The 144,179-nt window shown below is 41.8% G+C and overlaps 1 protein-coding gene and 1 long non-coding RNA gene across 3 annotated transcripts in view; one reads left to right on the forward strand and one right to left on the reverse strand.

The window, feature by feature from the left end:
* Positions 1 to 46,840: 46,840 nt before the first annotated feature.
* On the forward strand, positions 46,841 to 100,582 carry LOC127357159 (uncharacterized). 2 transcript variants are annotated; one of them, XR_007882140.1, is made up of 5 exons: positions 46,841 to 46,855; positions 47,891 to 48,651; positions 83,218 to 83,279; positions 97,262 to 97,326; positions 99,772 to 100,582. It is a non-coding gene; the product is annotated as an uncharacterized LOC127357159 (long non-coding RNA). The 2 variants fall into 2 exon arrangements; XR_007882139.1 differs by having other exon boundaries at positions 47,935 to 48,651.
* A 42,030-nt stretch (positions 100,583 to 142,612) lies between these two features.
* LOC127357157 (transcription factor Sox-9) overlaps positions 142,613 to 144,179 on the reverse strand; it is a 3,976-nt gene continuing 2,409 nt past the window's right edge. Inside the window, exon 3 of the mRNA XM_051389381.1 lies at positions 142,613 to 144,179. This exon is cut by the window's right edge and continues 653 nt beyond it. Coding sequence (XP_051245341.1) covers positions 144,072 to 144,179 — 108 coding nt within the window. The 3' untranslated portion in view covers positions 142,613 to 144,071.

Raw genomic sequence — 144,179 nt, forward strand, 5'->3', positions numbered from 1 at the left:
ATAAGTCCAAAGACTGGATAATGGAGGAATTTATACTAACTAACTTAAATAATTTACTTATGGTTCAAATGGTAAGTAGAGCCTGGACGATAACAAAACAAATTTAAAAAAAGTCTTATAACATTACATTATACAGGCTGATATTTATTTTTTGTACAATACAATACCATTTTCGGCTAGCATTTCTCAAATGTGGTTTGTAAAGCCAGAGGTTAAAAAAAAAAAAACAGGTTGTTGATGAAAGCATTCCTCACAATAGTGTGAGGTATTAATGGCAAAGGTTGCCGCTCAATATGTCAGTCTGATAAGTTGGGGACAGCAAAATGAGTTTTCGCTGCTCCTCTTAATGGCTTTGTGTTGCTGTTCAATCTCTGAAGCTTCATGGGATTAACAATAATGCTTTCACATTGAACTGAGATATAAACACAGAGCTTCTCAATAGGTATGTGCTTTATGCTGGCCGCTTGTGCCGCGTGCAGGGTTTTTTCAGAGTAATTGATTTGATGTGATTCTGTCAGCGAGATCAAAGTTTTGTCTTTTTGTTTTGAATTATTAAAGCCTTCACACATCTCTGGTGTCTCAGTCACTGAAATAGCTCACTTGACATCCACCTAGCACATACTGGAATGTATGTATTCTTCTGTTATTTTGTTAAGTAAGACAACATCTGCAACATGCACTATAATCTTATATTAGTGTGCGTTATATTAGCGGTGTATATATAGTAAGTAGTATCCAATACTGAAGTTCTACGTTGTTGATTTATATTTGGTGTCATGTTGATATCAGCACAAACACGTTGTTCTCTCTGGTTGCTCTCCTGTTGGCTTCATGCTTGTCACTGATTACCATCTGTGTTTGGCTGAGCTACAGCAACGCCAGGGCGTTGGAAAGCACCCGACACCTGATGTGCTATCACACATCAAAGATCACAGAACATAAGGGAAGGATATTGCCCAAACCTAAGCAGCAGTCATCCTGTGTCTAACACGGATGCTGAATAGGGCCCGGACTGACAAAGACGGGCATTGTTTGCAAGAGAAATGGCGACAGCTTCCTTTTTCCTCTGTCTGAAGGGTTAGGTGTTAACGGTGTGTTTCTTGACGCTCGTTATGAGAGCAGATAGAAGGCTTGATGAAAATCACTTTCATTAGAGCCTCCAGTCAGCTGTGTCCCCCACAATCAGTATGTGAGCAGCTGATCTCAGAAATACAGAAACATGTTCATGGCCAACTGTATGACAATGGGCTTTTATTTGTAGGCTGACTCTCAGCATTGTACAATTTTTATGTATTGTATTGTATTGAATTTTTTCATTTTACAAATTGTTAAATGGTGTGTCTTTCGCATTGTAAAGAGTTTCTGTCAGGTGCAATAAAAGGAGTACCTTTCCTTTTACTTTCAAATACCTACTTTATGTCTTTATGTTTTGGGGATCTATTTAATGAAGCTTTTATCTTCCTTTTGTCTGTATTTATAATATGGATGCAGCTGTTTCTGGGCAGATTGAAGGTTTTCCATTCATTGGAGGTATTCAGCTCCCACTTTATGCAGACTGCTATAATCACGACTACCTATTCTTAGACCAAAAATTCATGCGTGTCCAAGGATCGAGTGTAACTCTAATGGATATGCTAATTAGGAACCGCAACCAAAACACTGTTATTAGATACAACAGACCCAGTGCTATCAGCACAACTGCTGTTTTATATAATTGTATTTATTCAGTGCCTTTGAAATGCAGGATCTGAACTTCAATATCAAATAAATCAATTATCTCCTCTCGTGAGGGTTTTAAGTGTACTTAATCACTAGATGATGATTAAAGTTATAATTCATGCACCCGTTATTTTCATTATCATTATCATATAATTGCACCAATTAGAGCGTTTTTATCAGCCATTAGGTGTTGGAGGTGCTACTGCTGTGGATATGAAAAGCACTTGTGTACAGAGCATGTTATCTTTCCTCCAGGATGTACTCTCTCAGCCAGGCTATTTGCTTTGGTGGTGGGATGAGTCCTTGTCTGGCACTTCAAAAGCTGGTGATAACCACCAGATGAACGCTTTAGTGCCCATTTCAGTGTTCTTGACTTTAATGATGATGTACTGTTTGCGGTCCAGTAATAATGTATAGGAAGAATCAGATTGAAATCACCTTACAAACTGTCTGCTGTGAGTTGATAGGCAGCCACAGCTAAAGTAACACCCATTCCTCCAGTGATGTACTCTTAGACCAACAACACATACCTGTGGAATTTCAATCAGGACACAGAAGATGGAGTTAAAGCACAGTTTAATGTCGATATGATTTTTTACATGTTTGGCAACGTGAACTCTTATACCAATTTCCACATCTGGATCCAGTTCAAATGCTGGTTATTCATGCTGATTGTGGCAGGACAGGTGGTGGCTGGATGTTGGCATCAGTGTTCAGAGCCTGAAGCAGCAGGCTACAGGTGCAGCCAGTCGGACAGATAAGGAGGATAGTGATTAATGATTGGCTGCTGTGTAGGTAAGTCAGAGGAATGCCAGGCACGCATAAGTTGATGAAGTGCAACAGGAAGAAGTTGGATGATGGGAAGTATGCAATTATATGAATGGATAAGAGCCAAGTGGCATTGTGAAAGGGAGTAATATATCAAGTAGTAGGAGAGCTCTACTTGCTTAGCAAAGTGATTAGGGTTGTAGTCAACCAAAGAAAAACCTCGACTGAATTCTACCTACTCTTCAACCAATCGACTGGTTGGTGGGAAAAAAAGAAAAAAATCTTTCATTTATTTATTTTATACTAAATCTACCACAGTGCACTGAGTGAGCTCTACCTGGTAGCTGTTGAATTCCTACAGTTTCCTTTTCACCTGTAGCTATATCTTTACCTTCAGGACATGTCTATTAACTAAAATATACATACAGCAGCAATACACACACACGTACACGCCCACAGGATTGCGGATCAAAATGCGCTTCTGTACAACAACATATTTGAATATAATTTTCCTACATAATCAATCTTATTTCTTACAATATAGCATGCATCAACATACATCAGATATGATATGACCATATCAACCAAGCAATCAACCACACAACCTTTATCACAACCTTCCTCAGACATTTTCCCCCTCTTCACTTTTCTTGGTCACCATAAATCACAAGTGTGTACTCCTCTGTGGGATAGATCTAACAAGGTAGATGAAGTCAAACAGTCTGCATCAAGGGAACATCAAACACACTACTTTTAGCAACTGATTATGAGTACATGGGTGCTAAAAGGTTTCAGATTCAATTTGCACATCAGTAGGTGTCACAATAAAATGTTTGTGCCATAATGTAAGCCAAATATGATTTTAAAAGAAAAATATTGTTTAGTTATTTTGTACGAGTACACACAGACATGCATGAGCATACACAGTTTTGTATACATTGCTGTGAGTGTCCTCTCAGCAGATGTTGCACCTTCACTCGCTCTTTTTCACACATAACGTACGATAGGCTGGCACTGACTGCAAAATCATAGCTGGAGGTCATCTTGCTCATCCGAATGCAATTATCACTTTAGATTTATTCTTATAAATCCGTTTTAGCAGTATGCATTGGTCGACCAAATATATATTGCCTCTTAGAAATGCAAAGATCGCACAATGAATGTACCTGAGTTGTGTTTCGGACCAGCTAAAGGGAAGTTTAAAAAAATTATGCAGAGAAAATCAGAAGCAGGCTTGATAATGGTCTGCAATTTCCTGGTAATATCCTGTAATATCTGCTGCTTTGCACATGAGTGGCACCCTGTAAGTGTTTGATCTACCATTATTCTCCTCACAACATAGGTATATGTCTGTATGAGTCTTTACACTTTTATTGCTTCATAAATGTTCTACATAAGTGTAATTTTCTCTCTGTATTTACTGTAATCAGCCCATGTACTGTCAGTGCAGTACTGTACATGCAGTAGACCTGTGTGCTAATAGGAATAAGAAGTGTTACCTGCATTACACCCTTCATAGGACTGATAATACATGTTTTGCATGTTAGGAAAGAAGTACTATGAATGCTCTAGTTAGAGTTGGAAGCTGTTTATGACTTCCTCTGAGATTATATTTGCCTCTAATACATGCCAATGATCAAATGTAAAAATGGTTGTTTAAATCATCAGAAAGATTGCCATTTTACATTTTGTGCCTATCTAAGAATTATTAGCTTAGGTCAAAGTAAGGCAATTATACAAAATGGGTGTACCTTACATGTTTGCTATGCTAAAGGAAACCAGTAATTTCATCCAAAGTGTGTTTACACCAGACAGTTTCTGTAGGTATTGTGGCTTGTCTTGAGTTACTTGTGGTGCAACCCCATCCAGGTTTTGTAACTAGTCTCAGTGACCCATCTGTCAGTCTCCCTTTGTGGCCGATAAATCTTCAGCATTTCTCAGCAGTCACCCTGACTGAAAGACAGCTTGACAGCAAGTGAGCCATCTTATCAAAGAGCAGAGAAAAAAATCAATATTTTCAGAGTGAGTCACATTTCTTCATTTGGAGTTAGCTTCATAATGGAAGAAATTCTACTTTGCGCTTTTTTTTCTTCTTCTCTTGATTACCAGAAGAACAAATGAAAGCTGAAGTTCCACAAGGTCAAGGCTCACAAATTCTGATATTGCAGATGCAATGGAAGTGACACAATCTCTGTCACTTGACTTGAATCATTAGAGTTTATTTTTTGGATGGCTCTTCTGCAGTTTGTGTGTTAACCAAGTGAGCCACCAGGATGCACCATTGCATTCCTCCACCTTCGCCGTCAGCCTCTACAGTGTTTCACTGCAGATTTCTGCTGAGATTTAAGACTGGAGACTGGTGCCAACATACTTTCAACAGTCTCCTGGCATGGCAGGGTCATCGCCATGGTTACTGGATGACACTCATGACATTCAGGAACTCAATCTTACTTGGATTCTTTTACAAGGACATCAGACCAGTTGGCGAGCGACAGAAACTTCTCACCTCCCTCTCTTCTTGTCAAGCCAGCTGCCTCTCGGGGTAGACATACTGCGCTCTACTCTGTTACCAAAGTCAGTCTTAGAGCAACAGGGCTGCGCAAGCTGCCACAGAGCATGATGCAGTGCTTTTTGTACGTTTAACTTTGTATGTATGTACTCTAAAGCCATTGCTTCACACCAGTGAGTTGTACAAATGACCCAAACTTATTTGAATTCATCACCACTTGAAATACTTCTTTTCAGTCCTATCAAAAGACGCTTTGCCAACAACATTCACAGTATGAGTCATGTGCCTGACTGATGTGAATGTGGACAGTCTAGAAAGAATTACACAGCAGTATTTCAGCCAGCTATGTCTCCATGATCAATAATAAGGCTGTAATGTTTGCTCTCTTTTTTTTTTTTTTTAAAAGAAAACAACAAAAACAGCACAATCAAAAGACTTTTTCTTGATTATTGGTGTTCTGTCTGCTTGCACCAGCTTGTCTCTACCTTCTGTTCTTATCGACCCATATTTGTTAGCGGTGGACAAAGGGTGTTTTGTATGTTTGATGTCAGACGCTGGCTGACTTTTTCCTAGTGTAAACAATGGCTCACTTTTCAGCACAAACACTCACACACACTCACGCACAAATCAAGCTTTCTGCTCTGACTGACTGCCATCTTGGGGTTTGCTTTGTGGATCCTCAGGTGCTGCATTATGGCTCTTAAGCTATGCTTTGGTAACAGCCTCACACTGGCCTCCCCTACCAGTGTAGTAATTAGCATTTTATTTTCTGCCAAGCCTGATAAGCAATCATACAATCCTGATGTCCAAGCAGAAAAAAAAGAATGCTTGCTGACTTGATGGAAATGAAATAACGTTGGCAAGAAGAAGGTTCCATATGAGGGCTTGTCTGGCTGCCAGTGTTGACGCATGGTCAGTCATATCTCGCTCTATCTTGACAGCTCTTGACACACTGACTTTGATGGTGAAACTCTGTAATGACCATCACCATGACCTTTGGCTTTCAACACCCCTCACTTCTGAGGGATTTTTCAAATCCTCATATTCCATGTGAGTTTGGCTCATGGCGAATGTTGGTCATCTCAAGACTTCCATCATCAGGTCACCTTTTTTATTTGTCCAATACTTCGGTTTATGGCCAGTACCTGCTAAAATTACATTCCCATTAGCCTCAGATGTACTATGTTTTCTGTGCTGATTAGAAACATTGCTCCCAGTGTTCAGGCCAATGCCTTGCATGGTAGCTCGCTGCCAGTGGGAGTGTGTGAGTAAAAGGATGAATAAGGGGTAAAAAGGGCTTTGGATAAAACTGGTATAAAAATGCACTCTATTTAGATTTTTACCATTTTCCCATGGTTAACACTAATGTGCCTGCTAAACAGCTCTGTCTTTGTGAGAATATTTAGTGTGATGTTAACATTTAGCTCAAGCACTACTGTACAGTTTCACAGAATAGCTGTAGACTTGCCAGAAGGTCATCGCATATCAGAAGATATAATGGTTCACAAAACAGTAATTTGTGCAAATGTTTTATATATTTGTCGCATGTCTTCCTTTTTTTTATGAGATATTAACAACCAGCAGACAAGCATCCAAACAGACAGCTTGCCACTGTGCTTTGTTGATCTGTTTGAGTGCTTTCGAACAGGAAATGCATTTTCCCTCTATCGCCCAAGTGAGTCTTATCTTCTACTTCTACAACCTAATGAATCTTGGTTTGAGTTTTATTGCCTGAAGTAGAGTCAAAATGATCAGCAAAGAGGTGACACTGTATTGGCAAACAGCAGCTAAAGCAATACTGGAGGAAAATCTAATCAACCTGATGAATTCATCATATTTGACACAACCACAATGCGCCTGCTACCACTCGAGGCACAGATTCGAATATGACAAATGCCGTTTGCCTTTAATTTACTGAATTTGAAACCCTTTCCTGCATATTGTAGATAAAATTGCCTTTAGAAAACCCTTTCAGGTTGTTTCCTGGTGTCAGCAGGTGAATGCCCAGCTCCAACATCATGACTTACTGCCCCAGTTTGTCATAATTACAGTCAAAGTAGTTGCTCTACATTTACTTCTTCTAGCTCAGAGGCAGGTTCACAATGGTTGTTTATTTTTCTTTCAGAATCTCTCATCCTGGGTATCACTGTGTAGTTTTATGGAAGAAGCAGAGGTTATTTTGTAAGCCTCTTGCTCACTGAAATCGTTCTCTTCTCTCGATGCAATGCTTGTACATCTTAACAAGAAGGATAATGTGTATAGTTTCAATGGAGACACACATATTGTGAATAAAATAGGTCAAAGGTAAACCAGGAAGTCACAGAATCCAGGATTTTCCTTTAATCAACCTCATCACATCTTCGTCTGGCCCATGGATTTCCATCGCAGCCAGCCAATGATATCCTCACCTACCCATGGTATAATGTTTGTTTGCCACTGTGATGGCCGCCCTAGCAGCCACACATTGAGGCACAAAGCACATGGTGGTAACTCTTTCATTTGTTTGATTATATTTAGGCTTAGAACATTAGACACGATTGACAATAAATAACTGGACACAGATTTTGGATTCATAATACATAGTTTTATTATCCGGTTTTGACAGTAGTTATCTTTTTGGGTGCACACAATTAGTTAACTTTCGTTGTCAATTTTCGGTAGTATTATTAGGTTAATTCAGGTTATTTTTCATTGCATTAATTCATTTTTCTTTGAGTTACCAGTTCCTGGGTGCTGCTGCTGACGATGTTGCATGGCTGACAAAGGAAGTGCCAGCAGATTCAGAGACACTTAAAAGGGGTTGGGCCGATAATTTGGCTACACCATGTTGGCCGGAATCATGGGGAGAGGAAGTGATTAAGCCACTATTTAAGTTTCCCCAATGTCTCAGTTTAGGTGGGTTGGTTTGGTGTGTTGGTTTAGTATGTTCAGTTAGTTCAGTTAGTTCAGTTCATGTAGCCTGAGTTAAGTTCTGTTTAGTTGATCTCTTTTATGGGCCCAGAACATTTTGTATATTTTGTAAATTGATTATTTTCACATTTTTTTTTGTGAATAAAAGGACTTTTGTGAAAATTTACCTTTGACTCCTCATGCCTGTCAGCTCGGTCCCTGACAGCCACCCTTCCTGATAATTACTTGGTGACGAAGCATGTGGGCAGAAGATGGAGGAGGTGAAGTGGAGCTGAGTTCCTGTGATTTGTGTATTTGTGCATGTTGATGAAATTTGTTGCAAATATTATGTGCCTTGTTTATGAGGCTAAAAGTAATCAGTTACAAGCAGACATCTAATTATCCAATTATTTTTTCCCCTCAGCTCATTAAAGTACCTATACAGAGTGTTTGGTTTGTTGGTGTTTATTGTAGAGTATCCAGGCAATAAGAAGAGTGAAGAAGCCATTTATTAATCCCTGGGGAAATAAATTTTTTTTTCACTCACTGTTGTTATTTTTCACACACAGGCCCTGGAGTACATACCTATACATATGAGTTAATGTATGGAGGGAGACACAGTGAGGAGGCTGCCACATAGTTGGAAATCCTGAGCAGTTAGCCGGTTTGGATTCATTGCTCCAGGCCCCCAATATTTTCAATATAATGGTTAATTAAATATTTCAAAGGTGCTAAAACAACAATGTGATTAAACTGTTCAATTCCTGCTCCAATGAACCACTTACTCTTTACTTAATAATTACATAACTTGAACAAAACAGATTTCTTACACAACATCGGGTTTCAAAATCACGATAAATGTCTGCCTTGTGGTGGTTTTTTTCTAACTCTTTCTGACATCACCTGTCTATACATTATGCAACTGCACATGAAGAAACTGAAAGCAAGGTCATTGAGACAGGCAGCTGGACTCGCAAGATCACGCAAGAATCCATTTTGTCAGGCTTGCCAGATGTGGTTTAATGCTAGCTGTGTGTGGCGACATATGGGAGAAGTGACGAAAACAACAACGACAGCTGCTAAAGAGGTTAGCGTAGATGCTGCTAGAATCAGTTATATCAGAACCTGAAAGTATTTAGTAGTTGAAAGAAGAGAAAGAGGCTTTTCTCAGTGGAAAATATGTTTTCAGTCTTCTCTCAACTGGCTTTTGTAAGAGTTTGACTATATTATATAATTTGTTGATGTGCTTGGTTGAAGTTTGCCGTTCATAGACAGTAACCCTAACCCAAGCATGCATATTTCACCTCATGAATGTCAATATTTTGCAGAAACTCTATGAGAAGACATGCCTAAAATAATTCATTATAAGCACACGAGGCAACTTGGTAAAGGAAGATTCTGTTCTTTTTATGACCTCATTCAAAAGGCAATGAATAGGGATGATGTGTCTCACTTACACTTTGAAATGTTGCCCCCTTAGGCTTTCCTGTATTTTGTGTGAGAACTGCGAAGTACACGCACCATAATTACAATTTATTAGAGCACTTTTTTGCAACATTTTTGTGTTGAGAAAAATCACAAATAGGCATAACAAAACAGTCCTGATTTATTTTGCATGGTCAATGAAAGATAATGGGAAACTGTTACAGACGCTGCATATTTCTCTCATATATATATAAAATCCAGGTTGGAGGATTCAGTGTCAGTTGTGTTTCCCCCCTGTGTGTTTAAGAGGTGCAGCATTTTCCCTCTGTACTTTCCTACCCAAACAAGTCAAACAGTGGTCTGTGTTTCTGTGCTATTTAGAAGTAAATGGTATGGAGCACCTGTTTTTGCAGTTGGAAGGTATAGTAATTTCTCCAAGGGGCTGAAGAAACAGAGCCGCTGTCCCTTCTGTATCCTTTGTGTATTCTTTGCAGACTCTTTTAAATGAGACCTTTTAAACAGTGACATCTTTTCCCCCCAGACTGTTCAAGCACTAAAAAGAGAGGAGAGGATTCTATGCTGAGCTGTAGCTAAACATTATTAATGTGCGTCATGCTCAAATGGGTGACCTGTTCACATTTGGGCGGGGCATCAAGGTATCAAGGAGACATAGCAGGGGTGAAATGTTCCCTGCATTCAGTAGCCTATATAATGCAATTGCCTCAATTGAAGGAACATTGTTCAGTTTTACTGTGAGCCTCTCAGCATGATGAGCAAATGAATTCCCTTCAGATACATTCCTGTGGGACTTAACCTTTATGCTGATCCAGATTATTTTTAATACATTGTGAGTATTCCATTATCAAAGACAAAAGGAAAGATTGACTCCCAGCTATGCCAACGTGTGCCATGTCTGTATGTGACAGCTTTGCAATTACCTGGCCAGCTATAAACTCAAATGCCAGGCAAGAAGGGAGGCTATATAAAGGCAGGTCATTAAAACGAAACACTGCTCATTAACTTCTGTTGAATACCACAGGTCTGACCTGTTGCTCTTTATTCTTCCTGTGGATGATAAACAAGACTAAGAGTCTACAGTCATGCCAACAGCTCTGAGGCTGTTCTGAGGCACAGCAATGCTTTGAGCTAAATGCTAACATTGGTGTGCTAAAGTGTTCACATTGACAATGCTACCATCCTGGTGTTTACAGGTGTACACTGAGGGTGATGGGAATTAGTTTTGTAATTCATGTAATTTTGTAATTAATGTATTTAGTCAGAAAGTGTTAATGCTTAATGCTTAAAGGCATTAAGCATTAGGATATATTATCTCAGACCTACGAATGTCAGTACAAAATCACATGACAATCCATCTAATAGTTGTTAAGATATTTCACTAAATGCCCAAAATGTCAACCTCATCATGGCACAAGAGGAAATTCAGTGGGATTCATCCTCTGGATGCTATGAATGTCTGTACACAATTGCAGTGCAGTCCATCTGGGAATATTTAATATTTCAGCCTGAACTATAAAGTAGTGGACCAACAGACAAACCAACATATCCATCCATACAGCCATGCACTAACATGGCTAAAAAAAACCAACAAAAATTAGCATCTTGAGCCACCCATTTTCTGCATTGCATATTACACTTAGGGCCATGAAGGGCTGGGCCTATCCCAGCATACACTGGGTGAGAGACTGGTTACACCCAGGACATGTCGCTAAGTTATCAAAGGTTCACACTTATAGTTACACCTATGAGCAATCAAGGTCTTCTCCCAGACTTGCTTGAACATAGGAAAATTCAAACTCCATGTAGGAACTTGGGTTGGGTAATTGGACAAATATATATTCTAAGTGATTCGCTTGAAATGGTCCGCTGCGGCTTGTTGCAATTTCTTATGGACATTTTTTTTTTCATTTTGTTTTGCTAATTTAATGGTCTGCCTTTAAAGAACAATTTAGAGCCACAGAAGCACAAACAGGGCCAGCAACGCCAGAGAGAGGAAGCGTGTAGAACCAGAATATTTTCACATGTTAGTCAGCGACATTTTGTGAGTTTATTTTTATTCAGTTATAGCTAAGAAAGCTTGTTGAACGTTGGTTCAGAACATATTAAAAAAATACAAAACCAAAAGAATAATTTTTTGGTTGATTCGCTAGTTGCAGGTAAACAAAAGGTTACAAAGGTTACCCTAAATAATCTAGTCTTGGGGTCTTGGGGGGACACACAACTGCTCAGCTATATTGTCAATCGCTGGTTGTTGGGCTGAGGGTGGCCAGCTGGAGAAATGTAACATGTTGCCTCACCCTAGGAAAACCAGCCGGAAGAGACCTTCCTGCCGTGAAGCAAGTTTTGTGGGTGCCTTACTGTTTAATGAAGTCTTGTCTTCACTGATGACAGTCATTAGTTGTTGTGTTTCATTGAAAAACGAACGTCTGCAAAATGAACAAAGAACTGTGGAGTAATTTGAAAGAATTGACTTCTAGAAAATCAACATAGCTCACTTGCTGTTCCAGGCTTTATTGTTAAAATCAATGAAACAAATAGGAGACAGGAATAGGAAGGGCAAAGGCAGATGGTGGTTTTGGCTTCAGTATAGTTTCTCGGATCAATCCTCAGAGGACTACAACAGCTGTAATAGTACAGCCTTTATCAGTTACATCTTGTTGAATTATGCTCCTTGTGAAATTCCTTCTTTTTTTTTCAATTTTGTGATTTCAGTGTGACTCATAACTGAACACTGAAACTATTAACAAATGCAGCTTTCTCTCACATAGAATGTCATGTGCAATCAGAAGCACATTGTGTTTATGCGAAAGGTGATCTTGTGAAGATCACAATTTGCTGAGTTCAGTGCGTCATTCAGAAGCCGACAGACAAGGGCTCCCTGCAGCCCTCCTCATGTCTAAGAGGTATTCATCAGTTTTCTTTCCCAGAGATTTCACACTTGTGTTGTGGAGTACACTTTGCTGATGTCAGAAATGATGTACCATCAATGTGGTTTGGCTGTGCATGCAAAGATGTGTGATTAGCACCCACACAACAGCAACACTTCCATCAAAATGCCACTATCTGCATTTACTCTACCATCTACCATCCGGTGCTGGAGTTGTGTCCATCGATAAACCAGAAAATAAATGTTTATGACACGGCAAACGTTCCCTAGATACTGCCTCTGTCAGTTAGAGTAACTCATGATAAGCACAGCAATATTCCCTAGGCATGTCTATATATGGCAGCATTGATTTTGGGAATAAAAGATTTACAAGTAACACTTTTCAGTCCATTTCAGCAGTGTTCTTTTCTTCTAACAGACGGCTCTGAGAGCCTTATAGATCTATCTAGGAGATTTGTTTAATCTAGGGGCACAGAGCTCACAGTTTATCCTGAAAGATTTACGAGATTATCAACAAACTGGCCCCCCTTTGTTTTTTTAAGCTTTGGTACTGCATCAGAGGAGAGTGGGATGTTTTTGCAACCCTAGGTGGATGCCTGTGATTTCCTACTGATCTTGTGAAGCCCCTATGATCGTGGGATGATCTCTCACACACCTACCTCAGTCTGCAGCCTGCAGCCTGCAGGGGATCTCGGTCTGAACTGCTTTTAAAGCAGCCAAAAGGACATTATAAGTTGAATGATTTAGACACCCTCCCCACATTTGTTCTGAAGTCACATTCTGTCTCTGAGCAGGGCCTGGACAAATATGCAGTGAGAAAATTACAGAGCAATTTGGTGATTTGAGGCTTGGCAGACAAGTCTGGAGCAGGAAGGCACAGATGGCCCCTAGCACTGGTGGTGCTGTTTTACCGGTAGTAAAGGCAGTCAGTGCAGAGGTGGAGTGTTAGTGCAGAGCAAAGTGATGTTATGAGGGACAGAGTAACTGACTATGGCTTTGAAGTTAACATTGGTGGATTTAGGTTGATGTAACGTTGGTATGCCCATATAGTACAATCACCTTTTGTAAAGGAGAGGTGGACAATGTCTCTTTTACTTTTGAAAAACAGTGAAATAACAACAATAAAACAGAAAACTAACTTTTCATGTGCAAGAATAGCAAAATGTGTAAACAAGTCTCAACTGGTGTAGAAATTTCCAATAGAAATCACAGCAGGGGGCACTATAGCCAGTATGTACACTGTGTTGAGATCACCTTAATAAATCTTCTGCCCACACATTATGTTCATTCGGATTTGATTTAGAATTTTTTTTGTGTTATCAGAACATCCTGAGTTGTCTAAATTTTACATGTAGGTCTGCAAAATCATAAACTTTTAGGGGGAATGATAATTTTTGAATCACAGTTTTCCTTTTAACTGAAAAAAAACAACAACTATTAAAATCATTATAATGTGACATTTGTTGTATGTATGTATGTACCAAACAATCATCATTCTTACATCTGGAAAACAGGATTTGATTTGGAGACCAGGTCATCTCTGCAGCACTGCAGTACTTCATTATAAAGCTGTTTTGTCACACATTTTACCTTTAGCAAAAAACATTCAGCTCCTGCGATTTGGATATTGCACTTGTCTGTACTGTGATTTCGATAATACCACTGCAGATATACACAGTGGTGTTTCTCATAAACAGTTACAGTGTCTTTCAGAGGATCCAAGGCTGTGTTGTTATGGTCATGAAGGCAGTAATTGCTCATAAATGAAACAGGACCCTGGTATGGGGCTTTAGAGCGCACACAGCCAGGGGTGATTTATCAGAGTACAATGGCAAAGGGACTCTGATGACACAGAAGTGAAGAAATCATTAGCGCACGATCCGAGAGGGATGGAAGACTGTAAAGAGAGATCGAAGTTGTTTGATTAAAGACACATAGATGAGGACACTTGAGAGATTCAATTTAGGGCTAACACCCTTTTTTCCGGCCTGCTATCTTGCAGGCGGAACGTTTGATGGCAGTACCAAAGACATAATAACCCTGCACAGTGAGACAAATGTGTATACGTAGATGCATATTATGACCCTTCTCGTTCCTGCTCCATATAACCAATAAAAATAAGTCTTAATGTAATCCCAGATAAAGACAGTTCCACTGATGCTTAAATGCTGTATGAAAGAAAAACAGATGATCTTCAAATCTAACCCTTCAGCAGAGCTCCAAACACTCAAGACACATTATATATGACTACTTATTTGATAAGTTCTTCTCTCTCTGTGTGAGTGTGTGTAAACAAGTGTAAGCCCTCTGCTGTGTGGTGATGCCACCTACTGGTCAAACTTTGGCCGTACACTATCTTCTGATCAGAATATAAAAACTAAATGGCGCACGTCTCTCAACAAGACTTTAAAATATGAAACAAGGCACCTAACTCATGCACATCTCGGTTGTTCGGCTTCAGAGGTTTACAGTGTATTTGCTCAAGATGGGTTGTCTCTTATGCACTGGACAGAGCATTCCTTTGTTGGACAATTTTACAGCTACCTCTATGGACTCGTGATAAAGACACAATAACCTTCAGATTTCTAAACCACACCCTGTAGAATGTGATCCACTCATACATCTCTGTGTGTGTGGATTATTTTATTTATATAACTAAATTATAAACTCACTTGCCCACAAACAGGATTTCATCTCAAGCCCTGATGAGCTGATACAGTGTGTGTGCTCAACAGGTGCTGGGTATCAGTCTCAAAGCTGTACACCTGTCTTTGACTAAAATTCCTAATGAGTCCCACCCCGTGTAGTTCACCAGCGTCTGTGTCCGTTCTTGGCTATCCCATGTTTTTAAGAAGGAAAACCAAACATAGGGGGAACAAAGAGCATACTGTGTGTGCTGGAGATATTCGTCACCTGTGGTAACACTATGATGTAGTGGAGCTGGGATTACACGGGTTTAGGAATGTGAGGGGTGACAGTTTGGACAAGATGACTATTGTTGAGAGTAACACCTGAACTGGTAGCAGAGGTGAAAACTGATCAGAAGGAGATGGGAAATGGCTCATCTCCGGCCAACGAACAATTCTGGCAAAGGTCCATAAACATGTGATCTCACTGTCTCGAATGGGCAGCAGAAGAAAAATGTCCAGAGCTGATGATACCCTGGTTACAGCGGATCATAGTGATTTTAAGGCACGTTATGGCCAAAAAAGAACTAAATAGTCAATTACATGGATGTTTTGTCATTGTTATATGTACTGTATTTCAATATTTAGGAGTTTTAACTTTTGTATAAGAGCCAAGTTGTGTCCTCTTTTTGGTTAAAGATTATTTTTTGATTACTTTTCTTACTAGTAAGTCTTTGAAAGTATTCAATAACAAAATCATCTCTGCTTTAATCCTCTTTCACAAGACTATCTGAGGCAAAGAGAGCAACAGCTTAATCTTGTCTTGCCTTCTTTCAAGTTTGAGTTCATGCCTGAGGAAAAAACATGGAGACCCTAAGACTACTGAAATATTGTGGCTATAAACCTCCACAAACTGCCAACAGAACAAGTTGTCATGGAGAGCCTGAAGTTTCAACATGTTCAGATCCGAGAGCTTCAGAGAAAAGCAGCACTGTTTTCAACATCACTGCATAGTCATTTTTTCAAATAAGAAACTCTTTAAAACTTCTGAAGGCCCCGAGGCTGGCGCAGCTGCTCCACCAGAATCAGCTGTAACAGATCCAGGTAGGAACTTTATAAAGAGTGAATAGTATTATTTCCAGTCCAGATGGGATACATTAGGGATTAGGCCTGGTCAAGTACACCCAGCTATTTTATCCCACTTATAGCGTGTCTGTGCCCTGTGCATTAGTTGGCCAGCTGCTGAGAGTTTCAGATCTTTTTCTTTTTCAAAACAGGGCATAACATGGAATAACATTTGAAGGGCTGGGAATTTTTTTTTAACACATATGTAAGGTGCATGTCATGCAGGGCGGGGAGGGGATGTGAATAGAGCGATTGAGAGGCATGGGACCCCGTGGAATGCACCGGAAACCACTGTCCAGATGTGGAGTGGCAAGACAGGGTGGGGGATATGGGATAGTGGTGTGGGGTGGGTGTGGTAGTGGTGGTTGGGGTAGGGGACTTAAGTGTACGATTTTATATGTAAATGTATTATTAGCTATTTCATTCATATTTAATTCACTTTATGTTGATATCAGAAACTGACTCATTTGTCACATGGCCAAAGAAAAGAAATTAAAACAAATGCCTAGCCAATAACCATATTTGAGCTATAAATAGGCTTACCTTAAATTATACATTTACCATATCACCAAGTGATATGCATGTATGGGTTTTTCAGTTTTTGTATTTTTAGGATTTCCCATTCAGGTTACATAAGGTTTAACGAAGTAATTTACAGTAGTATATTTATATGGTGTTTTGATGCATGCTTTGCTATTGTTGCATCTTCACAGGCTTAGCACTGTTGCCTCACATAAAGAAGGGACATGGTTCAAATCCCAGCTGGGGCAGGGCCTTTCTGTGTGGAATTTGCATGTTCTCCACGTGTCTGTGTGGATCTCCTCCGGGTGTTCTGGTTTCCCCCACCATCAAAAACATGTATGTTAGGTTAATTTCTCCAGTCAGTGCCCTTGACCAATGCACTGGATCAGCTCTGGAGTTGAGTTTGTATTGAGTTGACTGCCCACAATACGTAGGATGGGTGAAATGCAGAGGACAAATTTGGCCATACATTATACTGTATATGATTATATATGTGCCAATTAAGTATATTTGATTCGATCGCCATTTGCTGCTCTGAGTCAGTTAAAATAAAATATTGCATTTCATTGAATGACTAAAGGCTGCCAAGTAGCCAGGTGTCTCCACTGCACAGTGTATGAGAAAGATCATGTCCAGTGTACGCTTGTGTTTCATTATTACTAATAATATAATATAATAATTATATAATAATATTACTAATATTACTAAAAAGCTGCTTTTAGATAGCGAAGAGCTTTTAGGACTTCCCTCGGTTTTATGTTGGATCTTTTTCACAGGAGTCAACGTTAACAGTGCACTTAGTACAATGCAGTATTCAGAGAAGTTCTTAAGAGGGAATGCCTCACAGGCACAGAAATATGAAATAAAAATTGTGTATTGATCGTGCATCCTAAAGGCAGTGTCAGCTTTCCGCGTAGAAATGGTGAAAGTGTTTCCATTGAACACTAAGGGTGTGTTCCTTATGTGTGAGCATTTCTTTGTGTATCTGTATTTTCTATAACAAGTGGTTGCTTGTGTGTGGCTCTGCAGCGCATTGTAGTTATTAAAGTCAGTAAGAAAGGAGTCTTTGTCACGGCCATCATCTAAACCCAGTCACACGGACCATCTTGTGCCAGAGAGCCCAACTCATTTTTACCACCGCATTCCTGGGCTGTTTGGTAAGCCCATAGGGGTCCTTTCCCTTCTGTCCTCCTCCCTTCCTCCACCTCCTCTCGTCTGGATTCCTCATTCCATCTTCATTTGGGACCTGATGGGAACATTAGTCTCATACACAAACACACACGTATCTCGGAAACACATGTGAGCACTTGTTCAAATGTGTGTCGTATCTCCTACATTCAGAAACACACGTTTGTAATTCTTTACACTACTTGTAAATGACCTAATTGATTCAATGCATTCCATAGTCCCCAACTCAAACCATCACAAAACCCTAATTGTAACCTTAACCCTAAAACCTCGTCCGTACCCTCAAACTGTTATTTGTAAGGGTGTAATGCAATAAATACACTTTATTAGTTACACCTGTGTAATCTAATGTAATCCAATACAACTGTTCTGCTATAAAATCTACTTTTATTATGTTTTTTTGGATGCTGTCATTGAATTAGAACCACAACACACATACACACACACACGCACACACACACACACACACACACACACACACACACAAACACACACCGTCCCTAGTCAGTGTTGCCCTGGGCTCTGTTGCCAGGCCTGGTCAGTGGGTTTTGGAAGTAAGAGATTTGTCTTATTTTCTGCATCCAGATTGGCTATTTGCTCTCCTACCTTCTTTCTTCTTCTGAGTTCTTTCCCTTTGTTTCAGTGGGAAAGATAAAATGCATTAACTGACACATTCAGTATTGATATGACCACTTAAGTTGTCACAAACTGTGTTGCTTAGTGTGCTGTAAGCCCAGAGGGAGCACTCAAAGTGATGGCTTTTGCAGTAATCAGTTGCTCTTTTCTCGTCAGCATTAGGCTCTGGGTTTTTACTGTCTCTGTAAATGTCTCGTGTGTTGCTCCCTGCATCGTTTTGGTGGCTCACAAACAAACAATCCATTCATAGGATAGCCAGACTTCCCAAGAAACTCAACCGTATGTTTATACATTCTTTCAGGGAAAGAGCCTATTTGCGGTCGAGCTATTCTAGTTTCCCATGTTCCACTCTCTCCTGTTGTCTCTCTCACACATTTTCCAGCCGTCCGTCCTCCTTCCTTCTCTCATTCTCTTCCCTAACTTGTGTTTGCCTTCTTGTTCTCTCTACAACTTCTCTATTCTCAATGATACAACATGGGTGGGGAACATGTTCTCAACATTTTTTCAATTAAAAACTTAGACTGGAACGTATGCAGCCTTTATGGAACACACTATATCTGACTGATTACTCAAAGATGGTGGTGTACAACCTTGGGTTTAACCTCCCTAAATAACTCCATGCACGTTCACTTCTTCAATAATTCGTACTTTACTTGCTTTCGATTTTTCCCTTTCTGAATCCAGTGTCAGTCATTGTCAGTGTGAAACTGGGTGTGAACAGCTGGCACTTCATTCTTATGTTTGTTGAGTCATGCAGTCAACTAAGATAGCATACTAACTTACCACACTATCTTTGTTTGATTGGTTGGATGTCTTACTTGCGAACAGGTAAATGGTACCAGTATGTGTGTACAGACAGAGACGCATGGTTTCAGACACCATGCTGTTTGATGATTATTGTTGATAATATCCACCAAGAGCTAATTCCAGAGGTGGGACCACATTTACTCAGTGTAAGTATACATAGTAGTACTAGAAGTAGTAGTTTCAGATACTTGTTCTATACTTGAGTATATCTGTTTTGAAATAGTCTAAATTTTAGAGGGTAATGTAGTTTTTTTTCTCCATTTATCTGACAGCCTAGTTATTATTTACTTTACTGAAAAAGATCAGAATATAAATCTAACCAAATCCATCAAATATATCCTTTTGTTTGCTCAAACTACCCAACAAACTATAAAGTAGTGAAAACTGCCACCACCTGAACTAGCTCAAACATTAAGATTAATGCACCAAAATGTTAGCACTGTTGATTTTTCTTTTTTATTTAATTGTACTTTTACTAATTAATTTTACTTAAATGTAGGCCTTAATTTATATAGTATGTGAATAAATCTTAATTTTTTTGTGTTGCTACCTTGACTCAATCTTCTTCCACCTTTCTCTAACTCCATGAAATTTGACTACATAATGAGTCAGAGCCAGTATACTGAGTCATAACACTGTATTATTTCACACATCATGGAGGTAGTATTTTCTTACTTTGGCTTTTCATCTTACCTGATATCCAATTTGTTCAGTGTGTGGCATTAGTCACGTAAGCAGTTTGGTATCCCAAAGAGTCGATTTATGTAGGTGGGCGTGAGATTCTTTTGGTTTCTTACCTTCATGCCAATGCATTGTGCATTTTGGAATTCAGAATCATTTCAGTCTAATTTGTTAAAGGGTAACTGTCTTAAGGACTTTTCTGAAATGGCAAAACCATGCTGCTTTCATGCAAGATGTGACTTTTGGTACTAGTGGTTGTATGGTTATTTATCCCTCATAGAATACAATGTTTACAATGACCAAATCTAATCAAATAATTGTTATTCTGAAACAATTTAAGTTTATCATAATATCCCACTTTCTAGAATTCTGTCTGACAGTCTTAATTAGTTTGGTCTCCTTTACAGCCAAACACAATCAGTGGATTTAACTTAATCTATTGGGTTTAACTCCTGCCTCAGCATGCCAATGTGTTGGTCAGGCCTGGGCATATATGGCAGGCCGCCTTGTTACTTCCCGACTCTCCCCTGTGTTTGTCTTGGCAGAGTGTCACTCTCTGTATGATCTATTTTGCCACCCTGCCCTTTTCTATTACACCACGTCAGCCATGCCCAGCACAAGTTATATCTCACGCATGACCTCAATGCTAAACAAAAAACATTATGCCAGATGTCTTTGAAAATGTAGGACAGAGAATGGGAAAGTTGTCTAGTATGTGAATGAGCATAAAGACTGAGCAGTCCTGCCTTTCTGTTTGTTTCTGTATGACAGGCTTTTGCTTCTACACTAACCACTCTGTTGAGTGTGTATTTCTGTCATTACAATAAAGTGGTCTGACTGCATACATAATAATATTGCTTTAGAACATAATAAATATGTTTGACCTGAGCTATTACCTCGTTTGGTTGATTCCCCTTTCGCTTTTCTGAACTTAAAAGGTGGTTTGTACAGGGAGTCAGAAGTAGGGTCCTACTCTGACTTTTCTGGTATTGAAGGAATAATTAACATGGAATCAATCAAATTGATGAAATATAGACTATAAACAGCTGCAAAGTACCACAGGTGTAACATTCCTTGCCAAGGACTGGTGAATAAAATCTGTGTCCTTTAAAGCAGTTCCAATAATATGACAGGCCTGGCTTTTTATGAATGCAGTTTAGCCAAAAAAAAGAGAAGTTCCTTCCTTCCTTCCTTTCCCTTCCAGCTGACAAAGCTTGTTCACAGAGACCACAGAGCAAACCTTTCCTCCCTGGATACCCTCAGTATATTACTTCCTTAATTCTTCTGTGGAAACATCTCGACAAACCTGGCTCCAAAACTGCCAAGGCACATTCTGTACTACAACAAGTAATGTGTTGTGCCCTGTTTGACTCCAGGGCTGTGGAAACACAGAGTGGCTCAGTTCCCTCGACTCTGCAGGTGCTGGGAGCACATTTCATAAACACCTGCTGGGAGTTTAGAGGGTGGGGAACTCTGAATCGCGGCTGATCGACACTGGACTGTGTATGTCTGGTTTAGAGTTGGGGATAGACAGTCTGGACCATCAAGTGCTAGTTGGTGAAGTCACCACAAGGTCAAGAGAACGTTTGTCGTGACCAGTGTAGTGGAAATCAACACTCTGAGTCATCAAAATTCTTTTTCATTTATTTGACATTTTCTTGTCCGTTTTAAGGGGCACTTGAAATATCTCCGGGTGATCACTTTGTTTTCCAGAGTTTCTGGACTGAAGACTGCAGCCACAGCTCTGGTCCTAACTCCAGCCACAGTCTTCCCTAAGCCCCGAGTCTAACCTCAGCACCAACCCTTCAACAGTTTAGAGAGCGGGAGGACTGAGCGAGCTGACCCAAACTTCCCAGGATGAGAAAACTTTAAATCTAAATGTTATTCTTCTGGGTCCTCAAAGGATACATTGTGTGGGGATCCAGAAGGACATACCAGGCTGTGAAAGAGGCTCTTTCTTGTTTTCTGCCCATTGGCCCCCTCCCAGTCTCTCCGGGGCGGCCTGTCTCTCTCTGACAACAGCTGCTTGCTGCCTGTGGAGGCCGGGGGTGAGCGGCGCAGCTCCAGACATCTGTAGGCCCTGAGCCTGGGCCGCCTAGCTCTCTCTTTCTTTTTCGTACACACACACACATACATTGGAGCCCACAGTCTGCCCAGCACAAAGGACTACATTCATCCCCCTCATACAGTCTCTACTGGTGAAGAGGTCGTCTGAAGCTCCCAAGCTCTCACTCTTTTCTGCCTCCTCTCTCTCCTTCTGCATCTCCTGTCATTCTCTCAGATATTCCCTCCCTTTTCAAACTCTGTCTGTCTCCATCTCTCTCTATATCGGAGTGAATTTTCTTCCATTCAGCTCCACAAGACTCACATAATCATTAAACATCATAAGCTGCGGTTAACCAGGAGGAGGGCCACATGTCTCAATTAGAGGAGACATATTCTCCATTTTGGGAAGCATAGTTTGGTTTTCGCTTTTGTCCTAATGTGGGTGTCTTTGAAAAATATGTGGGAAAGTGTATGCATATGTGTTTGTGTGTCCCTCTGTGTGCGTTTTACCTCCTAACCCTGAGAACAAGCATTCCAGTGCAGAGGACTTGCCGACTAAGTTCACAAAGGGATACTGAGAGAGGCCAGAGCGAACAGAGATCCTTTGTACAGAATGAATGTGGCCATGAGAAGTTTGGGAACAGCATGGTTTGAGAAACATCACAAAGTTGCTTTTAAAAAGCCTCTTTGGTAGGAAACCATCTACTTTCAACATAGGAGCTTGAGATTGGCCATATGTCCGTTACCTTGCCTTTGACAGCCAGAGCCACTCCGCACTACGACTACAGTACGTAGTGTGTGTGGGAACTCAACCAAAATATGCACTTTGAAACTTTAAGTCAGCTTCACTGTCACTTTTCTCATCTGAAATATGCTTGTGACAGTGCCCTTGAGCAACACGGTGAATTCCAACCAGCTCATTGCACACCGTGACGTAGCTAATTGGCCTTTAGCTTGAGCACTGGAGCTCTAAAGAGACCTGCTCTTGCCTGTCAGTGTGTTTTGCAGCCACTTTAATGTGCACTTTTATAAATGTATCCCATTGGACCTATTAATGGACTTTTTCATTGAACACTTTTCTTGGGCCTAATTTATTGCACTTTTGTTGGATTTCTTACATTAGTATTGGACTTGCTGGAATATAAACCCCTTGTGTTTTAAGTTTATACTAGTGGTTACAACTTTAGGTTCATTTGAACTAATTGTATTTTTCACACCAAGAGCCACCTTGTACACAGAAGAGAACTTTCTCTATGAAGTGCTTCATAAAGAGAGAATGTGCTTTTGTGCTATTCTGTTTTTTTTAAATTAGTGGTGCCATTGACATAGTGGGCGTCACTTATAAAAACAACCGATAAAATGTCTGCAAGTGTTACACCGTTACTATAATATTGTACCCCATGCTATTCACACATGCATTGATACATTTTAAGCTCTGCATATCTCACAACACAAGTTCTAATTTTGGCTGTTGCCATCCTGAATACAAATTATGAAGACATGCCGCAATCACTTATGCTTGAAATTGTGAATAACTTGCTGACAGTGGTCATAAAATATAAGATACAGACCAGAGTGTTTCACATCAGCATGTTCTGATCTCTATATAAACCATGTTTCTAACGCCAGTCATGTTCCATAGCTCAGCAGTAAAACCCGTCTAAGCTCTATACACACACACGCACACATTCATGCATGCATCGGCCCCTCACACACACAGTCAGCGCAAACGCAACTTGTCTGCTCATCTGCTTCTGATTAGTGACGACATGAGCGATGCCAAATGGGAGATATGGATCTCATTCCTCTGCAGACAAAGCCTCATTCATTGGCAGAAAGCTCAGATGTGGGAAGACAATTTCTGTGACTTGGACCTGAGCCGTCCACTCCTTCTGGGTCTCATGTTGTCCTGTGAACAAGGGGGGGGTTGTACCACATGTGTTTGGATGTTGGATCAGGGGTGGAAGGTGGACATTTACACAATGTGCTGTATTTCTGTCTGCGGATTGTAGACAGTGGGTTGTTTCCATTAAAAAATGTAGCCAAAGGTTCATCTGATTTTTATATGTGGGAATATCAAAGGTTTTCAGTTGAAGTGAGTTCATTTTCCAGGTGGGAAAATACAAAAGAGATCTTTCAAAATGAGCAATATGTATATCAAGGAGCAATTAGTTGAATACAATATCTGCTGTTGTACTTACAACAAATTTTTTCTATTAGCATGTCAAACAGATGTGTGTATTTTGGATCACTTTCAGCATACCAGCAACCCTTTTATTCATCTTCTTGTTTGCTAATGTTGTGTTTGGCCAGCCAGTGGGTAGGTTCCATCCTTAAGCCAGAAGTCAGTGGCCTGCAGACATATCCCTGACAGCTGTAGAGGTGATGGCACACCTTGAGAGGACAGACAACCTTTTGATGACAGCTTACCCATGAGCTCTCTTAACTGTGTGACTCACTGTTTAGGCAAAAAAAAAAAAAAAGAAAGGTGCCAACCTTTGTGCTCTACCAAATATGACTAATAGTCCAAACATTCAGAAAAAAATCAAACATGGCCTTTCAAATGCCCACATCTAGATACAAATGTATGAGGCTTTGTCCCTCACATCTCAAATGCAGAGTGATGTCACACATGGAGTCCACAAGGCAAGAAAAACTAACACCACGTCCCAGAGTAATGAAGTCCAATAAAGGTCATATTCTGCAGTTTAAACAACGGTTATCACCTCAGCAGAACAATGGCTGTAAAGCTCTTTACTGCAGCTGCCTGTGGTTTATAGTGTCCTATTTAACTTTTGATACAGTGGCTAAATATTATATTGTAGTCATTGCTCATGAAATGTAACACAGTTTCACATATTGTTCTAATTTCTCCGTTCCTAATTACACAATATGATTATACAGTATGATTGCCATTCAATTTGCTGAGACGGGCGGTACATTCATCATGCTCAGAGGTTGTTGACCTACAGTTCAGCTACATGCTGGCGAAATACGTCATACATAATAATGTGTGTGATTGTTCTGTCTCACTTCCTCACAGGTGTGCAGTGTCATTACTCTAACAAAACTCCAAAACAATCTAATCCCAGTAGTTCTTTCCATTTCATTCCTTCTGTCTCACTTCTTCTCCCCCCCTCCCACATCATATTAAGTGCACATTTCTGAGAGGATAAAAGGTCATTGGCAGATGTATTTCGGACCTGGGAGGCACCTTGGCTGATTTTGGATCGTGCTGCAAACCTCAACCATGTTATACACTTGCCCAGTAACTCACTCATGAGACTCGGGTGTGTGGGTTTTTGTGCGTGTGCCTGTATGTGTAAGACATGGCTATGTGTTTTTACTGTCCTCATCAACAAAACCAACAAAAGCAGTCACACACGGCTGCTTTCATTATGCCATTAAGAGGTGTCTCCTTGTTTTTTTTTCAGTTGTAGCAGTACAGTGTGGTTTGTCATCCTAAGGTGTTGCCATTTAGGCAACTTCTGTAGCATTTACACCAAGACATCTATACTTTCAATAACTATTTTTGTATTAAGTCATAATATGACTGCTTTATGACATAATTTTGCATTTATGTGATGAGTCTCTATTTTCATCCATTGAATTAACTAAATAGAAAATAAGAAGAAATAAAAAGAAATAGAAAGAAAAAATACATCTTGTTTATGTACAAAAGTTTTCTCAAAATAATTTCTAGAAGAACTTTACAGTTTACACTATAACAGCATGTATCAATGCCACAATATAACACTACCTGTACTGTAAAGACCCGAATCACCTACCCCATTGTCATTATGTCATGTAGTCGTGAGTTGTTATGATAATGGAAACTTGTACTGTCACAAGGTTAAATTCTTAATTAAACACCAGGACAAAACAGCTGCTGTGATGCAGAGCAAATGGATGCCCATTCAGACAAATAAAATAAAGTTCAGGGTAATGGTTTTTATTGCAAGTACGTTAAAGTCAAGGTAGTATTGAAAAGCAGGGCTCAAGTAATGTACAGTTACGATCGGAAGTATGATGTCAATAGGATATGCTCTTAATACAAACAGATAGGTGCTTGTAGCAGTGGTGTATGTGAGTGTTAGTGTTTATGCATGTTGACTTTCACTGCCTTCCTTCCTTCAGTGGCAACCATCTGAGTCTAAGTTGGAATCTCGCGGTGTAGCGAGTCAACTCGACAAGATCCAAGTACAGCACCACCAGGGTTTCTGTAATCTGCGAAAACAAGCAAATGTTTTGGGCTTTTCTCTCCTGGCCGCTCCCCTCCCTCTGCGCCGCATGTGGCAGGGTTCATTTGAAAGGCGCTGTTTGTTAAGGCTTTAGCGGTTAGTAAGTGCTTCCTTTGTTTGGTGGGAGCGCGGAGACGGGGGGTTAATATCTCCCAGGGAGCACATACAAAGAGGGCCTTCAGCTCCCCTGGCCGGAGAGGGGTGGCTAGATGAATGAGGCCGGGCCGTGGGGCAAAGGTGCCAGGGAGGGCACAAGAGGGTGGGGAGGTACAGGGGGCAAGAGGTAGGGGAGAATCTGGGAGGTCACGGAGGTATTAGAGTTGTGGTGGGGGGCGAAAAGGCTGCAGGGGGCAAGATGTGGGTAGAGGCTAGGTGACTTCTGGATGAGAATAGAGAAGTGGCTTGGAGGTTAGGGGTCACAATCAGTGTAAATATTGGTTAAAACAACCCCCAGCAAGCACAGGTAGAGCACTCCAGGAACTGAGTAATTACAGCTTTTTGACATTCCTCCTGTTTGTTCCAGTTCAGGAAACCCGGGTGCCCAGTGGTGGGGGTTTGGGGATATTAAGTGTTAGCAATGTTTGGAATAGCTCCCTCTGGACCTTGTGGTCTATGTGGTTCCTTAGGCCAGGTGCCACAGGTGGCAGTATGAGCCCAGTAGGTGAAGTGGGAAGCAGAGATGTGCTAACGCAATCCAAAACAGGCAAGCCCTTCATAGCATGTGATAAAAATCTTACACATATAGTATATAGTATATAGTATATACATATATATACATATGTCATTCCCTCTGTCTTTCAGGGATGTGTGGATGGTGTGTTTCTTGTATACATTAGATTAAAATGCTGGAAGTTAACATTTGGGAATTTATTCAAGTAATAGTCAAAATATGTCTTTTATAACAAAAAGAAAAATCTGTCCATTGCCATCCACTTCCCTACATCTGTTTAGGAAATAATTATTATTATTATTATTTCAGCACTGTGTTTAACAGGAGTTTCCCAGTAGAGCTTCATTGTGGAGAATCATTGTTCCATAATGAAGAACAATGGGATTTCTGTAGTAGTTTTGGATCAGATTGATGTTTTTATTTCATGGGAATCGGCGTGTGCTTTTGATTGCAACATGTCTTGGCTTGGAACATGAATCAGATAAAGTTAAAGGAGAACTTGGCTATAGGGAATACGTCTAAATTTTTCAAATGGGATTTGGCACAAATACATTTTTCCACGTATTGATGTACAGAGGATCAATGACACAAGTCTTATTATTTTCCTGGGTGCTTTATCCTTTTCTGTTACATCTGTCCAATATTATAGACGGAATGGACAAAACTCTGTTAAAAGTGAATGTTACTAATTACTCATAATGTATTCCAGAAGTCCAGTTCATTTTCTTTTTAAATGGTGTTTGTTGCCTTGCATGTCCTCAGTTTCACTGCCATGCTTGCTGCATTGGAATGGTTCTTATGTCATGTTAGATTGAAATAATGCCTGCACTGAATTATTGAGGGCTGCCTGTGAGGGCTCTGCTGATGTCTCCATCTCATCTTCTCTGTCGCAAAGTCATTGAGAAGAGAGAGGGAGAGGGAGAGAGATCTGTCTCATTGAGCTCAACTCTTCCCACGGAACTCCAACTGGATTCCCGCTGCGTCTCGGCCAAAGCAATGGTCCCTTTGTGCCCGTCTATCAGAGTTCCTCTCTACCCTAGACACTGCCCTCTCTGTGCCCTGCAACCCAGGACCAAATATCGCCTCTCTTACTTGCTATGGGACTCTGTGAACTGCATCAGCCCCATGACCACTTCAGACAAACCTCGATGGGTTCACTGCCCACTTCTGTTTACAGTCTCGTGGGAAGATTTGGGGAGGTAGTGGTGTATAGTGACAGCTACAGTAACGGGTCATAAGGAAATTGATCGTGGTTGTTTTGCTTTTTACTGTTTTCTTTTTGTATTCGCTCATAACTGCTGTCTTTCAGCACCAGTGGAAAAGGTAGTGGAGGTAACATTCCCTTATTATCATCTTCCCCTATTTTCATTACTATCATTGCTGCTGCCAGCACTGCCTGATACTGACAGACATTCACCTGAGAAGGTGAGTCTCCTCTGCTTAACTCGGGTGATTTTTTGGTCTAGTAACCCTTGTCCTCTAAACCTCCAGCGTCCGTGTGCTATGTTATTCAGCTAAAGTAAAGCTTTTGTGTTTCATTTTCAAACTACCTCAAATGTATGGATATGTGTATGCACCCATATCTACACTGTTACAACCTTTTGCCCCAAAGTTTACAATAAATACTCTACCATGTCACACAACCAGTTTGAAAAGATCCAAACACACATAAATAGACAAAGCTCAATGATTTCTCATACCATGCAAAGATTAAGGAAAAGTAGCAGAAGAGCTGACCAACTGTCACTGGTTCCTTCCTGCTTCAAACACTCCACAGTCTCCAAAAATAACTTGCATTACACTACTATGATCTGTTGGCCCAATGTCTGTAGTCAAGATGGCCTTCGCAAAACTAGTGTTGCCCTGCACTCCCTTTAGAAATAGAAAACAAGAAGGTGCAGTCATTGTGTGACAACATACTGATCTCTTCCTACTATTGTTATTGTTTCTTTCCCAGTTTGTCTTTATATATATATATAATATATTCTGATAATTTCCCTGTTAATGGCAACTGTACCTAGTGTGATTTTCTTTTTATATAACTCATCCATTTCAATTCAATTAAGGCTTAAAGTTATGCATAATTACAGACATGCATGCTTTGAATGACAGGTGGGTGCAATCACCGGTGGCTCGTTTCAGCAACCAGGCTTTATTTGGGCCACGTCAACTCCACCCATGCTCCACGTCTTTGCCCATTTTTGTATTAACTGGGACCCAGCGGATTTGACCACTGCCAAGATGGCATCGGTCAGAGCCAAATACACTGAGCTTCACAATGGCTCTTCAGACTACATCAATATTTTTACACAGTCTGTGATATCATACCAGTAGCTGGAACAGTAAGTTGCTCACCCTGCTATATCTGTACACCACTGTTGGTATGTTCACTGTGTAACCAGCTGATGACAACAGAGTGGAACTTTTACTCCAAGCCAAACAGCTCTCAAGAACAAAAGACACTTTGGTGAGATGATAAACTCTGTCATTTGGCATGAAAAGCAGGAATTAACGTAACTGTAGCAAACATAAATCCATCACTTTTTGTCACACTTTGCTCACACCCTTTAGTGCTGGTGTGGGTGCTGTTACAAAGGGGCTTGAAACACTCATCAATGATGAGCTCTACTTCAGTCCCACCGATAGCCATAACATTATGACAACCTGGGCACCCTCGTGGTCATAATGGGGACCACTTTTTACTGACCACTGCGGACCGGGAACAACCCACGAGAGCTGCAGTTTCAGAGATGCTCGGACCCAGTTGTCTAGGCATCACAATTTGGCCCTTATTAAAGTCACTTAAATCCTCACACTTGCCCATTTTTCCTGCTTCTAACACATCAACTTTGAGGTCAAAATGTTCACTTGCTGTCTAATATATCCCACCCACTGACAGGTGCCATGATAACCAGATAATCAGTGTTATTCACTTGTCATTGGTCATAATGTTATGGCTGATCAGTGTATAGCTGGGATAGCATATGGGGGCAGCTGCAACACCAAAAACAACATTCATAATGAAATACGGTTTATTGGTATTGTTGGAGTGGTTTAAACAAATAGGAGCTTGTTGAGAATGCAATCTCACCTCAAGGGCCATTTGGTTCAGTAGCTGCTCTGAAGCTTTTGATCATATCAGATAATCTTGTCCATGTTGGCTTGTCTGCAAGAATGGACTTTGAAGCTAAGCCAATAGAAGTCAGAAGTCCTTAAAGTGAAAAAAAGAACAGTCTGTTTAAATTCCATGACAACTGGGAAAACCCCATCTACTGATGAAGGTCAAGTGATATGATCCCAAGCTCCAGAAAAGCTACTGAACAGACCTTTTGGTGAGATGGTGCTTTCGACTGCTTTTTCAATAGAATGACATCCCAAAAAGAATGACAGAATCAGTTAGTAAGTGCCCCAATATGACTCTGTCAGAGTGACAAAGCCCTCTAGCCGCTGTAGTAACTATGATGTGAGCAAAGGAAATCTAAGGTGACGTTGTTACTGAGTGACTCGTGCAGGGATGTGGTTGGGGTAGATGGACAGGTTACCATGGTAGACCACTGTTTGTTTACCTTTTCCAACCAATAGTTAAGAGTTGTCTTCTTGTACTCATGACAAAGATCGTTCCTGAACCTTAACAACATGCTTATTATTGTAACCACAATGACTATGGTCCCCCAGCCTTCGCAAAGTATACATTTTAAGCTAGATATTTCCCCAACCATAATAAAGTACTTATGTTAAACAGAACCCATCTTTTCCTAATCCTAACCATGTGGTTTTTGTGTCATAGATTTATTTTTCAACAGTGATTTGTAAAGGTGTTGAAAGGCACAGACTAATGATAGTGTCCTGCCAGTGGGGGCGTCTAATCAGATAATGCCTCCATGTGTTGTTCCTGAGGGCATGGATCAACAACATGTTTTGTTGTTTAATTTGGAAGACTTGTTGTTTTTCAAGGTCAAGAAAATGCCATTGCTGGATGTATTCAGACAATTATATAAAAACATAGCAAGTTACAAGACCAATGAGTGCCATGCCTGTGATTGTTGCGCATGGTGACAAATGAAAATACTCAACCTAAAGTGAGACACAACAAAAAGTCCTAGTACAATTTGCCCTGTAGAAATGACTTTAGGCAGAACTGCCTAGTAACATCTTTAATTCTCTTGGTCACCAAGTATGGTGTGGCTAATTATTTAGCTCAAATGCCCCAAACTCTCAAAATGAGGAAGAAACAATATTGCATATTCAAAATGTATCTCAGGATGATAGCATGATATGGACATGCTTTGCGTTTATTTAAAACATCTTGACTCAGATGTCCCTAGTCTGGTCTGGTCCCTTATATGTCTCCACGAAAAATCTATTTTTATTGAAGTTCATTCAAGCTTCAATCCCCATTCATGTTCTTTTTGTCTCCATTCCTATGGACCTTTCTGTCTTTCCTGTTACCACTAAACAATCTTTTTTTCCCTTTTTTGTATGTATCACCATAGCAGAATGCCCGGGATGATCTCATCCAATCCATACAGCTTTAAATGTGCTGTTCAACACTGATTCAGAGCAGTTCTGTGAAAGAATAATATTTATTTTCTTTAATCCCCCTCTCCACCTCTACACATTCCCTAGCCTACAGAACTGCAGGAGTGTGCCAACAATAGCACCCCTCCCTTCTTCCCATTCTCCCTGCCGCCCACTCAGCTCTCTCCCTGGTCATGTCGGCAGAATGGGTGGTAGGTGAATTTGTACAATGCCATGTCAAAGGGGAAGGAAATATGTATAGGATTTGGTTCAAAAGGGTATAAAGTCAGTTTTAGGTACTGATATACCAGTCTCCTGTGGATAGCCAACAGTTAGAGATATCCATGCACTGATTCAGAGATATCACAGCTGTGGATAGTATGTATTGTATAGTTTGCCAGATAAAATGGTGCTGAAATGTACCGGTGGGTTTGACTGTTTTGCTTAGTTAAATTAATTTCCTCCAGGTGCACCAGTGGAAACACTGAAGGGATTTAGTGAGTGATGTACCATGGATTTCTTTCTTTTTCAGTTTTCTTAAACTGTACTACTAATATGGTGATGGCAGTAATAGATTAAGCTCTCTCTGCAAAGTGTTTTGACATATTGCAAATGCAACAAACACTGGCAAAAGACGTCTAGTGACAAATGATTTAAACAGTCCACCCCAGTGCTATTTTATTTATTATTTCTACAATGTCCTACAGTATAGTTAAAGCGACTATCATGCCAATCTGAAAATGATAAAACAATTGGCAAGGGCAATTATCACCTGAATCTGCAGCTCCCCTTTATAGCAAGTTTCAGCTAATTTTTTTAGCTGTCTGGCAGCGACTTTACTGTTTTAGTTCACTCTCATAGCATTGTTTTTGGCCGTAGCAGGTAGCTGCTAAAACCTATAAAAACCCACTGAACTGTACCTGCATCACAAACAGACAGACAGACACAGTTAGAGACTAGCTTTTGAACACAGCAGAGCATTTAGCAGCTAGAGCCAGATAATTCCCCCAGGAGGTGGAACAAGAGCTAAATGAGAGTGAATATTAACGCCATAGACCTGTATGTCTGCTGGATGTGTAAATAAGCAATTGTTAGCTAATAACTTTGAAAGAGTTGAGGAGCTACAGAGGTCACTCACTTCTTTCTAACCACAGACTTTTCTTTATTTTCAAACTTGTAGTCTTCAGCTGAACTGATGTTGCCTCAAGTGACATCACTTGAGACAATTTTGCAGACTTTGCACAGCTCCCTCTGGAGCCACATTTTTTTTTACATATGCAGTAGTCCTCTCCAAGATCTGTAAACATACATGCACATACACAAGCGTAATGTGTCATCAGAGTCTTTAAAGTTCGGTGACTAAAGTACTAAAGACTCTATTAAGGTTGGACAAATATGTGTGTCATGATTAAATATTTAGGTAAGTCAGCAATGACTGCTGGTCTGAGACAGGAATCAATCACATCACATAGCCATCTATTGCCACCTTAACTACACCCTGCATTGTCACAGAATGTTGGCATTGGAGTTAAATTGTGTGCTGCAGAACTGTCCAGTATGAATATTATTCTCAGAAAGTGTGAGCTGAATACACTGCTCAGTTTGATATTTCAACACACTGTCATTTTCTCTGCTCGGAGAGATGTTCTTCGGATAAAAAATGGTTTTACAGAATAATTTTCCCTTCATTCTTGTGGTCAGAATTGCCTGGCACCATGAAATGGAGCATTTTACCATGCATTATGATTGAGGAATCCAGCATGTCTTCAGAGTGAAGTCAACAGTTTTGAAAAAAGAGACACAATTGCTCTCGTCTTCTCTTTCAGTTTGAGAAATCTTTGGTCCTGTCAGCCAAACTTTGCTCAGGACAAGTCTGTTATGGACTCCAAAAGCAGTGAGGTCATCAGCTGTGTGGTCAGGGAATGAAAGAGGAGATGAGGAGAGTGAGTTCACTGTGACCTGGGCTTGCCCTGGAGCCAGGGACTTTGGTTTGGGGTTTGAGCTGTGAGACTAGGAGAGAGGTCAGCCCTAACAGCACTGCACTCTCCTGAGCTCTCCGCTCATTCATCGTACTAGTTGTGGTCCAGTTCACTTACCTTCAGGAACAACTCTTGATGCTTTTCTTTGTTCTCCTTGCCTTATCTCTCAGTCTCAGTTTTCCCACAAAAGAAATATTGCTCTACAAGATAAAACACTTGCAAGCGATTGACCTCTTTTACAGCGTATAAATGATAGCAGCTAAAACAAAGTCTGACATTTGAAGGAATGGCCGTGGTACTGTATACGAGGAACCCTGAGTACAATCTATCACAATTGGTGTGAGGGAAAACTATGAGAGGATTCACGGGACTGTCTGTTCTGGTGTCATTACAGGACAGGGAATAGATGTAATGTCTAGACCATAACTAAACAAAACCTGCGTAATTAGCCAACTCTCACCCTCCCCAGGATTTGGCAGAGGTGCTGAGCCTATATAGAGCACGATCACAGGTGGAGGAATAGGGTGAGGTTTTGTGAGATAAGTGGCTCTCGGAGCCGTCATGTGGACATTAGTTGGATTAGTGTGATGAAATTCAAGGAAGAATGCATCCAGTCATTGTATTTGCTGTGTTTTTACAACTATTATGAAAGTTTATGAGGATTGTTTTAATCTGCTTAATCTGTGTTCGTATACTTGGCTCTTTTTTATGCACACACAGACACAAAAACTCACACACCTTTTACTCATACCCACTCCTATCACTCCCACGTCAACACAGCGGTTCCTCACCTTTGTTTCCCCCCCTCCTCCCTCCCTTCTCTCCATCTTCCCTCTCCCACTCTATCCCTCTCTTTTGCTCTCTGCTGCTGTAAAGCCTTTCCGTGACTAGCTGTCATTAATCTTCCCTCTCTAGGGGCAGGATCTTGACTGCGTGCCAGCAAGCGCTCATACAAAGCCAAGACAGCCATCCAAAAACAGAGCCGCTTTTCTTGTTTCCAGAGCTCTACGTAGCTTGCATTCACACTGCTGCAGCCCTCAGGGCAACACTGCTCCACACAACAAAGGAATGACTCTGGATGCAGCCTTGCACATCACACCTAGACGAATATCCATACATTTAAATACACACACACAGGCATGTGTATGTTTTATTTTGCCTTCTCACACTGATTCAGTATTTTATGGGGCCATTATTTGGGGCCATTTACTTATTGTAGCAAAATGATTTACAAATATGAGTCAAGAGTTGTAGCAAAATGATTTACAAATATGAGTCAAGAGTTGTGTGGCTGTATGTCAATCCAAATCAGATTTGTGTATTTGTAAAATGATCTCCAAATCTGTATTCAAATTTGCAAACGTGTTGAGATTTGTCATGTGTAAACATATCTCTAAATGTACTTATTAATGGCTGAAATGTATTTACTCCAAGAGATTACACACAAGTCATTAGTTACAACTGACTCGAGGCGGGACACACAATTGCCTTTTTACACGTGACTTTTGCTACACTTCTGCCGTGAGAGATCTGCAAATGCGTGTGCTGATCTGTGTGTTGAGATACAGTTACACAACTATCAAATTTGTAAATAGTTTTGCTACAATAATGTCCCCATAGTCTTTCCTCTTAGGCGCAGTCTCATATCATGTATTGTTTGGATGCAGGCTGCAAGGTGATATTGGTGTGTGTGTGTGTGTGTATTTAATTTTCCAAATCCCCACATTTTAAAGTTGTGGGGTCAACATTTTAACATACTTTCTCACTGATACAGTTATCAATGTCTCATTTAACTTTACACATCAGTACCTGCAGTCTTAACAACACCTGCAGCAGCTTTTGAGAGGAGGGAAAAAATGATTATAGTTACTACAAGTACATGACTCAGGCAACCACTGTTGACATTTTAGTGTGATATTATCAAACCATACTCACCTATGTAGCATAATAATCATGTTTACAAGAAGGAACACCTAAAGCAAAAATACCTGGAGTTCTTTCTGAAGACACAGTTCCCCATTAATGTTTAAGTGATACATTAACATGTATTATTACATAAATAGTCTGACTGGAACAATGTGTGTCTAATATGTTTCAGCAAAAAAAAAATTCCACAAAATGTCCACATTAAAAAATGAAAATTGTTTGTTATTGGGTGTGAATGCGGAAACATTCACAACCTGTTCTTCTCCACACAGAATTCTTTATTTGTATTATTTTGCCACATTTGTTGGCCCGTAACAAGTTCCACATTTCACGAATCACATTCAAACTTTTAAAACCATTCAACTTAGTTAGCTAAGTTACAATGGAAGTCACCTAAAAACCCTTCAAACCCACTCATCTTCAATCTCTTCCCACTCATTCACATTCACTTAGAAACACTGGACTTTCTTACAACTTTTTCATATGTTTCAAAAAGATCTTAAAAGATCATTGTTACGGTTATGGTCTTTGAGGTAGAAGCAGAAACACATCACTGTAAGGTAAATTTTCAGTGTATGTGCACTGGAGGCTTCAAACTTTTACATCACACTTGTATAAGTTGCAATTTTGAGTGGAGGGGGACTCGCATTCATATTTAAGATCAAAATCAGCATGCTTATTCTGCATTTGTCAGTTGCCAGGGTGACTCTTTGACCCAGAGAAAACCATGGGTCACCTGACTGGCCCCAGTAATCTGTTCGGACTTGTGTTCAGCAGGTGAACCAATCCTCCGCGTCATCCTCAGTGTGTTGGCAGCAGACTCTGGACTTTGTCACACACAGGCAGAAATCACATATCGCAGCACTAGGGAGAATGAGTGGTAATTTCAACAGTTGCCCCTAATAAAAATGCGGATCATTCGCGATCATAAAGAGCTACTGTGAGGTTTACAGTCCATTGTTAGGTCTATAAATGTCAGTCAAAAGAAAGACATGAGACGGAAAGAACAGCGGAGTGGAAAAATCAGCTGTGCAGTAACACCTGTTCTGTGTGCTCCCACTATGAGCATGTCTTTATGTGTGTGCGCATGTGTGTCTCAGGGGCTTACTCTTTCTTATGAATAGGCTGGATCTTTCTTTGTTATATTTCTAAACCTGTCCCCCCTGGTTTCTCCTTTCCTGTGAGAAGAGATATTATGATCTGCACAATAAAAAGAAAGAAGGGGCCACCAGCAGTGGGTGTATTGCAATATCTCCCTTTAACAACAAGTGCCCCTTTCAGCCTCCATCAACCACTCCAAAACACACACATACTTTGCCCCCTTAGAACACATCATCCATCTTCTACAAACAACCACCACATACTACTTAACTTACCCACTTCCCTTTGCCCTCACGTCCTTTATAGCTCCTTCACTTCAATCTTGCTCGACCCCCAGAGATCTCCAACTCTTCAGTGATCTAACTGCAAGAACTATGCACGCTTTACACTTCTGACTAAATAAACATAAAGTGATTATAATGTTGATATGGCTCTGAAAGGCTTTCCACTCTTTATGGGTTAGCTTTTAGCCGAAACCCACATTGTCTTGCTATACGGGTGCACAGTAAGGTGCTGTGGGTGTATTGCAGAGGATGTGGAATATGTTGCAAAATCGTTGCCACTTGCAGGCTTACAGATGTGTTTTGGTTTTGTCTTTAAAAATACATAGAGAGATCAAATACTGGCTGTAAGTGGAAGATTTTTTTGCTTTATAAAGTGCACGGCTGTAGGCTTGAGACAATATTTCTCTTTAAGGTGTGTTCAGTTTTCCGTATCTTTGACAGCCATCTGAGAGACAGAACTGTCTCAGTGAACAGTTTAGAGCTCACAGCCTCTCTCTCTCTGTGTGTGTGTACAAATCCACGACAGTGCTAAGATTGATTTAGACAGCTGCTGTTTGTCTTACCAGGCATGTCACACACTGCTCTATTATTGTTTATACAATCAGTTGTCAATTAACAATAGTATCGCTTGTACTCTCTATCTTCACAAATCTGTATGTTTAAGTCTGCTCAAAACTTGTGTTTTCATTAACAACCCTGCCGCACAAAATCTGAACTGAATTGTCGTATCATGTCGAGTTTAGTAGAAACATAAATGTTAGACACTCATGCAACTTTTAAAGAGAGCTCAGAGTACACTCTCTCTGCCCAGGGGCAGGATGAATTTACAGCACACTCACTTGTGGATTCAAATGGGATTGTAATGATCCTTTCCTAATGTGTGTGCTGATGCACATACAGTAAGTGTGTTATATCACACTAATTGCTCTGACTTTTTAAATACAAAGATGAGATAAGCCATGTGTAATTACTTTTTAAGCAAAGGACTTGCCAATAAAACACCCAAAATGTTCAAAGAGAGACGTTTTCTTTCCTCCACGCTTCATGTTCTCGGCCCTGAGGCAACAGTCAGTCAGTCATATTTCATTGTGTTTGTCTGGAGGGGGGAGCACATTAACCTGCCTCGGCTGTCACGCTATAGCTCCGAGTTGAGTGAGTCAGCGTCAGCAAGAGAAGTTGGACCTCAGCATACTATTCTCACACATCAAAGGCAGGTTGGCTAAAGTGACTCCATACACTGAGCCTGCATGGCGGGGTGTTTCACATATTCAGCAGTTTCCTGACCAGTTTGTTTGAGCCGGTAACAAAACGTTGTGAAGTGTGACTTCACTCTGTTGCCAAGTACCCAAAAATGGCATTAATGGCAATTTAAGAGTTAATGCTATTCATACTGAATTCGCCATTCAGAGAACCTCTGTATTGTTCCTTTGAAGTAGTTGTTGGATGTGTTACCTGTGGGTGTTCCTTCATAGCAGGGAAACGGAGAGGGCAACCCAAATGGTAATCCTCCGTTCAGATGTCACACATCTGTACAGTAATAACTGACGTTAGCGTTTGATGCACACAACAACCACGGTATGTGTTGCATACAAACAAACCGCAAACCAAGCATCAATACACAAACCTCGGCGGTGGATGGAACAGCTTTCTCATTTCTGACAGTGGTAAACAGCTTAGAGGTGAGGCTAAATAATGGATTTCATGAACTGTGCTTTTGGGTTAAGTTTGGATCTGAGTATTTCCTGCAGATGATGATGATCATTCCTCCAGATTTGTCTCAAATGTTGCTGCAGCACAGCTGTTAGAGCTACTATAAACATCATCAAATGAGCCATACATGTAGAAGAGGTTTAGTGTATTTGCTAGCATTAAATTTCATGAAAAAGAAAATTGTTTTGGTTTGTTCAAATAAAGTAAATCGATACCAAATGTCCTGATCTCTCTGAAGACCTGCAGGTCCACGATTTTTCACCAGTATATAAATAGATAGAAAACAAAAAAAGCTGTAATTTTTTACACATTTATTGCTGATGAACCTCATGTATTTATTTCTTCGTCAGTGCTGCTCTTTTATCTGCTAGAGCGTGCCAGGAAGCAGCCATTGTATTCCAGCTCAACCCTGTCATTAGCTGGCTAGGGTGTGGGGAGTTCTGTTTACAAACAGCTGCCTGACATGGCCAGGGAGAAAGTGACACACACGCTATGTACTACAACACACCCCATACTTGTCTGTCTCAGTCTGCGTGACTGGATGACATTTTTCTAGGGATCAAATATTACGGTTAAAGTGTCAAAACAAAAGCTATCGTGTCAGAGCAAACCTCTGACGTCAAATAGTAAAAAATAACGGTTACCAATATAGTAAAGATTTAACAAGTAACAGTTAGGATAATCTGAGTGGCTCTATGGTGAATTACGGAGACATCAGGCAGGGTTACATTAGCCTTCCAATTTCCAAAAGGCATCATCTGTATTTTGTTTTATGAGGAAGCACATTTACTCAGGTATTGTACAAATTCAGTACAGATTCTAGTTGCTTGTACTTTACTTTAATATTTCCATTTTATGCAACTGAGGGAATATTGTACTTTTTACTCCATTTGTCGGACTGCTTTAGTTACTTTTTACATCACAGTTGTTCATACCCTTCCTGTCCAGTGACAGTCCATGCGCCTCCAAATCTGCTGATTTTGAATGTGAGCTGATAAATTCAGTGTTCCTTTATAGGTTGAAAGAAATTCTCCAACTTCCTGGGCTCAATAAATAATTTAAAACCCCTCTTGGGTTAGCTGTAAAATGCATCACAAAGCAAAAACAGGGCTGTTTTTCTGAGTTCATGAAGAGTTGACATTTTAGAGCTATGTGGTTCTCACAGGACAACAACGCTACAAACATAATGATTAGCTTCTAGAATATGATGCGTTGCTCTAGATTAAACAACAGCGAAATTAAACACACACACACACATTAATGTAGCTGGATATTGATCTAAAAATATCGTAAATAATAGTAAAACATGGACAGGGATCACTTTACTGTATAATCGGTACATTCATTTTGCTGATAATATTGACATACTTATACTTTTTACTAGTTTTTTTCACACTGTGATACTGATACATTTACTCAAGTAAAATACCTGAATACTTCCTCCATCACTGGTTTCATGGATACATACTGACATATTTGTTAATGCGGGTATTGAAAAGGAACAATGGTTCCTTCATCAGCCATGTGGTACAAATTTACAGAGAAAGCGTATTCCATCGTTACAGTTGTTGGTTTGTCTCCAAGCACACCTTGCGGTGCGAGGAAGGACAATGCAGCTCTTTCCCAGCCGTGACCAACTGTCACACCTTATATCCAGGTCATGTTGGCTTTATGGACAAAGGCAATTGTTCCCAGTGAGAGCAGAGATTGACATAGATTAACTAAGCATGCAACAATAGATACAGACAAGCAAGCAGCAAGATTGAGTTGAATAAACAGAAAAAGAGGAAAAATATGCCAGGGAATATTAAACCTGGGTGAAATTGAGAATTTCTGTTATCTTTATATGGATCGGTGTTTGTACCTGTATCGAGGGGTCCAATGACAAAGGGTAGAGACTGTAATAAGTATCCCTTTATTCAGCCACACAAATTGCTTCATATTCCCAATCAAACAACCCCTTTGTCTCAGTGTTTTGTCCGTGCACGGGGAAACAGTGCGCTGCACTGACGAGACGCAGACAGATTATCTTGTTTGAATGGCTTTTTCAGAGCAGCAGAAAGGCCAGCACAACAATAGGTAACTTGTTGTAGGCCCAACAAATCTAATATTCATTTAACATAGCCTTGTTGCAGGCTACCCTTGGGGGCTGCTCATGCTGGTACAGTAACTGTTTGTATTTGCATAATACACTCTACCTCAGCAGGGCTGCTAATTGGGCCGGTTGGAGGGAGCCAAAAGCCCCCGATAAAAGAAAGCAGCAGCCACAATTATCGTAGGAGACACAACAATGTAGGGATTGAAATAATTTCTTTTATGCCTGCATGGGACTCTCTGACAATCTGACTTTTCCAAATCAAAAGAACAGGCAGCTGAACTTCAAGCCCAGAAAGTAATCTTAAACTTAAAAATCATTTGGTTTACAGGAACAATGCAATATGTTTGGTAACCATGCAATCTGAATTTGTCTGAAATCCCCATGCACTAACTTAACCCTCATGTCTGGATTTGTCAATAGGCAGCACGTGAGTATTTGTGCAGACATGCATCCATGTGTGGGTGTGTGTATGTGTGTGTGTGTGTGTGTGTGTGTGTGTGTGTTTGATATTGCTAACAAGCTAAAAAGATTCTTCTCTGCCCATACATTCATTAGCGCTGATTGAAGTCATATGTGCTGCTGGTAACATTGGCAGAGGGGTCTGTGTTTTTCTCTGCTTTGGACATGATGGTCGCCCATGATGTGTCAGAACCAGTCAGACCTTCCCTCAGTCTCTAAGTTTGAGCAGTGCAGCTTGAGGGATGTGCGTGACTGAGATTGGCAGAGCTGCAGTCCACAGACCAGATTTGGACTTGTTTTATTACCTTCCCCCAGTGTTCAACATCTGTTAGATCACAATCATTCACACGCAGCAATAAATATTTTGGATGTTATTCACACATATTGTCTTTGTATAAGCTGTACTCACAACCATGTAGCAACAACAAGTGAAACAGCAAACTCATGCTTACAGAAGTTAAAACCTGATTGAAACGCATACAGTTGTATCAATTAACAAAGCTGAATGAAGCCAACAAATTCCCATGGCCATAAATTAGGCTTCTTACTCATGTACTGTAGATAATATATTTTTGGATCATATCCTACAAAAGGAATTCCCTGTTTCTCCAAATTCCCATTGTGATCAAATACTAAACCTATTGTTTGTTTGTTTAGTTTTTTCCTTTAGAGAGGGAGGTTAGATTTAAGCATTTTTGTTTGTTTCCAGAGCTGATGAGGATGTGAGAAGTGGTCAAGGACAAAAATGAACTACAGTGCTAAAGTTTTTGGAGGGTTTCTGACGTCTGTTTTTTAACTCAAATTTTTCTTTTTCTTTTGGCACACTTAGAGAATCATCTGGCAGCCTTTGGGATCTCAGGAATTCACCATTTACCATATTTATAATGTTTTATGAAGGCTCCATTTTTACTATCAGATTTACATTTTCATTGTATAATCATAGAGCAAGCGTGAGCAGAGGAAATAAAAAAACTCCTGACGAGACAACTGATTCTGAGGTGAGTGATGCTGTAATGGAGGTCATGTTTATTTCAGTAGCACACACAGTGCTTGTTGTCTCATGTCTGGTGCAAATTTAGGGTATTTAGATCACATTATTTTGATTACAGGCCAAATCTTTTTTTTTATTAAATGAAACACCTTGGCTTTATCACATATCATGACAAAATCATGGCCTTTATTTTCATAAAATCACACAGAGATCAAGGGTCTTGCAGAACAAACTACATGACAAATGATTCCAACCAAATTTTTAGGTTCAACAAAGACCCAGGAAATTTGATAAAGACAGAAAAAGGACAAACGTTAGACGGTCCTAGCAAAGGCTGATACTGGACAAGTGTTCCCAGTCAATCTAAAAATTTGATCAATCACTTAGCAACAGAGACAGAAAGGCAAACCTAATAACCTCTATAGGAAGCAGGTGCTGAGTCAGTGAGGAGAGGAATGCCAGGAGAATGGGGAGGGAAGGGTAGTGTTGTCTGTGTGTGCACAGGCGAGAGAGAGGTGTGTGTGAGAGAGAGAGAGAGAAAGAGAGTGTGAGTAACGCTGAGTGGAAGCCAGGGAGCCGAGGAGAGAACAAGGGGAGGAGACTCTCTGGGGATTGCGTGCGGACATCAAATGTTTACCTGTAACAAAAAGAAAGGGGAAGGTGTAGAAGGAAAAAAAAGGAGAGGAAAAAAAGGCCGTGGTTTACAGGGGTGGGCGGGGACCCAAAGCCTAAAGCATGAGCTTCGCACGCAACTTAACAATACTACCTTTATGAAGACTGTGTTGCGTTACTCAGTCAGCACACGCACACACACATATCCACGTAAGATACCGCTGGTGTGACACACACACACACACACGCACCCACACACACACACGTAAAGGAATTTAACAGGAATAGATAACTAAGTGATGGCACTTACGCTGCAGCTTTCCATGTAAAACTATGTAAAAGAGGTGCAGAAAGCCTTTTGTGACTTCCAGATAATGGGATCAAAGAGGCTGGGACTCTTTTGTGGCCACACATTATCCAAATGGGAGCAAATAACCGACCTCATCTGTGGAACAGCTGGGGTTTCTGTTTGACAGAAGGGGTGCTTGTGTCCACCCAAGCTCAACCCAGAACCAAAACTTCTAAAAGCAGATGTTCAGCATTCCCTCTCATCCCCGGACCCCTCTCTGTGGTTGCCCTGTTCATTTTTCATCATAATTGGCCAACAAATCAAGACTAAATGAGAGTCAGCCTTTGTTGTGGAAACCAGAGAGCCCCAGTGATTTACTGACAGGCGACCTCTCTCTTTCTTTCTTTCTTTCTCTCTGGGTCTGTGACTGTCTGTCTCCTGCTGTCTCTACATCTACAGTATCTTGGCTCTCCATCTCAAGGTTGCGTTATCTGTACCGAGAACAAAACGCCTGGAAAATCTTGGGCTGATGATAGATAACTTAACAATAGACACACAAGGGGTTTATATTGAAAGTCTTATGCTATCTATACACCTTTACAGTAGCACATCTCATTTATCACTGTGTAGGTGTTTTTTGCTTTAGAGTAATATTATTAATCATGACAAATTTTTAAATGCAGACACAATTTCTTTATATAGAAATGTGTTTCTACATTTTAACATTTGTTTTAACACCCATTTAATGAGGAATATGAAATAACAAAAGTTGCGTTCAACTTAATAATGAAGTGCATGCAAAATGTTTTCAAGAGAGTTATGCATTTAACCAAACACAACCTTTGTCCCTTTGCTAGTAATCTTTCTCTTCTCTTTGATTGGAAGTGATCTGTCAGTCACAGCTCTGATTGGCAGCTTGCGTGTAAAAGGCAGAGTTACTGGGATTTAGCCCGGGGCGCCTGCGGTCACCACAATATGTGTACTATAAATAATTTGACTTTGTATGTCGTGTGATTGTGTGAGCAGGGGGGGAGAGAGAGAGAGAGAGAGAGAGAGAGAGAGAGAGAGAGAGAGAGAGAGAGAGAGAGAGAGAGAGAGAGAGAGCTACACACACACTGAGCTCAGGGCTTCCTCTCCTGTGAGTGTCTGCAGTCAGAGCGCAGGTACAATAGGGAGCATTGTTCGACTGGCAGGCCCCTGCGTGCCGGCTCCCCCTCCGTACCTGAGCACAGAGACAGGTGTATTTCTCCTAGTCACGCATAGCCCTGCCACACTCCCAGCTGCTTACACACAGCCTGCCACTGAAATCACACACACACACACACACACACACACACACACACACACACACACACACACACAGACCTAGAAGCTTACATATACCTACGTGCTGATAACAGATACTCATTTTATTCCTCACAGTAGAGCTTTTATTTGAACCCTCAGCCTCACCTTCCCCTTCTGGAATTAACAAAGTAAGAATCTATGTTCCTCTTCTCTAAAACGGAAAAAAAATTACACTCATTTATATGGACAAAATTTGGATCCCAACATGTACAGCTGCTAACACTTCTGTTGATAATCCGTGCTTTACATTTGATGTTTACAAGGTGTGCTCTTTTACACAGAAACCCAATGAACTGAGGCACCTGCACGTTAAAGATTTCTCATGGTCACACTGTGGTAAGGCTCCAGGAAGGGTGTGTTTGTCCAAAGAAATTCCCCTCTCTGCCCAGTGTAAGAGTGTGTATTAGGGAGGAAGGAGGAATGAGTCATGCACATGTCAGCGGTATTGAACAGCCAGTCCAGGCCAAAAGTTCATTTAATTTCTCCTTAAGTGGGAAAACATGTCGAAGTAAACATCAGAACCCCTGTTGCAGTTTGACACCCTAATGCAGGGAGAGTGGGGGAAAGGGCCTGAAGGGAGCGAGGGATAAAGGGAGATGACGGACGCTCAGAATAATTCAAATAAAAACGTTACGGTAAGCACCAATCGAGTCTTAAGAATAACTTTGTGAGAGGGGGGGGTCATTGATTACATGGTTTCCTTTGAAATAACCTCCCTTCCACAGATCTGACTCCCTGAGGTGCTGGATGGAGTCCAGCCCTATCAGTCTCATAGCACAAGAGGATTAGCTCTTTATCCTGGGTGATTCTATAGAAAAGAGGTACACGCCACATTATGTCTTGTTATAGAGAGCAGGCACAAGCCATTTTTTTAACCAGTTTTCACATGACTAATCATCATCCACGTCACTCTGAAACCTTCCCGTGACCCCTGTTTAGCTTCACTTCGCCCGTTCCCATGGAGAGTCCAAAAGCTGACGGAAGTTGGCATATTGGCCGTACATGAAATAACACGAGCTGCCAACATGGAATCCAACCTCAGGTTTCCTGGCTGATATTTACCGAATTAATTCCCAGGCGGATGTAGAAATAATAACACCTATGAAAAGTGGGAGAGTGGGAAAACGAGGAGGGGAAATCAAGTGTGGTGGACTAGTGAGCCTATGGTGGGGGAGATGCCAGTGAAAGGGAATGCTGTTATTGGGAAATACTTGTCATTTATCATCTACCCCTTGGTTTCCATGACATCATTGCCCCCCCACCACCACCTAATAACGCAGCTCACATCATACTATAAGATGGGGCTGCGTACTTAAATAGAACAAATGGCCTGCATTATTGTAACCTTCCCTGTCTTTCAGTCTCATAGACTCTTGCTCTCTATCCTGTCGCTGGAGCTTGGGCACTCAGAGCCACATAAGGAAACATTTGTTCCCAGTCTGGTTGAATGGAGCCTTGTGTTGGAGGTAGTCAAAGAGATACAAGGGGATAGGACATCCAAACAGTCCAACACAAGAGCTCTGCTCTGAAGCCCCTCTCTGTCTGAGCTGGGCCAGTAATGAATGTCCTCTAGTCTTAATCACTCTCAGAGGACACACTGGAGATATGACTGACTCCATTGTCCTCCTCTCAATGTTTTGCATGTTGAAAGCAGAAGTCGTAGAGGTCATCGCTACCAGTAAATATTAGATTTGTTTCACCACCACCAGGTGATCACTGTGCCGCTTTTATGGGTCTTGGTAAATGGTAAATCTCCATATATGTGTGTTTGTATTCCTGCACCAAACATTTTACAGTTTTGTATCTTGATATGTAGCTAAGCAATTTGTTTACCCTCCTTAAAAAAATATCTAAATCTTCTCCTCACTCAGTCCACTTTGTTTCCCCTGGATTTGTCTGAAGCATCCCCCCTTTTCCCTCCCATTTGTGTGAGCAGCATTCAGAATGGTTTTGTGCTCTCTGGATATGATTATCCTTGTCACACCAATCTGGAAAACATTTGTGTGCACATTAGCACATACCTACGTACACGCACTGGCGTGAGTGGAGACATGGAGGAGGAGGATGCACAAAGTGGGCACACACTTGCAGGCCCTTGCACATACACGGGCAAGCCTGCAGACACGCATGCATTATGCACATACACACATTGAGAAATAATGCCTTTTCATTTCTTGAAAGGCTGAGTCATTGCTAAGCATAAAAGCAGGAGGAACTGTTGGCTCTATTGTTCACCACATTGTTTTAGATAAGAGATAATTACCTCTTAATTACTTCTATGAGATAATTGCCTTTAATAATACTTTAATTCAGCCTTGATTAATGATTAATGAGCTAAGGGAGCAGATTGACTTTTGTGCAACACAGTGAACCAGATAAAAATTTGTAACCTTCCTTTTCTTTCTTTCTATTTTTTTCTCAAAAGGAAAAAAAAAAAACCTTCACACAGCAGCGGTGGCTTAGGAATGCGAGACAGGAATGCTGTTGAGTTACTATAAAGGGGGTTTGATCACTGAAAACAATGTCTTTGTGTTTTCAATCCGAGCTCTAGTCACGCAATGCTGTGTGCGCAAACCTCCAGCAACTTTTCAACCCTGGCACAGAAGAAAGCCATCAAGTACCTGCAATTGACAGAATCGCGTGCAATTCAGGTACTCCAGGATTGTACTGGAGCATGGCCAAATGGGGAGTAAAGGAAAAGGTGGAGTGGAGCTTCACCTGCTCAAAGTGCAATACAAACTGTGTGTTGTGATTGGAGATCAGTAATAGTGGTGGAGTGTAAGGTAAAGACACTTTATCTGTATTATTCCTTATATTACACATAATATTGTATGGCAGAAACTCAAAAGATCAAAATTCCTACATAGTATGATAAAATGTAGTTTGTTGTAAGTTATATGGGGAAGATTGGGCTTTATAAAAACATGCCAGATTTCTGTCTAGATGAGGATTACTTGTTTTAAGTCAGAGTTTGCCCTTTGTACCAAATGATGTCTTCTTTTTGATCACTTTCCATCATAATCTATAAGTGAATGCCATAATTTGGATAGTCATAGTATATTCACAAAGGTTTCATCAATTTAAAATGAAATGAATATTCAATTCAAATTATCTCTTAAAACTGTCAAATGACAAATATCACATACAGTTTTGATCTGACACACATATAATGAGTCAAATTTACCTTTAGTTTTATACAACTGGTTTCAGTATACTGTAAGTTCAATTATGTTCTAATTTTAGTCTTCAAGGCTGCACGCCCCACTCCCAAGAATCCAGTCCTTGTTTTGACGTTTAAGGGAAGCTATGATCCCAGAAATACAAGCAAGCCTGGAGGTGGTTAGGACATGAAAGTGAGGTGAGAAAGACAAGAGATTCATTCATGGGAAGGGGATTGAAGGCACCGACATCCCTGTATCTCTGCACAGCCTACAGATGATCATTATTACTCACTCACACTGCTGCACAGGGCTCACACGCAACCGGGCACCAAACTGACACATGATGAGTGACTGCAACCACAATGTAACACCCTAAATTCATGACATAATAACTTACTCAACTGTTACAGTTAATAATAATAAAAGTAATAATTATAATAACCACCATTACTATCAAAACTCAGATGATTGATAATGTCAGTAGCACTTTTTATATTAACATGCGTTTCTTTAATGTAAGTGGAATTCTACATTTACATGCAAACACGTTTTACCTTCCAGTCTAAACTGCTTCATTATACCATACTTACAATTTTACTTAACTGCCACAATCATTCAAAAAACTTTTTTTTTCTCCCTCTTTTGCTATTTTTAAAGGTTTAAAGTCTGATATTATTCTCTACTTTTCAAATATTTGGCAGCAGCAACAATAAACTCCATGTACCATCATGCTTTGCGCGCCTACGTTGGCCGACAGCAGCATGTGCTGCGCTGCTGTGCTCCCACTATGGCTCAGTGCGGCTCAGGCTCTTCACGGGAGTGCATCGTAGCAGAGACAGAGGCGCTGGTCGGAGCTCCAGCAGAGACCATCACTGCTCTGGACCATGAGGAGGAAGCAGCTTCTTTTTATTGCTTATTGGAAATAATCACACTGATCGATCTGCCTTGATTTGCCAAAGCACCCGTTCGCGCAAGGATTCTTTGGACGCATTCAGAGGATTAAATAATGCTGTTACAGCACTGACACACGTGGAGGAGTTATTATTATTTGTATTATTATTATTATTGGGCAAACTTGATGATGGCAGCAGCTGATGGATTCAACACTCCAGCTGTGAATCGTCCTGTAGGATATAAGGAAATACTGTCTCTTACACGGGATAAGTGGTGTCCATTACTCCTGCTGCCCTTTGCTGGACAAGCCGTTTGGCGGACAGACGAGTCTCTTGGGATACTTCACGCGTGTGGGCCGGTGTCATAGATGGCCAGTACCATGATGTGGTTTTTGGGAATCGATATGTATTGTGTTGGATTTTGTCGAAAGCAGTGGGATATCCTGGGATATATTTTTGGAAGCGATGCTCAGCAGATGTCCAGCAATTCTGGATAATGACAGTACGCATCTCCTCATCCAGCAGGTATGTGAGAAAAGAGGCTGTCAGTGAAATGTTATAAGCTAAACAAAATGAATCATTTATCATTTTTGAGTTGTATAAACGACCAGCATAGCCTAGTGCCTTCTGGGATGTTCCAGAGGGGTCCCAATTAGGAAGTAACTCACAAAAATAAATCTAAAAAAAGTTCAACAATGGCTGTTTTGACCAAAGGTTCTGTCCTTATCTCCCTACACGCCCATCTGGCCTACATCTTCACTACCAAATTACACTTAACAATCAAACTCCTCTCCCGTGGGATTCCTTAGGACAGCTATTATCAAGTTGTGTCAAATCTGTGTCCATCGAGGGGGGCGTGTTTGATCCCAAAAAAAAAAAAAAAGCCTCATCAAACCCCTGATCTGCTCCACATTATGTAGGTTCACCTGCTCAGTTCACACACTGCTCCGTTATGGTCTGGGGTTCATTACGCGCGCGTCTCTCACCCTCAAAACTGACTCAGGTTGATTTTTAGTTTTAAAACACTTTTGTTTCCTGCCTGACATCCGCAATTTACCCCCTTCCTCCTCCATTTAAAATAATAAATGTACACCATTATGACCTGTCCTTACCATACACCTGCAGTGCCAGGTGTCCACAGACCCAGACCCACAGAGCCACTACCTGTCATAAGACCAGGTGCAGCATAAATAAAAGAACAGTGTGAATACAGTGACCGACATGTGGTCCCCTCCTACAGTAACCCCATTCAGGTGAGAGTAAATCAGTCTCCATAACTGTGGCCACTGGTGGAGCGTGGGGCCTGGGGGGGTGGGTTGGCTGCCATGTGAAGTGCTACCTACCTGACACATGGCATGTATAAGAGATCCACTAGGGGCTGTGGGTCGTAGAAAGATCTGCATGATGTTGAGATGCTTCTTTGGAGTTGGAACCTACAGGTGCCTGTGATCACACTCAGTGGTGAACCCTGCACAGTCAGGAATCATGTGGAAGTGTTTGTACCGGTTCAGCATGTCGGGATTTCAAGTCTGTACCGTGACATAATGGCATTGCATTCATAGTTGGTGCGCGTGTTCATCCACCTTCCTCTTGCCTCAACTCTCAGTCCTCAGTCTCGAAGTCCACTTCCTTAGCAATGAAGAATTCCACCCATTGTTGGGGCAGGGGACAGAGCCCCACTATATGTCTGTATACAGCGCAGAGCCCAGACCAAGTAGCCTCCCCTCCCTTCCAACTCAGCCCCCCCCCTCTCCACACACACACACACACACACACACACACACACACACACACACACACACACACCCCCTCCATTAAAAATCTTCTCCAAACAAGACCCCCTTTCTCCACTGAAGAGGGACCCTCTGTCTAATGCCAAGTGACTCTCATGGCCAGCATTGACGGTGGGACACTTGCTTCACAAAAGGAGCTGAAGTGTCAAATAAACTCGGTCAGAGCCCCCGACACACAAGAATTCCTTTATCTGGCACCCTGGGAGGCAGACAAAGACAGACTTTGTGTCAGTGAGCAGGCCTTGACTAAACACTGGGGCTTTTTTTTTTTTTTTTTTACTCCTCTTCTCACAACTTCTGCCTCTTCTTCCTCCTCCTCCTTTTGTCGCTTGAACGGCGGAGCGGGAGCATGTGTGTTAACGTGACCCCCGCTCGCCCAGCATCTGTCCTGCACACTGCCAACATCACCCCTGTGCTGTGTAAGCGCCATATAAACACAGATACACCCGTGCACGCCCACTCTCATACGCCCCGCATCTCTCACTCACAATATCCGTTAGACATCAAAGCAGTATTTCAATTGATGTGCTTTTTTGGATACTTTTGTTTATTTCTTGGTCTGTGGCTGAGAATAGCAAAGCAGGAATTTGCTTTCTCACAGGGCTGAGTGTGCTGGCTGAGCCGTCATATGATATGCTTGTGGTGAACCGCAGTAGAGAGCCATATACACACCAGGGTCAGACTCACTTAACAACCCAGTATTTACTCCAACTCAACATTTCCTAGGAACTTTCTCATCACTTGCATGTCTTTGAGTTCAGATATTGTCTTCTGTTTTATACTTGTTACATAATGAACTCACTTCTGAGCTCCTCGCACCTTCAGTTTTCGCAGTTTTCCACAGGCTGCTAGATGATTAACACCAGTTTCCATCACCTTTTAAAACGCTACCTGGACAAGTCAGGTAACACACACTTCAGACTAAACAGACATACACTCTTTCCACGCTCATGGTGGTGTTGTGCAGTGATTCTAAAGAGCTCTATAGTCTGCTCCTTGAAGTTAAAAACGTAAGCGTCTGTATGGAAGTGAGCCCAAAGTGCTGGAAAATTACCTCATGCGGAGTTGAGACAACGCCGAAGCAGCACCACTGAGAAACCTAGGGGCCCAGAGCCGGAGCTGGCCGGGCCCCTGTGATAGACATGTGTATCAGGCCCCCCAGGCATGCTAATACAGGCCTGCCAGAGAGCAATAGTCCTCAGCACAGTGGTTAAGGTAAACAGATCGAATTGCTGTGGTCGAGCGTGTTAATGGTGTGTTTATGAGCTTAAGTTGAGTGGTGATTTATCATGTCTAAACTCAAGTCTAAACTCAAGTCCCTGACCTTGATTGAGCTCAGTATCTTAGTGCGTGCATGCGTGCGTGTGTGTGTGTGTGACGTTGCACACAGGTGACAACGCTGACTGAGCGGCGTGACCTCTTGGTGAACTGCGTCTCGATGTCATGAACGTTTTTTGACGACCGAAGGGAAATGGAAAGCGATAAGAGCATTTATCGCGCATTAATTACACCCCTGTTTTTGTAGCAAATGTGCCCTCAGCATTACCTCATCAGGTCTGCGGGGCACAACATTCAAATCGCAGGAAAAAACATCCTCCATTCATTAGTGTCAGATAACCTTTTAATGAGCTCCATGAGAAATATCGGGCTGTAAAAAAAAAAAAAAACTGCTGTGTATCCTTTCATATAGAGCAGTGTGTGTGTCTTTAGAATGGGCTCTAAAGTTTGTCTGAACAGGAGAACTGTCATTTATTAGTAGTGCGGGAACAATGGGGAGCTTGTCTCCGGGGTGGTGGGGGCCAGAGGGGGGCCTGAGGGGGCCGGTGGAGCCAGGGGAGGGTGGCCTGAGATTGGGCAGCAGCCTCTGACCAAGAACAAGCCCCTGTCTGATGGAGAGAACTGCTGACCCTTCCTGAGTAAAATGGCACCTTTGTTTCGAGGTGTATGTGTTTGTGCCTATGTGTTTATGTGTGTGAGAGGGAGAAGGAGAGAGGTTTTGAAAAGCTGGGAGTGCTGTGTAAATTGTTTTTTTTTTTTTTTTTTTTTCTCAGTGCTTTGGTGATTTTCCCTCCATTTGTGATTTTTCTCTTAGCTGCTAATAAATTCTCACAGCACTAAGGAAAAAGAAATGGGGGCGAATTCATTACCTATCTGGCACAAAAGCTCTTATATAACATGTCATGGTCATCTCCTTAGAATTTGCTCAATATTTTTGCTTTGAGGAAATACACTTTAAGACCTTTTACTTTACTTTACAAAATGCCAAACAGAGATATCCAATACTCATACACATATAGAGCAAGTGCTTCCAGTAATACACCACAGAGTAGCATGCCTATCATATAGCTACACACAGCTATAGACCTCTCTGATGCCATGACACCAGACCACCGCTTCAGACTAATTAGCTATTTTGTGTTTTCCTCTGGCCTTTTGCCACAGTCTGTGTGGTGCTTTCTTCCTTCTGGCCTACCAACAATTGTCTCCTCTCTGTCTAATGATGCTCATGAGGGAGAGATGCTTTGTTTAAAGAAACAAAAGGGAGGAGGGAGGAAGGAGGAGGAGTAAATGCTGGTGGGGTAATGGCAGCAGATTGCTGATTTCCTACAGGGAAACCACAACTTACAGGGTGGCGTGTGTGTGTGTGTGTGTGTGTGTGTGTGTGTGTGTGTGTGTGTGTGTGTGTGTGTGTGTGTGTGTGTGTGTGTGTGTGTGTGTGTGTGTGTGTGTGTGTGTGTGTGTAAAGGAGAGTGTTATCCCGCTTTGGGAGTTTTCAGGAAGTGGGAGGCTGAGAGAGACAGACAGCTTGTGCCTAAGTGAGAGTGTGGCAGGGTGCTTTAGAGGAAGTGGTGAACATGAGTGGGGGATTCTTCAAAATGATGCCTCTGGGTCTGACACTTAAAGCCTGTCCTCTTTCATAAGCCTCCCTCTGCACCTGGCGTTAAGACCTTTTTTTTTTTACTCAACTCCTCGCCGCATGGCCCGCCGTTCCCCATTGGGTGATCAAATCCGGCACACTTCCTGTGACTTTCATTTAAATCCTGCTATCCTTTCTGTCCTTGACCTCCCGTGTCAGCGCAGCCCCAACTAAACTCTGCAGGAATATAGATGAAAAGAGAGCATAGGAGAGATGGCGAGGCATAGGAAGGTGAAAGAAGAAAGATGGGCGGAGGACAGCCCCCCCCAACATGCCCTTGACACACACACAGAGCAAACAGCAAAGACACACAGCGCAGCACAGGGGCATCTCTGTCAGCCTGGGCGCAGACAGACAGCACTCCATTCAAACTCCGTTCAGCCACAGGAAGGCTGCACGCAACAGCCACCTCGCTGCAAGGACACCGTGGATCTGCAGACGGGTAGCAAATCAGAGATGCTGAGAACAGGCTGAAACTAGTGTGTGGGCTTACTAGTGTGTTCTGTAGCACAGCGTTGACTTCACATGAACAATACAGAGAAAGTAGATGACATTTGTTTACATTTTTTTAATCTTATTCATGAAACTGTGGTTCCACGTATTAGCATGTGTGAATAGATTTTGATTAGTGTGTATGCCTATGAATCCCCAGGTGTACCGTGGTGGATCTTCAGGTGTGTCCTTGGCCTGTCTTGCATGCAAGACAAATCAAACTGATTGCAATGCTTTAAATACCACACATTCCTTCTCCCGTTCTCTGTCAAACTGATCTCGCTTGTTCTTTGCGTGCTCTCATTTTGGAGGGAAAATTCCACCCTTTTGTGTCCGACCCTCACAAATGTCACATTCCACCAAACCTGTGACCATATTTGGCCTTTACTGTTCTGGGTGTGGGTTGCCGTGGCAACTCCACTGTTTTCAACGACTCACACCTACACAAGCATAAGCCATGCTAATTCAGCAGTTGGGTCTTTTTTTTTCTTCATTCATGCCACTCTTTCACTCCTCTTCCCTTTTCTTTCTTTTCTCGTTCTCAGTGGGGAGGATAAAGGAGACATTTTCAGTGTGAAGAGGAGCGTGAAATTTCCTGCGTGACCTCCCTGGGACACAGCAGACCACCAGGCTCCTCAGACAACTCTGTGTGTGTGTGTGTGTGTGTCTGTGTGTCTGTGTGTGTGTGTGTTAAATCTTGCGCTTGTGTAGGAGATCTGTGTGATGCTGACAGCTTTTAGTGAATGTATGTTTTTATTAGCTTTGTTTAAAGGAGATTGAAAGAGGTTGAGTTACACCCATTTGCACACAGAAAGGGCAATTAAGGCTGATTGTTAAGTGTCCTGACATTTAGAAGGTGCACACAAATTATCGTGTCATGTAAAAGCTGTATGCTGGTTGACTTAGAGGCGGATGCTCCTCCAGTAGTAGGCCTGTATGCTATGTGGTCAAGCTACCACAGTTGAGCCCTGAGCTTCTGACAGACATGCTGTGGAAGTGAAAGAAGTGGCTGTCAGTGTCCCTGACCAGAGGCACAGATAAGCACACAGTGCCAAAGTGCTGTAATGACAGCTGAATCGACTGGAGGCTTTCCAGACGTCAGGCTGTCATCACAGGGCATCCCTCATTCAACAGACCGTGGAGAAGAGACAGACATTCATGTTCCTCAGTGGGCTGTTGCTGATTGGATTTTGTGTGTTTTTGATTCAAATCCAATGACAAGCTGATGGGCTGTACAAAATAGTTTTATGTGAAAATAAAAATTGACAGTTACATTTTTGTCTGTATAAAATTGTTATTTAGTGAAAAGTGCAGACTGTGTTGACGTTTGGAGGTGTGCATCTGTTAGACTCTGCTGCACCCTTGTGGACAATGTAGGTAGTAATTGCATTGTCTCTGGTGGCCACTAAAGATCTGTGGTGCTAAATGAAAACTTCAGTTAGGACATGAAGGATTTTGTTTTTTCCACTAAGCTGTTTGTGTTTTCAAAAGTAACACTGTAACAATGTCATTTTTGCTCAAATTGAATAGCATAATTTAACTACATTGATATTAGATACCCCGAATATAATCAAAATTGCTCTTTCAAACTAAATGTATGTGATGCTGTCCCAGTGATATTAGATATTACATACAATATCTACAACTATCAAAACAAATTGTCTTATTGGAAACTCATTTCTAACACCAACTATAAAATGAAGAAAACTACTTTACTTTCTCACACAATTGTAAGGATTGTAGGGATCTCCCCCGAATCAGTGTACCCTTCTTAATTACACATTAAGGTCACTTAAAAGTAACTTAGAGCCTTACAAATTATCTGAATCAAACCTTGGAATATAAAAAAAACCCCTACTTATCAAATATAAATCAAGTTTTGTCTAAATGTTTTTTAAATTATTTTTTTCTATTCTATTTTATTCAAATTTCTTTTCTATTCCAAAGTTTCTATAAGACCAATGCATAGGTAATGCAAAGTTGCACATTTATCAGCTTCTATCTATCTATCTATCTATCTATCTCTCTATCTCTCTATCTATCTATCTATCTATCTATATATATATATATATATATATATATATATATATATATATATCTGTCTATCTGCCTATCTGTCTGTCTGTTTGTATTTTTTATTTGTATGTGTACTTTGTGTTCTTGCCTTGTAAGGTGGTCTTTTGGATTTATTACTTCAAAAAACAGTAAAAACAATATGTCTTTAGATTAGTTGATGAAATGCCAGAAAGTTGTTTTATTAGATAGATAGATAGATAGATAGATAGATAGATAGATGTTTTTATGTTAATATAATACTTTTAATGACATTTTTCACACAAATAAAATGCAAAGAATGGCACGGCCAAGTTGTTTCATCCCTCTAACTGCATACTGTACCTTTAAGCAACAAAACACGTCACTTTCTTCAAGCACCACTAGAGGTCGGAGTTTCCTTAGTGCCATTAAAGGAACATTTTCACATGTCACATCAGAGTGGACACAGTTAGAGCTCTGTACTGTGTGGAACATATCTTGAAGTCAAACAGTTTTCATGGACAATGCTGTGAATCTGTTTATGAAAGTATGTAAATGGCCCTTACATTTCTGTTTAGCAGTTGGCACCTTGCATGGCTGCTGCTGCCATCTGTGTATTAATGGTTGAATGTGACATGTAGTGTAAAGCACTTTGAGTGGTCGGAAGACTAGAAAGGGGCTATATGAGCACAGTTCATTTTACTTTATCTGCATCCTTTTGGCTTGACTGCATTTAACAACAGAGCTTCATTCTTCTCTGTGTTTACTATGTGACTGTACTACAGTTGACTGCATTACCCACAAGGTGTCGCTCTTGCATAAGAGTGTGAATTCTTCTACTGCATAGAGCAGTTTTCTACATGTGTTTTCTTAAATATCCACACCAATGATATTTACAAATGATTTTATTAGCATTTAAAATCCACGAATGAACAAAAAAGAATCTAGAACAAGAAAAAAAGTGGCTTCACAGATTGCCTTTTTTTTTTTCAATATACTTTATTTTTAATTAGTAAGTTCCATTACAGGTAAAGTGCACTCAGCACCGATGGTAGAATGTAACTCAAATACTGTACTGTAAATTTGATTGTACTTTATACTTCTACTCAACCAACTTAGTGGCATATATTGTATCTTTTACATTTGGTCATTTTGAATTTGAATTTTCTTGATAAACTGAGGGTTTGTTCCTTTATGGGTTGAGAAAATTCTCCTACTTCTTGAGATAATTCAAATTTTACATCCTCTTGAATTAGCCTGACAAATGGATAGTCACAAAGCTGAAAACAGGGCTGTTTGCTGAAAAGTTGACTTTTTAGAGATGCAGCAACGCTACAAACATATGATGATCTTATAGAATATGATTCATTGATTTAAATAAGTACCCAGCAGTATATAAAGTAGTTAAAATTAGCTCAACCATAAACATTTGCAACACACATGAATGCAGCAGTAATATTAATCCAAAAACGTCACAAGTATAACACTGACCATTAGGACCAACAGGGACCTTTATTCTGCAGAAGGACTACTTTTACTTTCGATACTTTAAGTACATTTTGTTTACATACATACTTTTACTTTACATTTTTTCTTGTTGTGGAGTTTCTTTATAGTCTGGTATTCTTCCTTAGGTAAAGTGTTCGAATACTTCTTTCACCACTGCTCTGCACCTTTCAGTGAGTCTCTCTTGTCGACAAAAGGTTAGTCTCAGCTTTAGTCACTAGATGGCAATGTAGTAACATGGAATATGGTTCCCCCCCTGGATAGTAGAAGCGATTTAGCATGTCAAAGTAACCCTGTGATCTATGGAGTAATGGATGTAGATTGGCATTATTATCTTCTTATTGCCCCTCATTCTTGCTCATCTCCCTTTGAAGATCAAAGTGGCCGTGTGCCTCTGTGTGTACCGACACTGATAAACCCAGAGTGAACTTCAATAAAGCCAACTGTTCGCTTTGTACATCTGTCACTCCTAGCCCTCAACCAGCCTCACTAGTTGAAATTCTGTTGAACCAGCGGAGTCAACAGTAGTGCAGAAATCATGTTGATTGCTGAACACAAGCAATTTCAAAATAATTGCAGCAAAGTTGGGAATATCATTTTAAATGTATGGTAGTGTAAGCTACCATACATTTAAAATGAAAGAAAAAAAACCATCAGCACCAAATCTCGTTGCTGATGGTTGATCGTGATACAGAAACTTGGCAAGATTTTCGACTCTTTGTTGGCTTCACTCCTCCTCTGAGAACTTCAGACATTACGGAACCCAGAATGAATGAGAGAAAGATACAGGTGACAGGGTTAAGGAACAGGTGGGGCAGCTTATGATTGGGTGGCAGAAATGGCATGAGCATAATGCCACCTACAGTTTAGTTCCCACAGGTGTCCTGTATGTGTGTGTCTTAATACTGTTTATGTTAGGCACATCATGTCCAGGCTTAAGTGGTACTTATTATTGTTTCACGCATGTGCTTGAGCTTCCAAAACTTTAAAAAAAGAAAAGTTTTCTATTCGTTCAGATCTGTGTTCTCCTCCTCACAGCCACTTTTGAAATATGAATCAGCTCTTTTGAATGAATTTCCTTTTGAATATTGAGTATCACTGTTTCTTTTAAGAGCTCTGTTGTTCGCGCTGGAAGGCCTCATCTTCCGATCCTCTCGCTGTGTACGCTGCATTGTTGAACGCTGACCAATTTGCTTTGGGCTAATCAGATCTCAGAGTATGCAGTCACTCAGGTTCCTGTCAGATAGATATTATGGGAAAGAGTGTCATGGGAAGAAGTTGTAATCATAAGTGAATCGTTAATCGGTGTATTGTGTAACCGTCTGCACATGCAAGTGTATGCAAGCATAGTGTTTGATATAAATTATTCAACTGTACACAGTTTTCATACCATATTTTATCTGTGCACATGTGCAGAAAGGCTTCTTACGGTATAGATTAAGTGCATTTCTGTGTATCAGTACAGTGTGTGTGTACTTTAAACACACAGCCACACCTCTTGCTTGCACTGGTTACAACTGTATGTAAGGCTGTTCATAATCTACAGCTAATCAGATTTCTCCTTTAGGGTTTGTCACTAAGGAGACTTTAGCCACCTTGAAGAGCTGTGCTACGAAGTTATGCACGCACGCACGCACGCCACACACACACACACACACACACACACACACACACACACACACACACACACACACAGAAAGGCATACTCATACACACACACACACACAGCCATCTGCATAACCTTTGTAATATTTCATACACTGTGTGCAGTTCCTCCGGATCTCTCTTATCTACTTGCTTTCTTACCAAAACCAAAATCAAATTCCTAACTGTGAGCTTATCAGAACTGTTGGCCACTATTTGCTTCTGCTGCATGACTTTTTTTTTGTATTCTCAGTGAAAGTGCAAGCTTACACTGCAGTTTACTTTCAGGTCTTTGTGGAGAGCTTGTTGACATTAGTGCCTGCGTCAAATCTCATTTATTTTCAGAGTGGCAGAGTCCCTATCCCACAACAGAAGTCAGTGGTTGCAACACTGCTCCTAGCTACTTATCTTTTCAATCTCCTCTAAGCTTTCCAAAATTACTCATCTCTTCATAATAATCGATCATTTAAATCCTTCAGCAGCTTTTGATAACAGCTACCGCGGGCTAGCCGAGCTGAGAACCTGACCAGACGTGTCCAAGGCAGCCAGGCAGGCACTGAAGGAGCTCACTTGCCTTTAGGGAAGAGATCCATGTTTTTTCCCAAGCTGTTGTTTATTTCAGACACTGTGTTGAGGCATAGCAGGGCAGGCAGATTGAGCAAATCAAGGTGGAGCTTTGGTAGTGACACAGAGGAGGAAGTCAGAGTGTATATCTGTCTAGTCGATGGCATAGGTAAACCTCCATCTACTGTTCACGTTAATCATTGACTCTGGACTCCCTGTTTTTCTGTACTTTGCAGGCAAGCAAGGCTTTAGAAGAGATCATATGTTCATTAGCTGCAATTTTTCACATTTTAAACCTCAGAATGCATATGCTGGCTGTTGTATTAACCACATTTTGCAGCAGTGCAATAAAGCATTACATGGTGAGCCCTTCTCTATAACCATTTCTTACGGTTCTGTGCTCCCTGTGGTTGACGTTAATGGGGTGTTGTTAGTGGCAGTAGCTCCTTTACAGGCCTTCCTAACGTATGTAGCACCCCCACCTCTCTCTGCTCAACGCTGTTTCACCCTTCCACTGGGTAACCTCCACTGTAACACCGGGCCTCCGTGGGTAATGTTGGCAATACCCCAATTAGCAACCGGGGGAAACCCTAGCGCAGTGAAAGCGTATAACTACGTCTTCCCCTTATGCCGCTACCCCCAGTCGGCGGTGCAGCTCTCAATCAGCAGCTGCCTAAATGGGGTGCACGTGTGTTGGGGCGTGGACAGCTGTAAGTCTGGAGCTCAACTTGTAGCCTAGCTGGAACAGACACATGTGCATGCACGCACACACACAATCGTATACACACGAGGAGGACATTAGCAGCGGTGCGCCGGCTGTTGTAAGCTTGGGTTTCGGTGCGGTGTAAGGAGGGGAGTTTGTGTGAGGTGGGTACGTATGTTTGTGTGTGTTCCTCTGTTCGTTTACAAAGCCTGCACTCCTCCACTGTAAACGTTGCCAACCTAGCCTCTTCCAGACATCTGTCTCTCGCTCGCTCGCTCGCTCGACACACACACACACATATGCCTACGCCGCCTTTTCACTTAATCCCCAAGTCCATGCAAGCTGCAACTTGAAACCCAGAAATCTGTGCATATTAAATGGGTGATCCGCCACCAAACATAATTACATCCGTGACATTTCTAAAATCAGGATATACTGTATTAATGGTGCATTATGTGTACTGCGTGGCCTGTAAAGGCAGGGAGGTACGTGGAAGTATTGATGTCAGTGTAGTTTGTTTCACATGTTTACTGTTACTCAGAGGCTTGATGGAGAGCCTGGTGGCCTTGAGGACAGGGCAAAGGTCATTCAGGTGAGGCTGGACTTTTCCACCCTTTCCAGCACTACGGCGCCATGCATCAGACAAGCTGGCCTGTGCTCTGGAGGGCTCAGTCCCCTCGAATCAGGGAGAAGAGGCAGAGAGCAGATTGAGAAAAGGTTTTGGAAAATGTGAGTGAGGTGGTCAGGGACCTGGTGGTTACTGATGGCAAGTTTCCCTCCTGCCAGCTGCCAGCTTATCGACTTTAACGATGTGAGCGAGCGATGGCCAGTCCCTCTGCCCCCTGGGTCTCTGTGTCCTTCATGCCCGCCAAGGCAGCAAGAATGGCAGCAGCACACCAATAAAGCCCCACATGGTACTGATTGAGAGGTATTAAAGTTCCCTTTTCCCCCGCTCGTGTTCAATCATTCACTGAATCGTGAAGATCAAAGAAATTGAAACAGCCCAGCACGTTTGATAATCTTTATGCCTCAAATGTCTTGCCTACTCAGATGCACTTTTATCATCCAATGAACGGGTTTGCTAAAATAGTATCACCGCCATCCTAGGGCTAAATTGCTTTTCCGATCAACAATTTCTGAATTCAACAATTAACTTTGCTTCGTTTGTTTTGCCTTGTTTATGTGAAATGTTTACTGTGGGGCACTGCAGAGCAAAAATCTGCCAGCCCTCCACCCCCAACCTACTATAATTTTCATCCCACCTTCCCTATCACCTCCTTTCCTCCCCCCTCTCCTTCGCTCTTTGACTGAGCTGTTTTGGAAGGAGCTGCAGGGGCAGCATTCATTTAAGAGTCAGATATAAACAGGCATTAAAAGGCAGCGTGGTCTTAATTAGCTGAAGCTGCTCATATGTTTGGTGTGATTGTGTAATGTTTATACTTCGGTGTTTGTGTGTGTGAGAGAGAGAGAGAGAGAGAGAGAGAGAGAGAGAGAGAGAGAGAGAGAGAGAGAGAGAATGCTGTGTCAGGCCACCGTGCTAATCACAGTTTTATTGCCCTTTGCAAAATTGTAACAGTGCTGAAGTGGGACGAGCAGAGGGCATTCACGCTGAGGCAGACGCCTGCCACAGTGACAATAATGACTGATATTTATTAATGTCACCAGGTACCACCTATGTACCTCATCTTACCTTGTGCAACATCATAATTACCCTAACATCACAAAAAGATGTTAAAAGTTCATTTGTCATTTCTCACAAACGAACATCTTGCAGGGTTCACAGCGTGGCTTGGTGTTTCACATTGGATCATTGTTTTATGAAAGGCAACAGAAAACACTTGAGCTGCCAGGCGTTGTGAGGCAATGTTCTGTAGTGTAGTTTAGTTTCGGTCTTTGAGTGCAAACTGTACGTGTGTGTGCCAGGGCCAGTGATCTAGTCATCAAGACTTCCTCATCCTGATCGCAGTTTCTGAGGCCCATGTCCAGGATCCTGCAACGGTTATCAAAGCAAAAATAACTGTCTAGCTCCTCTTCCGTAGAACTACCTGCCCCTGTGCTGTACAGTGAAGCAATGACATTTGGCCCAGTCATAAAGGAGCTACAAGAGCCATAAAAACACCTTACGATGTCTGGGTTTCTGTAGCCAGGCTATTAAGCTGTAAAGCACTATTGTAAAAATCTAGATTGAACCGATATAGTTGAGGAGAGTACAGCAAAGATGAAAAGGGCCTCGCTCAGCCATACTTTCATAAATCTACAGTGGGCTTGGTTTTTACCGGTAAGCATACGGGAAAATTCTTTGAATTCCCCGGCTTCACACCCTCACTTTACTTTTGCCGCCCTGCAGCCAATCCCTTCAAGCTCGCTTCATGGGCTTGTTTGTAGCGCGTTTGACGTCACAGAGATATCAATTAGTTCCTCAAATGAGCGAGTTGTTGCTTTCCCCCCTGCAGTTTAAGATATTTTGCTTTATAGTTTTGTACATTGGACTGTGTCTGGAGATAAGAAAGTATGTGGGCATAGGCACATTTAACACAGACTCACACTAATATTCAGCTGCTACCGTGTAGGTGGGCCAGATCTCACAACTGTCTGACCATACTGGAAGCCATCCACATGTGTAAGTTTGGACGCACCACTCCTCTGCCCTTTTCCTTTGTCCCTCACCTCCTCTATCTATCTTTCTATAATTGTGTCCCAGACCCAGACATGTCCATAAATAAACCGGGTCTCCCTCTACTCAACCAGACCCAAGCCATGTTTATGTTCAGGCCTGTGTTGGGGGGCCATCTGGACCGCTGGGCCTGCCTCACTGCCTCTCTCCGGGCTCAGGTGGAATCAAGATGTGCCACCAAACACCAACATCTGCTTAATGGACTAACATAGGCTTAAAACACAACCACTGGGTCATTGGAGATATATATTTTTTAAACCTTTTATTGAAGATTAAACAATCCTTGACTCGTGTCTCACACATTTTTGTTTTAACACTTTGCAGTTTTAGCATAGAATTTAAAAACAAAACAGAGTATAAGAAAAAAAGTTACAAATCCAAGTGTGCTTTTAGTGTCGCTGTAGTTTATATTTGCGCACAGTGTCTAAATGTCTTTTCATTTGTAATTACTGCAGAATACAAACTGTACCTGTTGGTCAGGACGGGGCAATTTTCCAGTTCCTGCTTCACGCTTACCCAATTCGTAAAGAAAGTGAGAGAAACTTTTTCAAGACGGACAGTGGAGGAGATTTTTAGTTTATTTACATTAGCTGGATGTGGTCTCCCAGTCTTCATTTCATTTGGTCCAGGAGCCAAGCTATTAAAACTAATGAACACTTATTACCCTGAGTTGGATTCTGAGCTCCTTGCTAAACATCCCCTCTGTAGCTGTTTGTTTTACTTGTACCTGATTATTCAAACAGAGCCTTAAAACATGTGGCTGAGCCTTTGCCTCTGGTCTTTACAGGTTGTCTTATAAACAGTCTGATCTATGATATGTGATTGCACATGAGAGCCACTGTTTTTATATATCCCTTAATTTTTATAGCAAACACGGGTGGTCTTCATTTTTCTTCACTAATCATTTTGGACTGAATCCAGTAATTTTTTAATGTATTTCCAATCTGATGTCTTATGTGTTGAATCATCAGGATACTATGTCGTTATTACACTCACGCTGCAGTATTTATGAACCTAACTATCTCTGTGCGTTTTTATGTCCCTTGTCTTGTTTGCGGGGAATGACAGATTGTCTCACCATGCTCAAATCAAAACATCTGTTTTGCAAATGTGAGTGCACTGGGATTCCTCAGAACTCAGCTGAGACACAGTTTGAGGCATTGTGATGTTTAATACTGCTGACAAATATAATCACATGTTTTTGTTTATGAGAATTTCATTGCAGATGTAAAAAGATGCATTCAAGAGCAAGTTTGTATTTTAGAAGATACACAGTGCTTCTAGTTTAAAGTGTAAAATCTGTCTACAGTTTCACCTTGTGGCCTTTTAATCATGGTTTCAACACCACCAGGATTTGCTTGTTTAATGGCTTTATAAGTGTTTGCTGATCGCCAGGTGTCAGATTGAAGATTATGGTGACAACTGACAGATGCACTAGCCTAGCTACTCTCTGTGCATATGTCCACATGCTTATGTGTGTTTGTGTACACGACGGCTTGGATGTGTCTCTGCAGATCATCGGTGACAGTAGAGAGTGAGTGACACATTTCTCTCCCCTCGCTCAGACCTTTGTGCTGCATGAATCAGCCCGAACAGCTCGGGTATTGTTGAGGGAAGGAAAGACCCCTTTCTTCTGACTCCTCTCCCGACACTTGTGGTTTTTAATATGATACTTGCATACGGAAAGCATGGTCAAATAAACAGCGTGTAAAGTTTCCCCGTGTCTGTACCAATCCATCAAAAATAAAAAAGATGGAGCTCGACTTTCATCCACCCCTCCCTCCTGCACTGCTTTACCCCCCACCAAACGCCTCCTACTACCCCACAGCCCCTGTCATCCCCAACTGGAATTTCCCTGGAGTCAGGGTTGGCCTTTTTTTACTTGTTTTAGCTCAATTAAATATTGTTAGAAGGCATGCCGCTTAATGGCACCGTTGTTTGTCAAATACGAGATAAAAGAAATGCGCACCTTTTCGAGAGAAATGAGCAGAGAAAGAGAGGAAAGGAGAGGAGAGAGTGAGATCAGATAGAGGCAGATTGAAGGAATGACAGACTGAAAAAAAGGAAGAAAAAAAACAACTTTCCTGTCTGCTTTTCTGCCAGTGACATTACCTCTGCACTCTTGAGAGGAAGCATATCAGCCCTTTTCTCTGAAACCCTATATTGTGAAATTAAAAGGTAGGGCTTCATGGGCTGCTGTGTCTAGGTCAAGGCAATGGTTCTAACGCTCTTGTATTACATTTCACTTAACATGCTATCATTGTAAAAATCTGTAATTAGATATAGAACACAAGGCACCACACCTATAAATCTAGCACGATTATAAAGGCCTGTGTTGGCTTGATACTCGGATTCCACCTACGTCAGTGGCACAGCTGGCACTCTGTGACTGTGTGTGTGTGTGTGTGTGTGTGTGTGTGTGTGTATTCACAGGTTATGCACTATATCAGTCCCTGTTGTACTTAGTCATTCTACAGCTTTGCTCTAAAGAGTTTTGAGATCTCACAACAGCACGAAACCTTCTTTTACAACCCTACTTTCCTTGTTTGTACTGAAAATCATAGAGCATACTGGCAACTCAGCAAACAATGGAAAGAACAGATTAGAACATTACGGCATGACGTGACGACAAAATATTTAGTGTGCGAATGGGCCCTGGGCAGCTGTGTAAAGTAACATAAAGAAACAGAACAGGAGAGCTGTGGGCCAAGTGTTGTGAGAGAACATCGATGACAGGCCTATGGAAAGAGTTTCAGGTCCTCTGAGTGTCTTAACTGTAGCTACTGGTGGAGGAAATACTGAAACCTCACTGCGGGGGCCTTCCTCTGTTCTCTCCTGGAGAGAGGGTGCCTCCGAAGTGCCTGATAGCACACATTTTTCTTGGATACCTCACAAAGTCTTTCCTCCTTCTCCCGACACATCTGAAGATGTATTTTTATCACAGAGCAGATGACAGGGGTAATCCTTTGGTGTCCTGCCACCCCCCAACTGACCGTTTACTTCCTCTTTTTGTTTTGCTTTCCTTTCTTTCATTACCCCCTCTTATCAGCTAATCCCTCCCTGTATAGAACCGTCAATTAAGAAGCTTAGTTGATAGAAAACGAGACCATTTTGGATGCATTGAATGTGTGAAAATGCAGTGAAAAGGGGGGTTGTCGCTGGCCCTCCAACCAAAGAAAAGAGGGAAATGGAGCCTTTTGGTGGAATTCCTTTACGAAAGGAGAGTCTGTGTCACCCATGAGAGGTTAGACACAGAGCGTTGAAAAGTGGCACAAAAATTGAGTCATGAAATCTCACATCCCCGGCTTGTTTGTTTGTTACACAATTGGTTTAGATCAGGAATTTCAGACGTCACAATCAGACACTTTTGTAACTGTATAATTGCTGACCTTAGCATTCTTGACCTTTTTTTTTTTTTTTTTTTTTTTTAAAAAGGGCACAGCAGCATCACGCACAGCAAACTCACACATACACAGTTTCTGATCTGCTTACTAAGATTAGACGCAAATGACCTGGCTTATGACGTAGCCAAATAATGTGATCAACAACCATAGAATTATGGTTTTAAAGCTTTTAGCCATCTACTTTTGTCTCATTGAGGACCAGTTCATTTCGCAAGACTAGTTTAACTATTTGAAGCCATGAGTTTCCAATAGGCTACTTCAAGTTTAAGAAATAAATATGCCTTTATACATGTAATCATAAAAGGTGTTTTGCTCTGCAGTGAAGAAAATCCATTTGCAATAAAATTAGGGTTTCATTACATTACATTCAGAATGACATCTTACATTCTTTCCGTGAACCTTGAAGCCATTTTTGCAAAAGTAAGTAGCTCTGTGTGTTTGCTTTCACTATCATACGAGCATACAAAGCGATAACTAGTGATGATTTTGGTCGGATCTTTTCTTATCCTCCGCAAACCAAGAAAACTCATAATCGGCACCCACTTTTACAGCTGTACAAGTACATCTAATCTACCTTAAATTGAATGAGTGGCAGGCCATTTATTCTGTGAAGTTTGAGATTCAGGCCTGGGGTGAAAGAAACGCTTTCTGTGTACAAAACATAAACGAGATGTGCTTTGGAACAGACTCCGTGCTGTGCTGCTGGGAGAGGAGAGAAGAGTTGAGCGAGAGGGAGGGGGAGGTGGGGGGGTAATTGCCACATTAAGGGGAAGGAATTCTAAATAAATTTAATCTCCCAATCCCTTTCACCCCCCAAGAGGTTTACAGTGAGCATGCTCCGTCTTGTTATGAGACACAAGGAGAGTACAGAGAGAGTGAAATAGAGACGGGAAGAAAGAGGGCGAGGTACTGATCGAGGTAACCGACTGGCTCCCAACCAGGTTGAACTTGTGTGGGAAGGTTCACACAGAAGGGGCAACTTTGTATGCAAAAGCTGTGTAGCCATCTCTAAGTTGGTTGTGCCGTGTTTGTGTATGTGTGAAGTAACACTAATGACCCCTGCTGCCAAAGCCACATTAGCATTTACTCTTCTCTGCCGGTACCTTTCCCACAGTGCCTCACTCTGTAGCTGAATAGTGTCATCAAGGTCCAGGAGCATGTTTTCACCCTAACCAAACACACTAGACCAGCTAATTGCACTGACTGGCACATCTTCAAGAAAAGGAAGGAGAAGTGGAAGGAGTGTGGACATCATTAAAATCAGCTGCTAATGTGTTTGGTTGGACTTTAAACTTGCCAGTTCTGGGGTCACGACAGAGGAAGATTGAAAACCAGACCTTTAGCTAAACAAAGACACAAATTCTCCCTTAGGATTTCTTTCGGTCCCATTTTTCCATCAACTGGGGACTTTGCTGAATTTGCAGTTGCTGTCTTGGAAGTCACTCCATCCAGTTATTTTTTTTCCTTCTGAAAATAACTTCAGGTGAGTACATCACCCAAAGCCGCGGCGAGGCTGTGTCAGCTCGTGAGGTGCAGAAGCAGGGTTAAAGGCCTGCTGGATTCTACTGTATGTCATCGTGTGGTTTGGGCTCTCGCTAGGACATATGGTGTGGTGTATTTTTATAATGTAATCATTCCTCCTCCTGCAACAACACTGTTAAAACTTTCTGCATGCTGGGGCAAGAATTCAGTCAAGAGCCCCGCTGACCCAGACACAGCAGAGAATAAACAATGGAGCTTGGGCCTTGGCAACACACGCAGCACACACTTTGCTCCACGCAACTGTTGTTGCTGTCCAAAAAGGCACTTCAGTTCCTATTCCATTGTCCAGAGTAACCCTGGTATATTGTGACCATCTATTTCATCTCAGTTTTTTATTTCTGTTCAGGTCATTGTTACACACATGGGCCCTTTTGAGTGGTTTTATGTGTTTACCTGACCAAATGTAACCTGAGGTATTCTGAGTTGAGTCATCCTCTGTCAAGGAGGGACGGCAAGGTCAACTGGAGTTCCTTCCTTTAGGAGCAGTTAAAGTGACACTGATTTGGCTCTCAAGTAGTAAAGGCAATTAAGACCGTTGCACAAGCCTATAATTATGGCCTCTCCCCATGCGTCAGCCATGTATATCTTCTCTTTCTACACTTGTTATCAGCTGTAAATGTCTGTCTACTGTAGTTGAAAACCAGGTCACTGCTCCCCATGTGGCACTATTGTTTGTTTCTGGTGTTGTTGTTGACAAAATACTTCTTTTCAAACAACAAAAGAGAATGAAACACTCCTTAACTCTCACCCATTCATCTGAAACAGATGCCATTTAATTATCAGCCCCTCTGTTTGAAAAAGGCTTCCTGTAGAAATGAAGAAATGTCACCTAACCTGCTGCTGTGGCACAGGAGGATTGGCGGCATGATTGAATGGGATTGTCTTTGCTCCCCCCCCAGCTCATTAGGGAAACACCAGCCTTCAGGGTTTCAGGGTGCTGACAGGCTGATTTGGTGTGATGGGGTACCTTGTGCAAGAACATGCTATCCCCTCTGCTGCCGGGTGAACACTGTGCTCTGTGTTGATGGGCACGACGGGCACTCGGATCACATTTCCAGCAGAAGCAGGAAGTGAGAATTGGAGGGTTCCTGTTACCAGGCCCCTTCTTTCCTCCCGGTCCTACACAGAGCCAAACTCAAACCATGTGTGTCCTCACCCTGTGGACCTCTGCATACAGCCGGCCTGGCTGGCTGGCTGGCTGGCTGGTTGGCAAGTGCTGTGGTCGTCTGAACAACATGCGATCTCAGGAAACATTCAGCCCCTCCCTCTTGCCATTGTTATTTGAATCCCCCCTCTATATAACTCCATTGGGGTCTCTTGGGGAAAGTGGTAAGTGATTCCTCTCTGTGTCCGGTCTCCAAAGACACATCCCTCCCCCTCGGAGCTTTCATTCAAGGTTAGGCACACGATGGATGTGATTGGGGAAGTACAGTAGTCTGTCCCCAGGGCCAAAGGTCATTTCCTGATACTCAAGCTGCCACCGGTTAACTATGAGCAGATTAAGAAAAATGGCTTAAACTCACAATGACAATCAGGGAATTAAGCCACTGATAGTTACGTAGCTGCGCAGTGATTACGTCAATGGATCAGTAATTTGGCGGGGAAAATAATCATTACATGAATTTATTATTTTTTTTTATTCCTCTACATTTCTTTGTCATGTCAGAAAAAGGGCCTTTAGCTCCCGTAACATCTTTCGCCTCCCCTTTAAAACACATCACTCCCTTAATACACATTCATGTAATACACATTTATGTGATTAACAGTTTTAAACAATACAGTATAAAAATACCTCACAGACTTAGCCTTAGTCATCTGTTTCAACACAGACGGTATCTTTGTCAGTTGGGGACCATTTGTGCACTGAAGCTCCCTCTGAGCATTTAAATATAAAGTTTATGTGTGCCTTATTGTGTACAGTTCCTCAAAGTCAGAATATTTTAGTCATCGGTGGCATGTTCTGGCACGGGAATACCCTTAAGATGAGGTATTTATGTCGATGGAAAGCGAGGGTGTATGAGGCTGATTAGGCGAAATACCTGTCTCTGCTCTCAATCCTTCCAATTCAAAATGGTTGTTTACAGAAAACACTGCCTGATGAAGGGATAATCTGTCAAAAATATATGTGCCATTTCATTCTTTCTCTCTGTCTTTCTCTCCCTTACTGACTTTTCTGGTTCTTACATTTTCAAGGAAGACAAAGCTCTTTCGGCCCCAGCATGGGAGACAGTATACACGCAGAATAGAATTTTAAAAAAGCTTTTAAAAAAGCCTAATCTCTCAGGGCTGCTGTGTTGGCATTCCTTCAGCTGCTGTGTGAGGGATTGTTCAGGCCCTGCTCCTGCCTCGTTCCTCTCCTCTGTCTCATCTGAAAGTCACCCCCGACCCACCTCCCTCAAGCCATTTTTTTCTAATGAGACACATTGTACGGACACCTGTGGTCTGCCATTTCCACTGGGGGGGGGGGGGGGGATGAGGGATGGGGGCGTGGCAGCGTTGCCAGCTTTTAATCGAGACGCGTTGACTAATCGCCCAAGGATTAGCCTCTTAGACAAGGCCTCTTTCATTCTGACACTCCATATACCGCAAAGACTCTGCGTGGCGATGGAGAGGGTGGGGGAGAGTACATTTTTTTGGGGGGGGGGGGCTGTAGGTGGGCGGGGGGGTATACAGATGGCATACTGTACCTGTATGTGCTTTGTTTGATCAGGCCTGAGCCCTTTGCATGTACACACAACACACACACACACACACATATCCTGAGGCTGGATCTTTCCCCAAGTTCTCTTCCTGGAGACAGTTCTGCATATTTCTCACAGCAATCACATACTTTGCCTCTAACAGCAAAGAAGCGAAGTAATACATTTCTACGAGTCTGCCCTTGTGCTGTGCTTTACAGTTTGCAAACACCCCCCATAAAGGGAAATATAGCCTTGCTTAATAGATCTTGAGCAACAAAACCATTGTACTATCTCACTAAATGCCCCTAAAACACTCACTCACTATACTGAATGAAGATGACATGTTTTTTGGAACCTTGCCCTTTCTTCTTCCCACTTACAAAAACACACACACACATGTGCACACATACACTCGTGCACAGACACACTCTGAGTGAGATTGAGTTTAGCATGCCGTGAATGGTTTGTGTATGTGTATTTGGGAGTGGGCTGTGGACCTGTATATTGTTGTATGTAAATGAAGCGGGGAGACTTGGTGTGTAGCTTCGAACCTGATGTTGCCCAGACCCCTCTGCTGTATATTCTGGGTTTGATGAGGTCATTTGTAGGCACAAATATGAGGTATAGAAACAGAAGTAAGCCATGCATTGCACAAGGCAAAGTTTTAGCCTAGTGCTGCTACGTATAGGCCTCCTGTATTTTCGTACTCTACATTTCTTAGACAGAATACATTTATTAGACAGACGTGTTTTGTAATCACTGTATTAAAGAGGAAGATCTGCAGAAGAGGTATTTTTTCATGGCACTTATCCATATATATAAATATATACCTACCTACCTACATACCTACCTTTTATAATGTATCTTTCTTTTCTGTTGTTTTAGAGTTAAGAGTATAAGGGATCAAAGTTGGTGCAGCAGAACTACAGAAATGGTCTTTTATTCCCACACGTTATTCTTTCTTGTCAAAAATTGGCACCTACTTTACCCACAATGCAACTCAACTGGCTACAGAGGTATGATGAGCTCACTTCTTTCTAACCACACCCACAGATTTTTGCCCCGACCGACAATGCCTTGAGTGACATCAGCAGAGGCAGTTCATCAGACTATGCTTAGCTCCCTCTGGATTCACAAAAGTCTTTATACAACTTTTTCACAAATGCAGTAGTACTTCTCAGGACCTTTTGAAAGGACTTTGATGTGTAAAAATGGTGGAGTTTCCCTTTTAAGACACACTTGACAAATTGTGAAACTACATGACATACGACATGAAGCCAGAGATTCATTAGAAGATGAAAATTAAATTTCCAAAGAAGACAGTGTCTGTTGCTGCCATGACGTGTGATTCAAATTACTTACTACTTGTCATGATTTCTATAAACAGCATGCTGCAATTTGTAATTTTCAAGAAAAGTCTTTCACGTTCAAGGTCCTTGCATTAATATTGTTGATAATCTCCTTTTAGTGTTTACGAATTTAAGGCCTGTAAGGTGTGACATGCTGTTTTTCAGGATTCTCGATTAGCCTCTTAAGCCTGTGAGTTTCAGGTTTCACACACCTATCCGAGTAACCTACACACTAAGCTCTCTCTGAATAGGACATGGTGCAGACATGGTGCAGAGCAAGCACAGGCCCAAGACAACCTTGTAACATGACAAAGAAGGGCAAACACCACAGTGATTCTTGTCTTTCTCAATGGCTTCTGTTGGGGTAGCACGTTCCAGTGGCCCTCCATTGTTCCCTCGATTAACTCTGACTGAAGTGTATGTTTGTACTGAGCAGCCTTAAACCAGCAGGCTTGGATCTTCAGAAGTTTCCTTGTGTCTGATTTGTCATGGCGAGAGCTTTTGTAAAGGACATGCATGTGTGGCCGGCAGGCTGAGCTCAGGTGTTACATGTTTGCTCAGTGGTCTTATGTGTTCTTTCAACCGCATATACTCTCAAGTTGCCCCGGCTGAAGTAAACATAGATGAATAAGGATGCAAGAGGAAGATATTGCGGTTTAATATCAGGCTTGTTGAATCATAATCTCCCCTACCTGAAGCTGGATTAGAAAGTTCCTTTTCCTTTGTTGAATTGTACCGTTCAACTTCTCAGAATCCGTTTCTTCGTACTGTGTTTGCTCTGGAATACGCACTGTGGCCTGTTGTTTGTCTAGTCACAGGAGCAGCCTGGAAGCGGCTGCCAACCTGGCTCTGCAGTTTGTATGCTGTTTCACTCAGCTGGTGAGGAAAATGATAACAAAGGAAATAAATTAAATAGCACTAAAGCATTTGCGGTCAGGGAGATAGAAAAGTGAGACATATTTTACAGCAAATGGGAGGGGCAAGGTAGAAGCTGAGGCTGCAGGATATGTATGTGTGTGTGTGTGTGTGTGTGTGTGTGTGTGTGTGTGTGTGTGTGTGTGTGTGTGTGTGTGTGTGTGTGTGTGTCTGTGTGTGTCTGTGTGTGTCTGTGTGTGTGTCTGTGTGTGTTAAAAGACTGTATTTACGAAGCACAGAGCTGGGAACTAAGCATTTGGCCCTCCAGGTGTGTGCGCTGGTGGTTGTCGGGGCTTGTGAAGCCCGCTGCGGAGGTGGCTACGTGACAGCGGTAATGATAGGTTGTGGCGGGTGAAGACGTGTGTGTGTGTGTGTGTGTGTGTGTGTGTGTGTGTGTGTGTGTGTGTGTGTGTGTGTGTGTGTGTGTGTGTGTGTGTGTGTGTGTGTGTGTGTGTGTGTGTGTGTGTGTGTGTGTGTGCGCGTGTTGCTGCAGGCAAGTGTTAGCTCGGCTCCTGATGACATACACACACACAAGCCTGTGCACACAGTCAACAATGTTTCTTATATCAGACTTCACATCCCACGCATCAAGAGCAATTAGACACATGACATTAGGACAAGTGAGCACTTGCCAAGTGAGGAGGGCCAAGTTCTACAAGTCTGGGGTCAGATAATCCTCAACCAACCAGCTCGGTCTGAAATGCGGGCTCTTAAATCAGGTGACAGAGAGGTCAAGTTCAGGTTGAGCTGTAATCTAATAGAGGGTCAAGTGCCTCTGTTTGTCAGATTGCCTTTGTCCTGTTGACTTAACAAGATTATCTGTATTTTTAGCTCTTCTGGGTGCATTTACACCATTAATTGAATTTATGTGCAGATTAGAACGATTCCATCATGTTCATGTGTACACACCAAGACTCCCTGAAAAAGTGTGCCTCTGTATTCTAGGTAATTTCTTGTGTGTGCAGTCGGACTGACACTTGAAACACACCAAACGCAGAAAACAAATCGCAGACTATTTTTTGTTGTGAAACCCGTTTTAAAGGCTACAAGAAACACAGAAAAGACCATAGTTTAAGTCTCTAAACTACCGGAAAGGCTACCAAAATTCTGTCCAAAAGTAACTTGTGCATCCAAATAACCCTGTTTTAAGCTTACATTTGTCTCCAGAGAATTCTCTTTCATATCCCACTGTGTTTGAGATGACATTTAGGATAACTGATCAGATTTTGTGGACATTTCTTCAGAGCTAAAACCTGTTAAATGACTTTCCGTAGAAGCAGCTTGCACTTCATTGCTTACATGCTCTAAAGACTCTGCAGATGTTTAAATTAGTTTCTCGTTTTATGACAAGCACATACCTGGAGATCATTAAATGGGATCTTCGACACACTACCTTCTCCTGTCATTTACAGTAATGCAGTAGTGCAAAGATAATAGTGCTGCTTGACAAAGATGCTCATTGTTATGGCTTGCAGTGAGTCCTTGCATCTCGGGGGAAAAAGATCTTGCTGCGGCTAGCCGCCCCACACAATAAAGCTCTCAGGAGGACCTTTTCAGTGATGGGACGTTCCACAATGGTCTCACCACTCCGGCCGCATCCGTTTGCCCAGTTCTGCGCTTCTCTGTTCTGTCATACCGCAGAATTTGAAAACACACACAGAGAGAAAAGAACACAGAGAAGAGGAGAGACAACAGGCAAGCTATTGTCTTGTCCTAGATAGGATGGACTACTACCAACCTACTACTCATGTCTGCATGTCAGATCTCAAAGTATGAGTTGTGGGTTTGTGTAAGATGGTTGAGCTGCTGCTGCTTTATGTTAAGATGACACTTTAAATTGTCAGCTACCATTCCTACCTCTTAGAAGTAAGACGTATAAAAGAATAATGACTCAGGAGACAAATAACTTTTAGAGTCATTCTGAAAATGGCAACTTGCCCCACACTACACTCCGGAGCAAGGTAATAAAAACGTACTCCATGACAGATAAACAGTGGGCAACCACTAGTTTGGTTTGATAGCTTTTGTCCAAAAAGAACAGACGCTAAAGGTGCATCTGTATAAATCCTTGTGAGATTATTTTTCTATTGCATTTTATATTCTGAATTGAACTCTAATGGGGCTGAGTTCAAAGAAGTGAACAGGATATTTCTTGCTGTCTCAGGGCTTAGTGCAAGTTCAAAGCCTTCTAACTGTTGACAGCAGCTGGTCTTCTCAGGAGCCCCAACTTCGTCCCATAAAAAAGCTACTACTCAACTGCTACAGTCAATCCCCAACTGTACAACACTATACATCCCCCCATGCACGGTGGTAGAAAGCTTTATGATTTAGACAGTATTAAGCTGTCTGGAGAGATATCAAAGCTCCCCTCTTCCATCTTAGACTCTTGTTGTTTCTCTTTAGTTCGTTTCTTTCCAGTCCCAGAGACTGCAGTGCCCAGAGGCAGTGTCAGTGCTTATATTTGTGATTTTGTTGGCAGAGGAACAATGGTTTAGTTTAGGCACTGCATTCCTGATTATTGACACACTGTGGTATGGAGAAGGATTAGTGAGTGCCTTGGCTTTCTGATTCTACTGCGTTGGCTCGTGAGCAACACCTGGGTGTATCTATGACAACAGGCATCACAATGAACAGTGATTTCGCCACCAACCGGTTCGACAGAGAGTCTGTGGCGATGCTTGTGCAAGGAGGGTCACTTAACAGAAGCAAAGTGGGAAATTTTTGCTTGACACTGCTAAATGCAGCACATCATGAGTCCTTGCAAAACTATCCACCTACCATCAAAATTTAATTTGTCCTACTCTTAAATAAAAATCATAAAATGTCTTTATGCACGTTTCTATCCTGTATGTTCAGTAGAAATGGTTTTAGAGAGTGGGGATGGTTTCTGCAAGAGGAGCTGGTCCCATTCTGACAGCCCTGATTACCTGTGTCCGTCTAGCCCACATGTGGTCTGTGGTGAGATGGCCCGATAGCTGGCACTGAGGCAGCATTGTTAGCCAACAAGCAGCTTGCTGAGGGTCTCCTAATGACCTGTTCCTCAATCTTATCAGCAGGAGCTCACAAGACCCATATCAAGCCTCCTGGTAAAGACTTCCACTGACATCATGGCCTCTAGGGTCTACTCCAATTATATTTTCATCTTTGAGAACCTGCTACCTGGTGTGACAAATGAGCATTAGGAATGTGAAAACCACATTCTTGGTAGAAGTTAAATCCACACATTTTCCAGGAATATTTACAGGGAAATCACTGTATGCTTGACTATAGCAATCCGTTGAATGTGCCAGAAGAAGATAATATCATCATATCTTTCTCATTAACATAGATTTTTTACTTTGTTAGTATGTGGTAAACATTATACCCTGAAGCATTTGAGGAGCGGATGTAGTGGTGTCATGTTAGCATTTCCCCTCACAGCATTTCTGCTCCATGTTTAAGCGTCCCTCAGCATTGGTCAAATGTAGAATTTAAAAGTTGGTTCATTTATGTAACTATTGTATTCATTCTTCAAGACAAACCTTGAGAATGAGCAGATACTGTAACAATAACTGCCTGTCGAGAAGAAAACAGTGTATTCAGATAAAGTTACTGTCTATACATCCCAGAGGTGACTGTCTACTGCAAATACTTTATCTCAACCTTCTCAAATTGTGTTACTAACAAGCACTGATAAGTAAGGTATTTAGGGCATTTGACTACTCTGCCATGTGCAATCAGAGGTGATATTGTTTGACAGGCCAGACAGCTGACAAATATGCCAAGTGGGGGAAAGCCCATCAGTTTGTAGCCCATTTAAGTCACTGAACATTTCCAACCAACTCACTGCTAGCTCACCTGGTGTGAATAAATTATTTCTGATCATTGCTGTTCTTTTGTTTTACTTTTCAACCAAGTTTGGTACCTTTTTGTGTTGATTGTCCCTTTTCCAGACATGTTTCCCATGTGCCTCCTGTTATTTTACCATACCCATAATTGCTTCTTTTTTTCAAGCGTTTTGGAATGTGGAGAACATGCACAGATAAAATCTTCAATAATCATACCTACTAATAAAAAATAACTACCTGCTTATCATTCCTAAAGGTTATGAGTGGAAAGCAGGGACATTAGGCCATAGAGGCGTCTCGTCAGTCTGTCACAGGTCAGCAGCAACAACAAGAAGAAATTCTAACCTATATAAAAATAGACAAATTAATCGTTCAAAGAATTCAAACAATGAATGGGTCATCTGAGTGTAAGCATGGGTGGCTACTGAAAATAGCAAATAACTTGTGAAAGAAAAACAAACATGAAATGTTCTTCCTGACAGCTGAGATGTCAAAGAGACATAATGTAACTGGAAATAAGGGCTGAGTGTAGTGGAACCGGACCTAGCCTGTTGAGGAGCTCTCTCACTCGCAACAAGTGGTTTTGTTTGGCACTGTCCCTTTGTTGACACCGTCAGGTTCTCATGCCTATTAGGTTGCTGTCGACAAACAGGCACCATGATGACATACGCCGCGCAATGCCATTGGTTGGCACGGTGTCATTGTTAAATTATCACCTGCTTGCTTCACTGAATTGTTATCTACCACTTGAATGGAAATGTGCTCAAGCTTTGTCTTTTTACATTATAGTATCAATAGATAAGATACCTGTTGTTTAGGTACTGACATATTTTCTCTCAGATTCATGTAAAAAAAAAACATTTATTTTCTGTACGAATGTTTTTCTCAGTCATTTTTTCATCCTGGGTGTGTAATTGTTGTATTAGCCTTGTCATGCTCATGAGGAAGTTCAACATATTTATTTTTCTGATTGCTCATCTCTGTGTGGGCACTTGGGCACCAGTCCCTCTAGAAACAAAATTCCTTTGCCAGTAATGAAAAGCATTGCAGGCTTTAACTGCGATCTTATGGTGGAAGGCAGCGTGGGAAGTTTGGTGAACTTCCTGACCCCACGCACTACCGCAGCACATTGACCCTCATCACGTGACAAAGGAATGTCCCACATCTTTTGTTTTAACATCCATGGCACTCATGGAGTTGAGAGCATTTTTGCATACTATAGAATGATCACTAGCTTGGCATTTTACCTCCCATTCTCCTCCAGTGTTATTCCCAAACAGGATTTGCAGGCAGCTCTCTCCTGCATCTTTTAAATCACTTCAAACGCTACTGAAGCCTTTTTCACCCAAAGCGGGCATCCAATCTAATGGCATCATTTGGGCCTGCTCACATCGAGAGAATCATCCCTTTTTTTTCTATGCTTAAGGTTTTGTGAACAGGGGAAAACAAAAGGCCGGCCCAGTGAAGCACATCTCTGCTGGCGGGCTGAATAGAGGGGCCCCTTTCATGGCTGTTTATGAGCACCCCTCTTCAAAAACACACATACAAATCACATCCAGTTCTCCCAATGGCTCCTCTAATACGAGGATGATGGCAGGGAGAGGAGGGGAAGGGAGGGGAGGGGAGGGGAGGGAGCTAGAATCTTGTGGTGCCTCACTCCCTTTTCATATGTTCCAGTTGATGGATTTCCACCCAGTGTCACCCCAGTTTTACTATCGGACCCATCAGTTTGTTTTCATGGGCTGAATCACATGTTACATAAGAGCAAGTTGGGCATCTCTGCTGAAAACATCATTAAAATGTTTGATATAACAGATGCTGGACAGAAGGCAGAAAAAAAGGCCCTGTTAAACTGTCTATTGCCTTTGGTGTCTCAGAATGTTAGATGCAATTGATGGAGGAAATCATCTATCATGACACACTGCAGCATTGTAACTGTCATGACAATATGCATCAAAAGTATAAATCATACATTGTATTTGTATAAAGGTATTTTCATGATCAAGTTGGCAACTATTTAATTAATAAAAAAAAATAAAAACTCAATTTTCAAACAAAACTGCCAAACATTTTATGGCTTCTAAATGTGCTTTTCCTTATCCTACATTATATAGTAAATGAAATATATTTGGGTTTATGGCTGTTGGTCATAGACATTTGAAGAAATCCCCTTGGAGTCTTGTGATGCACATTTTCACAATTTTCATATATTATATAGACCAAATGATTAATCATCTGTAAATTCAACAATAAAGAAAATGTTTTGTTAGTTTCTGCCCTAAATTATTAATTTCCCTGAGCTTATGGTGACACTGCCTGATGAGAACAGTTATTCTTCTAAATTGTACAAGCAAAAACAAACATGACAAACAATCGACTATCAAAATAGATGCTAAATATTTTTTTGTCGAACAAGAAATCCTTTCAGCTCTGTACAGTAGATGTCACAACGGAGGTGCATGGATTTGGATTTATTAAAGAAGGTCCAGAGGAAACACTGGTCCTGCTTACAGTATGTGCAGGCCAGTAAATGGGTGGGGGGTGGGGGGGGGGGGCATTGGAGTGCAATGCTTGTGCATGCAGTGTATGTGCCTATTACTTACTCTTCAACCTCCCAAAATTAATTTTCAAGTAAAAAGCAAAAAATTAGACTGGTGACTTGCGGTACTTGCAAATATTGGTTTTGTTATTAGTGATGACTTCTTCAGTGTAGGCTGTTTCTTATATGCTTTTTTCACAATGACCTTGTTTCACTGACAAAAAGTCATGTGATGCTGTCAAGATATGATTTGCAATGTCTCAGCATTATGACAGTCTTAAGCACAAAAGTGCAATAAATTCTAACCGTAGTGGTTTTATCGGCTAAATCATGATGCAAAAGTCAATTAACGTCATCAGTTCATCCCCGATTCCATCCAACAACATAATTAAAATGAAATATTTGAAATAATTACGATTTTTCCATTATTTCCATTATTGTTTTGAATTTGATTAATGTATGGGCCCACCCAGTGGAATTAGATGCCCGTCCAAGAAGTTTCCTCTGACTACATGAGTGAGTATGTGTCTCTGTATGACTGTGCACGTGTGAGGGGAGAGGGAAAGACAGAATTTTTGCTCATGCAAACTTGTAGATGCATGCCTCTTTCTTTGGGTCAGATATGAAGGTCAGAGAGCTGACAGCCCTAGAAAAAATTGCAAGTCATCCCACAATGAAGTAGATCTTCTTGTAACTACCTTTTCCGCTCTGTGTCACATCTTGTTCAACAGGTAGGGTTTGATGGACAGGAGGAATGCACGCTGAGGGATTTGTTTTGTAATGGCAGTCCATTCTTTGGGTGTTCTTAAGCAAACAGAGTGGCGCTATGTCCTGTTTTTTTACAGGTTTCACACGTCACTGTTCAAACTCTCAAACAGGCTGGTCCCCAAGAGTACATGGAAGAGAGCAAACAGTGCTCTAATACTTCACTACTCTGACCTTCTGCTAACTTGATACACACATAGACAAACACACACACCTTTTACCAATGCAGTCAGACCATGCAATCCAAAAGGATGTGTGAAATATTCATTTTAATCTTGGATGTGGTGGTTTATTTGTCATGCACCTGGATGAAATACAGCAACAAAGACGCGGATAGTGTTGACGTAAACCAAGTCCAACTTTTGTCTTCCTATCAATGTGCTTTTAGCCTTGGAAGGTAAATAATACAAAAGTGTGGATCCACCTGATGTTACCAACACAGTTCAGCTCAGTTTTGGCCTTAGTTTACAACTTTTAACAGCTTTTTTAAAATATTAAAAAATACAAAACTCTTTCAGTTGTGCTTAATGAATGACTTTCCATTGTCTACATGTCAGAAAATAGCATTGTTTTTAATGTAAAACATGGGTCTCATAAATATGAATGGTGGATGCTATATGTCATGTTTGAGGAGCATATGAGTGCCCCATTTCAGGCTCCGTGTGCCGTCCTAATTAAGTGCTACTTTAATGTGTGTGGGTCAAATGCACGGAAATTTGGTGGGAATTCTGTGGGAAAGTTGAAAAAGCTCATAAAATGATGGATTTTCAAGTGCTCCCCAAATTCCAACAAAATGTACCAAAACAGTACAATGTCTATTTTTATTAATGGCATGGAAAAATATAGAGGAAACATGTAGTACTCCCTGGTTGGTGCACACAGCCGCGTGTCTCAGGCTGATTTAGTTTATGTAAGCATGTGTGAAGTAGTTAGGTGCGTATGTGTCTGGACTTGTGTCACTGCAGTGTGCCTTTACAGTACTGCCAAGCCTCCCTGCCATGTTGTCCTTTTATGCAAACATAAAGGAACCAAACAACGCCTACTGCTTCAATGGATGCCCCCGCAATCCTCTCTTTACTGCTCTTTTCTTTTCCGCTTGTTTTAAATCTGTCTCCGATATATGAGGCATTCCTTTGTGGTTGTGTAACATGATTTGAGGCAAACAGAGAGAGGGCGAATGAGACAGAGAGGAAGAAAGAGAGAGAGAGAGAGAGAGAGAGAGAGAGGTTTGTCTTGCTGGGTTTCATGTCCTACTGTGCGCTCATATTTCTCAGCCCGCTTCACAGTCGTGGGTAGCTGGCTTATCGTTGGCCTCTTCAGCTCTTTCCGTCATGCGTGGCCTACCTTAATCTCTCCTGTGTACTGTAAACCGCCCCTAATAACCCTGAACACGATTAAAGCAAACATCTTAATAACGGCCTGCCTCATTATCAAATCACACTGGGAAAATGAGTGGTTCAACCTCACCTCTGTAATCATACATATGTGGCTCAGAAGAACAAGATATGGTATCTTTTACAGAAACAATAACTATAAGCCCGTTAGCTGATTTTCTCATTTTAATAATTGAAATAATTGTTAGGATTTTTGTAGCAATGTAGTCATTGTTACTGATGAATCTGCCTTTTGAGTATAATTTTCTACTGTTTATGAAGAGCAGCAATGAGAGTGAGGTGCAGGACTGAATGTAGGGTGTTGCTCTAGAGGGTGCTGTTTACTGAGGAACTGCTTTCCTCTCCCTTCAGCCCTGCTGCTCTCACTAAATCTTATTCTTTTTGCTTTCTAGAAAACACAATGCTTTAAAAAAAAAGTGTAAACAACGTTTAACATTAACTGTCCAGCTCTTAGATTTATTGACATTGGTAGATATTATCCAGATCAGATTCAACTCCCAATGCAGACACATACTGTAAAATATGATAAATAAAGAAGCAGTTTCTCGAAGGAAAGATGTTCCATGAAAGAATGTGTGGTATTGTGCCTTTGGGCTTTTTCCGACATAACATTAGGCCATTGTAATCCTTTTGTGTGTGTGTGTGTCCTGCTCACCTGTGGCTCTCGCTCCACACACACACACACACACACACACACATTCAGACATACAAATTCCCGCAGATGTTTACACAAGTTTCACACAGCCAACAAGGACACATGATGAGCTGTCAGTCAGACCTCCACTGGCAGAACGGAGATGGGGAAGAATGTGTCCGTGGCGATGGTTACACCTGTGCTGTCTGTGGTTTTCCTGCGGCGGTATTGCAGGGTGTAATCCCTAACATCGCCTGTGTTTATGCTTGTGTTTTAGTTACAGGCCTGATACTAGCATGCTTTAGAGCTTAGATGGGACTTCTGCTTCACTTACTCCTCAGCCTGGCCCAGGGGCATCCTCCCCAGCCTGCCACACACAGGCTCATCTCCGGCATGTAGGGATACAGTAAACAAACACAGTAGCTTTCTGCATGTGTTATACATCCTTTATTCACGTTATGTACACAGAGGCATAGAAACTTAAGTAAAAGGCTTTAATTAAATTCAAATTAGGTTTTTTTTCTATCAAACTAGAGACTGCGTTCTGTTTAAAGTTGTTATGTAAAAGGTAACTTGTGTCGAAACTCTGTTCTAAATTTAGAATGTGCAAAGCCATATTTTTCTGTTGATTTGGACTCGGATTGCCATAATAGGATCATTTACAGGGAACATTAAATTGCGGTTGTTTCCTTATGTACTCAGAGTATTTGAGGAGGTCTTTTTTTGTTGTTTTATATGGTTTGTATTTCGTCATGAGTGACGCCGGCTGCACCACTGAGGTCATGAATGGGGAGGAGAAAGTTCCAGTGCCAGTGACTGAACTCACTTTTTATTTTAGTAAATATGCTAAATTTAGAGCTCAGCTGCAGCCAGAAGTTCGTCCCAAACTCCCTGAATGACACACCTTTCGAGAAGTGACTCTTAACATCTGCTATTTTTATCATCGTCTTACTTTTTTCCCCTTGTTTTTGTTCCTTTCTCTCCTCTTTTCTTTCTGACAGACACTATAAATGATGCAGTTCTGTTTTTCATTTATAAGATTTGTTGGGTGGATTATTATAGAGAAGGATCCTAATTCCCACTAAAGGAAGGACATGCTTCAGCAGTGTTTATAAAAACACTGCGATCTGACGTGAGTAGCAGTGGAGAACCAGTAACAAGTCCACTCTGCTAACACACCCTCCTTGCACGGCTGCCCAGTGAAAGGTCTGTTGTAATGGTGGCATTTCAACCCTTCAAAGTAAGATGGCCAATTGGATAATGGGATTTGGTTTGCCAGTCTGGGGAGCAGACCAAGCTGTGACAGTGCATAACGTTACATGTGACAGCTTCTGCTGACTGAGACGCACTACGTAAAGTCTGGCCTAATATAAGTACAGTATTGAAGCCTTGACAGCCTTGTGGTTCTTCTTCTGTATGATGTGACATTGATGAGATCCATCCGTCACTCGACTGTTATTTCTGTCTCTGGCCCGTTATTGTCAAGCGGCGCTCTGCTCAACAGTGAAGTGGTCAGTGTTTTGGAACCTGGTTGTGTGGGTTGAGGCTTTGAACAATTTTCCATTTGTACCTCATATTACATGCTCTGACACTGTTTCACCTAAATGAACCCAGCTGAACAAATGGAGAGTGAAGAGTTAAGCAGATATAGCAATGTAATACTGTATGGTTGGTGTGTGAAGTGACGTTTGTCCTCCTTTGATTTTTTTCACAGTGAAGGAATCCAAACTCTTGGAATGAGATGTCAACATTTAATTGCTTCCCAGGGATCTTCTGGTGAGTATATATGTTACTAAAGACTCTGCAAATAGTGTCAGTGTTAAATTTCTCTCCTGTAGACCTCGTCTGTGTCCGTGTGCCTAACCACGTGTCCCTATTGGGCAAGCTTAGCTGTCATAATGTGATGTTATGTCCTCATCTCCAAGCTTTTTTTTGTCCAGAAGTGTTTTGCTTTACAGCTCCTGTGGCTCGCCCAGATGTGCTAAATGTTCTTACTATCTGTAACAAAGCAGATGTATACCAGAGACTTATAGTGTACTGTGGTTTAGGCTTGTAAAACTGACGCAACTCCCTCTAGTTTAACTGTTGGCACAACTTGTAACCAAATGTTGTTAATTATTTAGCTTAACATGAAGAATTTAGACAGAATTTACTGGGTGATATTTGTTGTGGTTTACTTAAGAGATTGTTCTCGTCCTCAAAATGAAATTTTAAAACAAATCATTTAATTACACCGCTTTACAGAGCCACAGCCATCAATGCTGTTTTGTAACTGTGCCGTAGTCTGCAGCACTGAATATACTTAGCCCCTCTCCCACATCCCATCAGCCCCCCCTCCTTCCCTACTGGTGCCCCCTATCCCTTACTCCCTCATTCAGCTGGTCCACCCTCTACCAACCAGTGTGTGCCTGTCAGCGTGTCACCCCAGGGTGATGCCCCTCTCTCAGCCCCTTGGGGCCCTTTTGACTCTGCAGCACTCTGTGTTTGCCCAATCATTTGGGAGCCGGATACGGGGATGAATTGTTAACTACAGCAGGTCACTCTGTGCCCCACAACCCCCAGCCCTCTCTGCCCCCCCGACCTGCTGTTGACTCATCTCCATGGTGATGGGACAGGAATTTGTTTTCTCTCATGTGCCAGCCAGCTCCCCGCCACTGCCACCGCCCCCCTCTCCTCTTCATCCTCTGAGTGCCCAATCAAAAGGCAGCTGTAGGGTGTCACATGGCCAGGAAGTGTTGAGGGTGCATCCCACTGAGCGAATCGGTGCTGTCACTGGAGGGTTACTCTGCTCTGCTGGGACAGAAGGCCTTAAGGGAAAAATGTGTGTGATTTGGTAGGAAAGTGAGCACAGTCATCAGTGATTTCCTGACACAGAAGCATGCAGGCATTTTTAAACGTTCTCACACACAATCAGAAATGCACATGCACACACATCCACAAAACTTTTCAGGAGGCTATGTACAGTCATGTGGTTTATAATGTGCAACTTATTATAAAATACATTCGGTGTAAGCCATTTAAATCCTCCTCCTGCAGCCACTGTGATGGCCTTGGTTAAAATAATTCATTTCTGTTTATTTTTGCAGCGCAATGATTAAGAGAAACCCTAAACGGAGCTGGGCTTAACAGAGCGGGCCTATCATATACATTATAGTCGTGTACCAGTCTATTTCCATGCTTCACATAACACTACAATGCAGCACAGAGAGGCACAGATCTCTTGCATTCCTCTTCGGTATGGTGATTTTGTTATGAAAAATGCTACACATGGCTCTCTCTGAGATGGGATTTTTTGTCCTTTAGTTTTTCTCAGCAAATCTAGTCCTATCTTTGCACTGACACAGTTTGGCACAGTCTAATTCCCATCATTTTCTCAACATATCGACAAACTCAAGTGTGTGCATGTGTCAGTGTGTGTGTGTTTGCCTCCACACATGTTATTAGCTTAGGGCAGGTGAGTGTTTGCCTACCTGTCTCCCTTTTATGAAGTGAGTGTTTACCCAAGGAATGCACCACGTCCGATTTGTCATTGACTCTTATTGTTAAGCTCATCCAACTGGTGCCTTGAGGTTGAGTTGTGCTGTGCCCTGGCAAGTGAGAAATATGTGCTTTTCTTCCTTTTTTTCCTCTTTTGCTCAGTGTATTTGCACATGCTCTTGGATGAAAATGTGACTTGGTGGAAAAGTATTAAGGATGGTAAATGCATTGGGAATGAAAATGAGAAGAGAGTTCAAACCTGCATCGAGAAAAGTGGAAAGTGGAGTTACTAAACATCATGATCAAGTTGAATGTCACCAATTTAAAATAATTTACAGAAGTTTTGATGAAAGCCAGAGTTTGAGTCTGGCTTCTGCTCCCAATCTGTAACTACATGGAGGGCTCTTGTTTTGGACCTGGCTCAGTTGAGATACAAAATTACTCAAGTCGTCACTCTTCAATTGTACATTAGGTAGGTGAAGTGAGAAAAAATAAATATATCGTATGACGTTATTGAGTGGAATTACTTCTAACCAGACACATCCTGTAGACACATATGAACCCTGATGAGCAAAGCTGGCTCTCTCTCTTTGTGGTAATGAGGAAGCCTGAGCAAACTAAGCCTTCCCACTGCACTTGAGTGGTTAACAGAGCCATTACAAATGGCATGTTTGGAAAGTTTTAATCTTTATTATTTAACATCTTAAATAGCAAGAATTTGATTGGATTCCTGTGGATATCTGTGTTAAAAGGTGTTTGTGTCAATGTACAAGTATATCTGAATTTGTGTGCGTGTGTTCCTGTGTGTGTTTGTGCGGCTGTCGTCCTGTGCCACCATCTGGGTGGTCCTCATGGCTGGTTTGATGGTAATCCCCCTGTCCCATAAATCAGTGTCCGGGCTCGGGCCGGGAGCTGATGCTGTGTGACCACTGGAGCGAGGGGGCTTGAGGCACTAAGCCGAGGCCCCAGCCGTTGCCCTGCCCTGGCCTGGCCACACGTCAACTCTCCACACCACCTTTAAAATAACTCGTCATGCATGGCTGACTTCGGGAAACGGCCGAAGCTCCAAGTACATATGAGCCATCAACAATATAAGCCACAGCAGAAACGGAGGGCACACTCATAAAATGTAGCACCAGAAGATAAAGTTTCATGACTTATAACCTGAACAGTTTGTGACTCCAAAACTTTCCCCTCAATTTCCAAACATTTGAAACTTTTTCATTGTGGATATTTTCCTTTTTGCAATTTTCAAATATTATAAAAATTTATTTATAATAATGCAATTGTTTTGTTCTGACTAGTGGCTAACAACCCGAAGGGACTTCTGATAGCTTTATAGAGAGCTGCTCTCAGTTCAAATGTTTCTGTCTGACTGAAAGTGCTAAGATTAAAGCCATATTTTAGTCTTTGTAGGGCCTATACCTCTCTCCGAGAATGAGGAGGGAGGATGAAGGCCTGTCCGAGCTGTCTGGCTTGCATACAGCTCTCCGCTGAGCTTTTATCTAGGGAGATTGGTTTCAGCTCTTTCCAGACCCAGTCCCAGGGAGTGCACAGTCCTGAGACCTGTGGCATTAATAAAGATAATGCTGTTTGGAATAATAACAGTCATTTCTGCCCAATAGAGAAGAGAGACAACAGACACAAGTGTAGCGGAATATAAAAGAAGCCAAGATGAAAGGCTGAAAGGTAGTCCTGGGCACCTCTCTGGCTCTCTTGCAGGAACTGATGGAACCTATATCAACATGCTCACACTCAGACAGCACAGAGAGGGACCCTATGCCGAATTTGACCCTCGGGTGGCATGACGCAGAAATGTAATTTGTTCTTTTGTCTGCCAAGATCACAGGGGGAGAGCAGTGACTTGTCGTTCTTTTTATTCTTGCTTATTTTTTTCCCTCTTGCTCCCCTCCTTTTCATTCTCTCTATCCCCCATTGCCTTCAGTGAGTGCAATTTAGTTTGATGAGCAGGTGGTCTTTTTTGAATCTCACAGTGCTTTTGGCTCCCACCTCTGGCGTGTGGTGCTTTCAGTTGGAGTCAGTCATGTAGGCCAGGATTAGAAGGGTGGAGGAGAAGGAGGAGGCAGTCCAGTAAGATTCTTGGTATTGGCGACCTCAACGCCCTGCAGTCAGAACCATGCAGAGTGCAGATTGAAAGAGTTATTTTGTTGCTAAAGCTCTCAGCCGCACCCCAGATGGCTTTTATGCAGGCCAGGGACATGCTTGGGGACAGGGTTAAAGCAACAGTGTCCTTCAGGCTTGGTGAGTCTCTGGGCTCAGCAGGTAAAGCGCAGTGGGCCAGACAGACTGAGAAGGCAAAACGTTGCCGTCTCGGCACTTTTCCACCTTGAATCTGAACAGAGGACCGAAACAAAATAGGTGGATTAGAGCAAAGGGGAAGGCTTTACTTCACAGCACACCCACAAATACACACATCCATATACAGGGTGAGATTAAGACCTCTGAACATCTATCTATGTTAAGACTTAGTGGAGCATCTCATTTGATGTCACATAAGACAAAAGAGCTGGTAGGAGAGATGGAGGGAATCATGCTTTGTCTGCATTTCCAGTGGAAGACCTTTTGTCCTCTTTGCATTATTACCTGGTAGCAGAAAATATAGGCCGACCAAATTACAACCTGCTTTCGCTGCTTTACCTTTGATCTCAGTTTAATCTTACTTAGCTAATTAACCAACCCTGTTACTTCTTAAAGGAATTTATGGCCCATTACTTTATCAGTCTAACATTCCTCTGTAATAATCTCCATGGTGACACCTACGCAAGCAATCAATATTTTGTCAGTAATGCTAAACAGGTGTGCTGCTCTCCTGTCTTTCTCTTGTTGACTTCTTGTGCCCAATCTCTTCTGCCCTTGAGCACTGGGACTTCGTAGCATGGTTCCAGACATCTGAAATGCATCTAAAATTTTATCAGGTGGTACAAAAAAGTCTGCTGTTGGTCTTGTAATGTTAAATTGGAACATGTTAGTTAAAGCCAAAAGATAAATATTGGACTCCAACTTTGATTTGAGATGTAATCTGTCAATTATTTGTTTTGTAATTGTTTATAAAATGTCTGAAAATGGTGCAAATTGTCCATTACAGTTTCACACTGTCTTTGAAATCAACTATTAAAAAAAAAAAAAAAAAAAAAAGGTAAGGTTCCTGAACCCAAAGATGTTTAATTTAAAACAGAAAAGCGATGAATGCTCATAAGAAGCAGAAGTGAAGCTCAGTCATTCAGCTGACTGACAGTTTCAGCACTGGTGTAATCATTGTTGTAAATCACACTACGCATAATCATATAATAAATTAAAAGTAAACATTTACTTTTAAAGAATAAGAGGCCCTCTGGGGTTTGTTTTCATAAATCAGGGCAACCAATTATGTTTTATGACAATTATTTAACAAGCACATTTTTTTCTATATAAACAATACAAACAACATGATCTCTATTATGTACTGACATCCGCTCAAAAAAATACTTTTCTTCTTGTTCCTACAGTGTGATGTTTGATCTTCACTGTGCAGAATGATGTATGAGTAGTTTGACACTAGAAAGATGTTTTCACATTCATCTGCTGAATGTGGAAAGTGTCTCTGTGCTCATTGAAAATCAGATTTTTAAGGCCTATGAGCATGATTTGTGACATCAAAAATAGTTTGGTAGTCCATCCTGGTCCAGTATGCAATTTTTACAAGTGTGATATAGAAAGTTGAAGTCTTCAGTGCTCATACACTGAGAATGGACAGTAAAGTAAGAAACATCTTGTGTCCAAAAGGAAAACTTGTTTAGAAATAAACAAAATGCATATTGCATATTCATAGATTCTGGATTGTTTAATAAGGCAGAAGGAGGAAGAGCCTTTTTTAAGGATTTGTGGAAATTATACATTTTTGTATGTAACTTTATGCTGGCTAACTCAGCATCAGTGTCGGCTTAAAATTAAGTAGGAGTAGCTGGATATGTGTCAGTCACTGGAGATCGGTTAGGGCAAAATCAAGTTGTCACCCTACAGAAAATGGCTGACAAGAAGGCAGTGTCGCAGTGAATAATGTTGTGGTAACAAAATGGCCTTCACAGTCTGGATATCAAGCGAAGGATTTTGAGGTCAGAGCTGTAAATCAAAGTGGGAGGAGTGATTGGTTAGACTCCTCTGTTCACCATTCCTGTGTTTGTCCCCTGAGTGTTCGTCATGAAGGGTTCACAAGTGGCCACTTCTACTCACACTGATAAACAGCAGGGATTGGATCCAGACCCTACTGGGTTCTAGCTGGAGCCCAGGGGCTTGTAAACCACACAGACTGGGAATGTTAGTCATTTGTTTATTATTGGTGATATTTGCCCACTCCTAATCCAAGGATGGATTAGCCTTGATGTTGTTCCTCATCCCACCTTTTTCCACTGTTGCAGTCCTTGACATTTACATCAGGAGTTTTGCCTGTGTTAATGTGTGCATAGACAATATGTACACACAGATGCATGCAATGGCGTGCTTCTAGGCTTGTGCCGTCCGTGCATGAATGTGTGTTTAAGTGTGTGTGCCATTTTACATGTGTCGCTGAAGGATATTTGTAATCAAGGGAGTTTGACAGATATACCCTTTAACTCCATCCTATGTAACGCTGTCATCAGTGTCAATAGGAAAACTCTGTCCCTGTGGCAGATATTTTATTCCATGCAGGGGCATCTTGATCCAGAGCTTCATCGGGTGCTGCTTGCAGCTGGAAGCTTGTTTGGATCTAACAATTCAGGGCTCCAGAAAGTGTTTTTGGCATTTTATTAAATACTCCAAGAGCGTTATAGGAACCAATTAATCAAAGATGTTGAATGTCAGTGTGGCGTCGTTGGAATTGGAAATTACTGGTGTCATTAAGGAGCAAGTGGTACTTATGTGTCCAGTGTGTTGTGAAACTATTGGCTGAGAGTCACCTGGACCACAGAGAGAACAGGGTTTACTCAGCAGAGCTAACTTGTTCAGTGTGACCTTTAAAGAGCTGATCCCGAACACTGCATAAATCTGTTTCAAAACACGGCAATGCACATGCCGTACTCTTTCAGCCCTCCGTGTTTTGGGCAGGTGAGAATGTCCTGCAAATCTGTACCAACACTCAGGCCCTGCACAAAATCTGTACTCCCCAATTTCTGCCAAAAAACATACATTCAGAAGATGCAGAAACACCAGTGTCACAAGATTGACATACATATACGTTACATAGACATGTAATTATCTGCAGTATGTTTATATGTGTAGGCTTTAAGAGGCCAGAAGGTTAAGAATTTTTTTTATAATATAATACTTGTCTTAAACTTGTTTGGGTTAGAATCCCACCTCACTAGATCGAGCAAAGTGTATAGGCATGATTTAGGGAAAAGCCAACTCAAGTTTCAAGTCATTTAGGGCACATCCAAGTCAAGTCACAAGAATCTATAAGCAATTTGTAAGTCAAGATGCAAGTGGTGGTTCTACGTAGCTATGGACAAGTATAATCAGTCCAATAGTTCAATATTCAAAGTGTTTGGGAATGCAAGGCCTACAGAATACTCTATTTATTGCATGATTTTTTTGTCAGGTCAAAAGTCTCAATGTAGCTTTCAGGTCTAAAGGCATAGTTTTTATGAGTTGGGTCCAAATCAGCTTGAATCAAGCTCAGTGAAGCCTCAAACAATGATTGACCCTCCCTCTACATCCTTTCTTACCCTGCAGAAAGTGTTTTTACTCACTGCACAGGGAAGCTGTCCAGCTGAAGCGGTCACAGCTGAGCTTCATGGGGTGTTGGTTAATTGGCAGTTTTTGGTAAGTGCAGATATGCTTCACTATGCATATCTTCCTCAATGTCCCTTGTAGTATTTGCCTTTTTAAAGTGTCCTTTAATTGGCTGCACAGTCACAGTCTCCTGCTTTAACTGTCCCCTGTGGTACCTGAATGTGGCCTATTTGACCCTGAGGCCCTGGGGTGAAAACCTTACATTTGGCAGCCAAAACCAGTGACTGTTAACCAGATTTCTCTACTTTTATTTGACTCCGTTCTTTGCCCCTTTTTTCCCTCTACCTCTGTTTCTGTCTTTAATATGAGTTTTGAATGTAATTTCTTTTTCATAGGGCAACAGTATTTGGGTCTCTGAAAGGCAAAATCCGCTTGGTTTCAACACCTTTTCATAATCCTTACCTAGCCTGTGTTTGTGTGAGTGTCTGCCGGCCTCAGTCAGGACGTTCTATCAACATGGTATCATGCCTGCCTCCTCAGCCCCAAAGAACGGCCTCATATTTGGGCTCTAGAGGACCCAGACTAGTCCATCTGATAGATCTGGCCACAGCTTCTCCCCACACACACAAGCCACTTCCAACTGGGCTACATCAGCAGTACTGAAAGACCTGAGAGGACTGTGATCCCACCATGGGGTGTATGGCTGTGGCTCCGGCTGCACTACACTTTAATCCCCTTCCCTTTTAACCACAATGGGAAACATGTGCTTACTCTGTGTAGGGTACAGGCCCACCATGGGAGAGGCTGTTTACCTTCACTCTAAAACTAACATTTCACAGCTCCTTTGACCGCTTCTGGTCACTACCTCTACTGGGTTAAAAAGGTGATAGATCATTTGGTGACAATTTTGTTTCAGACAACAATTCATCACCACTGTTGCTGCTGAACAGAACTGCCTCCTCACTTCTCACCTTGTAAAATTTGACACGTAAATTTTTTTTTTTTTTCCATGCTCACAAAGGCAGGGAGATTGAGCTGTCTAATTTGTCTTGATGTAACTTTATTATCCTCTTAAATATCCATTCCAGATTGAGTTTTGGATCAGTGTTTGACACTCATGATTCCCTGCTTCTTGGTGAGAGAATTAAGAAAAACAGAAAACTGTGCTTGTCAAAACTATATCCTAAACTAGCATAATCCACCGTGTAGGATTTTCCCAGATGTGGGGAATATATCTCATCTCTAGATTTTCAACACCCAGAGCAGGGTCAGTTTGTGGTCCTTGTCCCTAAAGGTCTGTCCTGTGTCCAGTAGTAGGACAGTTGTTTCTGTGCTGGCAGGGAACAACAAGTGAGAGATGCGGTCTGTGCTGGCAGGGAACAACAAGTGAGAGATGCGGTGGTGTAAAAAGGGATCTAGCGGCCATATGCCAACCCTGAGGACAGGAAATGCATTCCAGATGAAGATACTACATTGTGGTTTATTTTACCGGTGTGTGTGTGTGTGTTTGTGTGTTGTCAGGAATGTGTGCTGTAGGACTGACCATATGTCTCTCGAGTTACATACAGACACTAGCAGCTATTTAGCAGCTGTCAATGTTGTATTCATTCGCTATGCTGTCACAAAATCTGACAACATACAAGCATGGACATAGAGAAAAGGTTAATACTCATCTTGAAAGCACCAAAAACAATTAAAGAGAAACTGTTGTCTATAAATCCCTGTCAACAAGTAAAAAACTTTGGAGTAATCTTTGTTTTGGATCTTAGTTTTGAACCTTACATTACAAATATAACTAAAAATGCATTTTATCATCTTAAAAACATTGTGGCCGTTTCTCTCTCAAGCCAATACAGAGAGAAAATAATACACGCTTTTATTACCTGATTTGATTACTGTAATATTCTACTTTCTGGTCTCCCCAAGTAGAGTATAGCTCAATTACAATGACTTCAAAACACAGCTACGCATGTGTTGATGAGGACCAGAAAAAGAGCAAACATTACGCTAGTCTTAAAGTCTTTGCATTGCCTGCCTGTGTGCTTCAGAATCGATTTTAAGATCCTTTTATTTACCTGAACCCTCTAGAAGCCTCAGGGTTGGGAGGGTGTTTTAATGCGTGAAACACATTTCACTTGTATTAAAAGTGATATACAAATAAAGTCTGATTGATTGGTTGGTTGGTTGACTTTGGCAAAAATGTTGACAGGGTTGTTTTGATGAATTACTATGTCAAGTTGTGTTTCTACACTGAGATTTATGGAAAACCAATGACCTCCCAGAATATTCCAAATCTAAAAACTTGATAGTCTAAGCTTTGGAAAATGGTTGCCAGTAACGTGAAGTAGACACATATCTGCATTTCTTTGGCCAAAACATTTAAAACCACCAGTACAATAATAACAATTCACTGGTTTACGTTGAGTTCAATCTGAGGCTTTGGTGACCAAATTCTAACTCCTGGCTGGTTGCACTGTGTGACTGACTGAATCCTGGCTTCCACAGGTGTGGCAGGTGATCTGAGGGATGAGTGAGTTCTTCCTGGGGTAACAGTAGCCCCAGCCAGCTTCCCCTGTTGCCCATCCCCAGTCTGCCCTTTCCTGTCGTCTTATCTGAGCATCCAATGCAATCTAACCCAGGGTGCGGTCCCTCTGCTCCTCAATTCCCCTCGCTGCCGGTCTCCATCGCTGGTCTTCTCAGATGTCACTGTGAAGAGAGAATGACCCGCTTGAATTGAACTTGAGTTGGGCTGACTGACAGAGTCCTGACACCCCATTGTAGGCACAACTGTTTCAGCTTCCTGCCACCCACAGCTTCCCACCCTCTGACCTCCATGGCACCAAGGGCAAAAGGAGCACAGACAATGAGCTACACAGCTGATATAATTAGAATTTTGTTTATCATGATGTACACTGAGACAGCGGTGATTCTTTTTCCAGACTTGATAGAGAAGTAATTCAAGTTTCCTTGAAAAGTTGTAAAGACAAATAAGATTTGGTTGTAGGTTGGGCCAGAGGGACATGCTGATGTAGTTGAAGGGCTTTCTGATTAGCAGAGTGGAGACTTAATGTAGATCCTGTAGGGACAGAGACTTGTACTTCCTCCAACTGTCTGGGTTTAATTAAGCGGACCAGTCAACCAGCAGCCAGCCAACTAGCTTCTTTTACATTGTAACTTAGAGCAAAAAACTTGGATAAATATGATCACTGAAGCTAAAATGTGCATAGACTTCAAAAGTGTTCAGCACCATAGAAATAAACAGTATGAAATAATTTACTCACCATGTTTTAGAACTCTTACTGTGCTTATTCAACCATGCATGTACTTATTTATCTGCTAACTCAGTCACTCAATGGAATAATTAAGCTTATGAAGAAAAAAAGAACATTGACTAAAGCAAATTTGACACTAATTTAAGTAGAAGAAACTAGTGCGATTTTCATGCTTTAACACATCAGTGCTTGGTAACCTGAATAGGACTTGAATCATTTTCGAATCATCTATCATTTGCATTCCTGCCAAACACACTATAAACATGTTTCCACATGCACTCATTCCAAAGCAGAGCTGCCAAACAGCAGTCGAGCGTTGCTGAAAGGAGGCTTATCACAGCCCTCTATGATTTTCCTTGACAAAGAAATTGTTTTGTTTTGTTGTTATTCAAGGGTATATGTGACCTAAGCTACACTCATTTTAATATACTGTATATAGTCCACGTATGCGGTATAGATATTTTGTTAGAGGACATAGGATAGTTTATATGCACATTTTGAGCCAGTATCTCTGGGCCTGGCTGATACTGGAAGTTGCGTACATTCACAAAGACGGAAAGGTTTGTGGGGGCAAAATCTGATTAAGCTGTGTGTGTGTGTGTGTGTGTGTGTGTGTGTGTGTGTGTTGTGTGTGTGTGTGTGTGTGTGTGTGTGTGTGTGTGTGTGTGTGTGTGTGACGTAGATCTGAGCCCCGAGCTTTAAATGTGTGTGTGGAGCTGCAGGCCTCAGCTCGGAAATGTAATCTGATTTGCAGAAAGCAACGGGTCGTTTCACATGACTGGTTTATAGGACCACTGGCGCAAGGTTGTGCCAGTGTCCCTGACTGGTTTGCGTGTGGATGGATGCATGTGTGCTTGCATGCTACACACCTACAAGTATTTATTTGTTTTCACAAAGTGCACTGCAGAAATATGAGCGTTTGTTAGTGTAGGCTCCTAACCAGTAGAAATAGAAAGGCGTTGAAGTTTGCTATGCGGTTGAACACAACAGAATGCTGCATTTATTCCGTTGTTCTTGGTTTTAAATAAGATTTATTTAGGAAAGGTTACATAAAAGTAAGGCCACTGCTAATTAACAGTCGATTACACATCTGGAAAAAAGTACAACTCAGCTTCAGACTCTGATGCAGGTTTTGTTTGCAACTTTCTGTTTACACGTCTCTTATAATCAGAGCTTTATTTTGAACTAATGGACCATCAGAAATTATATCAAATAATTGAAATCATCCTATAGCCTCAGCCCTCTTTAGAGGACTGCTGGGATCAAATCCCCTGAAAGCTTTGCCTCTGAATCCTCTCTGTTTTTTTAACTTTGTTTGTTGATGTTTTTTCGGGGTGGAGATTTTCGGTTGTTTTTTTAGAGCTGGATGTGGTCCATCATGTGATTTTCATTGGAGAGTGGCCGGAGGAGAAGACCACAGTAAAAGCAAGTGAGCATGCACGAGTGTGTGTTTGTGTGTCATCTGGCCTCGTTAATAAATGCAGGTTGTTTCCCATCTGGGGGTCATCAGTTGTGGTCATCCCATACACGAGTGGAAGCGAGAGGGGCCCTAGCAGGTTACGTTTGCAACTGTGTGTGCTTCTTGGTGTGTACATGCTTGTGTTTACATATAAGCATGCATAGAACTTGTGAGTTGTAGTCATGCCTGTCTTTTCTGAGAGGTTCAAGTATGAGTGCTTGGTGTTTGGTTGTGTGCTTTCTTTCCCTTGTGTGTGGAGAGCTCATAAGCAGGACGATGCAGCGGGCAGGAAGCTCTGATCCCATCAGGCATGTCAGCAGGGGCAGTTTTTCATAAGGTAGTAATCTCACCACACAAAGGGGTGTCCAATATAAGAGAGAGCCCCTACCCCTGAGCTAATCAAGACCTGACCAACCCTTCTCCTGGCTCGCCAACCCTCTAAACATTACCTCATCTGGAGGCTTAGCCTAGCCACATGCTGCTCCAGCCTGCTGGTGTACATGATAACTCACTTAGCTCTGTACGATAGCTAGAAAAAAGGGAAATATAAGAAGGGATATAAAAGAAATGGGACCAGCACACAACTACCTATGGTGCCTGGTGCCAGGGAAAGGTATTTTAAAAGGGAGAGGAAAGAAAGAATCATTTTACCATGTCCTCCAGAAACTCTGGGAAGCAATTTGCCGGTATTCAGTTTCTCTCCCCGCCGTCCTGTTATTGCTGTTTTCCCCTCAACTCTTGGAGCCTTCAACCTGAAAGGAGGTTCTTAGGTTCAGGCTTTGTGTCACTCGGAAACAGTGCATTTGTTGCCAAGGTAACAGGTCTGGGACAGTGAAAATCAGAAGCAGAAAGCACCTTTGTCCGTGAAAGGATGAAGAGGGGACTGGAGCTGTCGTTGGTCCAGAGAGCACAGCTTCAGTCTTAAACATGACTGTATCAAGAAACGTGTCATCAAAAAAAAAGTTTCTCGATCCAATATCTCCCTGAACCTGTTAACCTTATAAAATATAACCAGCACAGCACGTAATCTTAAATGGTACAATGGAAAAGCCACTTTGATTGCCTCCATTTCCCTGACCTGCCAGCTACTGCAAAGCTCCACTGAAACCTTAGATTTACATTAAACAGAGTGGAGTGATCTATGTCGCAACTCCAGGTTTGACTTTTTAAATGTTCTGTGAAGATACTGGAGAAGGTCTGAGTCATGTGGTCATTATAAAACCAGCCTAAAGAGCCTTAAAAATAATGCAACAAGAAGGTAGTCGAGTTGAGTGATAGATAGCCTAAGCCTGAGTAAGAGAACCTTTTTCTAGATTATGATGGTTGAGCGACAGACATTTTTTTATCACCCAGCAGCTGGCCCTTGATACCAGTAGCTCCCAGCCTTCTTGACATATGTGCCGTTAAACTGAAACTGAAACACTGTATATGTGTTCCATTTGTCACTGTTTGTATGTATTTTTGACAAATGTTTCGAGGCATAAAGACATAAAAATGAACTAGTATTTCAAAAGAAAAATACAATAATCTAAAAACATCAATGCAGTTTTGTGTAGCATTTTTTTCCTTCTTTTTCAGTTTTCTTACCCTGTCACTAAGAAGGGAAGGAAACCACTATACTGTAACCTCATAATACCTATGAAAACAGAGGAAGGAACTGATTGCTCTCTCATTGTACTGTGATAAAATAAATATTTGTTGGAGTACTTGGTTAATGCAAGTTTGGGCAGAGCTGGACTAAAAGACATCTGAATCTGCAGTTTTTTGCCGACTTTTGTGTGTACTATTGAATGAACTCTTCTTTGAATCATTCCATTTTCCCATCCCTTATCTTTTTTCAGATGATCTCAGGTGAGCACTCAGAAGAGGCTGACTAATGGAAACACGATCTCAAGAGATTCAGCAGGTAGGGATGACTGTTTTTTGTTTGATCTTCATCCTGTGAAATATGAGAACATACGGTGCAATCTTATTATGAACTGACAGTTGCTATAAACAACCTGAGTATGGTACATTCACTGATCAAAAAGAACTTAGAAGGGCTTGGAACCCCCCACTAGGGGTCGCCAATGCTTTATGGAGGGTCATGAGGCCTTCTTGATTTTAAGGGTGTTAAAACGTAAAAAATATACGGCTGTATTGGTCAAAAAAGAAGCCTATTAAGTATGTATGTTCAACATTTTATTAATGCTTAATACTGAGAGAATTATATTAAAAGTTTCACAATATTATCAGAAAAACTCATCTCTGGTACAATATTTACTAGAAATAAATGTTCAGTTATTGCATAATATATTGTGCAATATTTGGGTTCATTGTTCAGTTTATCAGTTGTTCTGTTCTGCAATTGTTATGCATTGAATATAATATGAGTCAGGGGCTGTCAGTTTACTCAGTTAATCATAGAAAAGGGGTCCCTTAAGGAAAAAGGTTGTGAACCACTGGTGTAGTTCACATGTATGTGAGACATGATAAGGGAGGTGGCACTGGCTTAATGCCCATGTTCTTTCTTTTTTTATTGTGTAACTCAAGTCATGACAGCACAGTAAAGAATGCAGTGGCACAGAGATATCACTTCAAACACGGCGTCTCTCAGGAGCCTCAGATCCTTTCAGTGAACTGAATGAAGATATGCTTTGATGACCCACCACAGAGTCGGTGGCCTTCAAATAAACCTGTTGATGGGCTTGTGTGGGGCAGCCAGCAGGCTGAATGAGCGGTACTGTATACGTGCGCCTCCCAGGGTAACCGTGGGTGTTCTCGATGGAGGTCAAACATGCTTGACCCCAACATGAGTAGTTTTTTTTCTATAGATTTTAGGCTTGCATTTTCTTATTTTTTTCCTTCTACCAGCTTCTCTGGGTAAGTGAAGGGGAACTGTGTGTGTGGATGGCAGTGTGCCAGCAGACAGGTACAGTAGATGTGCTGATGAGGGAGGGTGATAGGGGCCGGCCTCAGTTGCAGCCCCAGGCACAGACAGGCATACATGGGCAGGCTGAGACTCAGAGGCAGGTTGGGACCTGGTTCTGTATGCTGATGCTGCTCCAAGGGCTCTGCTCCAAGGTGAGGCATAGGAGACAAACGTGGGAAGGGAAAAAACAGAATAGAGGGCAAATGGAGAGAGAGAGACAAAATCCAGAAAAAGGGTGACTGTTGAGTGGTGAAGTTGAAAAAGCTTAAAACAAAAAGTGAGGGTAGATAATAGAGTGTTAACAAAAAGCAAAAGAGCTAAGACCAGGGGAAGCTAGCTGGAAAAAGATGATGATGTGTGAGGCCTAGGGGAAGGAGAGAGAGGTGAAGGAAGAGGGAGATTAAGAAATGGTACGAGAGTGAGGCCACATCCTGTAGGCTGGTGGAACGTGACTCCTCGCAGGTAAAGCAACTCAGAGGTGCAGACAGGCAGAAAGAAAATGAGAAACATTGATGGATGACTACTTATTCTCTGACACATTTGCTCCTACCCCGGGCAAAGAACAGGCGGGACAGGCCGGTCCCGCCACTCTGCTGCCATGACAACTGCAGGGCTGAGTGTGTGGATGGTGTGTTGGGGCAGACAACATAATGTAATTTTGTGTGGGCGGTTGTACGCGCAAGCACAGGTAAAGCAGAGTTGTTGTCAAGAGGCCACCTACCTGCATTACCTCATTGTGGGATTTTCTGACGTTAGGGGTTAGAAAAGCAGATGTTGTACACCGATCAGCACTGCTCTCATAAGACAACAACATAACCATTCAGCTGTTCTGGATATAAAAACAATTTTCTCATCTTCTTCCTCACTTATATTCTAGATAGAAGTAATATGTCATTTCTTTAATCAATGAAATGGGACATGTCTTTTTAATCATGTTTTGGCCTGCAGTGATACTAGGGTGACATCTTAATTCTGGTTTTGGACTGAAAAGTAGCTCATTCCAGCTGCACTGTAAGAAGTCCTGTTGATCCGTATCCCCACCGCTGGAAGTAAAACACACAGGCTGGACTTTGCCACTACTCATAATGTGATAATTTCAGCTGTGGATAAGGCTCTGGGTGGTTCATCTGCAACTTCTTTTTGCCAGTTTGAATCCCCAAGTCCTTTTTTGTGTGGAAAGTTTGTGAAAGCAGCCAAATCCGTTTCAATCTGCTAAATGAATCAGCGGAGCAGATTGATCAGTTTTGGGTGTTTTATGAATCTCTGGTTATTTGAAGTAACATCACCGAACAGTTACTTTTAACATTAAAAAAAAGTTGCCAGAAAGGATTAAATACGTCTAATTTTCTTTTGCATGGGTATAAGAAACATGTGTCAATGTTCAAGCTTCAAGTGGTTTTTGGCCTTAGTCAATCATTAGTTTCTGTATTATGTTTCTAGGATCATACTAAATCCTGGTTTGGACTGTGGACCAGCATCCCCTGCAGCAGATGTTTGCTCCTGGCATGGCTGCGAACAGCGTGAGCTCCATCACTGACAGTCTCGCTCTCAGGATCCAGCGCAGCTTGGACCTGGAGAAGCAGTGACATAAACTCAGCAGGACAGTGGAGTGTATTCTGCTGCTCAGACATTATGGAACAGATCAGTCAACCCTGTCTGGAGAGCTGCTCGATAGGAAAGTCAGCTCGATGAATGTACACTTACCAGAATTACCACAATGGATCTACACATTGTTTGACTTTTTCTAAATTGAACCTGGATTAATATTTTCCTGCAATGTACATCTGCTTTTGATATTCAGCGTTTATTCACACTGTTGCTCATACACTGTAGTTGTGACATACACTGTGTTATTCTGGATACAGTATCAACAAGTGCTGGAACTGTAAATGGAAAATAATCAGATTCAGATATTTTCATTTTTTAGCTCTAATTTAACAGGCTGGAGACAGCGGGTACACCAGTGCAGTCACATACAAGGTTTATCTAGTGAAGAGAAGATTCTCCAGAATGATTACTCAGGCACTAGAAATGTAACGTTATAATTTGCTGTCTTGTAATTGCGATGACAAAGAGGCCATTGTAACCAAGGTGCTGATGAATGCAAACCAAAAAAATGTGTCACATTGGCAGCCTGTGTTTGATTAATAATCCTGTTAAGGTGTTTATTCTCATGCTGATTGATAGCCCCATAACGTTTGTTGTGTCTGTAAAACCCTGTTAGCAGAAATTAAAAAAAAAGGAAAATGTATCCAAGCTGGTGCCTGTTTGTTTTGTCATTGCAGCTGCAGATATGTGAGATTAATAACTGATAAGATGCTTTTGTGATGTTCGTTATGTGTCTGTTCTTGCTGTTTATCACGCTGGCTTTATTACTAGTTAGGCCAGTATGTGCCAATCTGCCACTCAGTAGACTATCAGGAGTTGTATTATTCAAAGTCAAAATTATGTTTAAAGTCAAAATACGCTTTGAAATATTGATGAACTGAAAGTTATTGGGAGTCACATGATTTTATGTCACTAATACCAGTGTGAATAGTAGGTCAATTGTGAAGTAACGTGAAAAAACTAAAATAATTTATTTTAATCATATGTTTTCCTGAAAAAAATGACATCAGGGAAAATGTGTTTGCCTGCTGAGCTGAGTGTCTGTAAACCTTGTTATATATAATGACATTGACAGAGAAGTGCTTAAATGTCACAGATCAACATGAGTCAAACCTCAGGTTTTTGCTGTTTTGTGGATAGAAATATCCACAGCGCCTCGTTGACATTTCAGTGTACACTAGAAATGCATTTTATTGTTTTCAAATAGTTTAAGTGAGTTCAACAATTCAGGACTAACTTCCCATTGAACTGTCAGCTTCAGCTGTGATTCAATAAGAACTGGCTCAGGGGGGCTACAGGCCCTGCAGGGGACGGGACATAGGTGCAGGAGTGCAGAGTAGCAGAGTTGCTAAGGGGGTAATTATTCCTCAAGGGGTTGCTTATTGTTGTCTTTCTCTCAGCAATAAAACAAAGCGGATCAGGTTTGGCTCCACTGCAGTGTGCTCAGGCTTTTATTCTGGCGTTTGACAATGTTCTGACAAGTTGTTCAAAGCATCATGGGGATCATATTAAGAATCAAATTTGTGGGGGACGAGGTCATCGGCATCTGAAAAAGAAAAGGAGTGTGAAGGCCCCGGCGTTGATGTTTTGGAAGTTGAGCTTCATGACATCTTTATGGCCCTGCTTATGGTCAACAACATTAGCATGTCCACAATGGACTTCCCTGCTTGCCTACCCCTTCCCCCCACTTTTTTTTTTCTCCCCCGCTTTTTCTCACACACATACACAGCTCAGGGGAAAAATGACCTCTCTGCAGCTCTCAATTCACTGCACTTCTATAGCCCTGAATGGACCGGCTCAACAAAAGGTGACATAATTTTCTCAGGGTTTGATTGGCCCCCTCCATGCCACAGGATGACATCATGCAACCCCCCTTAACACATCACAACCAGCACCAACACACAACCCGCCTCTCCATGTTCTTGGATGCTGGGTTGCCAAGACAACAGAGCTAGGCCCAGGCTGTGGGGCAGGACTTGGCAGTATATTGCGGCTTGGCTGTCCATAATGAGCTCAGGCAGCGTTGCTCTTGTGTTTGCGGTAAACACTCTTGGGAAACGATAGAAGGAGACGGGTAAGAAGGGGAGGGATGAGGAACGCTGTCTTGGATATCATGGAGGCTTCCCTCTTCATTCCACCTCTCCCCTATACGGGGTGTTGATGTAACGTTCTGCAATAAAAGTATTCCACCAAAAAGTGTCAAGCCGCAAACTTTTAATGTCAAGCATGAGCTTTGTGTCGACCACTGAGCTCTCACTTGAAGCTCTGCCAAGTTTTGGTGCAAGTTTCATTGTGTCTCACTTTCTCTCTCATGAGGTTCAAGGAGGGAGTGTGTGTGCTTGTGGGGTGAAAGAGGGGGGCATTTGAAGAGGGATGTGGGCTCATGCACAGCCCTCAAGACATGATTAATTTTCTTTGATTAATGAAGACATTGTTGTAGTGGAGCGGATTCTCGCCTTTAGGTTTATGTTCATCCTTATCCGTACCCTTTTCAGTATATTAGCATATCTACTATACATTTTTTTTATAGAAATTTTATTTTAAGATGCATTGCATGTTTTCACAGATAAACTCTTTTTTCCCTCTTTTTCTATGTACCCACAATTTGAAAAAGAAGTGAAATCGGGGTGTTCCTCTATTCATTGGTGTATGACGTCAAGTAAAAAAATCCAGGGTTCTCCCACAGTATCGGAGCCAAAAGAGCTGCTATTGGCTGCCTTGCTCAGCTCAGTTCAACCTGTGACCCTGACTAATAAATGCCACTTTTCATGCTGGTGTACATCCAGGACTATTACAGGCCCTGTACACCAGAGTATCACACACATACAAATGGCCGTTTCCCCTTGGAATTGTCGTTAATGAGGATAATTTGAAGTGAGGTTGACATGCAGCCCAGAGCCAAACCTTGTTGGTTCCAAACACTCCTGCAGCATAGACGCCTTTAAGCGCACTCCAAACCATTTCCTCAAATTGGCGCTGCATCTGAAGAAAAAAATGACACAATTACTACTTGGTCTTGGAAAAGGCCCACATGTTGAATGTTACATATTGCATTCAAGAGTCATGTATGACACATGGTAGTGCTGGTACGTACCGTTTTTAATGGAAAACTTTTTTGCTCTTCCCATACAGCTTTCTGTCTTTATCTTGTCCATCATGCCAAGACTCTTGCCCACTTTAAAGTGCACCTCTTACAGTTTTCATGCTTTTTCTTTCTTGCTGTTCCTTGTGGTGTGATGTGATTAACTGTGGTGTGCCGGGTTGGCCCCTCCTTGGACTTCCTTGGAAGAAAGCATAGCTTTAGTGGGTTTTTGAGCTTGGATGAGCGTTGACTGGGTATCGGTTACCTCTGGCATGCTGAGGGTGCGTGGGCTCCCAGTGACCATGACGTCGATCCACTCAGCTCTGCTTGCACAGGAGAAATGGTGGGAATCCACTACTTTCCCTTTTCTCTGTATTTTCCACAATTGTTCTTTATAGATGTAAACTATTTTCCAACAGGTTTTCACTTTCTAATGTGTCATGGGATTTACCTTGAGTTTATTACGACCACATTTACCCAAGTAAGAACTTTATCATTACACAAACAGCAAATTGATAGTGACATTAAGGTTATGTACTTCCCAAAAGTCATAAAACATGCAGCAGTGTTTCTGGTTTATTCATGGTGACAGCCTTGATTGGCAAGGTGACATAGATGAGGCAGTTGCATGGGAAACCATCCCTCAGTTTGGCAAAGCACCCTCTCTCACCCTCTCCATCCCTCGCCTCACTCCCTCTCTCTTAATCCCCATTGAGAAGGGGTAGGGGGAGTCTCGGGGAAACAGGAGAGGATGAGGAGGAGGAGGAGGAGGGGAGCGACAGAACAGGCCAAAGGCTCCACTGACATCCATGGGAATCTGCAGATCCATTCACTGGTAATTATTAGCATCAATGCAGAGAGGCAGTGGCAAGGCAAGGGGGTGGGGGGCAAGGGGGTGTGGGAGAGTTTTGGGGGTGGGGTTGGGCAGGATGGAGAGGGGGGTGGGTGTAATGAGAGTGAGAGAGGTGGTGAGGTGGAGAGTGATGTGGTTTAACTTTCAATTATGGCAAAGATGATGTGAGCTTGACCTTATGAGCAAGCAGATTTTGATTCAGCGCAGCATTTCCCTTTTGCGTCTGGTCTCTGGAGAAGTGATTACAAGAAAAGAAATATTTATAGACAGAGGAACTATACAGTACACTATCAAATGTGAAGCCAGTGATCATGAACATTTTATCTCAAATAAAAAAGTCCTTTGCCCTTTGGTTTTTATATTTTAGGTCACACATGATTGGGCAAGTGCTTTTCAGTCATTTACAGTCAGTACTGATCAGCAGTCGGTCTACTTCCTCATACTTTAGGAGTTTAACTTAAAGGACCAGTGTGTAGCATTTAGTGCCATCTAGCAGTGTAGTATCTAGCAAATTACAACCCGCTCACCTCACCCACCAATCCAAGTGTGAAGGAGAAACTACGGTCACCTCAAAACTCACGGAAACGAAAAAACACAATTCTTATTTTCAGGTGATTATACACTAATGAAAACATAGCTATGGATATTATATTTAAATTATACTAATATACCTTTCCTAAAAGTTACACACTGGACCTTTCATTTGTTGCATTATTATTTACCTCTTAATGACACATTCTTCATGCAAGTATATCATGCAGATGTGTGAGACAGTAAAAGACTTCATGTGCATGTGTGCTTCCTGCCTGTCTGGTAGATGCTCTCAAGTCCAGGATGCCAGCCCTCTGTCCCCTCTACATCATACATCACACTGACAGGCCATTTCACTCCTGGATTCAGAATTCCAACAGAGAGACCACCTCAAACACTTTGAGTTGTCCCTGCTTGGTGAGAACGTCACTCCCAGCCCGCTGAACACCACGTTTGAACTTCTGCCCACTTTTGGCCGCTGAGGCCAATCTGTCCGACAGGGGAAATTATGACAAATGATTTTTATTTTCTCCCTTTTTTTCCCTTCAAATTTTGAAAACTTTCCAGCAGAGGATGATTCAGCAAGCAACTGTAGTGGCTTGACCTTTATTGTCTGACTGGCAAAGAGGAAGGATCAGATTTAAATGGAAGACACTTACATTCTAGAGGTGCGTTTTTCCCAACAGTGTTGTTCATTTCTTCTCTCTGTGAAAGAAATGTCACGTCAAAGGTCAGGTCAGTACTTGTCCACTTAGTTAGAAGCTCTGGTGATATTCTGGAGTTTACCTTGGGAAACACAGTCAGATAGAGATGTCTCATTATGTCTCTGGTGAATTTAGACAGAGGGTGTCAACCTGTCAACTGTAGGGACAAATGATGTCTTCAAGTGAAGCTGTCAGAAAGAAATGTTGGCCACACTATTTGTGTAGTATGCATGCAGTATTAGAAGAAAATATATTATAATTTTGATATTATATTTGTATGTGTTTGCAGTATATTTATGTGTTTGAAAAATAAAAATGCCAGGCAATATTTTGAAGTTGATCATTAGAAAACTGAAAAAGCAGATATGAAAATCATACGCTGACATGTGAAATATTCAGAACAACATACTAATATGTAAATTGGTGACATAGAAAATGCTTCCTGTTTCACATGATAAATTCACGTTTTCCTCAAAATGGTCTCAACATTTTACTTGTGCCTCTGGGAAGTCATGTCCACTTCCTTGACTAAATCCCTGTTTACTACTGTTGTTAAACAAGTAGGTAGAGCACCTTGTCTGTGTTTGGAACCTCCCATAGCACAGACACATTCAAAGATCCCATATAGTGCCTTACAATGGCTGATAAGTGTATTCTTGCTGCCTCCTGTATGAGTAGTTGCTGATGAGCTCTGATGATATTGTGCAAAGGTTCCAGTGATTTTGTATGAGAGCGAGTTGCTTTTTGTATGCGAGTTATAAGCTGTGATTACACTGTATATCAGGATCTCATTATTTTATCTTGTCAGTTTGCTGCCTCCCACACTGCAGGAATCCTCTGGTCAGAGAAAGGAGTGACCCCTTGACCCATGCACACAAAGTTCCTTTTTACATGCAGCACATGAATTTCGTTTCCTGATGTGTAGAGTTGGCAGAGGGGTGAGGAACAACGAGAACTCACACAGCCATCTATCACAATGCTTGCACGAAGAAGATGGTGGTGTTGTGTCACTCATGCAGCAGCATAGTGTGCAACACGGATGTATTCCTGCACAAGGTCTGAACCCATTCCCCCAGAGATCTCAACAGAGACTACCTAAAACACACTCTAGGTATTGCAAACACACACACACACCCTCACACACATAGACATGTATCTCACATAGCCAATCCCAGTTCCAGATAAGACCTGTCATTCCTGGGTCTGGGATGGTCGATAGCCATCAGCTCTCAGGGTAGTCAGGCCCCGTTTACACAACCAGTGAGGCCCTCAGCACCAACATGCACTTCTGATTCAGCTGCCTGTTGCACATGTATCTACACCAGGAGAACTGCTGGACACCCATATTTGCATACAGCCAAGGAAATAACAAAGATATGGAAAAAAAAACCAACACCATCTACTCCTTTCCCACCTTCTGTTGGGGACCATAGCACACTTTAAAACTACCTGTGTTCATGCAATACGCTGAAAAATGACTGAGGTTCAGGCCAAATCAAATATTCTAACATCTTATTGAGTTTATATTTAGGCTGTTAATGGTTGATGAAGATACCAAAGAGGGTAAAGGTTAAATCCTGACTACATCCTGTCGGCAGAAATCTGAGGAATCCAAGACAAAATTAGGCCTGATTTTTTTTTTCTTGAAACAGAGGATGATCAAAATACTGCAGACTCAGGGTTTTTCTTCACTTGTGTTTGTATTTCAAAGGCCGCTTTGTCTTCCTGTTCATCCTGCTTGAAATGTAGCCCAGAAAGTTGACATTTTATGATCTTATCAGCGAGCCCCAGAATGTTCTTGTCCTCACAAGAAACTCAAAACGCTTCCTACTTCTTCGAAAGCTCTGGGTTCTACACCATTCATAATTCTTTAGAGTATATCATGTTTAATCCATTTCGGGTGCATTATGAGTAAGTAAGTAGCATGGTACATAATCATCACATTTCATGTTTCAACAGTCATTTTAATTTTGAGAGCCTCAAAGTCTGTTAATGACAAAATTTTAATTAATGTTTTTTTCATTTTTTACTTTTTAGTTTAACATAATTTGATCAAAGAAGTTCAAGTCTAGTTCATCATAGAGGCACAATGTACATAAACATGATAAGCAGCACATATTATGTCTGTGATGTTTATAATTTTTTTGTTAAAGGTGCCCTGTGGATTTTTCCAGTAAACAAAGTGTGTTTACATTCAGTGTTAGTCACCGAAGCACATTATGTGTATCTTTGAGAGACTTAACAAATCTGATGCAAGTGTTTGCAAAGCAGTTTTTTTCTTTGCATCTGCATTGTTTACATCTATGTTTACTTGACAGCAGTCTTCTTCTTCCCTGCCTCTGTTGGCAAATTACTGCATTTCTTGGTGCATTCTCTCCACTTGTAGATTGATGTAATCATGTGAAGGCACTGCGTGTCCTCATCAGCCGTGTGCCTTTACGCGTGCACTGTTGTACACACACAAAGGAAAGGGGAAATGTTGACCCATATGTGAAAACATTGCTCCACAGCACTACTAGTGGTCAAAAACTCTGTAGGGTACCTTTAAGAAAGGACAAAAGAAAATGGTTCACTAGTAAAGATTTTATATCGGTCATTTATTCAATAGTGACACTTTAATGTCCTCCAAATGGTGATTCTAATTTCAAAGCCAATCCAATCATGAAATATTTTATGGACTTTTTCAAAACATCTGTAGAGTATTTCTAGAATTTAAGCTGAGTGAATTTTAGCAGTTCAAAAGTGTCTGGACACAACTCAGCAAGTCCATTTGCTAAAACAACACAGTAATTGAGCTGAGCTATTCCCGAGAGTTTACTTTAACTGTGTGCAGAAACAAACATGAATTCACTCATTTGAGGGAATTTTATTTGGATGGAGAAATGCATAGCACTGGCCTTTGTCCAGTCAGTGAGAGTTCTGGAGTAAAGTGCAGCAGTAGCGTCTGTCAGTAGCAACATACGACACATAATATAACCTGATCAGGCAAAGCGGAGCACTAAAATAACCTTTTTTCAGCCCAAAAGGCCAGACCCTCTGAATATCGATGTTTTGTGTGACATGCTTATATGCTGAAGCACGTTTGGATTTTCTGCGGCCCATAGGAACACACATCAATCACTGACAGTGAGTGGTGTTTTAGGGTGGGTGCCTGATGTGACTAAGTCAAGACTGTGCAAAGTTTTCCAGCAGTTGGCTCCATGGGAGAACAGGGCCATGGGGTTGTGTGCCTCCCAGCCTCTCTTCTGCCAATCTGGTTGCAAGACTCTTGTGCCAAAATGCTGCCTACACTGGCTGCTGATTGTTTATATTGTTCAGTTTGAGAAAATACAGGAACTTTTAACTGTGCTTTTGTTGCTTTGTGTGTGTGCTTCTGTCAGGTGTGATTTAATATAACTTCTTAGAAAATGCCTGCATGGTGTGATTCAGCTTTTCAGTAAATTCAAATGTGAAAAGTTTCATTGTGCTCACTGGTGGATACAAAGCATTCCCACGTTGAATCCTCCTGAGAACAGCCATTAGCAAAAAGTCCCATCTACAGCTGAAGCAGTTTGAATGACATTGTCATCTTTGCAGGTGAGTGTAATTTGGCACCTGTTAGGATCAGGCCCTGTTTCTCATGAGACAAATATCTTTTGGTATAATTAGAAATCACAGAATTGTAGTGTGTGAAGGTACTCTAACTGAAATCCTTTCATTTCATGAGAAAGCAGTATACTTACCACTGAATAATCTTTCTTTCACCCAGTTGCACACCCTTTGTTCACTCCTTAAAGACTACACCTAAGAGACCTAACTCAATCTGATAACACTGCTGTACTCATACTTGACATATACTGAGAATCAGACCATTAAATGCCCTTCTGTCAAGTCCTTCCTGTTTTATTCCTGTCATCTCACATTTGACCATCTGCATTCAGTTGAAGCACCTGGGAACTCCCCAAAGAGAGGGAAAGCAAGAGAGGGACTTATTCAGTATAGCAGATAGAGGGAAGTGACAGTGACTTTGTGGTCTAAAATGGGGAAACTTTCAGCTCAACTATCTAAAGAATCCCTCCAGCATAGCTGTGCTAGGCTCTTGTTTATGTGTTTACAACCAGGGCATGTTGGAGTCACTCAGTGAGCCAATGGACAATGGGTGTGAATCTGTGGGTTTACGGCTGGAGCCAAGCTTCGCATATTACATGATTAGGGCTCTAGTGATGGCCATAATGACAGCGGTGGTTGTGGGGTTACCGAGGGGTTACGACCGGCTGAGGAAGAGCCACAGTTTATTGCCACTGGGGGATCAATTAACTGTGACACCACAAAGTTTTTTTCGGTTTTACATCCAGAAATTGGTGTAATTTAAAGCCATTTAAAGGCATTATTTACAGCTGTTTCCGACTACAAAAAAATGTTTAAACTTTGCCGTTATATGGGGAATAGTTTGAAATGATCTTAGAAGGTGCTTAGTACGGTTGATAACAAACAAATGTGGGATAGATGGATGGATGGGAGTGAAAAAAGTGTCCGGGGACTGAAACACATCCTGTCAGCTGAGCTCCCTCCTTCCCTCCACAGCTTGTGCTCCCAACTGCATGCAAGCTGATGTGTGGGTTGAAGGGGTCTCTCCTCAGGGTGTCCAGCTGAATCGGGGCTCGGCCTGGAGAAGTGCTCTGGGGTTACCTGACCTTTTGACCCCTGGGTTAACCTCTCAACTTCATCTTTCCCTAGGGCCAAACACATAGCCATACTGAATGCATTAACCCACTGACCCCCTCTGTCCTGCTTATTGATACACAAGACACTTCAGTCTCACTCAGTAGTAACAATAGCTATTATTATACGCCTCAAGACACTCATTTACAAATAGTATGAAACTGTATGAAGCGTTTGAGGTGACCAGGAAATTGAGGCTTTGCATGTGAGCAAAAATTCAGAGAATGCTAATGCTGAGTGGACAGGGGCAGTTTAGGACACAGTCACGCCAACAGCAGGCTCAAAGTCTGTTCAGCCAGACTTAGCCATAGCTGTTCAGCAGCTCCTGATCGAAGTTGAAGGCTGATTTTCCAGGCCTGCAGGCTGCAAGGCTGCCAGGCTGGTCAGGTGGAAGGCTCGGGGCTGGGTGACTGCCACGGGGTAGCACCACTCCTCCCTTAGTCCCTGATCTGCCCAGCGTGCACAGGACTTAGGGCAAAAGCTCGGGATTATCTCCACTGCACTTCCACCCCTACCACCCACTACCTCCTCACAACGCAACACCACGCAGTATTTCACCTCCTCCCTCCCTGCTCTCTGCCCTGCACCTGCATGACAACAACCAATAAACACACATGCACATTAATCTACAGGACTGACCAGATTTTCTTGAATGAACATACTCTGCCTGGTTGCACATTTCATCATTTTCCATACAAATCAAGTACAGACTTTCTTTCTTTCTTGCTGCCTGTCTGATACACACACAAACACACACTGATCACCTGATGACCAGGCGGCCTCCATAACCAAACACTTTTTTGTGAAATGAATGTATGTTTGCCAAAGGTGCATGAACGGAAGTGTTTATTATTCGTTTTTATGCAGTACTCTCAGGGACAGGCAGGTAACAATACTTGTTTTTCATGTTCTTTGTAATTCCTCCTTGGTTACTCACCCGCACTGTCAGTCATCACCCACTAATCAACTCAGACAGCATTTGCAGGGACAGTTAATGTAAGATTGACATGTCCAGATAAGAAAGCCTCCAGGTCTGAGTGAAAACAATTTCTGTAATAATTGTAGGTGTTTTTTTCACTTTTAAATGTATGTAATGTAAATATAACCCAATAATGAAAACTGTGGTAAATTATACACTTGTTTCAAATTATTTACCTGCATGTACAAACATTTCTTTAATGTTGGTGTTGTCTTAAAATAACTTCAGTATATTATTTTGAGATTAGCCATGCAGCCTTTTACTGTGGTTTGCATGATTAGGCAAATCCTCGTATTTATTAAGGGTTAAGGATGGATCCTTGTTATGAAAGACATGACAGACCTTGCTCTATCATTCATGATGTCATGTGTGAGTGCTGACAAGAGACCTGTTTCTGTGTGGGATGAAAAACAAACAGTAGCTGAATAAGATGACTACTGATAGAGACTCTACAAAAAACAAAAATCAGCCTTCACAATCAGATGACATCAGTTAGCCTGTGCCTGACCCTGCAATATAGCAACAAAAGGCATGGAGAGATAAAAACCCAGTGGATTCATCAAACATTTAAGATGAAGTGATACAGCTCTGGTTGGGAGAGCAAAGCATGACAATAAGGGAATTACCTCATTATGTTCGAATAGAGACGTGTCTCTTGCAATGATTAAATTATACTAGGGGTATATTTCTGTGTCCATCTTTAAGGGTTTGCATTGTCGATGTGTCTGTGCCTCCAATACAGGCCAAATACTGTGTTGCAGCTGTGGGGTGGGATCTGCCTGGCACAGTGACATAGGTTTTGTGTTAAAGCTGAAGTCAGGAAGATGTATACCATTCTCTGTGCATTTCCTTTTATTTCCTCCATTGCTGATTTAAAGATTCTTGCGATTGGAAGACAAATGTATCACAGCTTTGTATTGTCTCCTCTACTCAGGCTTAGACAAGCTAAACAAGCTAAAATGGCCTCCAAGAAAGTGGATGTGTGGGGACATGTTCTCACAGCACTGCTTGCTGCAGACTTTGGCTCAGACTCCAGGGTAGAGGTGGCCATGTGTGCGGTGCATGTGTGTGTACGTACACGCTTGTGTATTTTAGTGGGGCATGGGAGGAGTGGCAGGGTGCACAGGCAACAAATCATGGGCCCGATGCCAGGTGAGATAATGACACTGTTGAACAGGATTTTGGGTAATGGGGGCGATAGTAGCTGTGGAAAAAATGATGTCATCAAGCCGTCCTGGCTGCTATCTAGAACCACTGGTTTCATGGAGGGTGGCAGCTTTAACTTGAGGAGAAGACGAAAGGGGGAGGAATGAGAGATAAGGGTTGGAGGGTGCTCAAGGAGGTTGTAGGTGAGGGGAGTTTATACGAGTGTGTGCACACAGGAAGGGCAGTGATCGAAGTGATATGGAAGGGATTACGTGATATTTAGCTTGTTCTTGGTTTGCACTCATGCATAATGTGTATGGCATATCTATATGCACAGCATGGTGGCTGGGTGTACAGTATAGGAGATTTATCATAGTACATCCTCTCCTTCTGTCTCCCCTGTCCCCTTAGCCTGGCCTCTGTAAAACCATTTTGCAGGCACGTAGCCACTGCACCCCTCCCTTCACCTGCCTGTGTCTGCAAGCTCATTGCCCTCACACACTTCTGGCATGTGGAGCTCACATTTGCCTGAATGGCCTAATACCCACATCTGACAGACTGTTAAGGCACAATGGCAGCACAGATTTATGGGCATAAAAGTAGCAGCTGCACTGTATACTTTTCAACAGCAAACAGCATGTTCATCTGTTGAACAATGTCATATTTCTGGAAGGTTAAAAATATGTAGACAGCATTCAGATCAGTAATTCAAAAGAAAAGTCTGGTTAGGTCTGCGTCTTTTTTATCAACCAGACACATACAGTGCACCTCAAAGAGAAACAAGAAGTATTGTGGGTAACACAGGAAGTTCAGACAAAGTCCGTAAGTCTGTTCTGGTTAATCAAGATGAGGATTTACAAAAGACAACAAATATATCTCGTTTTGAAAGAGCCTGCTTGGTTTCAGGTTTGGCATCCCTTAATCTTTTATTTACTGCTCTACTGGTTGGCAGGGAGCATTGAGCAATCCCTTTTGTTCAAAGCTTACAGAGGACTTAACAAGAGAAAACAACCATAGTCCATATAACTTAGAAATGTGATTGAGATTCATAGTATATGATGGAAATGTAGATAGATTTATAATGCATGACGGGTCGTGCTTGCACAAGCGCTAGCCCGATTTAGCCACAGCACTTTTATGGTATAGTTTGGATCTTTGAGTGAGGGCTGCCTGCGGTTAGAGGTGAAACCCAAGGCCTCGCAGTCTAGGTGGGCCTACTGTGTTAGCCTAGCTCTGACAACACCTGGGACTGGTTAGCATCCTTGCTAGAGCTGGCTAGAGCTGCTGGACAAAGTTCAGCTCTGTGGGAGAGGAATAAAAGTTACAAAGAGAGAAAGAGCTTTCTATTGTAAGCATACCATGAATGTTGCCGCACGTCCAGTGGACATTCTCAAACCTACAAGTCAATTCACACATGCATAGCCTAATCTCCTTCTTTCTAAACATCACATACAGTAGGGGCTTTGCAGCTGCATCTTTCTCAAAAGCATTTTAATGTACAGATCCACCACATATAGCTGTGTAGTGGGTGCAAATGATATAAAACAAATGGGCTACAAAAAGAGAGATACAACATAGCTTTAGTGTAATTATTAAGCTAATTTAATAAGGCAAACAATGCTAATATTTATGCCATTAGTACTGGATAGAAATGTACAAATCAAATATTACTGTATCTGCTTATTGCAGATTAGCACACAAACCTATCCCCTTTGAAACTTTGAAAAAAAGGGACAAAAACAGTATAATGATGTCTACAGTATTTTGTCAACATGGCCAAATGTAACGCTTGCATTCAATTATTCATGGTTGCTAAAGAGTTGAATACCAGAGGATGTGGATTGAACAGGATTTATGATTAAAGCACCTTTTTTCTGCCCAGCACATATTGTAGAAATGTATCCCTCATAATTTTCCTTTTTTTCTATTTGTATCTCAGCAGGATATCCTGTCACCACTTAAATTTATCCACTACGGGTACTGTGCCCTAATCCCAAAAATGGTCCTTTCCCTTGCTCTCATATATAGCCTTACTTCTCACATTAGTGCAGGGTTAGTGTAGTGGTTCCACCTCCATTGCCAGTTGGCTGTGATCCCTGTTCCAGCTCCAGCATCTGCACCAGTGCAGCAGCATGGCAGATCAGTCCAAAGGGGTTGCACAGACTAAGGGCCTGGGTCAGACAGAGGGGCTTCTCTCTTGTGACGCAGTCATTTCAGAGGCCAGGGTAAGCCTTCTTTGTTGGATGGATGGGGCGATGGTCTGCCCTGACCAGGGTTGACCTGACTAGACGACCACAAGCACTTGGCCGGCTCCAGCTCATTTTTGGGCTGCCAGCCCACCTCCATGTTCTGTGCTCCAATTGGGCTTTCTTGATCCGTCCCAAACAAAACCACAAAAGTGGAGGGGCTAATGCAGTGAGGTTGCTGAACAGCTCTACCCAGCCGCAGAGCAGTGAGGTCATAGACTGTATGCCCCAGTCTAATGCTTGGCATGATTCATGGGAACTGTCTTTGAATCTCTCTCAGCACCCGTACCTCCTATCCCCTCTTCGTTTTCTTCTCCATCTCTTTCCTTTCCTCCCCTCTATCACCCAGCTTTCTGAGTGTCGAGGATCTGACGTCCTAGCACCTCATCATCCTTCAACCAGGGGAACATATGGTATCTATATCATGGTCATATATTACTCATCTTTGAATCACTCAATATCCCATCCATGAATGCTGCACCAGCTTTCCCACACAGCACAAATCATTAGTGTCTGTGCATCTTGGCATTACAAAATGGTTGTATGATGTGATATGTTAACATAACAGCAACGCTGCCAAACAGGGCTATATGGTAAGGCTGACAGGATTTTATATTCAGATACTGTTACACATCACATAAGGATATCAAGTCTCGAGCCAAACCTATAGCTTTCTCAGAAGGCAACATATGCCTTACGTTTCTTAATTGTTGTCTTGTTGAAGTGGACATAAAGTATTTTTTTACATTAAGATGAGACAGGCATAAAGACACAGTGATTTACTGTGGATGGTGAGGGTGTTGGTTTACATGTTCAGAGACACAAGGACTTCTCTCAGGGGGCAAGAGGAAGCTGATAAGTGGCAACTGAGTGAAAACAAAAAAAATAGCTGAGTCCTGCAAATTAGATATTATGCATGCTGGATCTTGCTTTCCAGTATTTGGTCTGACAATGTTGCCCAGTGCAAAAAAGCTATGACAAGCAATTGTAAAAAGGAAAGAGGAGAACTTTAGATTTCCTTCCATGTCTGCTTTGCAGTGACTTGCACATAGAAGACTGTTACACTTCCACAGCTCAGTTACTGCCTGGGCAAGCTCCAAGGGCAATTTTGTTGTACCATACAGTGTTGAACGGTAATATCCCTCTGTTGTACAAACTGGGCTGCACTTTTATTCATGATGAGACCTGCACGGCTTGGGAACATATTGCTTGTCAGTCATACATTGCCTTGTTCGAACACCTTCACAGACACAAAGGTGCCAGTATTGTTTCTATAATGCTCCCTCTTCCCAGGGTTTAATTCTTTATTTTATGGTGGAAGAAAAAAAAAAAAAAAACTCACTTCCTGCATCAGAACGTGTCATGTTTCTGTCTCACACAAACAGCCCCTTGTCTCGCAGTGCAATTTACCTGTCCCATAGCCATGAGGGCTGTTGTTCCCCTTCGCTTTCGTCAGGGCACAGAGCACAGTTCACTGGGAGGACAGGCTTATATAGATGTTGTCTTGGTGATACAAAACCACTTGGGAATAAGACAGGATTCAAATTATGGGATGTCATGTATGTAAGTGTACACTGTGTGCTTGAGTTTTACAAAGCTTTTCAAGAGTTTGAGATTCAGGTATTTTTGCCATCGAGCGTGAAGCAATTGCTCCTTCACCTCCATACACAAAATAATACAGAGCTGTCAAAATAATCAGGATTAAGATTGGCTTGGACAAAGTACTCTAGTGTGTAAACTAACTTTAAAGGAGTCCACTATCTGCTGCCCAGCATTGTGAGTATTGTGCTGCCTTGCCAGGTCTGGTGCCACAGTAAAAAGTACATGAGCCCCACCCTGCTGCGACTATCTACTGTGTCGAAGACCTCAGGCCAAGGGTAATGAAAAAGTGTATGAATATACGCTGCTCAGACTTGTTTGGCCCGTCACTGTAGCTGGAGAGTATCAGTCCAAAGCAACTGTCAGCAGCTATGTATCTGATGGCTCAGTGCATGGTTTATGTGTGTTTGCACACTTTCAGCTTGCATGTGTGTGAGCTGGGTGAGAGAGCAAAGGTAAGCTTACACTTATATGTTGGCACAGCACAACATATACTGCTCCTTGTCCATAAGTATTTTGACAGTCGTGGCTCGTTAACAGATTGCATCCAGCAAGTTTTCCAAACTCCATTCATGCCTTGAAATGTAACAATTTCATTGTGCGTCACTTGAAAAGCCTCTTCCTAAATTCACCATGAATCTGTCATCAGATTGCAGCTGTTCCAGTTCTTACTAGCTACTTTATTACCACGCGTCTTAAAAATTAAGAGGAGAATTAAGGGGGGAAAGAGAATGAGATGAAAGAACTTGGGTGAGGGTGCCAAAAGTTTATGATATTATCCTGCTTGTAAAAGCACACTGGTGATGATTTCACATCGGTGGAAAATTATTAATAAATCACATTGCTGCACTATGACAAATCTCTCAGAGGCTCCCTTTTGCATGACCATGACTTGCAAATAGACCAGAATGCCAGGACACATTAAAACAGAACTATGTAAAATTTGACAGGTTGCACAGCGGAAGATGGGTGGATGTTTTAAAGTGAGTGCAAGTCACCTACCATAATTCCTGAAAAATCTAATTGAATCACAAAAATTTAGACTTGACAGATATTCCATAGAGACTGTGAACAAGCACATACATCACACTTCTGGTGTCAGCATAAAAGATCACAGATAAGCAGCTAGACCTGCATTGTTTATGTTTACAGGTTTTGTTTACAGGGAGCTCTTGTCCACACAGATGCATCAGTCCCACCTGTATGGATGTTGGAAGCATCATATGTGTGGAGAAATATAATTCAATGCGAGCCACGGAGCTTTTCTGCCCCCCCTCTTTTACATTATCAGAGTGAAGACTGACAAGCTTGCTCACTGAAAAGGGGTGGACACTGTCATTGTTCAGCGAGGTGACATGTCAACACATCTACAGGTGCATTACATCAACAGTGTTTTCTTTTTGCATTCTCGTAACTACAACACACTTTGAATGAAGTGAATCAACAAATGTTTGCCAGTGCTTTGAAACATTTACTTTTGGCTTTTCAGCATTATTTCAACAGGATACACACAGCACTGTACTGTATCATAAATATCATGCAAGGGAGAACACCAGACAAACAATTTGATGGTAGATTAAAAATATACCACAACATACATGCATGCTTCATTTATCTATAATACTTTACCGCATATTACTTTACAAAGATCTGGCGAATGTAGTCTATTCAGACATGCAGGAAAAAACACTGCATTGTTTGCCAATATACGGTATCACATGGCTCATATGTAGTCTGACACACATTATCAGTGCAGTGAGGTGAAACTGTTAATGTCTAAACTGCAATTTCCATTCAGTGGGCATTCATTACAAGAAAAAAAAGAGCAGAAAAGCTGTTAAATCTTCTCATGTGATTGAGTGTGTCTGTTTTTTTCAGTATGAGTGATACAAGTGATTAATTGTTCATATTTGTGTGTAATAGGAAAGAAAGATTAAGATAAAATGCAGGCACATCAGTCCCTCTGACATATATACATACAGCCATACAAACATGTAATGCACACATAAATTACAGTCACTTTCAATGTCAAAAGTTAAAGGTACTTGTCACTGACCGTACTTTGAACCTTCATTTTCATTAAATTCTTCCTTTCATTTGAGCATGCCAATAGTTATTTTTCAGCCCCATTTGTTTCTTGTTGTGCTGTATCTATGCAAACAGGCCACTAATCAGAAAATCTGAGTCATGCAGAACACATAAGCTGACAGCTTGTGCCCAGTAAACTGTGCTGGGTGGGTGAGACACTTGAACCGGTATGCCACACTCGCACACATATCTTTAGCCACCATTATTTGCCTTCTTAATAAACATTACAGGGACTGACAGCTGAATGTAATGTATGAACTTTTTACTGTCTTATTGTTTGTTGAACTCTTTGAACCTCTTTTATTCAGTCCCTCAATGTTCTCTACAATATCAGGTGTATTCATATTACAGTCATAGTACAGTTGTACATCTGTGTTCCTTCAAGCACCAACTTGTTTCTCTTGTTTTGCATCTATGGAGACAGATGGAGATTTTTAGTGGGAAATAATGGGACTGTATGGTAAATATGAAGGTTTACCTTGCGAAGACATGGCAGTTGCCCGGGGTAGAGTGTGAAAACTGAGGAAGCTCTACTTGCTGCTGCCTGTCTTTCAAGAACGCATAGAGGTGTGTGTTCAAGTGTATGCATGAGACTGAGGGGCTGCCAAGGAGAACCTATATGAACGGGTGAAATACAGTTAAAAGAATGAAAATGACAATATATGTAGGCTTATGAGAGAAAAGAAAAGTAGTATTAGCGAACACTTCAGTGGTTTGACAAATGAAATGTGAAGAGGGGTGGAGAGATGGAGTGATCCGGGGTGGAAACTCTGCTCTGACACAGGCCTGTCAGCACTCCCAGCAGCCATCACAGAGCGCTGCCATCGCTATGGTGACTGCAGAATGTTTTCTTTAATAATAGGCAACTGTGAGCCCGAGAGCGTCCCCGTGCACAGATACACTTACTCATACTTTAACGACACCTGTCAGAGAAGCCGCCTCCTCCAAACCTGATGAGCTCAACAGCTACTGCAAGGAAATGTGCAAGCTTATGTTCATGCACACACACACACACACACACACACACACACACACACACACACACACACACACACACACACACACACACACACACACACACACACACACACACACACACACAGTCACCCACACACCTACATATACACACACAGATCCTGAAAGATGACTGGAGTCATCAGCGCAGTCAACAGATTGGAAGTCAAACTCTTCATGCAAGAGGCCTGAAGGAAAAGAGTTTTGACAAGGAATCTGTCTCGCTGTCTCTGCTTGACAAAACAAAAGCTTACGCACACTAAGTGGAACTCTGGGGAAGTAAGAGAGAGGAACAAATTAGCGATATTGTTTGCGGAGGGATGTTTGGAGGCCTGCATCTGATGCTATCACTACCGTCTGATGGTATCTCACCTCGAAGTGATCCTGGGAGATGATGAACCAGGGAGGGAGGGAGCTTGGTCACGTCTCATTGCTGTAAGCTGGATAACATGCAGCTGTTTACATCACAAGTCAGCCCAAAATCTCAGGGTTGGGTCCTCTGGCTCGTCGCTTACTTTTCTTTTAGGGCGATGAAGTTCTTTTACTTCCGATGCATGTCACTTCACAATAATGTTTTGTACTCTGTTGAGATAAATATGAAAGCTGAAAGATGTGATTAACTCACTTCCATATAAACTATGCTGTCATTATCAAAGTGTAAATCTGCCACTAGCTGACTTCACGTTGGTCTTAGAATAACAACCACAATCATAAAATGCATTTTTTCATGTTCTTGTAAGGTGCGCACTCGGATGATAGCTGCTGACTCTACTTATTAATCTTGAGTACACAAGGTGCTCATTAAAACTGAAATTGATATGGCTCTCTATCTCCAGTTGCTTGATGCTTTTGTTCAGTATGGGAATGGCGCTATAAGCCAGAGTGCTTGGCAGTAGAGCCACAGGTAGTTTTGGCTCTGTGGCCTGTTGTGTCTTTGTCAATCACCTGGCCCTGAGAGGGAATGGTTGTCAGTTGCATGGGCTAGCAACATCCTGGCAGGCACATGGGACAGCTGAAACCATGGGAATGTCTATTGAATAGATACTCAGGGCACTTCTATTATTGCATTGCACAGGATTCCTGTGTGTACATTGTTGAAGAGGTTTTCTTATGGGAAAACGGAACCTGTTGGAGATTTACTTGTTTAATGAGTTGATCAAGATTGCTTGCAGGGTTTGCAGATTGTGTGCATTGTTGTTATTTTCGCTTTCATCTTTTGTTCTTCATTTGACATTTGCATGCCAGCAGATTCGTTGCTGTACAGTGCAGCTGATGATCCAAAGAGTAAGCCTCATTGTTCTTCAAATGACATGCCAGAAACTTCATGCTGCATTTACTATGCCTCAATAACCATTGAATTTTGAGCCAAAACTATGAGGGCAAGAAAGAAAGAAAGAAAGAAAGAAAGAAAGAAAGAAAAAGAAAGAAAAAGAGAAGATATGTTTTGTTTTAAGTAAAGTAAGACGATATAAAACTTATTTATTTGAATGTTTGCCCCTCCAAAGTTCTCCAGTGTCTCCTCACAGGCTACTATCACTTTGCAATAAAGATACTCACCAGAGTGAATGTGTCTGTGTAGGTGTGAGTTCAGATTGAGGTTCATATGCATTTGGCAAATAATCATACATAAAAGCATTTTTTTTAAGGAAATATATAGTAACTTGGTTAGTAACTAGCAGCAAGTGGCCAATTAACAACTTAGCAGCTTGGCTAGGAAACACTTTCCAAATAATTTTATAATGAAAAACATTTGTTCTCAATTCACCTTCATAAAGCCAGCTCAATGAAGGCCTTTTTCTCAAACATGTGTCATAAGTCAGTTGATGTTTTTAATCATTAAACTTCCTCATCTTTCCTTTATGACCTGAACTAGTCTGCATGACTCTTTGAACAGCAGCAAGCCAGCAATATAGCAACGTAAGGCTGGCCAAGGGAGAGCACATTACAAGGAGAATCCATGTAGTTTGTCATCATTTGAGGCAAAGCTCAGTCATGATCCTGTAATCACTCTGAACCCATATAACAAAGAACAGACCGTGCAAGTAAATCTGATTCAAAGCAATTTGTTCAATTATAGGGAGCTGGAAAGTGGAAACTGATACCCGGTATGAGACTTAAGTTCCACTGCATTCAGGAAAGGGTGCTGGAAAAATCCTTGTACTACAGTCACGACTGCTGCATTTCCCTCATAGTATGTACACTGTTGCTTAAGGACACATTTGCTGTGCAATTTGTCGCGTTGAGTCGGTGACACTGGTAGAGGTGTATGGAGTGAGTCTGGGACAGTAGCACTTATAGACAGTGCCAGGTACTGTCAGTAGCTAAGACAGGCTAAGGGACATGTATAATTGACACGTACAGTAACTGCAAACAGCATCCAAGAATACCAATTATGGTTCATTTTGAGAGCCTAGCTGAGGAAAAACACTTTTCCATCTGCTGTCTGTAAGTTTCTTTTATGTTCCTTTGGTGAAGTGAAATGAAACCAAGAAAAAATAAATAAATAAATACGAGTGCTAATTGTGAAATTACAGAAATGCTGTAATTTTATTCTATTTCATCAAAATAAATTAATATAATTATATGAATATAAGTAATTATATGAATAAATAATAACAAATATATTGTTAAATAGAAAAAAGGAACACAGCTGGGTTAATACAGCTCTGCACTACATATTAACAAGCACAAAATGACTCATTATTTGTCACAAACACATACCTAAGTATTGCACTTTAAATAGAATGATGATGCTTTCTCCATTTTCAATTCAAAGAGTTACTCCTCATTATATAATCAAGGAAAACCTGATCTCACCCTTTAGTAATGAAGTCAGATGTGGGTTACGCTCTGATAATTTAATTACCCTGTCATTTTCAAGCTTAGATTTTTTTCAACTCATTTTCAAGTCATGTTTCACATGTATGAGACATTCTCAGCATGAACAGATTTTCATGAGAGGCTTTGACAACATCACTGTGGGCTGAACACAGACATTATGCACTTTCACTTCTCTCTATTTTGTCACGTCTGTCTGACATGGGTGATATCATACAGGCACATTTTTAACCAGTCTCTAAAGGGGAAGTTCTGAGTCTGTTGCTGTGTCTAAACACACAGTAATGTCAGTCATTCTCACTGTGTAGTGACGTGATAATTGTGATGAGTGCTATTCTGCTATAACCTTTGTGGTTTGTGCTTCTCTTTTCTCCAGAGAAGGCGGGGAGTGTCCGTGGCTTCCGGGGGTGCATTCCCTTTGCCATGGGGAGTACAAAACTTGACACGTTCCCAGCTATAGCCTTCTGGGAGAGGGGATTCACAGCTTCCGTCTCAGCATGCTTACTCCCTTGTTTCCATGTCCAACCTGCCACTGTGGTTGTATGTTTTACACACAAGAGCATGGGTTAAAATTTCCCAGTTGCATCTCTCAAAGTTGCAGTAAAAGCTTGTGTGTCTGTGAAAAAGGTCAGAAATTTGACAAGAACAGAACTGAAAGACAGTTCCAAAAGCTTTTCTGTAAACTACAAAACAATTAAACATCAGAAAGTCACAAGTTATGATGGAAATTCCAGATCGATAGTAATTTCTTTTTAAATTTTTGTATTAATAAGTTACGCAAATGCAAATAAACACATATAACCTCACGCATGTGTATCCAAAACATGTGCGGAGGCACACATGCACACAGACACAAAACAAGAAGTATTTAAACCATTGAAAGTTGCTGCTCAGGGAGACAAATTTATGGTGAGAACACAGCAGAAAGCAAACAAGCAGGGGAGTGTAGGATGCTCCATGAATACTAATTTTGATGCTATTAGCCAAAAGGCTACCACATGAGACAGCTGGAAAATGCCTGATAGCAGAATGTGTTGGACAGGGGGGAACTAGTTATTTGAGCAACATCACAAACTGCTGTCAACTTTTGTCCAAAATAACTTGCTTTTACCACCAATATTAGCATAATAGGGACAATACAGCATTGTGAGGCTGTTGTGTGAGATGGTGACCCCGCTGGCAAAGAACTGCTGTTGTGAGTGGAAAGTGGGAAGGATGGAAGGAATAGGAAGGGGCAATAACAGCCTGAATCACTGGAGCCAGGAGCCTGATATCTCAGGTACCCACACTAGCTTGTTGTGCCAAACACTGACTTCACTCCTGCTACTGACTGTGTATGTGTGTGTGTGTGTGTGTGTGTGTGTGTGTGTGTGTGTGTGCATCACAAGAGTACTGAAGGGTCATGTGACAAAAACATTTCCTGGTCTCTACATAAATAATCTGGCCCTTATTTTCCTACATTTTTTGGTAATCCCATGCCCCTGGGGATGTAATGATTTGGGATTAATCCATACTTAATGGACATGTTGCATATGACCACAGCTTCCATGTTGCAAAGCCAGCCTATAAGAACTGGGTCAACTGCCAAGAGAAGGTGATTAAAGTTTGTCTGTTTGACAGGCACCCAAAGCATGACAAAGAGAGGTAAACTTAACTCAGGCGCCTTATTTCTCATGGAGGTGAAAGATGAAGGCACCCACCCAAAACCCATAGACCTACAGGGGCGGAGCACCCCACCCTCTGATCGTTTACACGCCCATGACCTCCAACTCTGCAGTGATCCAAAGCTATTACTTTCATCTTGGACCAAGCAATCTTACTTCATTATTACCATTTTTTGGCAATAAAGCGTGACAAAAATTGCTGACAAACATGACTTGTATGTAGTTACAAGTCCAGCTCTAGAGCTAGGGGTGCAAGGTGAGTGAGGCACTCTGGGGTGTTCTCCATGGGTTGGAGATACATGCACTCGATGGGGAATGATGTGATTTACGGACGTCACCTCCACTGGTTGTGTTGGATCACTGATGGCTTAGATGATCACTGGGTCTCACAATGTCTACCACATGCAAAAGCATGACTTAATCTGTCCAGTAAAAGCCAGCAGGCCCGCTGCTGCCGCTGGCCTGGCTAGGCTTGGCTTGGCTGGGACAGTGCTGGGCTGCGGTGCGCTGGGTTGACTGTAGATGGCTGCAGCTGCCAGATAGCTACGTCAGAAGAAAGCAAAAGACTGAGTGATGAGGATAAACAAAATCAGCCTGGTGTGTTTGGGAGAAGCTAGAATTTAAAGTATGTTGATATAATCAGAATTTAATATTTAAGTGTTGATGAACAATTATTTGTGAGGTGTCATTTCAGTGAATTATGTGCTCATAGCTAGCAAGGCTATTCAGACATAATGGCTTGTAGTCACTTGTAATGATATTGGCATGGGGTTGTGATTAGATTGTAATGTAGTGTTGGTTTTGAGTATCCTCCTTACTGGTCTACATGCAGCTCAGATTTTGTATGTTCCTGTTCAGCAATGTGTGCGTCAAGTACGTGGCTTCAGAGCAGATATACCATAGATGGCAATTATACTGCAATGCTTAATGGTTAAACTTCATGGTTCACAGCTTATTGTTGCTTTTGCTCTGCCTGTAATGCAAAACAGGTGAAGGAGGCAGTGCCACTGAGGCACGGCCTGCGTGGCTCGCCAATTTGGATTGGGTAGCTCTTGCCCATATATCCTTCCTTGATTTATCAACCCTCCCCCTGCCTGCAATGTCCCTACCCTCACCCCTTTTCAGCCAGACCTGGTCCATTAATGACATCCATTTTGGGAGGCGGTAAGAGAGGTCCTTTTATGTGGCAGCGATAAAATTGCTTTTTGCCTATGCTTAGCAATGGTGCTGCTCTGGGCAGTAGACCATTACGTGAAAATAAACCTAATTATTCACTGTGCCGATGCAACTGTGGCCCCCAGTCTCCAGCTGCAAACTCAGACTAATGCCCTGGCCTCAGCTCCTGGGCCTCATGAAGCTCAGCCTTCCCCATCTCTGTAAAGCTAACCCAAAGAGTAAGATTGATTCACTTAACCAATAACTGGAACAATGGTCTTAACTCTAAAATCATAACCATCATCAGATTCTGTCTACTATAATAATCTGTGAAGTGTCCTCTTTCAGTGCATTAACTCCAACCTGATGTAAGCGGGTTTGAAAAAACGTAACCAGGGAATATATCTGGTAAATCTTAATCTAATAATTCCCATTTGGGCATGAATACATATGTAAATGAGGCTGGAGGGGTTGCGTAAAAAGGGGCAAATGGTGTAAGTCTGACATGCTACAAACATGAACCATATGTGTTTCCCTCTTTGTCTATAAATGCAGTCAGATGGCTTTGTTCTTGCAGTACCCCCTAGGAGTAGGTTCTGTTCAACCCAGATCTCTACTGTTTCCCCCTTGACAGTTCATCCTAGGTCCCTTCAGGCAGCCACAGATCTCTCCAGCCTGCTGGAGCTTTGTTTCCAGGAAGATCCTCCTCCGAGTGTCCCCAGCCAGATAAGGATGGTGTGTGTGTGTGTGTGTGTGTGTGTGTGGGTAGTGGCGGTGTGGCTAGAATAACTCCAAATATCTGTGACCAAGCCCAGAATAACTGCATTATGAAGGGGACCGGAGGAGCCAGAAGGCAGGAGAAACCACAGTCACTGAAGAAAATGGGATAGGAAATAGATGTAAATCCACTGCAAGATATGTTGCGTCTAGTCCCAGAAGCTACAGCTTGGCCAGGTGGAGTGCTGCACAAGCCTCACCAATGCGGAAGTGTCCTTCACAGTGGGATATATGGCTCATTGCTTGGCAGCTCATGTGCACCCCTGGGAATGTGACAATGACAAAAAGAGCATTGCATATAAGTCTTAATAATGCCAATAATAATCGCTTTGCAATCTGTCTAGACGAGGAACGGTTAAATTGGGTGTGTGAGGGTGTTTGGGCGCGGGGGGCGGCCACTGCTGGAATGGGTGAGTAAAGTGAGCATTCTATTGAGGTCTTAGTTTGGCTAATCTCCCCCATGTGACAGCACAGCCAGATTTGCTGCCATGGAATGCCACAGGCTGTTGTGCTGTGGACAAAAAGAGACAGAGGCTTAAGCAGCAGGGGGGCAACACTCCGTGGTCCTGGAGAGCAGCGCAGCTACGCCAAGAGAAAAAAAAGTTCTCAGGGTTTCCACACACACCCCTTCCTCTCCCGCCCTCCACTCCCCCCACCATCCCTCCACCTCCAACAGTCATCACCAGCAACCCGCACTCACCACCAACCATGACACACGTGTACACACACACACACACACACACACACACACAGTTACTACCCGCTACTGGAGGGTGATCAGAGGTGTTTTGGGAGTTGTCTAGCACACATTTGACCACTCTTTCTTCCTCTTTCCCTCTCTGCCCCAAACCCCCCCCCGTCTCCAGTGCCTACAGTGGTCCCTGTCCTGCTTCACAGTCAGCTTAGGACCACATCTGGTCCACAGCCGCACAGGGTACAGAGAGTCTTCCCATGAATGCCAGAACCGTGGCGAGGACAAACAATACAGATCCTGAGGGTGGATCGCTCATCTACCCAACATTCAATGTTTTTCTGCCTTCCTCTTTTGTGGCGCACACCATCTCAAGGGAACAGGATAAAAACCAGCAGCAACTGCCTTCATTTTCACCCTGCAGTAACAGACGGTCATCACAGCTATCAATCGTTTTACTGTGGACTGTTCCAGTTCAACTCACAGTTATCCCACTGAATCCATCTTCTCTGGGGTTTGGGGATTTTCAGGAATTAACTTTGCAATGATAAACACGATAAGATAAGAACAGTCGTGAGGAACATTTTGTCCTTGTGAGACAATGTGACCTCACCCTTAAAAATATGACAGAAAGAGAACAAATGTGAGAACCTTAATTGGGCACTGGTCATTGCAGGGTGCCAATTTAATATTTACATGCACTTGACATGGAGAATCTGTCAGACAGCTTTTTTAGCATGAACTGAAACAAAGATCTTGTAAGTTGTTTGGGGCTTAGATAAAATTGTATTCTCTCAGGCAATAAGTGACCTGTGTCACAGATTCAAAGGCTCAACCTCAATCCCCTAACCCAACCAGCCTTTCACAATCCAGCCAAATCCCCCAGAGCCCCAGATCTCCAGTCTGGGACGGACGTGAGAATCCTTGTCTAGTAGGGGTAAGGACATGCGGTTCTGTCAGTGTCAACTCCACCCCTTCTCTCCTCTTGCCCCCCTCTGATGCTTTAATTAAAGAAATAATCAGGATTTGCATCACAATGGTACCCAGGGCTCTTACCATTAGTGGCCCGTTTGCCATCAGAAGTCTAATGAAAATGTAACATCACCTAAGCCCTCCTTCACAGATTCTCAGATTAGCCATAGCGGACTAGAAGAGAAAGCTCGGACCTTGAGTTAGTTTAATTCTTTTGTATGATAAGCATCGGCCCCCTAAATCCAGCCTGGCCAAATCCTCTTGAGAGGGGCTAAGTGGCAGAGCCTGAGTGAAGAGAGAGGAGGAAAGAAGAGAAGAGGACAGGACAGGGGAGCAGAGAGGAGAGGAGTGGAGACGAGAGGAGAAGAGAGGAAAGGAGGGGAGGTAGCCAACGCATCCATACCAGGCTCAGGCTAGGCCAGACCCCTCCTCCCTTGCCTGCCTCCGCCCTATTGCCCTCCCCCCTCAGCTGTCCCGGGCCACAATAGGCTGAGCATCTTTTGTGGCATTAACGGTTTGTAGGAGCAGGAGAACAATGTATGAGAAGTGAGGAGCGCGGGGTTCCCACACACAGGGCCGACATGTCCTCACACCCCCACCCAGTCACCCCTCAAAGACGGCAACCTGCACACAGCTGATCGCGGCGCCCCTCTGTGCCCCCCTTTCACACAAAACACACTTCCCTCCACATGCATGTACAAACACACACACACTCTTACAAAGCAAACACTCACATGCACGTAAATATACATTGCCGGTTCGACACAGATATTTGCTCATGTTTAATGCATGAATAAGAATTTATGACATGAGTTGCAGTTGTTGATATAGCTGCATATAAGCATGAGCACATCCACATACACTTGCTCATGTAGTTTAATTGCCTGGTGAGGCCATAGAGGGATGGGGAGAATCCTTTTGTTGCATGAAGGGTGAGAGTTTGTCTGGGATCTTGATTAATTTGTACTGTCATATGTGGGAGGGGTCTTTCACTAGGGGGTGCAGGGTGGGAATGTCACTTACTCTAGGTTCCTCCCTGTCAAACAGACTGACAGTGAACTGAGGTCTCCATGAGTGGGTTCCAACTTTTAAGAAACTTTTGGCTTAAGCCTCGGTTAATCAGCACTAATTTAAATGTGACTTATCCAGAGCCAAAAAGTACAAATTTGTGTAAAACTGTATATTTAGTCATATGGAACAAACATCACAGTTTGAGTCCAGGCCAAAAACAACTTAAGGTCAATTCTTTCCTATGAAGGTTTGATTAAACCTTCTCCTAGTGTTATTTTTTATCTTGTATTCTTATATTCTTGTATATGAGCGTTTTCATGTATGTCCCCTACACTAAATCACTGGCATTGAAATCTGTCTCCTGGAGGAAATTAGAATTATTCCACACACAAGTGTGTTGATGAATTATGATCAAGTAAGTAAACAATGGAAAATTCAGAAACATGTTTTATGCTTTATGGTGTTGAAGCAATTTTGTCAATTGTTTGTGTGTGCTTGCCAGTGTATTTCTTCCAAGACATGAAAGAGGTGATGACAACCTTGTAAAAGCTTTGATTATCATATTTTTTATGATAATCAGAGTTTATTCTGGTTCTTGTTCTTGATATTTATTTATTCATTTGTTCACTGACTCGTGTGTTTTGTTTCCTTTTGTGATTTAGCTGAAACTCTCTGGGTCTACAGGAATGGCCAGTCACATGTTCAGGCCAAGCAGCGGCAAAGTGGCCACAGTGCCACACTTTTGCATGCACTCAGCCGTGTGTAAAATTAGTGTGACTGCAAGCTCAGCAAGTGTGTGTGTGTTTGTGCATGACAGAGAGCAAGCCTACAAGTGCTTTTGTATATGCATGCATGAGTTGTTGTTATTTGCACTAAACCAGAGCATTGAGCCTTCTAATGGCTTAACATACCACTGTCAGCAGCTGCATTGTTAACCCTGAACAGTGTAATTCCCTTGGGACTGTAATATAATTAAACAAGCAACACAAACATGCAAAATATGAATTGTGCACAAGAGTTCAGATGCCATCTGTTGAAGTGTCTTTCTCATTTATCCTGTATTATGTGTGCATGCGTTCGGAGTGTGTCCTTGTCACCCTGTCAAAATGTCATTGTAATAATGTGGAATAACGTGTCTTCGCCCCTCCCTCCCCCCTCTGCTCTTCCTCTGCTCTCTTACCCTCCATCATCCAATTTAGCTGTGTGTGGCACTCAGTGGATTCCCACACTCCGCTGCTCTTGTGCTGTCAGGCCCAATCAGTGGCCGGATCTGTATTGATTTTCAGCCACCTGTGCCAGGCGCCTTGCTGCTGCAAGGACTCCCCGCTCCCTTCCTCCTCTGCTCTCCTTCCCTGCCCCGAGTCCGCCACAGTCTCCCAGGGCAACTGACGCACAGTGTGCAGTGCAGTCCATTTGTCACCAATTGTCAGCGTTTAGCAAGGCAATGAAGTGTGGCAAGATGGGGGAGGGAGGGGTGGGGATGAGAGGAAGGGGAATAGGAGCTCGGGATGTGGGGGCAGGTGGAGGGGGTGGAAGAGCCCCCTCCAATAGGATGAGAACCACATCCCAACATGAAACCTCTTGGAATGAGTACAAATAACTCTGCAAATGTGTGTGTGCATGCATTTTTTCCTTGTCTCCTCCCAGTAGCTGGAAAACTTGAGTCTGTAAGTCAGGTAGGCACACTCCCTTCCTGTGTGTTATCAAATCTATGGCTGTCTCCTTCATTCACTTCCCAGGATAAATGCTGGGCTTCACTCGCTGTACATTCCAAATCACCAAAACCTGATTTTATTTTCACCAGGGAACTATTGAGTTGCACCAGCAATCCACCAGATAGGTTGTGGATAGTGTTTGTTAGCACAGTGAGTAGCCTGATGTCCTTGTTTGTTTTCCTTAATAACCAAAGACTTTTTAAGAATGTCAAGGGCTGGATGTCATTAGAGGGGTGCGGCTGGTCCCTAGTGAGACAAGGCCTGAGTTCAGCTTACTCTCTTCCAGCTCTGAGTCAACAGAGAAGGGGCAGTTTTCTGCCATCACAGCACCCATCACTAAGCCCAGACCCTGAACTCAGTCAGCACAGAGAGAGGTGCCCCAGTAGGAGAGGAGATACCAGTGTCCTACAAGGGATCTGTTTTCATTCCAGGGGAAGTGGTTATTTAAGTAGACTATGGGGAGAGCCCCCTTCTCAAAACATCCACAGAGGGGTTTATACTCTGAGGGTGAATTGATGTTTTGAATAGAGGAGAGACTCTGCTGATGGAGTCTGAACCTATAAGTTACACCAGAAAATTTGTTTCATTTATGCTAAATTTGCAGACTTCTCTGTCACCATGAGACCGTCTCATATCACTATGATGAATCTCCTGCATTACATACAGCACGTTTATACTGGCTGCAACATTGTGCGTTTTCTTTCAGAGCAGGAGGTTGTAAGTACTGTTGCACTGACCAGTACCAGTCTAAAATCCAGCTGCCGTGATTTAGTTTGGCAGTGAAACCTAAGAGACTTTAACTTCCACCTTGTTAAAATTATTTGACACCTTCTTCAGTCCAAGGTTGACAAAGAAGCTCAGATTCTGCAAGGATGCCATCTGAATGTGACACCCTTATATTTTCTTCAATTTTCTGAAGCAAACACAGACGAAATGCTTTTGATATACATTCCACATAAATGGCCCTTTTCATAGGCTGCCAGGCAAAATGTGTTGACTTGGCCCTGACTTCAGGTGCCTCCAACAATTATAAAAAATATGAAGCGTGTAATCTTTAACAGTGCTTGGTGTGTGTTTAAGAGTGTGTGTATAAGTGCTTATGAAACTGAGGGTGTTTTTGGCAGGTTGCTGCTCTGCTTGGTACCACTACTGTGCAGTCTGCGTTAATGGATCTTCAGTAGGGGTAGTCCTGATTGCCCAAGCGCCTTTCGTCTGCTCTCCTCCTGGGCTGCATTGCCAGAGAATGAGTCTTGGGACACGTTTCAGGGATCAGCTCGTGTAAACACAGACTGACCATTCCTGGGTCCATATGGAAGAGATCATTACATAGAGGGCGGCGTGACGCCTGTCATAGTGGGGCCATTGGAGCACATATATAACCACCCATTCCTCTAAAATCTCCATGGTCCTCATCTCCTGAATAGCCCCTCCTAGAAAACACATTCAAATCTGTCAACAGGGCTTGCAACCTGGCCAGCACTCCTGGCCTTCCAAATCACTGACTGAACTTCTGGCCTCCCTGGGTTGGCTCGTGGATGCTATGTTGCCTAACTTTTAAGTTAGGCAACAAATGCTAACAAATGCTCAACCTGTTATCTAACAGGAGATTTAAAGACACAAAGTCATTAAAGATCATCAAAATCTAACACATCCTGCTCTCCTGTGTCCTGAAGCTTAGAGGTTAATGAGCAACAGTGTAATTACTGTGCTGAGGACTTGCTTCTTCTCATCATGGATGACTGGCTTGGGATTAACTCATTACCCCCTGTCCTGACCACGCAATTAGGCCTTGCACCACAATTAAGTCTCCATGTTACGCCTCGCTAGGCACTAGACACAGTGATCGCTGCCAGCGCACCATCACTGCCACCTCTTATCTCCATTCTGCGGATGATCACTGAGTTATGGCTAGTTATTGTAATGACAGCTATTGTTTCTGCAAGTCCTATCTGGTGTATGGTATTGATTACGTTGGGTGTGTGCTACGACTCCTGAAGCGTGTAGACAGACACAGATGCAGAGGTTGTCTGTTGATGCTGTCAGTAACATTCTGGGTCTTGAAGAGTCTTCCAAACGTCTGCTAGGGTGGCCCAGGAACAATGCTGCCCATCTGGAAGCAGCTCCACCTAGGTCTGGACGATCTGATGGATGGGGAGATCTTTCTAGGATGTCCAGCTGAGCCTGTCAACAGTTACCCAATCAATCACACCCCCCTGTCCTCATTGACGGGCACCCACCCCAAATAAAACCCATAGGTCAAGGGTTCTGTCAAGGCATCTCCAACTCCTTATACTCGTCCCTTGACCACAGGAAAACTAATTTGATCACGTTAAGTGTGTCTTTATGCCAGGAGTGTTCATTGTGCATCTACTTGTTGCAGTCACATTCAGATTATAATTGTATTTTTGCCATGTTTGTACTGTTTGTCCTTCTTAACTCATTTGTTTTCCTCTTGAACTGCTTTTGTGGTCATGAGTTTCTGTATTAGTGTATTTTAGTAGCTCCTGAGAAAAGAGAAGCAACTGATTCAAAGTGATGTAAGTTTAATGTCACAGATGATGTAAATTGAATGTCACAAATGATGTAAGTTTAATATCACAAATGAAAAGACCAAGTCATCCGTTAAGATAAAATATTTTTCCCTACAACCTGCTTAAGGACCCACTTCCACTACTCTAATAGAAGCCATAAAACGTGGTTTTCTTCTAATAGCAACAGTAGTACCAATATACCACTTACAGTAGCTGCACTGTCTGGAAAGTCTTTGATTTATGATCAATACGTCTCCTCAATCAAGCCATTTTGACAGCTTCACAATCTATTATCTTGTCAGGATCTCAGACAAGACTGTTACTGAAAAGCAGGTCTTTCAACCTATCTCCTTTGCCGTGATTGATGGGGTCTCATACTGATTTTCCATTGCTCTGGAGACTCTACTTGTCAAGAGACGTCTCAGGTTTCTGGCAATAGTCAGTTGAAGTTTTTCAGACATATATAGACATACTTAGAATATGGAAATGTAGAGACTGATTGATTGTCATAATATTTTTTATGTACTTATATTTGATATCATTGATAGTGACAGTGCAAAAATAGTGTCCTCTTATATTTTTTAAGGATGTGTTTCTTCATGCAAAAGCGAGAGAAAGGTGCAACGATAGATATAACTAGATACTGGACCAATGGGAGGCCTTTCTTACGGTCACTCAGTTGGCCCACCTCGGCACTTGTCAGTCATAATGACAAATGGCAGAGCTTGATGAAACAGAGGAAATACATTATCACTTCCCTAATGAGGTAGCTCACAGCAGGAGGGTTAGGAAAAGAAGGAGCAGGACAGGCAGTATGGAGGGAAAGAGGAGTGGGAAGACCACATCACTGTTGCCAAATACCCATGGCTGCCCAGAAATTGTCTATGTTTATCAATGAACAGATTTAGGATTGCTGTGGAATACTGAAACTGTATTCAGTTATATAACCAAAGTGTATCTCAAATGATTACTTTTGTTCTTGATTCCAACCCAATGTCACATTAAAATGTCCCTTTGCAATGATCATATAAGCCTACTGAGCTAAGACTATTGTACTGTTATTTGGAACCCACTTATGGAAAGCCATGTGGTAAAAAGCAACAATGAAGCAATGTACATTTAAACAGTAGCATTTCATAACTTTTAGTCATGAGGCCAGGACGTCGGAGATAAAGAGGTATGTTGAAATATTTCCTTTTCATTCACGTTATATGTGATTTTTTGTGTCATTTGTTGTGAATGTAGTGTGGTAGTATCAGCAGCAGCCAGGCCAGAGGACGTTCCCTGTGGGCCTGTGTCTCTCTGTGTCTTTATGGCTGGCTCTGGACTTGGCGCTGGAGTCCGAGGGGGAGATTATCTGGCCTGTCTGCCTTCAGGAGCTCTCAGGGTTTGTGTCTTTGTGCAGCATTAGAGCTGGCTGGGAGTGCGCCCACCGAGAGAGGGGAAATGTGTTTGACATACGCTCAGCGCACACGGTCGGGGAGGCTGGAACAGCAGGATACGATTAATGACCACAGAATAAGATTGTTACAATATGGCTTCCCTCACCCCCACCTTCTTCACCGTGGGGCTGTCATATTTCACGGACGTGCCTGCCTCTGTGTGTTTGTAGTGTGTTTGTGTGTGTGCCCATGTTGGGAAGGGGCCCTTTTATCCATTCTTTTTGTTGTCTCTCTCTCGCGCGCTCTCTCTCTCTCTCTCTCTCTCGCTCTCTGTCTGTCTTTCTCTGTTGATGTGGGTCATTGATATGCAACAGTGCATTCCTGGATCTTACAGGAGAGTCTGTTCTCATGGTTATTGTGGAGTACTTTGGCAGATTAGACACGGGGACACAGGTCCTTGGGACTTTTGTTACAGCCTAGGTAGGACACAAAACCTGTAATGTAGAGGTTAAAAGACCCCTGATTTATCAGATGAATAACTGAATAAAGATAACAAAAATGATAATTGTTCAATTTATATAGCTTAAGTTTTTTTCAGTTAAAGAAAATTTGCAAATCTAGAGTTTTGTTTCTCAGTCCTTAACCAATCTTATGAGTTTGTGATTGTGTAGCAATGAGGTTTGATATATATATAATTGAGTAAATTATAGCAGTAAAAACAGCTGCTGGTTACACACTGGTTACATATCAATTTGCTCTACAATAATTAAGAGAAGCTTTCAAAAAGATGTTCATGGGGAAACCTGAAAATCTGGAGGCCAAATGTTGCTAGATTGTTGTGGTGGTTAGGAGGTTCCTTTGAGTGATCCTCTGGGTTTTGGGGTCAGTGCCAAAAGGGCCACAGGGGCATGGACATGCAGGGTAGAGAGGGCAGGAGAAAGGAGAGGAAAACCTTAACAAGGTGTCAAACAGGCCTCTTGGATCTTTGCACATGAGCATAGCTGAACCTGCGCTGTGATGTTTGTTGACACGTCTGGGAGAGAATTTTGAAGTTTTCACAGCTATCATAAATCAGGAAAGGGCATGATTTTTCCCAGGGTTAGCAGCCTCATTTCACTTGCTATTGGCCAATGCCAGTGGTCCACCGAGGCCCACGAACACCAGTAGGCTTTATTACCATGGCAACTAGTGGTAATAGAGTTGGGGGAAATGCTCTTCTGCAATTTGATTCCAAGGCCTCTTCCTCTCATCTGCTTGGGGTTCAAACTTAATGATGACACTTACCAGGTAAAGAGAAAGAATCAGCAAGTAGAAGTCAAATTTATCTTGCAAGAAAAATAATCATTAAAACATGCAGTCTTGCGTTTGAGAAGTTGGCTTTACTGCACACAAAAACCAAATGTCTGCCTCCTGATTCTTCTCCTACTGACGTCTCCTTGGAATTTCACAGCAAGTTACAGAAAGTGACTTGAGAAAAAAAGGCTTAGAGAAAGAGAGGGCTGGATGTGCCGTCTGGCAGTTTTGGCTCTGGACTTGGGCACAGCACTCACTCATTTATTGAAATCCCACTGTGTGATCCTGCTCTAAAGTGAGAGATTCAAATTTCTCCTTCATCTACCCACGTCAAAAAGACACTTAACTGGCACCTTTTTCTGCGTGTTTTTTTTTTTTTTTTTCCACTGTCTCGTTCTCCAGATGTATTGGCTACTTTCCTCAACTCTTATAATCTGACAGAGACAAAAAAAACTCCACAGGTCCATAGAGGTTAGCATGTCTTTCTGTCCCTCTTTGCACTAGATAAGCAGCAATGTTGTGTTTTATGCATTTAACATGTGGCAGACCTCATCACCCTCACCATGTGCTCACCACACACACCTGTTCCCCCCAGCTGCTGCTGCAAGGCACTCTGGGATATGATTCTAATTCCATGTTTTTCAATGGTCTGGCAGAAAGAAAACCGTACTGGAAAAGATTATTAGGACATTGGATTTTTGTTGGAAATATAACTGCCAAATTAGGATACATTTTAAATCTTAACTTTTGTGACTGCATTCAACAACCGGCTGCTAAAAAAGAAACCTCAAACTGATAAAACTGGCTAAGAGGAACGGGCAACTGTAAAGCACCTTTTTTCTAAAATTAAAGTTGCATGAAAGCTTCCTGCAGAGAGTCTCCCTGCACCTCATTTCAAAGTATTCCCCTCTGCACATGATACGGCCAAAAGTGCTGATGTTTCAGATGTAGGTGAAAAGCACTAAACTGCCTGTGGAGAAAATAATTGGGGCACACAGCAGAACAAACCCAAGCCCTGCCCAACCCCCATCCCAGAACTGCTACCAATTAATGCACTAAAGAGGCTGCACACATGTGAAAGTTGCAAGATGGGAGCATGAGCACACGATGCAGGTTTGTTTTTGACAAAGCTATTAAATTGGGTTACAAAATATTATATTTATTCTTCAGATATTAGCATTTGTTTCAAAATACAGATTTAACTTGCAGCTTATCGTCACCCAGTTATGTGAGCAGTCAGCTGTAATCCACCCAGCAAACCTTGTGCAGCCAATCACAAGACACTTGTGTCTTATTAGCCTCTTTACTCAAATTGAGTTACTTCTTCCTATTACAATGAAGTGATATTTGCTTTAATTTTAAGAGAACTTAATACTGTCTGCTTCCTCCTGTGCTGTCAGCATCAGGCCTGGGGGCTCTGCTTAGCGCTCTCTGACAGAGCTCTGTATGAAGGAAATGAGGCTGGTGAAGACCCCATTGACCGTAAGGCATTCTGCCCATATTTCACTAAGCTCCTCTCCCAAAGGAAAAGGCTGCAGAGACGAACCATATCAGAACACATGCTGGGGCTGGGGGTCAGCAGAGGAAAGAGAGTGAGAAGCAGGGAAAGAAGAAATCTGCAGGCACATGCACACATTTACATGCAAATTAACACAAAGAGGCATGCACAATTAAAAAAAAATAGGAAATAGAGAAATTTTACTTTTATTTTCAAGCAAAACAAAAACTGTTTTTCATTTCCTCCCTTAGTGTGTGTGAAAGAGCCTGCAGGGTTGTGTGTGTGTTACTTCGTGTCTCCATGACCAACAGTGTGTGTAATAATTGGTTTACTGCCAGGATAGGCACCGTCTGTCTCTCAGGAATCTGCATTTGGCCCTGAACTTTACTTTTACATGTTAGTTGAGGTATTAACTTATTTGGACAAGGGATTAAGTCTTACTGGTTGTCCCATAGCTGGAATGGACAAACACAAGGGAGGTATGTTTGAGATACTGGGCCCTGTAAGTAAAGAAATGGCTGCCGACTCTGCAGCTTGGCTGACTGTAGTCACCGCGAGAACAAGCAACTAAGACCTCTTCTCCCCCCGAAAAGACACACATATGTACTCCCACACCATGTGCAACTCCTCCTACTCTTAGTCTGATCTGAGAATTTGTTAGTTTAGCTGACTATTTTGGTGGCAAGTCTTCAGTTTACATTGTTTTTCACGCTGTTATCTACAGGACACACAAGAAAGATAATTATAACTCTAGAAAGCAAGCAAACAGAAACTTCAGAGCAGTCTTCCTGTTTGCAATTCAGTAGCTGAATCTATAATCTAATCTATAAATAGGATCTAAATCTATAAATAGATCCTGCAATTCTGCATGGCAGAAAAATGAAAAAATAATAAATAAAGATTTGTAACAAATGTTTGGTTATTTTATACCTTTAGCAATGAAACAACAGTGAAACCAGACTGCTTTCCTATCTTACACATCAGATAATCTCTATGTATAAATTACAGCTACGGTTATGCCTCAAGGATCAACTGTCGGAGCTTGGCTTATATTGAGCTCTTATGCCCCGAGAGAATAGTCGCTGTTTTGCTGACTTGCCCATTTGCATCCTCTCAAACAACCTGTGCCTAATTGCCATGTATAAAACGATATGTTCTGTGGAGACTGACCACTTACAAATGAGGGAATAAGGAACGACAAACTACTGTATCCAGTTGGACAGCCCAAACTTTGCTCTTAGTTTCTTAATTAGAAACAAATGTAAAGATGGATGGAAAATCTCATTATTATTGGAGAGAATCCTTTTCTGAACGATGAGGGATAATAAAGATAAGAATGAGAAACCTTGATTATATGAAGCTTATAGACAAACCCACTTGATCCATCATCTTGTTCTTATGCTTCTGGCTTCAATTATGGAGAGTTCTCTTGCTCTTTGGCACATTTATACACTTTATTTTGGGTCATACAATACATATAAATCATAGAAAATAGTTTACCACATACTGTGCTAAAACACACACTTGCCGGATTGCCTACACGAATAGCCATGAATATGAATCAAATAAATAAAATCCCAAAACATCTCAAAGGCTTAAATATACACGTATAAAGTGCAGGTAAGCTACCATCTGGTATTATCCACTGACTGTGTTACTCAGCCACAAACCCACCCACTGCCAGCCCTCACCTACCTTCCTCCCAGACTGAGCTAGAGCTCATGAGGCCTCAGACACACTTAATGGGATTATGGTAATATAATTTTGTGACGCTGACCTCGGGCCGGTGCCAGGTTTCTTCCACAACCTCAGACAAAGGCAGGGAGCTCACCAAGGGTTCCAGCAGGCTGGCCCAGCTCACCCTCTTGGCACAGGCCGATGTCCTCATGGGGCCAGTGCAAGATGGATGGCTGCGGGGCAAAGTCTCACTTCCTAAGTCTACTCAAACAGTGAGCAAAATCAAGCGCTGACAAGAGGGGATTGTAAACTTAAAATAAATATATATTCCCTCGAGTGAGTTGACTCCGACAACTGTTATTCATGTAACTCTTCTGATTTAATGTGTACAATAATCAATACATGGTTCACGGTGTAGGAAATGTGCCCTCCCTTTGCTCCTAACTTGAATCAGCACATATAGTTTTTCAGCTGAGGGTATCGCTTCCATGGAGACGGCCTTGTGGTCAGCTTGTCTTTCTCAGTGATTTAGCAGGGGTTTCCTCCACTTGATCGTTCTTATTGGTTTAAGAAAGAATTTTATGCAGTGAACAATTTAAAAGAAACTCAGTGTGGGGGTCAATTCAAACTGTCTCTGTAGGTAATCTAAACAGAGGATTGGTTACCAGTGACAAAAATACACAAAGAACACACAATAAACTGGTCATAAGATATGAATATGAAACTGGATACGGTTTTATGTTCATTTTTGCCTTGATTAGACCATTTTAGAAACAGTTTTCCCTGAAATACTGTAACAGGCAAATGGCACCCTCATACACACCAGATAGTCCATCACTGTCGACAGAGTAAGCTTGCAATATGTTGGAGAGTTGTTTGACTCTTCATCTTGTTTTGTCTCATTTTACTTTGTTGTGCATTTTATTGTTGTCCAGTCTCCACGGGTGTATCACCAGATTTTTTCCCCTTTTCCTTTTCTTTTCCTCTTCCTTTTGCCTTCAGAAAGACCACCCATAGGGTTCGGAGGGGGCAGACGTCTCTGTGGAATAATAATGGGGTCGTCCTGGGAAAATTGCCCATGGAAAGGCCTGTCTGAAAAAAAAGAAAGAAAAATTTGGTCTTGTTTCCGATCCTTCTCGGAAACATTCATCAGGGCACTCCTGCTGTTTGGAGGGGAGCAGCCCCATTGCAGCCCAAATCACTGGCTGGGTCACTCTGCCACTGCCAAGACTTTCTGACTAGAGGTCATGAGGCTGGGGTACACAGTTAAGAAAAGATGCTTTTTACCCTGATTTTCTTTTTTGTAAATACAGATTTACAGTTGTGACAAATTTCCTACAGCCTTGTTTTGAAATTTTAATTTAAATTTCAAAGTAAAATGTCTAGGAGTTGCGGTAATCATTATCATTTCTCTTGTCGAGTTGTTGTATGGAACATGTTAAAATGTATCATTATGTTTGGGCTGCTACTGGGCAAGGCTGCCTCTGTCAAGTCCAATAAATGAGTCACCGTGGTCTCACACAGGGAAAGCCTCAATCCTGATGTCATTTCCTGATGGGGAGCTGTTCTGTGACAACTCCACATGACACACTATTCTGATGAAATATACTGAAAGTAGCCATCGTCACTCCACGTATGTTACTGAGGGCAGAGGTTTGTCCAGCTGCTGCAAGTGTATTAAACACACAACAAAATTGTATTTTCTGTCTTGTTTTTTATCTTTATCCTTTCCATACCTTTCCATACTCTCTCCTTCCCGTTTTGGAAAGTAAATGTATATACACACTAATTTTCTGTTTAAAATTACAAGTAAACGAGAGGAACTAGGAATAAGGAACTACTGTATTGATGACATACTACCTGTAAGAGGTTTACTGGATACTAGCTTTGGTTTTTCACATCCACCGAATTACACTGAAAGAAGGGGTCATGTAGAAATAGTCATTGGCTAAATTAGTCATTATCATTCATGAGCTTTAATTTTGAAATAATCATCACCTTATTTCAGTTTATCTGAGTTGTTTTTTGAGGAGCTGGACTTGCAAATGTAAACTTTTCCCATTTTCCCATGCACACACACACACTGCCAACAACCTGAGAATGAAACAATTCAGCAAAAATGCTCTGTTCATTCTCTGAAACTGGACAAACATGGACCTGTGTTTATTGAAGTCTACTTTTTTTCTTGTTTGCTGAACAGAAATTTTGGCTCCAGTTTAACTTTCAGGCAACATCTTCCATCAGGAGCCAATAATGTCCTGAGTACTGCTGTTTACGCCTATTGGAGCCAGCTCAGACAGCATCAGGACATTGTGACTACTTTTGCCAATGGTTTGAGTCAGGAAAGATTTATTTTACATTAAGAACTCCCCCTAACAACTGTCATATCAAAGCTTCTTTGAATGTGCTCCCTTATTCCCTTAAAACTAAATTTCCATCAGTATGCCGATATTTTCAGTCCTATTTTGAATTCTTCTGAAACTTTTTGACCCCTTGCATCTTAATGTTTCCGTCATGTCAGTCATTAACTCAATTCCTTGGTTTGTGAGAAAAAAAAGTGGATTAGTAAGGTTCTTTTGTACTTTCCTTGTGATCCCCCTACTGCAACTTTCTTCTCTCCCCTGAGCCATCACTAACTGGCCTCCCTCTGCCCTGTTAGGCCCTGAGGCCCTGCTGCCTAACTCCAGGTCTGAGCCACTAGAGATCCAGTGATGGATCTGCCTCAGGGGGCTCTCTGTGGGAGGTGGGCTCAGGGCTTCACACACTCTGTCTGCTCTTCACTGTCAGAGGGAAAGATGTCAGCCTTCATATTTAACCAGAGACAGCAGAGTCAAGCCCGCAGTAGAATCACATCCTGTTGCCATCAACACAACAAGGCTTAAGTCATTGCATATTGATATGTTTTATTTTTATATTTCTTGCCAGTTTATATAACACAATGCTGTTTTGATCAGCAACTTTTCCTGAAAGTAACATTACCAGAAGCGGCAGCAGTTTGAAGCGAAGTTACAGAAGAAGGAGTCAGAGCAGGGAACAAACATGTCTTAAAAAACAAAGAGGAGCATAATAAACAACTTCAGACTTTACAATGCAGAGAAAGATACAATGAAAAGGCCATTTTATGGCTTTAACTGCACAATATCAGTGACAATGCCAAGATTAAAAAGTAACATTGTTGATACTAACTTTAAATCGCAATTTTAACAACAGATATCTCACTGATACACGTGATCAGTATGTGATTGTCAGTAAATTTCATGTGTGTTGAAATAGTGTAATTTCAGTCTTACCCACATTCCCACAGCTTTCCACTTTCAACAAACCCGTGAGCGTGTGAAGGAACTACAAGCTGGCATCTTAAGGTTACATAATTAATTGATATGATGAAATATAAAAGCAATGTTATACAGCATTCATTTTAGCATTCGGTTATTTCAAGATGTGCACTCATAGTTGCTGATGTTCTATGATAACTAGCCAGTCAACCTCAGCCAACAAATAAATTAGTATTCAAGGAACCAATCTTTCTTTTTTTCCTCTTTACATGTTGGCGCAACGGTGAAAAAAATTAAAGTTTGCTTCCCTTTTTCAAAAGAGCCCATGAAGAAATTTGGAGAGGAAGTCATACAAACTGGCACAAGTGAAAACAATTACATAACATTGAGGTGATAAAATCTATGTAGCTCATCAAAACAGTGTTGCAGTTAAATTTTATTTTATTTTCTGTTCCAAATCCATAGATTTGCTTAGAGGGTAAATCATGATGACTTTCTGGCCAAAATATTATTATCACATTTCCATATTGTCATGCATTATAGATGTGTTAAACCACAGGTTTAGTGTAGCCTAGTATACTGTGAAAGTCACGCTAAAATAAAACTGTCCAGTCACCGCAGTGAGATGAGGTGCAGTGGTGGGTGGCAGAGAAAGGTTCAGTCCAGTTGATGTGAGGAAAGAGACGTCATCTGTGAATGTGCCTCAAATTTCAACACAAAGCTAATAGTACCTGATTGTGTTTACACTGTCACTGATTTATTAAGGTCAGCTCTATTCCTATAGTACTTGGCCAGTAAGGAATAAACAATATTCAATGTCTAGTTTGTTTCTTTAAGCTGTCGTGTATACAGGCAGGGGGCGGGGTGTGGACATACGTCTTCTCAATAGGCCGTGCTAATAATGGACCTGTGACCTCATGGTCTGAGAAGCCAGAAGTAAAACCACTGTTCCCAGTACCAAAACTTGAATGTAACATTGTTTTTTCTAGCAATAACTTTACCAAACTGCTGCAAGCTGGCTCTGATTAATGCAGAAATTAAATTAACTGTGTCACGTTAAAACAATCTTCTTGATTTCCGTTGCTGAGTTGGACGAAGACTGTTCTCAAGTGAAAGCAAGTGTGTAGTGTGTCATAACTGGTAAAAAATAAAACCTCACTGGTCTTTTACCAGTGTCTGACAAACACAGTGGAACGACAAAGATAATACTGTATGGAATATGCTTATAATTAATGCCACAATGCAATCACATATTTCTCAGTGTTTTGTTTTTATTGCAAACAATATAATACAAAAGATAAGCTTTTAAGACAATGCCATGTTTACCTACGGAAACTGCATTAAGAAGATGACGAAATGAGAACTAATGATACAGAATATAAAATGAGGAACACAACTTTTTTCAATAACAAAAAGTATCCTGTTGATTCCAGCAAATTCTTTACAAAAACAGGCGCAGCTTCCATATCCATTAATTCATTTGTTAGAATGAAAAAAAGAGAAAACTTCCAGTTTTTCTTTTTTTAGAGAAAGACTCATCGTGTAATTATAAGTAATCTGTACATAACTAGATCATGAATAAAAGAACCTTTTATACGGAAACAATTACAAATGATAAATAAACAAATTTGTACCACATATGACAGCAAACTATTCCACTGAAAACTTTTCATCTCAGTTAGCTGCGGCTGAATTAAAAAGATAATTGCAAATAGTTATTTTCAAATAAAATTAATGCTAAAGAATAAATTAAGAAAAAGGTTAGGAAAAAGGATGGGGCTGTAGGAATGATAGAAGCACGCCAGACTCAGACCTGCTGGCTGCTGAGGAGAGTCAGGTCAAAGGTCACTTCCTGTATCTCCTCAAGCAGGAAGCCAGAATTATGCTATGGTTTTGACACTGCAATGCCAGTGGACGGAGCCTCCCTACTGTGGCTCCAGAGGCACCAATGGTATCAAGGCAGTACCCAGTTAAAATGTTCAGTTACATCTACCAACACAGTAAGGCCCCTAGTAGAATTACATGGCACCTGCTATAGCGTTTCCAACAATAATTAGAGCTAAAGCAAAGAACAAGAAGTAGAATATTTGACTAATTCACTGATGACACGGTCATATCATGGCCAAAAATTCAAATCTATTTCGAACCTGCATTGCTCAATTCTTGCATCTCCTGGGAATTACAATAAAATATGTACAGTACAAAAATTCAAAGCAGAATGTAGGCTATTATAAGACGGCAGTGTCAGTAAACAGATGTTTCTTACTTCTGTACAAGAAATACATTAGTGAGAAGTAAGGCCACTGAGGGTGTTTATACCCGGCATTCCTGCTCCTTTAGATGTGTTAAACCTTCAAATCATGATGATGAGGATGCTGATGACACTGATAATGTTGATGATGATGATGACAAGAGCAGAACACATACACAGTACATACTAAAATATTTATAACCAGTTTGTCCTCACAGAGGATTTAACTTTTTTAAAACATTATATCTAAAAAAATATAATCACAATTCCAACCAATACAAAAGGCACTGTTGTGAGCCAATCCAAAGATATATTTTCAGTACTATAAAAAAGTCCTTGTCATGTTTTTCTGTTGGCAATGAAGGATGTGTGGCGTGGTGGCACAAAGGCCACCTGTCAGAAAGAAGTCTATGCATGGGATGGGTGTTGTGTTGCAGGGTCAGTGCTGAGGCCTCCTCCTCATGGCCTGGAGAGCTGTGTGTAAATGGGCTGCTGCTCCCAGTGTTGCGGACTGTGGGTCTGGGGTACAGAGGGAACCCCGGTGTTGTCGGCGATCGGGGTGTACAT

Source organism: Dicentrarchus labrax, unplaced genomic scaffold (genome assembly GCF_905237075.1).
Source record: "Dicentrarchus labrax unplaced genomic scaffold, dlabrax2021, whole genome shotgun sequence".
In the NCBI taxonomy this organism is placed as follows: domain Eukaryota; kingdom Metazoa; phylum Chordata; class Actinopteri; family Moronidae; genus Dicentrarchus; species Dicentrarchus labrax.